The sequence below is a fragment of the Coturnix japonica genome, chromosome 10 (genome assembly GCF_054131305.1).
Source record: "Coturnix japonica strain WE chromosome 10, WE-NBRP24, whole genome shotgun sequence".
Taxonomy (NCBI): Eukaryota; Metazoa; Chordata; class Aves; order Galliformes; family Phasianidae; genus Coturnix; species Coturnix japonica.
This window is the reverse complement of record NC_140672.1, coordinates 20,174,829-20,315,484: the sequence shown is the minus strand read 5'-3', so window position 1 is coordinate 20,315,484 and position 140,656 is coordinate 20,174,829. Positions and strand designations below refer to the sequence as shown.

Sequence of the window (140,656 nt, the reverse complement as noted above, 5' to 3'; positions counted from 1 at the left end):
CATATATATACATATATATACACGTATGTAAAATTGTGATAGCTAAATAGTAGAATTGCATGTAACATAACTAAATGTACAACTATAATAACTAAAATACACTACACATGCAAACATATATATATATATAGATACATAAAATTATTGACTGCACTCCCCCAGCATCAAATTCCCTTGTGGCACACATTGAACATCCCCATCCTTCTGCATTACCCACCAAGTGCACCCAGGTCCCTGGGCAAAGACAGTTCCACGGATAGGTTTGCCCTTTCCAGAAGCTGGAAGGACCCAAACAGCTTTTCCCAACATGTTCTTTACATGTATAACAGGGACCTTATCTCCTTCTACAGTGTGTAGGGGGCTAGATTGACTAGGACCATCACGATTGACAGATCCTCTAGTATTGACCAACCAAGTGGCTTCTGCCAGATGCTTCTCCCAGTGCTTCAATGTTCCACCACCCATTGCTTTCAACATACTTTTCAACAACCCATTATATCGTTCAATTTTACCAGAAGCTGGTGCATGGTAGGGAATATGATAAATCCACTCAATGCCATGATCTTTGGCCCAAGTATTTATAAGAGAATTTTTGAAATGTGTCCCATTATCAGATTCAATTCTTTCTGGGGTACCATGTCGCCACAGGACTTGTTTCTCAAGACCTAATATGGTGTTTCGAGCAGTAGCATGGGGTACTGCGTATGTTTCAAGCCACCCAGTGGTTGCCTCTACCATAGTGAGTACATAACACTTACCACTGCGAGATCGTGGCAAGGTGATATAATCAACCTGCCACGCCTCCCCATATTTATACTTTTGCCATTGCCCTTCCTCCCAGAGAGGTTTCATCCTTCTGGCTTGTTTAATTATGGCACATGTTTCACAATCATGAATAATCTGCGCAATAGCGTCCATGGTTAAGTCCACCCCTCGGTCTCTGGCCCACTTATATGTTGCCTCTCTTCCTTGATGGCCTGAGGTCTCATGAGCCCATCGAGCTAGAAATAATTAGCCCTTATTCTGCCAATCCAAGTCAATTTGAGCCACCTCAATTCTAGCAGCTTTATCTACCCGATGGTTGTTTTGTTGTTCTTCAGTAGCCCGACTTTTGGGCACATGTGCATCCACATGACGCACCTTTACAACCATTTTCTTTGTTCGGGAAGCAATGTCCTTCCATAGTTCAATGGCCCAAACAGATTTTCCCCTCCGTTGCCAATTATTTTGTTCCCACCGCTGTAACCACCCCCATAAGGCATTTGCCACCATCCATGAGTCAGTATAAAGATACAGCATTGGCCACCTCTCCCGTTCAGCAACATCTAAGGCCAGCTGGACAGCTTTTACCTCTGCAAACTGACTTGATTCTCCCTTACCTTCAGTGGCCTCTGCAACCTGTCGTGTGGGGCTCCACACAGCAGCTTTCCATTTGCGATGCTTCCCTACAATGCGACATGATCCGTCTGTGAATAGGGCATATTTCTTTTCATTTTCTGGTAATTCGTTGTATGGTGGGGCCTCTTTAGCACGTGACACCTCTTCTGCTGGTGATGTTCCAAACCTTTTATCTTCAGGCCAGTCCATGATTACCTCTAGGATTCCTGGACGATTGAGGTTTCCCATTCGCGCTCGCTGTGTAATCAGCGTAATCCACTTGCTCCAGGTGACATCGGTAGCATGATGGGTGGAGGGAACCTGTCCTTTGAACATCCAGTTCAGCACTGGCAGTCGAGGTGCCAAAAGGAGCTGTGTTTCAGTCCCAACTACTTCGGAAGCAGCCCGAACTTCCTCATACGCGGCTAAGATCTCCTTCTCAGTTGGAGTGTAGCACTCTTCAGACCCCTTATATGATCGACTCCAGAATCCCAGGGGTCGGCCTCGGGTCTCTCAGGGTCAAGTTCGCTTGGATCAGGGCTGTACAAGATTTTCGCCATGGCCAATTCCCTCAGGCGCTGAATACCTTTTTGGACGGTATTCCAACTATCAAATTTAGGCTTCAAAGCATCCTTATAGGGGTACCTTTCTCTCACAGCTTCTAACAGCCGCAACCAGAGAGTGGCAGCTCCATCCGAACATCTGCTAATCCCTCTGTCGATACCTGCATCTTGGGCAATGCTTCCTAGTTGGCGAGCTTCATTACCATCTAGAGACAAGCTGTTGGCCCTGTTGTCCCAGCAGCAAAGCAACCAAGCAAGGATACCTTCATCTTGACGCCGTGTGAACTCCTTTCTTGAGCCTTGGATTCCAGTCAGCTTCAGAGGTCGACAATAGGTGATTTCCTCCTCATCATCAGTCTCTTCTTCATGCCTCTTGGTTTTTGCCTTTGCTTTTTTCGGTACTGCTCCATGCCCGGCACCTGGGTCTTCTGCTGCCCCCCCCTCTGCTTCTCCTTCTTTTCGTTCTAGACGCATGGACACCCGTTTCCATTTCTTGCCTTCCACAGGGGCAACTGATATTGCTACTGATGCCTCCTGTGACTGATCAGAATTAACTTGGGCTTGAATCTCAGATCGGAAACTCTCTCTCTCCAGAATAGTATGATACAAAGCACGGTATGCATAAGCCAAACCCCACATAAGGTTTACCTCCTTAGATCTCTGACCCAAATGCTCACTTAATTTCTTAGGGTCCCTTAGGTGTTCAAGAGTGAAATCCCATGACACTGCGGGTCCCCATGCTTCTAAGACTTTTCCTAAACCTTTCCATATTTCCTGCCAGTCATCATTCTCTGGTTCTGGAGGAGACTTCCGCATAGAACGAATGCATAGGAACATATATGCATGCATTGATAGTGATAACATGGATGCAAGTATGAACCCTATCTCAGTTATTGAAAAGCGTGTGGAAATCTGAGAGTACAACCTAAATAAAAAGGGTTTTTTTAGCCTGTACAATGAATTAAACATGGTGGTGTTTGTAAAATTGCCTGTTCCATCTGGGATGCAAGTATTTGTAAAATTGCCTGTTCCATCTGGGATGCAAGTGTTTGTAAGATTCACAATTCCATCTGGGGTGTAGATGCCAAAATTTTGACCATACCACATCTCGTAAAAGTACCAGGCAGGTGTCTCCATCAGTATCCACCTTATTAGGCTATATACCTGCACAATTCCACAACACCAAATTATGGTGTTAATAGTTGACCAATACTTTAAGAAGATCATAATTGCTTTCAATCCCTTAAACAGAGCAACTGGGATGAAGAGTGGATTCATAGCTGGCAGGCTCTGTAAAAGTCAGAGCTAGCTAGCTTTGCTCTAAGGGAGAAAGAAATCCCTTTGTTTTCTACACAAAAGTTAGATAGCAATGCTGAGAATGTGCAGCAGCCCTTAATGTTGACAATTTGTCTGGTATTTCAAGGTCACGTTCTCCGTGAGCAGCTATGGAAAGATAGCACTCCCAACACTCCCGTAACAAAGCTCTTTAAGAGCAAAGAGAGAGTCGTTCTAAAAGCTAAAAAGCTCTATGCCCGCATCCTCCACCAAAAAATCTGTCACGGGTTACTTAGATTTACCTATGCCCGTGACAGGGGAAGCCACCCCACGGCCCCCCCCCCGGGGCATGGAAAAGAGGGGGAAAAGGGGAGTGGGATAAAACAGCGACAATCTAAGGAGGAAAAACTTATTTTACTAAATATGATACCGAAATACAAGATAACACAATATAATATAATTAAGGCTAACAAATCGAACGAAACAGAGAGAGAGAGAGTCTCCGAAAACCGAGAGGCCTACTGTGAACTCTTGGCGACACGGCTGGAACGCTTCCCACTCTCCAAGAAGTTCGAGAGAAGAAGGAGGGCACTCCAGCCTGGGAACGAGATTATATAGAGTCCTGGTCCCGTGACTTATTGTTACACTGTTGTTCTCTGGAATATGTAGTCTTCTTCTGTGGACTGCACATTCAACAGAAGTATCCATACTTGACATGATGTTATGATGTGGAATACTGATAGCAAAATTACAAAATTACAAAACCATTACAAGGTCTCATAGCCTTCTGGGCAACTTCTAGGCCTTTAGGCTTCCTTCTATGCCTCTAGGATACCTGTGCCTCCAGGCGTGCTCTCCATCACACCTCTAAGCCTTCCTTTGTGCCTTAAATACTCAGGGACTTATGGTCTCTTTTTTGGCCTTTCTCTGTGCGTCAGGCCCTCAAAACCTCAGGGCTTCCAGTCCAGCCCATTGGTACCTCGACTCAGCTGGTTCTGCTGCAGGCAGTTCTTCCTATGCTTGCCCAGCCTAAAGCCAGCACAGAATGTTAGCGGCCGCTACTGGTCAGATACAAGTGCTGGTGGAGAATCAGAGCAAAGCACAGCCTGAATAGATCCCATAGATCCCATTGCCCCATAGAACCCACTGACCTCATAACCCCAATGCCCCCATTGACCCCATAATCCTATGACAATACCTTGTACTGAGGAAAGGCTGAAATGCATCACATCCTCACCTGCAGACTTCTTAGAAGTGGAGGTTCAGCAGCTGCTCCACTCGTCAGCAAGTCCTCCAGAAACCTCCTTCTTTCTTCCTGAGCAGCAGACTGGATGCTGAAACCTTCTCCAGAGTCATTATTAAACAGCACCTGGACCTGAAGCCCCAGGAGAAAACACAGTTCAGATTCAAGACCACAAAACAGTCATATTCTAGTCCAGTACAATTCAAGTTCTGATTTAAATTTCAGGACTAGCATTTCACCCACCCTGCTATGGAAGGGGAACAGGGAGGGGAAAGGAGAGGGGAAAGCAAGGGAGAGCCTTCTAGCCCCACATGCCCCTATAACCCATTCTATAGCCCCATATCACCCTATAGCCTTATACATCCCAAATAGCCTTGTATCCCACTAGAATCCTCCTACTGCCCACCCACAGCCCCCTAGAGACACATGTCCCCCACAATCCTCCTATAGCCAACCCAGAGCACCCTATGGGACTCTTGTAGAACCTCCACCACCGCCCTACATAACACTGCAGCCCCTAAGCTCCCTAGAGCTCTATGATCCCCTGTAGACCCCTCAGCCCAGCATGAGCCCTGTATCCCCCCCGCAGTCATCTCTATTCTCCCCAGAGTCCCCACTGTTCCATATTACCCTATACCACATCAAAGTCCCTGACAACTTTCTATAACTCCATACCCCTCCTATGGCCACTAGGAAGCTCCCCATAGCCTCACATACACCTACATCTACCCCTTCAGTCCCCCTAGCACCCTACAGCCCCATATCCTTTTAGAAACCCCGCACAGCCTAATATACCTCTATAGCCCCCCAAATGCTCCTTATAGCCCCACATGTCTCCCGATAGCCCCTCCACACCTCCACATCCCTCTACATTGCCACAACAGCTATCTACAACCCATATCCCCCTACAGCCCTCACATTCCCCTCACAACCACCAATTCCTTATATCCCTTGGTATCCCCCCTCAGCCCACTACAACCCCATATCCCCCACTATTCACCCCTAGATTCATCCCACTGCCACCCACAGCTCCATACTACCCTATTCCCTCCCTACAGCTGCCGTGCGGCTTCAGCAGAGTGATGGGAGAGCCGGGCAGCCCCGAGAAGGAAGATGGCGGCCACTCGCACGTGCGGAGGCTCAGCCAATCGGAGTTGGTGGCGCTGCCCCTGACCAATGAGATGGCGACATGGGGCTGGAACTGCCTCTGACCAATGAGCAGCTGAGGACGGGGCAGAGCTGCCACTTGCCAATGAGAGGCTGGGGGCGGGGCTGAGCTACCACTGGCCAATGAGAGATCTGTGGAGATCTCAATCTGTGGAGATCAAAGCAATGTGGCCATGGCTTTGGGGAGAGTGGTGGAGATGCAGCCCAGGTCAAGGAGGGCCAGGTTGAGGAGGAAGAAGTACATGGAGGTGTGCAGGTGCTGGTCACAGGCTACGGCTGTGCTGACGAGGCCGTTGCCCAGGAGGGCAGCCATGTAGATGCCCAGGAAGATCCAGAAGTGCAGGAGCTGCAGCTGCTGTGTGTTTCCCAATGACAGGAGGAGGAACTCAGTGACGGAACTGCTGTTGGGCATCTGCTGTTCCTGAGCTTGGAGTCCTGCTCAGAGTGCAGAAAATAATGACAAGTCCAGACCATTCTCAGAGACATTCCTTCTGCAGTAATATGAAATGTTTTCATTCTGTTATGACAGTGTTCATTTAGTACCATTACTTGCATTTAATTTCCTGGAATTCAGCATTCCATAAGCAGAAGAAGCGTATGGAGCTCTATCCTTCTTCTCATTTTCTAATCACATCCCATCTCCCTCAATATTTTCATCTGTGTCATGTCTCATATCTTTACTCCAACTGCTGTTAAACACAGTTTCCCCCGTAACCCGTATAAAGCAGTTCAAGCACTGAACTGAAGCACCTTTGTCTGGAGTACGTCTCTCTGGCCACCAGTGCCAGTTCAGTGGAGTAAACACAAGGCGTCAATGCTTGATAAGCTTATGACAATGACAATAAATGTGAAGCAGATGTCTACACTCTTTGGCTGGACATGGCGGGCAACAGCAGGTAATGAGCACTGACCAAATTTCATATAATTACCTCATTTAGCATCTGGAGCAGCATAAGGGCGAAGCAGATGATCAGTAGAATAATCACAATCCACGCGAGGATGGTTCCAAGAATATCGCTGAACCACAACTGGTACCAGATGTTAGGGATACCCAGCTTTCTGCCCCACCAATCGCAATTGATGTACCCTTCTATTCAGGCCAAGATGTGGGGAGGTCATGGACAGATCACAGCTCTCCTTAATGTAGTGCTGGACAGTCCCATCAAAACCCAGTGCCACACGGGGCTCAGGATCCATCAAGGCTGAGGTTACTGCAACCACCATGGCCCTTCACGCGTAGCGATGCAGGCATGCCCACGCCCCATGGTTGACAGAGGGAGTGGTTCAGTGCCCCTTGGCCTGCTCCCTTTGCTGCGGATGTAGACTTGTCCTTCAGACCACTGAGGCTACCCAAAACCGTATGCAAGTCCATCGTCTGTCAGAGCCTGGATGAAAACAAGAATTGTCAAACAGCAATTTGCGCCTCTTCTCAGGGAATCTCAGAGGATACCCACTTTGCAGGCGGGAAGACCAGTGTTGCTGGCAGTAAAAAATGCACTCCTGATGATTAACATGCACAAGACCGGCCCAGTAATCTCTCCCCCCTCTAAAAGCATCAAGGCTGGTTTTCAGTGTTTGACGGGCATGTTCTACGATAGCCTGACCCATGCTGTTAGTGGGAAGGCAAGCACCGACTGGTGGAACTGCTCGTGAGAATGGACAGCGGCTGCATGCAAATCTACTATCTGTGGCGGCAAGGGAACTTACCTGTGTCTTTAACTTCTCTACCCGTGCTGCCTCCTTCAAAACCTCTGCCGCTCCATATGGTGGGGGAGTGATAAAGGGTGGGGCACTCTCTTCGCCACCTGACATCGCCACTGACCCCTGTGGGGCTATTGGGAAGTGAATAAGACTGTGTGTTCCCATGCTCCAAAATGACCCATCGGGACTTTGCCCCACGCAACCCAGGACAGAGGGGGCAGAGGGCTGTGAAGGGGAAGGCAGGAAGTGCGACAAGGGCTGCCCCCGAGTGCTTCACTTCTCCCCCTTCCTCCACCTCAGAAACAACTGCCCCATCTACCTGATCCTTGATTTCACCCTCCGGAGGCCTGTCCTGTTGTCCCAGCTGGTCAGTCACTTCCCCCTGCTTTGGAGGTCCAGGCTCTATTACAGAGTCTTCTGACCTGAGGAGAGCATAAGCTGTCTCCCAAACTTCCTGAGTCTCCCTAGCCTTCTCAAGAAGATTCCTAAGGGACCTCAAGGCCGGCAGCAAAGCCAGTGCCTCCTTATTCCCCTGAAACATGCACTGGATAAGTTCCTCCCCAGCCCGCTCAGGGCCTGCTTGCTCGCACAGTGAGCAGGGCTATCGCCCGAGCCAGTCCGCATCATCCAGTGGAATAGTGGGACCAACTCCTTCTTCTGGACCGGGCACTCCACCTGCTGCCCCAAGCCCTTAAGGCTACTCACCACCCGCTCCATCATCAGAGCGATGTGGCCGAGCCTCGTCATGCACTTGGACGCCTTCGTGCATCTCGGCAACTCCGCATGACCACGATACCTCAGCGTGTCGCCAAGATTGGCAAGTCTTTGTAGTGGATCACGTCAGGTAACAAACATAGCAGCAAAGATTCCCTTGGGTCGGGCCTGCTGTCAGCATGGAAACTCAGCGTGACAACACACATGTTCAAGCAGCCCCAGTGATGTCACCTGCACTGGGACTTCCTCTGCCTGCCCCGGGGCCACAGCCTGGGAGCTTTCCCGGCCTCGCATCCTCACCAGCAAAAGCCTGCTGTGCTGTATGGATGTGGTCCCTCTGGGCAGAAGCTCTGCTGTACAAACCCTCAGGGCCAGAGGGAGAGGCCTGTCAGGTCTGAGCCTCACCAGGCCGCGCTGCAGTCTGCTTGCCGGGCCGTGACATGCAGACCCTCAAAGTCTGTTTTGGGTTCCCACTATGCACACGGGTGTACTGGCTTTGGAAGCAGCCGCTTCAGCAAGCTCCCACCGGCTTGTGACCCTGTCTTGCCCACACCTCCCCCACCTCCAACCCCTCACACAATGGTGCTATGACTGGAGACGGAGTCCTCTCGAGTCCTGTGAGGCACCAAGGTGAAAAGCTAATCCCTTGTGACCCTAGGAACATGGCTTGTGGGGACACTGAGAGGTGAGAGGCCAATGGAGAAAAACACTGTGGCGACATCGTGGTGCTACAGGTACATCATGGGGACACGAAGATATGGAGAAATGAAGACAGTGGCAATATGGGAACATGAAGTGTGCCCCTGTGGCGCAAGTGCTAGAAGTGCCGCTCTGCTACACAGGAGGCTTGAATCCTGGGGGGTTGGAATTGATGATCTCTAAGGTCCCTTCCAACCTGCACAAGACTACGATACTATGATGATATGATGATGAAGACATCATGGTGATATGAGGATGTAGGGATATGGGACACATGGAAGCGGATGGGTGACATGGACATCAGAACAAAGTGCATAAATGGTGCATTTAATGCTTGTGTTGGACAGGAGTTCAGCAAGGCTTCTTTTAGCAGTTATTTCATTGTACCACTTGCCATGCTGCATGAATCTAGTGGCCAAGACTCTAGGCATCCTCACTATAATAAGGGCTGTACGTGTAAGAGGAAGAGATCCTGATGCTTGAAGTATGCTGTTCTCTGACCATTGCCTGCTGTAACTTTGTCTTAAGGTAAAACAGTCGATTCAAAATGTGTTATTTGCCGTGAAAAAGATAACAGTTGTGGATGCTGTTCTTGGTCACGATAATGTCTGTCCCTGTTCTGAATGATAGGATGACAGAATGATAGGATGGCTTGGGCTGGAAGGGACGGCAAGGATCATCAAGTTCCAATCCCTTTGCCATAGGCAGGGACACCAACCTCAAGATTTGGCTCTAGACCAGGTTGCCCAGGACCCTATCCAAGATGGTGTTGAACACCTCTGGGGATGGAGTATCCACAACCTCTCTAGGCAGCCTGTCCCAGCATCTCCACCACTCTACTTGTAAAGAACTTCCCCCTGACGTCCAATGTAAACTTTGCCTCCTTGAGATTTGTCTAGGGGTTATCCCTGGATGTCAGTCTGGAACAGGGGGGCAAAGACACCTGGAAAAGAAAAAAAAAGGAGAGACAAAGGAATGAAGGAAAAGAAAGGAAAGGGTTTGCCCCATGACCCGTCCAGCCCTGGACCCCACGCACCAGGAAAGGGAGAAGGACAGAGAGCAAAAAGAACAATTTAACAAAGAGAAAACACAATGGCAACAATCTGATGTTACATTATTAAATGTAAGCAAATCAGATAAAATGAGAGAGACAGGAGTACACCAAATAGTGCAATGGAGGCTCGTGTTTTCCTCTGCTGAGAGCTGAGATGGCCAAAGGCAAAGAGACATTGGGATCTAGTCCTAAGTCAGACCTCACTTCCTCTTTGCACCAAGTCCTCCAGAGATGCTGCCCTTCCTCTACCCTCTGGGAACCCAAACTGCCCAAAACAGCGGTAACATGGAAGCAAAATGTGAACTCTATAACTCCCACTGTTCTGCATGATGCTGTTATGTGGAATACTGCTGGCAAAAATCACAAACCCACAACATAAAGCTCATCCATTTAATCACCTGAGTAACTCTGCTTGCTCCATGGAGATGTGAAAAAAAACAATTTGAGATGCCCTAATTGCTGGGGTCTGTTGTCATAAGGATGGCCAGGAATACCTCTTGCCCCTCTCTGGACCTCAGATTGTACTCAGAAAGGAGGTGTCTATCTCAGGGATTTCCCACATGGTTTACAAACACTGGCAAACATCCAGGAGCACCCCAGGCACCTTGGGCATCACCCAGTGTCCGTGTGTGTGAGCAACTGCCTCCCTGCTGAAGGTCTGAGGACTCAGAGCAGGAGCTCACACGCAGGCAACTCCTTGTGCTCATCTGAACTGAACCAGAGGAATCCCAGCTCCTGTGGGTCCATGGGGAGCTGAATCCCATTTCAGCCGCAGGGTTTCCCTCTACAGATGAGAGGGATCCAGCCTCAGCTGGATCACTGCCCTGCACAGGGAAAGTCCAACCGTCCCTGTCCTTGTCTGTGTGCCCTTTTAGTTTCTTTAAACAACCTCAGGTAGGACTCACCATATGTCTGGAGTTTCAAGTACAGTCATGATGCCGTTGTCTTTCAGGAGCTGTTGCCCATGAAGACTCAGGGACATCTCATGGGAGATGTGTGGGAAGGATAAACATGACATCCTCTGCTGCTGAGCTGGGCTGGGCTCATGGGACACAGGGAACTCATAAAAGTGGGGAGCACTGCAGTGAGACAGCTGTGCCCAGGAGCCATTCTTGTGCACAGCACAACATGCAGCTGAAAGAAGGAGAGGAGAGAAAGTGGAAAGAGAGCTTACAGGATGTGTACAGTGTGAGCGAGCTGTGAACACACAGAAGGAGCGCTGCTCACAGACCATGACAAGGTAAGTCTCACTGCAGCCTATGCAGCTGCTTTTCATAGAGGATTAACCAAATCAGGGACATCCTATAGTAGATCTGGCTGCAGGCAGTGCATGTTTCTTTCTTGTGGAAAAAGATTTCTGCTTTACTTGAAGGTTTCCATGCTGCACTATGAAAGCACAGCCCTGCGGGCTGCGTGTCCCAGTATGGCTGCATGCTGTGCAGCTGGGGCTGCAGGCAGGTGCCCAGGGCTGTCCTGCAGAGCAGGGTCCCTGCTGTGCCCCAGGGGCTGTGTGCCGGGTATGGGACTCTGCTGCCTGCCAGGCTCAGCACTCAGCTTGCCTGGGGAGCTGCCCAGGGTGCTGCAGGGAGATGTGTGGGGAGAAGGAACCCCCCGGCAGGGCTTGTGCTGCCACAGCTGCTGCCTGGGGCAGGGGGATCACAGCTCCACTGCACAACAGAATGTTTGTAAGGGTGCTTTGCAAGAGAAGAGCAAAGGCAGAGATTTTCCATTTCCTGTTTTAAGGGGTGGGAAGAAAATTTGAAGCAGAGTTCTAAAAAGGACTGCCAACTTTGAAGAAATCTCTGAGGCTCCCCAGTATTTCTTCACTTCATCGGTTATTTTGTGAACAGTGACGCAGAATGTGCTATCATCCTCTCCTTCCTAAAATGATACAATTAGTTTCTGTTATCATCATTTTCTGCAGGCATTAATAGTTCACTTGTCCTGAAGACTGTCTGATTTCTCTAAGACAACCTGAAGTGCACATAAACTGGGTCTTGGGTCTTGAAGAGAAGCTGGAGTAAAGAGGAAAATATCCAGGAGGCTGGGATATGATTAGGAAATGAGAAGAAAGTAAGAGCTTCCCAATCTCCTACTCCTTAAGGGATGATGAAGCTCATGAAAATAATTTCAAGTTCTGGAGTTAAGTGATCATTTTCCAAAGGGAAAGGAAAAATTCTATAGTATAGCAGGAGGAGTGTGTCTGAGAATGGTCTAGACTTGTCATTATCTTCTGCATTCTGAGCAGGACTCCAAGCACAGGAACAGCAGATGTCCAACAGCAGCTCCCTCAGCGAGTTCCTCCTCCTGCCGTTGGCAGACACGCGGCAGCTGCAGCTCCTGCACTTCTGGCTGTTGCTGAGTATCTACCTGGCTGCCCTCCTGGGCAATGGCCTCATCAGCACAGCCATTGCTTGTGACCAGCGCCTGCACAACCCCATGTACTTCTTCCTCCTCAACCTGGCCCTCCTCGACCTGGGCTGCATCTCCACCACTCTCCCCAAAGCCATGGTTAACGCCCTCTGGGACACCAGGGCCATCTCCTACACAGGATGTGCTGCACAGCTCTTTTTCTTAGTCTTCTTCGCCTCAACAGAGTGTTCCCTTCTCACCATCATGTCCTATGACCGCTACGTTGCCATCTGCAAGCCCCTGCACTACGGGACCCTCCTGGACAGCAGAGCTTGTGCCACCATGGCAGCAGCTGCCTGGGGCACTGGAGTACTCTATTCCCTGCTGCACACTGTCAGTACGTTTTCACTGCCTCTCTGCCAAGGGAATGTTGTGAACCAGTTTTTCTGTGAAATCCCCCAGATCCTCAAGCTCTCCTGCTCAGGCTCCTACCTCAGGGAAGTTGTTTTTCTCATTTTGAGTATGAATATAGTCTTTGGGTGCTTTGTTTTCATAGTGGTTTCCTATGTGCAGATCTTCACTGCTGTGCTGAGGATGCCCTCTGAGCAGGGACGGCACAAAGCCTTCTCCACATGCCTTCCTCACCTGGCTGTGGTCTCCCTGTTTCTCATCACGGTGCTTTATGCCTACCTGAAGCCCCCCTCCATTTCTTCCCCCTTTTTTCTGCTGAAGCTCAGGCACACAGCCCAGTGACTTCAGAACCTATTCAGGTACCTTCAGCCAATTTTCACCCCAAACCTTGGATTCCATGCCTGCGTGTCCTAATGGCAAACTGTCCTCATTGACAGAGGTCGTACTACTGCCATCTCAGACATGCAATGCAGATTTCTGGATGTAACATGGGGACTTCTGCTCTTGGCTGTGTAAAGACAGCAGAAAATATATGGCACATCTCCTGATGTGACTGAAGTGGTCTTGTCCTGTTTCAATGATGCCATGATTCTATAGTTCTATGGTGCTGTGATTTCGTGCTTCTGTGATTCCATGACTCACTGGTTCTATGAGTCTGTGAATTCGTGGTTCAGATATTCCATGATATTGAGATTCCACAATTCTAAAAGTTGTGGTCTTTGGAGTTTTCAGCAATAAATAAGGAGGAAACCCATCAGCCATAGCCAAGTTTTGTTATTCACTTTTGATCTCCAGCATGATGACAAAGGCACTGAGTGAACACTGCCAACCTCCCTGTGTCTATGTGTCCCCATCACCCAACTGTCCCCACTGCCCACACAGAATTATAGAATGGCCTGAGTTGAATCGTATTACAATGATCATCTAGTTTAATCCCCCTGATTAGTGCAGGGTTGCCAAGCACCAGAGCAGGTGGCCCAGAGCTACATCCAGCCTGGCCTTGATGGCCCCACATACAACTTCCTGTGTCCCTGTCACCAAGAAGTTCCCATTTGGCTGCATGTCCCGTTTCCCCCATATTTCCATTATGTCTCCATACTGCCATGATACACTCATGTCCCCATGTTGGTCCCATATCCTCATGTCACCATCTCCCTGTGACCCCTTGCCTTACAAATATCTTCGTAAGTTCCACACTCCCCATGTCCCTGTTATCCTCACACCTCCCAGTGTCCCCAAATGCTGTGTCCTAGCTCCCGATGAAATCAGCCTCAAACCTTGTAGCCTCACAGGACTGGACAGGACTCAGTGATGAGTTCTTTGGACAAAGCCTTGATATGGGGACAGCGTCATCTCTGGGTGGTCCTCGGGGACAGAAATGCCGTGTGTGCTGAGTGCTGGGACCTGGGGGATTTGGGCTCAGTGACATTGGGATCCCAGCACTCAGTCTTCTTCCTCTGATCCCTGGCTTCCTCATGTTTCCTGGGGCCAAGGAAGGGAATGGCTGCATGCAGGGCTCAGTCCATGTCAGGGAAGTCTGCCAAGCCCAGGGGCATCTGGGGAGTGGGAGGGGCTCTGGAGGATAAATGCAGACCTTGCCTCCTGCAGCCTCACCCAGCTCCCAGAGCACAGAGGAAGATGAAGGCAGCTGTGCTCAGCCTCGTGATGCTCCTTGCTTCCCTGTGCTTCACAGTGGAAGCTCAGGTGAAGCATCTGTGGGGGATGTGGGCTGGGGCTGGAGGTGATGGGCCATTGGTGATCCCCGATGCGAGCATCTCTCTCACGCTCTCTCCTACTCCTCTCCCCACAGCCACTTTTGCAAGTGCCGGACTTGGAAGTTACTGTGGTGAGTGTCCGGGCAAACACATTGGTTGTGCCCAAGGGTGGCCCTGCATGGAGCTCTGCAGGAGCAGGTGGGGTCTGTCCCTGCCTGGCAGGGGCTACCCCTCTATTTGGCACATCCAAATTTCTTCCATTTGCATTCTCGTCATCTTTTTTATGGGTTCCCCAAATCCCTTCTCTTGGTGGCTCCAAATGCCCTCTCTTCGGGTCCCCACATCCCATCCTTTTTGCACCAACAGATCTCCTTTAATTGGCAACCTGATTCTTATCTCTTTAGGTCCCCAATGTCTTTTGTTTCATTTTCCCTCGTTCTCCGTTCCTCTCTGTTTAGCACCCCCAAGACTCTTGGCACCCCTATTCCCCTCCTTTGGTCCCCCCAGACCCCTACCCGGTATCTATACCCAACCCCAGCCCTGGGCACCTCCATGGGCAGAGGCGCACACAGTCCTTGGCAGCCATGAGGTTGGGGGTAACCCTGGGACCAACCCAGTCCCTGGGACTTGGGGACACTCCTGCAGCCCCAAGGCCTCTGTTGGGCTCCCTCCAGATGTGAAAGGGCAATGGGCAGGGGAAGGAGGCAATGGGGTTAGTTAGGAGGGATGAGCTGGCTACAGGACCATGCCTTGGGCATTCTGTTCTAGTGCCCACAATGGGTCCCTGCACCTTCAGGGTGTCCCACTGTGTCTTATTGCCCCAACACGTTCTACTTTCTCTATAGCCTCGGTGTGTCCCTAACAGCCCCTTTTTCCCCAGGATAGAGGAGAATCCCCCACATGTGAGACATATGGCCCTGGATCTACATGTCTAGGTGAGTGGCATGGGGATGCTTACAAACCCAAATGGAACTTGGTGGACCCTGTGTGTACCTGGAGCACTGAGGACTGTGCATCAGTGCTGGGAACTGATGGTATGGAGGGGACTGTCTGTGGCCTGTTCAAGGGGGACCTGGGCACTGTCACCTCCAGCCCTTCCCTTGCGCTCTATGGGGCTGTGCAGAGGAACGGATCTGGAGGGGGCAGGCTCAGGGTACCCTATGGATGGCCCAGAGTCACCATGCAGCTGGGACAGGGGCTGTGGCTTCTGTCCCCATGGGACCCACATCCTGCCCTGGGTCTCTTGGCTGCTGCCAGTCTTTCTCCTGACCTAAGTCCTTGGGGACAAACCCTGCAGGGACAAGGCTCCTCCTTGCCAGTGATGCCCTCTGACATCCTCTGATGACCACTGCTGCCCTCGGATGACCAGTGCTGCCCTCTGATGACCAGCTTTGCCCTCTGATAATGAAGACCCTGATGATCAATGACACCCCCTGATGATCAATAAATCCCTCAGCAAAGCTACACACTGTGTGTCTGTTGTGTGTCCTTGTTCTCATGCTCAGCATGGACTGCTGGGATTTGTCCCTGCCTGGCAGTGGTCACCTCAAAGTGCTGGGAAGCTTCCCCAGCTCCGTGCCATGTGCACCATGTCCTGCCCCCCTGTGGGCTTCCCCACCCTTTCTCACCATCTACTCCAAAGCCCTAAATGATCGAGCTCCTCTTGCTGCCAAGCAGCCACAATACCCTCCCTCTGCTCTCTCTCATTCTATGGGTCTCTATCGGTCACTATGGGACTCTATGTGTCTCTATGGGATGCTATGGGTCACTATGGATCTCTGTGGGGTCACTATGGGTCTCCATGTGTCGCTACTGGTCTCTATGGGTCGCTATATTTCGCAATGTTTCCTCACTGAGGGATATGATTTTGTGTAGGGTTTTTAGAGTTAGGGTTCTGGTTAGGCTGTGGTTGGACTTGATGATCTTCAAGGTCTTTTCCAACCTGGGTAATTCTATAAATTCTATGACTTGCTCACAGTTAAATCTACCACCACATCCCACGAGCCACCCATTTTCCAGACAAATCAACCCATTTCCTGATCTGCTCCTCCTAAGACTTGTGCTCCAGACCCCTCACCAGCTCTGTTGTCCTCTGAACACGCTCCAGAGCCTCAGTCTCTTTCTTATAGTGAAGAGCCCAAAACTGAACACGGTATTCAAGGTGTGGCCTCAGCAGTGCCAAGAACAAGGGAATCATCTTCTCCATAGAATCATAGAATTACCCAGGTTGGAAAAGACCTTGAAGATCATCAAGTCCAACCGCAGCCTAACCAGAACACTATAACCATAGAACCTTATAAACTGTAGTACCCTATAACCATAGTATCCTATACCCATAGTACACTATAACCATAGTACCCTAACTCTAAAAACCCTACACTAAATCATATCCTTGAGCACCACATCCAAACAGCTCTTAAACACAACCAGGGATGGCAATTCAACCACCTCCCTGGGGAGCCTATTCCAGTACCTAACTACCCTTTCTGTAAAGAAGTTCTTCCTAATATCCAACCTAAACTTGCCATGGTACAACTTGAGGCCACTTCCCCTCGTCCTGTCACTTGTCACCAGTCACCAGTGAGAAGAGACCTGCCCCACTCTCACTGTAAGAAACTTTCAGGTACTGGAAGAGGGCTATAAGGTCTCCCCTCAGCCTCCTCTTCCGCAGACTAAACAGCCCCAGCTCCCTCAGCCTCTCCTCATAGGGCTGATTCTCCAAGCCCTTCACAAGCCTCGTTGCCCTTCTCTGGACCTGCTCCAGCACCTCCATGTCTTTCCTGTGCTGAGGTGCCCAAAACTGAACTCAGCACTTGATGTGAGGCCTCACCAATGTCGAGTACAGGGGCAGGATGACTTCCCTAGTCCTGCTCACCACACCATTTCTGATACAAGCCAGGATGCCATTGGCCTTCTTGGCCACCTGGGCACACTGCTGGCTCATATTCAGCCGACTGTCCATCAGCACATACACCATGGTCCCTTTCCATCTGGAAGCTTTCCAGCCACACCTCCCCAAGCCAGTAGGTTTGCTTGGGGTTGCTGTATAGCCCAGTTGACTACACAATTTCTGATCCAAGCCAGAATGCCATTGGTCTTCATGGCTACACTCACATTCAGCTGTGTATCAGCCAATACCCCCAGTCCTTTTCTTTCATGCAGTCTTCTACCCATTCTGCCACAGGCCTGCAGCGCTGCCTGGAGTTGTTGTGGCCAAAGTGCAGGACTCATCATTTGGTCTTACTGATCTTTATCCCATTGGCTTCAGCCCAGCAATCCAGATCCCTGTGCAGGATGTTCCTTCCCCCAGGCAGACCAAAACTTTCTCCCAGTTTGCTGCCATCTGCAAACTCACTGAGCATGCACTCAATCCCCTCATTCAGGTCATCAAGAAAGGTATTAAACAGGACAGACTCCAATACATCCAGGTCATCAAAAAGATATTGAACATTACAGGCTCCAATACCAACCCCAGAGGAACACTGATGAAAATAGCAAAGAGAAGTGGCCCCAGCACTGAAACCTGGGGAATACCAGTCCTGAATGGCCTCCAGCTGGGATAACTTCATTCACAACGGGTCTTTGGTCACAGCAGAAAATAAGAATCAAGAAAATAGGGGCCCTTCATGAAGATTAAGTATCCTAGGCTTTGGGGAATGTCAGAAGAATAGGTCTAGTTGGACATGTAGACGTTGCTGTAGTTACAGTACAGCTGGGATAACACAGCTGGGTCTATACTTAAGACAATACAGCTGGAAGGGAAAGGTAGCCAAAGAAAATGGCTTTGACGTATTGATTGGAGGAGCTGGGTCAAAGCAACCTGAGGAAGACTTCTGAATTCATCGCAATGACCACTGGAGTGAGACCCCCACTACGGACTGCGCACGCGGCAGTAGGAGGGACAGCATGGAAATGAGTTCCAGGAAAAACAATGAATAAGTTTGTCATTGTTTTGTAATTTTGTAATTTTGCTATCAGTATTCCACATCATAACATCATGTAAAGCATGGATGATTTTGCTGAATGTGCAGTTCACAGAAGAAGACTACGTATCCCAGAGAACATCACGGTCAGGGATAAGTCACGTGACCAGGACACTATATAATATTGTGCCCAGCTGGAGTTCTCTCTCTCTTGAACTTCTCTGGGAGTGGGAAGCGTTCCAGCCATGTCGCCTAGAGTTCAGAGTAGGCCTCTTGGTTTTCGGGGACTCTCTCTGTTTCGTTTGATATATTAGTCTCAATTATATTTTATTATATTGTGTTATCTTGTATTCCAATATCATATTTAGAAAATAAGTTTTCCTCCTTAGATTGCTGCTGTTTTTACCCATTCCCCCTTTTTCCCTTCCTTTCTGGGACTAGGGGGGCACTATGGGGTGGCTCCACCTGTAACGGGCATAGACAAATCTAGGAAACCTGTGACAATCAGTCACAGGACAGGTGACTTTCTGTCCTTGACATCCCCCTCCCAAAATCTCCTTTTCTGGCTCCTCCTCTAAAGGCTGCTTGTCATGGTCATTACCATCTGCACAGCCCACCTCTCCTGGCTGGCACCTCTGCCCTCAACTAAGTCACTTCTGTGCAGGAACCTCCACCCTGAAACCCTTCCCCAGGCTGCTCTCAGAGTCCTCGGGGCTGGCTCTTGGCTTTTCCTCCAGCAAGCCCCACTTCTTTGCCTGCCTTCAGTCCATAGGGGCCTGGCACTCTCACTCCTCAGCCTGAAGGATGGATGGCCTCAATGGCAGTAGACTCAAATCAGCATCTCAAATCTTTCCTTGCTCAGAAAACACTTAGGTAATAAAGAACTGGCAAGCTTGCTTTTAGAATTACCTTCTGTACATGACATGATGCTTTAAAGAACAATCTCTCCTAGCAATGACCTGCCTCTGTGTCGTGGCGTTCTCTAGATCAATGTGTGTCCATGACAGGGGGGGCTGTATGCCCACGGGACCCCTGACCAGAAAAATGGGAAAGGAAAAGGGAAAGGGGGTAGGGAGATGGGAACTGGGCTCAAGGGGACAAAGAGAGAAGCAGCAACAATCTAAGGAGAAAAAACTTATATTACTAACTATGATATCAGAATGCAAGATAACACAATATAATACAATCTAACTGAAACTGAGGCTAATAAATCAAGAAAAATAAGAGAGATAGGTTTCTGAAGCCTGAGAAGCCTACTTTGAAATGGAAGGCGCCATGGCTTGGAAGAACACCAAAACCACATCCAGTCAGTGAGAGAGCGAGCATCCCTTCCGTGACTTCTTTCCCTCTCCACAGACCATCCTGGAGGCAGTGACCACCTCTGTGTACAAAATGGAAGAAGCCCTGGAAGAAGCTTGGAAACTTCTGACATGATAACACACATCCAAGAACTTGTTGTGTGCAGGGAAATGAATTTCCTCACAGGAAATGAGGAGAAGGGACCTGACAACCAACGTGCAAACCAGCTGCTGCTGCTGGACTCTCAGAGGCACTGACACGTGATCCTGAAAACACAGACCCCGTCCAGGAGCCCAGGGATGGCCCATCAGCTGTTGCAGCCTGAAGCCATTGCACAGTTTGATGAACATCCGTGTGCTTCCTGCTGGACTGTGGGTTTCTGAGAACGTCTGACCAGTACAGGTCCTGAAACGTCTCATAAGAAGAACAGAGAGAGTGACGGCATTTCATTTATTCTGGTAAGGTTCACAGAGAGCCTTGTACATTATGTACAGTGTGTCTAGGCTACACTACAATGGTACAAGGTGAACAGGAATTGGTTTCAATAATGACTTAGTAGTGAAAAGATTACAGTATTTTTAAAGAAGAATAAGAATAAATTACACAGGTAAAATGGCACAAAACAAACAATAAAGGAAAGCTTGATTCAGTAAAGAGCTGCATTACAAGCCATGAATTCCAAAAGATGGGCAGTTCACTGCTTTTGAAAGAAATTTGGTCATCACTTTCCTCACTGCATCCTTCACCTCCCTGTTCCTCATGCTGTAGATGAGCGGGTTCACTACTGGAGACACCACCGAGTACAGAAGTGCCAACATCAGGTCCATGGATGGGGAGGAGATGGAGTGGGGCTTCATGTAGGCAAAAATGGCAGTGCTGACAAATAGGGTGATGACGGCCAAGTGAGGGAGGCATGTGGAGAAGGCTTTGTGCCGTCCTTGCTCAGAGGGCATCTTCAGCACGGCCATGAAGATCTGCACATAAGACACAACAATGAAAACAAAGCACCCAAAGCCTAAACTGACACTAAAAATGAGAAAAACAACTTCCCTGATGTAGGACCCAGGGCAGGAGAGCCTGAGGATCTGGGGGATTTCACAGAAAAACTGGTTCAAAACATTCCCTTTGCAGAGAGGCAGTGAAAACGTACTGGCAGTATGCAGTAGGGAATTGATAATTCCAGTGCCCCAGGCAGCTGCTGCCATGGTGGCACAAGCTCTGCTGTCCAGGAGGGTCCCATAGTGCAGGGGCTTGCAGATGGCAACATAGCGGTCATAGGACATGATAGTGAGAAGGGAACACTCTGCTGAGAGGAAGAAGACAAAGAAAAAGAGCTGTGCAACACATCCTGCGTAGGAGATGGCCCTGGTGTCCCAGAGGGCATTGGCCATGGCTTTGGGGAGAGTGGTGGAGATGCATCCCAGGTCAAGGAGGGCCAGGTTGAAGAGGAAGAAGTACATGGGGGTGTGCAGGCGCTGGTCGCAGACTACGGCTGTGCTGATGAGGCCGTTGCCCAGGAGGGCAGCCAAGTAGATACCCAGCAAGAAACAGAACTGCAGGAGCTGCAGCTGCCGTGTGTCTCCCAACACCAGGAGGAGGAATTCACTGATGGAGCTGCTGTTGGACATCTTCTAGTTCTGGGCTTGGAGTCCTGCTCAGAGTGCAGAAGATAATGACAAGTCCAGACAATTCTCAGAGACACTCCTTCTGCTATACTGTACTATACTATACTTATATATATATATATATACTTATATATATATATATACTTATATATATATATATACTGTGCTATACTATCCTTTGGAAAATGATCATTTAACTCCAGAACTTGAATTTATATTCATGAATATGAACCATACCTTAAAGAGTAGAATATTAGGAAAGTCTTACTTTCTTCTCATTTCCTAATCATATCCCATACTCCTGAATATTTTCCTCTTTATTGCAGCTGCTCTTAGAGACCACAGCCCCAAGCATCTCTGCACTTGAAATCGTCTAAGACAAATCTGCCAGTTTGCAGGTCATATGAACTACTAATTCCTGTAGAAAAAATCTAACTGAGTGACTGTCCACAAAATAACCAGTGCATGGGGAGCTCCCGAAACTGGGGAGTCTCAGAGCTGTGTTCAAAGTTGAGAGCCCCTATTAGATTTCTGCGCCTAATCCTCTTCCCTTCACTCAGAACAGGAAGTGGAAAATCCTTGCCTTGGCTCTCCTCTTGCAAAGTACTCGTAAAAACACTCAGTTCTGCAATGGAGCTGTGATCCCCCTGCCCCAGGTAGCAGTTGTGGCAGCACAAGCCCTGCTGGGGGGCTTCTTCCCCCCACATGTCTCCCCATAACATGCTGGGCAGCTCCCCGGGCAAGCTGAGTGCTGAGCCTGGCAGGCAGCAGAGTCCCATACCCGGCACACAGCCCCTGAGGCACAGTAGGGACCCTGCTCTGCAGGACAGCCCTGGGCACCTGCCTGCAGCCCCAGCTGCACAGCCTGCAGCTGTGCTGGGTATCACAAGCCTCAGGGCTGGGCTCTGGTGCTGCAGCATGGAAGCCCTCAGCTGGAGCAGAAATCTTTCTCCACAAGAAAGAAACATGCAGTGCCTGCAGCCGGATCTGCTATTGGATGTCTCAGTTTTAGTTAACCCTATAGGAACAACAGCTGCATGGTCTGCAGTGAGACTTACCATGTCATGGCATGAGAGCAATGCTCCTGTTGTGAGCTCACAGTCTGCTCACACTGTACTCATCCTCTCTCCCCTGTCTCTCTTCTCCTTCTGTTAGCTGCAGGATGTGCTGTGCACAAGAGCTGCTCCTGGGCACAGCTGTCTCTCTGCAGTGCTGCCCACTTGTATGAGCTCCCTGTGTCCCATGAGCCTTGCCCAGCTCAGCAGCAGAGGATGTCATTGTTATCCTTCCCACTCGCCTCCCCTGAGATGTCCCTGGGTCCTCGTGGCCAACAGCTCCTGAAAGACAACGGCATCATGACTGTACTTTGAAACCTGTTGAATTAAACACCAGATTTCAATTCCAGATATGTGTTGAGACCTCCCAGGGAGTGTTTGCTGAAGCAAAAAGGGCAAGGGAATCATAGAATCATAGAATCACTAAGGTTGTAAAAGACCTGTAAGATCACCCAGTCCAACCGTTCACCTGTTACCTATAGCTTCCACTAAACCATGTCCCTCAACACAAAATCCAATCCTTTCTTGAGCACCCCCAGGGTCGGTGACTCCACCACCTCCCTGGGCAGTCCATTCCAGTGCCTGACCACCCATTCTGAGAAGTAATATTTCCTAATGTCCAGCCAGAATCTCCCGTGCTGCAGATTGAAATAATTCCCTCTAATCCTATCGTAAATGACATGAGAGTCCGACCCCCAGCTCACTACATCCTCCCTTCGGGAAGTTACAGAGAGCAATAACGTCTCCCCTGAGCCTCTTATTCTCCAGGCTGAACATTCCCAGCCCCTTCAGCCTCTCCTCATATGACCCCTCACCAACTTTGTTGCCCTCCTTTGAACATGTTCAAGGGCCTCAATGTCTTTCTTGCAGTGAGGGGCCCAAAATTTGACACAGGACTTGAGGTGCAGCCTCACCAGTGCTGAGTACAGGGGAACAATCACCTCTCTGCTCCTGCTGGCAACCCTGTTTCTGATGCAAGGCAGGATGCCGTTGACCTTCTTGGCCACCTGGGCACACTGTTGGCTCATGTTCAGCCGAGCATCAATCAATACCCACAGGTCCGTTTCCTCTACACAGTCTTACAGCCACTTCACCCCAATCCTGCATAGCGTCACCTGGAGTTGTTGTAGCTGAAAAGCAGGACGCGGCATTTGGTCTCAGTTAACCTCATTGAAGTGGCTTCAGCCCTGCTCTCCAGCCTGTCCAGATCCCTCAGTAGTGCCTTGCTAACTCCAGGCACATCCACACTCCCAGCCAATTTGGTGTAGTCTGCAAACTTACAAAGGATGCACTCAATGTCCTCATCCAGGTCATCAATAAAGATATTGTAGAGGACAGGCCCCAGCACAGACCCCTGGGGAACACCAGGTAGGCACACAGGTAGGCGTCCAGGCGGGTCTTGAATATCTCCAGAGAAGGAGACTTCCCAACCCCTTGGGCAGCCTGTTCCTGTGCTCTATCACCCTCACTGGAAAGAAGTTCTTGCACACATTTGCGCAGAACTTCCTATGCTCCACTTTCTGTTTTTTCCCCTTGTCTTGTCTTCACACACTGCTGAAAAGAGCCTGGTCTCCCCACTTTGGCCCCACACCTCAGATATGAGCACTGACATGAGAGCAACCCCCTGCACCTTTCCCCTGCCAGCAGAGCAGAGCAGAGCAGAGACACAGTCCTCGTATATCATGTAGTGTTATTCTGCTTGCCAACAGAAGAGGCCAGTCTTTATCTTCCATCTGTGGCATACTCCAGAGTTCAAGGCGTTGCAAAGCTATGGCACATCTACGTTCTTGTAATGATGACACTTTGGTATGATCTGGGCTTGCATTTCAATTGCATCTAAGTAAATCTAGGGTCATACCAGTTGACGGGAAGCTGGCAAGTGTTGTCTCATTGTAAGGAAGAGCAAGAAAGATGACAGGGGCAATTATGGACCTGTCAGTCTCACTCCAGTGCCTGGTAAAATTATGGAGAAAATGATGGTGGCAGTTATGGAAAAACAACTGAAAGACAATTCTGTCATTGGTCACAGCCAGCACAATATTCCCAGGGGAATGTCCTATTCAATTTCAGGTCCTTTTATGACACCTATATCAATTTAGCTGAACAAGGGAAGCCAGCTGATGTTATAGTAATAGGAATAGGAATAGGAATAGGAATAGGAATAGGAATAGGAATAGGAATAGGAATAGGAATAGGAATAGGAATAGGAATAGGAATAGTAATAGTCTCATGCGGTTGGAAGGGACCTTAGAGATCATCGAGTCCAATCCCCGGGATTCGAGCCTCTGTGTAGCAGAGCGGCACTTCTACCACTTGCGCCACAGGGGGGATTCGAACCCCGGGCCCTGATGTTGCAAGGCGGCCTTCCTACCAGTTGCGCCACCAGGGCACACTAATCATTGAGGATTTCTTTAGAGCTTTTGATACTGTTTCTCACAGCGCCCTTCTGGACAGAATGTCCTGCATCCGGCTCGACAGAAACAGAACGTGGTGGGTGAGCAGTTGGCCAGTAGGTGAAACCCAAAGGATTACAGTCAATGGGTTTCATCGTGCTGATAGATGGTCACTGTCAGGGCTCCCTAGGGCTCCATTTTAGGGCCAGTTCTCTTTCATGTTTGTGTGGATGACTTGCATGCAGGACTAGAAGATATTTTCAGCAAGTTTGCTTATGAAACCAGAAGAACATGTACTGTTGCCTCCACTGAGGGTGGAGAGGACTTGCAGAGAGATGTGGACAAGTCAGAGAACTGGGTACCTGTTGGCACTAAGCACCAAGTGCATAAACCTTAACAAGAACAAGTGCCTGATTATGCACCTGGGTAGAGGCAACCCTGGACATAAACACAGACTGGATATGGGACAGTGGAGAGCCATCTGACTGAATAGGATTGGGGGTCCTGGTCAACATCAAATTGAACGTGAGTCAGCAGGGTGCCCAGGCAGCCAGGAAGGCCAGCGGTCCCCTGTAGCACATCAAGCAAGGTATTGCCAGCTGGGTGAAAGTAAGGATCGTCCTTCTCTGCTCTGCACTGCTGCAGCCTCACGTGGAGCACTGGCTTCACTTTTGAGCATTGCAGAGCAGAAAGGACAGCAAACTATGGGAGTGTGTGCAAAGGAGGGCACTGGAACTGAGAGTTCTCAAGTTCAGAGTTTCATTGGGATTGACTGCTTTTTCAGACTGGGCCATTCTCACATCCCACATTCTGCAATGAGACTCAGGGCACACATGGGACATGAACCTCACAGTGTCCTTGCACCCCATGCAGAGCCTGGGATCTTCTCTCCTTGTGTCTTTTATTTGACATCATACAGACCTCCATTCACTGCCCAGGAATGGTCCTGAGCTAACATGAAGGACAGGATCTCCCTGCCAAGGGTCTGGGAATCAGGACTTAGCCTTTCTGCTTCGTAAGGCAAAGGAGAGGTTTCTCAACATCAGAGCCACCATGCCAGTGCCTTTGCCTGCCTGTAGTCATACCTTCCTGTTGTCTTCTCTAACAAGTCCCCTGGGAAGCTCACTTGGTAACAGCCCTCAGTGGGCCATTAATACTCCTAGAAACTTCACTGTTACTTCTGACTTTGTCTTGTTGAGCACTTTGTGCAAACTTCTCTCTGTACTGGAGGTTGATGGACTCAGCAGCAAATGCACCCTGAGGCCCATTATAACTTAAGGAGCCTCTTGTGCCTTGTGCCCTCCTGCCATCTTCTGCAGGTTTTCAGAACTTGTTCATCAAAATGGAGAGGTATCTGAAGAGAGCTTAAAGAGCCAGAGTCCAGCAGACAATTATTGTCTATTTATTTATAGTTGGGTTTAAAGAAGACATCAAATCAGCACTGTGCAACTGATATCAAACCAGGATGTACCCAAAAATTCCATTCTGTTACTGCATGGACAGTATACTGCATACAGCTGCACGTGGGCAAGGAAAGAATTCTCTTTTTTTTTGGCCAGCGAGCAGAAGGAAAGGTGATGCAATTGAATGAACAGTAAAATACAGTGATCAACTGCTTGCCATGTCCTGGCTGCATCTCATGGGTTTTGTCTTTCAGAGGGAATATTTGTACAAGGAATGAGTTAGATGCCAGGCTGTAGTCACAGGGCATTGGGACTGGCACCATTCTCTGTCTCCCTGTACCTGAAGGCTGCACATCAGCGGGGTGCAAGTGCCATTAAAAAGTCAGCTCCATCATTGCACTCATATAACCATCCCCTTCACCATCTGGAACAGACACAGACAGCCATGCCCTTGCACATGAACTGTTCCTATCAAAACAGGGAAGTCCTTGGCTGTCTTAGGATGTGAGAAAAAGAGGAAGAGCTTAAAAGCCGTCAAAACAGGTGACCAAGGCACCAACTATGGAAGCTCAACACACCTTCTAGGTTAAGAAGCAGAAAGAGGAATAATGCACCTGGCTGCTGGTACGAGCTGCGCTGCATCTCTTGCTGCCACCCTTGGCTTGTCGTCATGCTGCCCATCCGCAGCACGCTTTGAAGGGCTGCAGCCTTACAGGAAAGAACAGAGAGCAAAGAGCTCTGCTTTCATTCCCTGTCAGCACACAGAGATGAGCCGTACAGCCCGTGCTCTCAGCACACACATCTCTTCTCTTACCAGATGCTTGCATTCCTGCACAGTGCTGGTCAAAGCCCTCCTCCAGCTCTCCCTTCACTATGTAATCCACAGCTGTAGGCTGTTTGATGCCTGGACCATCATCAGGACCTGCAGAACAAACCTTGGGCTTCAGAGCTTGGAGGAGACAAGCGCTATGTCTAGGAATATTCACCATCTGAAGCACTTCAATAAATGACCTCTTGAAAGCCCTGGATCTTTGGGACACATCAGGAGATGCTGAACTCAACCCACAGCCATCTCCACAATGGAAGAGCTCTTCCCAACTGGCTGGAGGGGAAGCAAAGACCGTCTCAAGACCTCCAGTCCAGCTTCAAGGCCTTCAGGCTTCTTGGGCTGTAGGTGTCCAGACCACTAGGTTCAAGGACGACTCCTAGGTCTTCTTGGCCTCTGCTCTTCTAGACTCTTTCTTTCTTGGCCTCCATGCCTTAGCTTGGCCTCAGGACTACTAAAGCTGCAAGGCCTCTTGGCCAGGCTTTCGGCCTCCCTCCACGCTGTTTTACCTGAAGGTCTCTTAGCCTCCTTGGCAACTTCTAGGCCTTTAGGCTTCCTTCTATGCCTCTAGGATACCTGTGCCCCCAAGTGTGCTCTCCATCACACCTCTAAGCCTTCCTTTGTGCCTTAAATACTCAGGGACTTATGGTCTCTTTTTTGGCCTTTCTCTGTGCGTCAGGCCCTCAAAACCTCAGGGCTTCTAGTCCAGCCCATTGGTACCTCGACTCAGCTGGTTCTGCTGCAGGCAGTGCTTCCTATGCTTGCCCAGCCTAAAGCCAGCACACAATGTTAGCGGCCGCTGCTGGTCAGATACAAGTGCTGGTGGAAAATCAGAGCAAAGCACAGCCTGAATAGATCCCATAGATCCCATAGCCCCATAGAACCCACTGACCCCATAACCCCAATGCCCCCATTGACCCCATAGCCCTATGACAATACCTTGTACTGAGGAAAGGCTGAGATGCACCACATCCTCACCTGCAGCCTTCTTAGAAGGGGAGGTTCAGCAGCCGCTCCACTCGTCAGCAAGTCCTCCAGAAACCTCCTTCTTTCTTCCTGAGCAGCAGACTGGATGCTGAAACCTTCTCATAAGTCAATATTAAACAGCACCTGGACCTGAAGCCCCAGGAGAAAACACAGTTCAGATCCAAGACCACAAAACAGTCATATTCTAGTCCAGTACAATTCAAGTTCTGATTTAAATTTCAGGACTAGCATTTCACCCACCCTGCTATGGAAGGGGAACAGGGAGGGGAAAGGAGAGGGGAAAGCAAGGGAGAGCCTTCTAGCCGCACATGCCACTATAACCCATTCTATAGCCCCATATCACCCTATAGCCTTATACATGCCAAATAGCCTTGTATCCCACTAGAATCCTCCTACTGCCCACCCACAGCCCCCTAGAGACACATGTCCCCCATAATCCTGCTATAGCCCTCCCAGAGCACCCTATGGGACTCTTGTAGAACCTCCACCACAGCCCTACATAACACTGCAGCCCCTAAGCTCCCTAGAGCTCTGTGATCCCCTGTAGACCTCTCAGCCCAGCAGAATTCCTGTATCCCCTCCGCAGTCATCTATATTCTCCCCAGAGTCCCCACTGTTCCATATACCCCAATACCACTTCAGAAGTCCCTGACAACTTTCTATAACTCCATACCCCTCCTATGGCCACTAGGAAGCTCCCCATAGCCTCACATACACCTACATCTACCCCTGCAGTCCCCCTAGCACCCTACAGCCCCATATCCTCCAAGAAACCCTGCACAGCCTAATATACCTCTATAGCCCCCCAAATGCTCCCTATAGCCCCAGATCTCTCCCGATAGCCCCTCAACACCTCCACATCCCTCTACATTGCCACAACAGCTATCTACAACCCATATCCCCCTACAGCCCCCACGTTCCCCTCACAGCCACCCATTCCTTATATCCCTTGGTATCCCCCTTCAGCCCACTACAACCTCATATCCCCCACTATTCACCCCTAGATTCATCCCACTGCCACCCACAGCTCCATACTACCCTATTCTTTCCCTACAGCTGCTGTGCGGCTTCAGCAGAATGGGGGAGAGCCGGGCAGCCCCGAGAAGGAAGATGGCGGCCGCTTGCAAGTGCGGAGGCTCAGCAAATTGGAGTTGGCGGCGCTGCCGCTGACCAATGAGATGGCAACATGGGGCTGGAACTGCCGCGGACCAATGAGCGGCTGAGGACGGGGCAGAGCTGCCACTTGCCAATGAGAGGCTGGTGGTGGGGCAGAGCTACCACTGGCCAATGAGAGATCTGTGGAGATTTCTCTCTCCACAGACCATCCTGGAGGCAGTGACCACGTCCGTGTAGAAATTGGAAGAAGCCCTGGAGGAAGTTTGGGAACTTCTGACATGATAACACACATCCAAGAACTTGTTGTGTGCAGGGTCTCACAGGGAGTGAGGAAGAGGGGACCTGACAACCAACGTTTAAACCAGCTGCTGCTGCTGGCCACTGCTGCTGATCATCAGCTCTCTGCTTCCAACTGGACTGTGGGTTTCTGAAAACATCTGACCCCGACAGCTCCTGAAATGTCTCACAAGAAGGTTGACAGACGGAGTCACTGCATGACCTTTATTATGTTATGGTTCACAGAGAGCCTGTTTCACTATATACAGCATGTCTGGGCTAAACTACAAATGTACAAGGTGAACAGGAATTGATTTCAGTAATGACATTGTAGTGAAAAACAATACAATATTATTTTAAAAAGAATAAGAATAAATTACACATATAAAATGGCAGAAAATAAACAAGAAAAGAGCTTGATTCAGTAAAAAGCTGCATTACAAGCCATGAATTCCAAAAGATGGGCAGTTCACTGCTTTTGAAAGAAATTTTGTCATTACTTTCCTCACTGCATCCTTTACCTCCTTGTTCCTCATGCTGTAGATGAGGGGGTTAAGTGTTGGAGGCACCACTGAATACAGAAGTGCCAACACCAGGTCCATTGATGAGAAGGAGACAGAGGAAGGCTTCAGGTAGGTATAAATGGCAGTGCTGACAAATAGGGAGACCACAGCCAGGTGAGGGAAGCACGTGGAGAAGGTTTTGTACCGTCCCTGCTCAGAGGGCATTCTCAGCATGGCCATGAAGATCTGCATATAAGACACAACAATGAAAACAAAGCACCCAAAGCCTAAACAGGCACTAAAAAGGAGAACCACAACTTCCCTGATGTAGGAGCCAGGGCAGGAGAGTTTGAGGATCTGGGGGATTTCACAGAAAAACTGGTTCACAACATTCCCTTGGCAGAGAGGCAGTGAAAACGAACTGGCAGTGTGCAGCAGGGAATAGAGAGTTCCATTGCCCCAGGCAGCTGCTGCCATGGTGGCACAAGCTCTGCTGTCCATCAAGGTCCCGTAGTGCAGGGGCTTGCAGATGGCAACGTAACGGTCATAGGACATGACGGTGAGATGGAAATACTCTGCTGAGATAAAGAGGACAAAGAAAAAGATCTGTGCAGCACATCCTGTGTAGGAGATGGCCCTGGTGTCCCAGAGGGCGTTGGCCATGGCTTTGGGGAGAGTGGTGGAGATGCAGCCCAGGTCGAGGAAGGCCAGGTTGAGGAAGAAGAAGTACATGGGGGTGTGCAGGCGCTGGTCACAAGCAATGGCTGTGCAGATGAGGCCATTGCCCAAGAGGGCAGCGAGGTAGATGCCCAGCAAGATCCAGAAGTGAAGGAGCTGCAGCTGCCATGTGTTTCCCAGTGGCAGGAGGAGGAACTCGCTGATGGAGCTGCTGTTGGGCATCTGCTGTTCTGGGCTTGGAGTCCTGTTCAGGGTGCAGAAGATAATGACAAGTTCAGACGATTCTCAGAGACACTCCTTCTGCTATGCTACAAAATTTTGCATTCCCTCTCAAAAATGATCATTTAACACCATAACTTGAATTTATTTCCATGAACTTCACCATCCCTTAAGGAGAAGAAAATTAGGGAGCTCTTTCTCTCTTCTCATTTCCTAGTCATACCCCAGCCTTCTGGATATTTTCCTCTTTACTCCAGCTACTCTTCGAGACCCCAGCCCCAGCCCCTCTGTACTTCAATTTGTCTTAGAGAAATCTGCCTGTTTGCCAGACAAGTGAACTGTTAATGTCTGCAGAAAACAAAGAAACTATAACCTAAGCTGATTATATCCTTTTAGGTAGATGAAGCTGAAAGCACAACTTGTGTGACTGTTTACAAAACAGCTAACTGATTGGAATAATATTGGGGAGTCTCAGAGCTGTGTTCAGAGTTGACAGCCCCTTTTATATTTCTGCCTCCAATCTTCCCTTCCCTCTGAAAATGAAATGAAAAATCCCTGACTTGGCTCTCCTCTTGCAAAGTACCCGTACAGACACTCAGTTCTGCAGTGGAGCTGTGATCCCCCTGCCCCAGGCAGCAGCTGTGGCAGCACAAGCCCTGCCGGGGGGCTCCTTCCCCACACACATCTCCCTGCAGCGCCCTGGGCAGCTCCACGGGCAGGCTGAGTGCTGAGCCTGGCAGGCGGCAGAGTCCCATACCCGGCACACAGCCCCTGGGGCACAGCAGGGACTCTGCTCTGCAGGACAGCCCTGGGCACCCGCCTGCAGCCCTGGCTGCACAGCCTGCAGCTGTGCTGGGAAATGCAGCTCTCAGGGCTGGGCTCTGATGCTGCAGCACAGAAGCCCTCAGCTGGAGCAGAAGGCTTTTACCAGTGTAAAGAAACATGCAGTGCCTGAAGACAGATCTGCTATGGGATGTGTCAGACTTATTTATCCCTGTATTAAATGTAGCTGCATGGCCTGATGTGAGACTTACCATGTCATGGCATGCGATCAATGCTCCTCCAGTAAGCTCTTAGCTTGCTCACACCTTAAGCATCCTGTAAACTGTCTCTCCCTTCACTTCTATCTTCATATCACCTTCAGATCATGCTCCAGCCCTGCTATGCTGTGCACAAGAGTGGTTCCTGGGCACAGCTGTCTCCCTGCAGCGCTCCCCACTTTTATGAGCTCTGTGTTTCCCAAGAGGCAAGCTCAGCTCATCAGCAGAGGATGTCATTGTTATCCTTCCCACTCGTCTCCCATGAGATGTCTCTGGGTCTTCATGGACAACAGCTCCTGAAAGAAAATGGCATCATGACTGTACTTGAAATTCCAGACATTCCATGAGTCCTTCCAGAGGTCGTTTAAAGAAACTAAAAGGGCACACAGACAAGGACAGGGACGGTTGGACTTTCCCTGTGAAGGGCAGTGATCCAGCTGAGGCTGGATCCCTCTCATCTGTAGAGGGAAACCCTGGGGCTGAAATGGGATTCAGCTCCCCATGGACCCACAGGAGCTGGGATTCCTCTGATTCAGTTCAGATGAGCACAAGGAGTTGCCTGCATTTGAACTCCTGCTCTGAGTCCTCAGTCCTTCAGCAGGGAGGCAGTTGCTCACACACACGTACACTGGGTGATGCCCAAGATGCCTGGGGTGCTCTTGGAAGTGTACCATGGCTTGTAAACAGTTTTCATGGAGTTATCTAGATCAATCTATGTCCATGACAAGGGGAGGCAGTAGGCCTTTGGGCCCCCCACCCCTGACAAATGGGAAGGTCAAAAGGGAAAGGGGTTGGGAGATGGGAACTGGGCTCAAGGTGCCCACACTCACATGGGAAGGACCACAAGCCGGCCAGGGAGAGTCAGGGAGGCCACCAGTGCTACCTGGGACACCAACATGTCCAGCAGCTAAGGGGCTTGTGCGGGGGGAACGGGGAGGTTGTGGGACGGCCTGTTCATGGCTGAGGCACTGGGGACTGGAGGAGCACAAGGCAGGGGTGCTGACAGCACCACAGCACCTGCACTGAGCAGCTGGCCAGGTCCTGTTGGGCCACGTGCGGCCTGAGCAAGGCTGACAGGGCTGCCCAGACCAGGGAGAAACCTATGGCTCACCTTGAATTCAACTTTTCTGAACGTCTCCTTCTCACAGAGCTTCTCAAGGATGTTGTAGTAGTATTTCAGTTCAAAGTTCATTCCTTGACAGAGGAGCACTCCAGTGTCCTTCGGGACAAAGGCATTGTTCTCCTCGTCCTGCAGGCAGCTGGAGAGGAGGGCCACAGTTTTTTGGACGCAGGCCTTCCCTCTCTGCCAGCTCACAGAGACAACAGCAGCCACCTTTCAGTATTTCAGGGGCTCCACCTCCTTAAGGGCTGAAATATAGGAGGATCGGAGTTGATCCTACATTCAGTTTTCCACAGCTGCTTCCCTAGAATTGCTACTTGCAGCCATCTCCCAGCCAGCACCCCTCCTTGGTGGGGGAGGTCTCATTCTGAGAAGGGAGGGGGTGGCTTTCTTTGACCCATCCATGAAGCCAGCAAGGGTTTAATCCCCCTCCTACCTGGCAGGGATTCCTTGTCAGACTGGAGGTGGTGCATGGCTCTGCGGTTCCTGGCTAGCTGAAACGCTGAAATAGTTCTACAAGGGAAGCCTCTGGCCACTATAAAATGTATCAACATACAGCGACAACCCCTTTTCTTGGCAGTTCTGAGAACTCAATTTGCCACTGTTGCCCTGGAAGGTTTCCTTTCCCATTAGACCCACCTGTGCCCTGTTCCTGGTACTGGGATCGTATTTTGTAGGGTCCGTTTGCCCAGTATATCCTCATAGCTTCCCTTAGAACCAATCTTATAACTCAGATACAAGCACAAATGCTGGTGAAGAAACAGAGCATAGCACAGCCTGAATCGCAGCTACCTTGCACTATGAAAAGGCTGAGATGCACCACGTCCTCACCCGATGCCTTGTTGGAAGGGGAGGTTCAGCAGCCGCTCCACTATTCAGCAAGTTCTCCAGAAACCTCCTTCTTTCTTCCTGAGCAGCAGACTGGATGCTAAAACCTTCTCCAAAGTCATTATTAAACAGCACCTGTACCTGAAGCCCCAGGAGAAAACACAGTTCAGATCCAAGACCACAAAACAGTCATATTCTAGTCCAGTACAATTCAAGTTCTGATTTAAATTTCAGGACTAGCATTTCACCCACCCTGCTATGGAAGGGGAACAGGGAGGGGAAAGGAGAGGGGAAAGCAAGGGAGAGCCTTCTAGCCACACATGCCACTATAACCCACTCTATAGCCCCATATCACCCTATAGCCCCATAGAGCCCTGTATCCCACTAGAATCCTCCTACTGCCCACCCACAGCCCCCTAGAGACACATATCCCCCATAATCCTCCTATAGCCCACCCAGAGATCCCTATGGGACTCTTTTAGAACCTCCCCAACAGCCCTACATAACACTGCAGCCCCTAAGCTCCCTATAGCTCTATGATCCCCTGTAGACCACTCAGCCCAGCATAAGCCCTGTATCCCCTCCGCAGTCATCTATATTCTCCCCAGAGTCCCCACTGTTCCATATTACCCTATACCACTTCAGAAGTCCCTGACAACTGTCTATAACTCCATACCCCTCCTATGGCCACTTGGAAGCTCCCCATAGCCTCACATACATCTACATCTACCCCTTCAGTCCCCCTAGCACCCTACAGACCCATATCCTACTAGAAACCCCGCACAGCCTAATATCCCTCTATAGCCCCCCAAATGCTCCCTATAGCCCCAGATCTCTCCCGGTAGCCCCTCCACACCTCCACATCGCTCTACATTCCCACAACAGCGATCTACAACCCATATCCCCCTACAGCCCCCACGTTCCTCTCACAGCCACCCATTCCTTATATCCCTTGGTACCCCCCTCAGCCCACTACAACCCCATATCCCCCACTATTCACCGCTAGATCCATCCCACTGCCACCAACAGACCCATACTACCCTATTCCCTCCCTACAGCTGCCGTGTGGCTTCAGCAGAATGGGGGAGAGCCGGGCAGCCCCGAGAAGGAAGATGGCGGCCGATCGCACGTGCAGAGGCTCAGCCAACCAGAGTTGGCGGCGCTGCCGCTGACCAATGAGATGGCGACATGGGGCCGGAACTGCCTCTGACCAATGAGCGGCTGAGGACGGGGCAGAGCTGCCACTTGCCAATGAGTGGCTGCGGGCAGGGCAGAGCTACCACTGGCCAATGAGAGATCTGTGGAGATTTCCCTCTCCACAGACCATCCTGGAGGCACTGACCACGTACACATCTGTGTCGAAAATTGAACAAGCCCTGGAGGAAGCTTAGGAACTTCTGACATGATAACACACATCCAAGAACTTGTTGTGTGCAGGGTCTCACAGGGAATGTGGAAGAGGGGACCTGACAACCAATGTGCAAACCAGATGCTGCTGCTGGCCACTGCTGCTGATGAACTCCATTTGCTCCATTGTCAGGAGAGACTGCTGTAACTTTGTCTTAAGGTAAAAAAGTCAGTTCAAAATGTGTTATTTGCTGTGAAAAAGATAAAAGTTGTGGGTACTGCTCTTGTTCATGATAATGTCTGTCCCTGTTCTGAATGATAGGATGACAGAATAATAGGATGGCTTGGGCTGGAAGGGACCCCAAGGATCATCAAGTTCCATTCCCTTTGCCATAGGCAGGGACACCAACCTCAAGTTTTGGCTCTAGAACAGGTTGCCCAGGACCCTATCCAAGATGGTGTTGAACACCTCTGGGGACGGAGTATCCACAACCTCTCTGGGCAGCCTGTCCCAGCATCTCCACCACTCTACTTGTAAAGAACTTCCCGCTGACATCCAATGTAAACTTTGCCTCCTTGAGCTTTGTCTAGGGGTTTTCCCTGGATGTCAGTCTGGAACAGGGGGGCAAAGACACCTGGAAAAGAAAAAAAAAAAGGAGAGACAAAGGAATGAAGGAAAAGAAAGGAAAGAATTTGCCCCGTGACTCGTCAAGACCTGGGCCTAGCACTCCAGGAAAGGGAGAAGGACAGAGAGCAAACAGAACATTTTAACAAAGAGAAAACACACTGGAAACAATCTGATATTACATTATTAAATGTAAGCAAATCAGATAAAATGAGAGAGACAAGAGTACACCAAATAGTGCAATGGAGGCTCGTGTTTTCCTCTGCTGTGAGCTGAGATGGCCAAAGGCAAAAGGCCATTGGGATCTAGCCCTAAGTCTGACCTCACTTCCTCTTTGCACCAAGTCCTCTGGAGATGCTGCCCCTCCTCTACGCTCTGGGAACCCCAAATGCCCAAAACGGCGGTAACATGGAAGCAAAATGTGAACTCTATAACTCCCACTGTTCTGCATGATGTTGTTATGTGGAATACTGCTGGCAAAAATCACAAACCCACAACACAAAGCTCATCCATTTAGTCACCTGAGTTACTCTGCTTGCTCCATGGAGATGTGAAAAAAAACAATTTGAGATGCCCTAATTGCTGGGATCTGTTGTCATAAGGATGGCCAAGAATACCTCTTGCCCCAGTCTGGACCTCAGCTTATGCTCAGAAAGGAGGTGTCTATCTCAGGGATTTCCCACACGGTTTACAAGCACTGACACACATCCAGGAGCACCCAAGGCACCTTGGGCATCACCCAGTGTACGTGTGTGTGAGCAACTGCCTCCCTGCTGAAGGACTGAGGACTCAGACCAGGAGTTCAAATGCAGGCAACTCCTTGTGCACATCTGAACTGAATCAGAGGAATCCCAGCTCCTGTGGATCCATGGGGAGCTGAATCCCATTTCAGACCCAGGGTTTCCCTCTACAGATGAGAGGGATCCAGCCTCAGCTGGATCACTGCCCTTCACAGGGAAAGTCCAACCGTCCCTGTCCTTGTCTGTGTGCCCTTTTAGTTTCTTCAAACAACCTCTGGAAGGAATCACGGAATGTCTGGAATTTCAAGTACAGTCATGATGCCGTTGTCTTTCAGGAGCTGTTGTCCATGAAGACTCAGGGACATCTCATGGGAGATGTGTGGGAAGGATAACAATGACATCCTCTGCTGCTGAGCTGGGCTGGGCTCATGGGACACAGGGAACTCATAAAAGTGGGGAGCGCTGCAGAGAGGCAGCTGTGCCCAGGAGCCACTCTTGTGCACAGCACAGCCTGCAGTTGACTAAAGGAGAGGAGGGAAAGTGGAAAGAGAGCTTACAGGATGTGTACAGTGTGAGCGATCTGTGAACACACAGAAGGAGCGCTGCTCACAGACCATGACAAGGTAAGTCTCACTGCAGCCTATGCAGCTGCTTTTCATAGTGGATTAACCAATTCAGGGACATCCTATAGTAGATCTGGCTGCAGGCACTGCATGTTTCTTTCTTGTGGAAAAAGATTTCTGCTTTACCTGAAGGTTTCCATGCTGCACTATGAAAGCACAGCCCTGCGGGCTGGGTGTCCCAGTATGGCTACAGCAGGGTGTGCAGCTGGGGCTGCAGGCAGGTGCCCAGGGCTGTCCTGCAGAGCAGGGTCCCTGCTGTGCCCCAGGGGCTGTGTGCCGGGTATGGGACTCTGCTGCCTGCCAGGCTCAGCACTCAGCCTGCCCGGGGAGCTGCCCAGGGCGCTGCAGGGAGATGTGTGGGGGGAAGGAGCCCCCCGGCAGGGCTTGTGCTGCCACAGCTGCTGCCTGGGGCAGGGGGATCACAGCTCCACTGCACAACAGAATGTTTGTAAGGGTGCTTTGCAAGAGAAGAGCAAAGGCAGAGATTTTCCATTTCCTGTTTTAAGGGGTGGGAAGAAAATTTGAAGCAGAGTTCTAAAAAGGACTGCCAACTTTGAAGAAATCTCTGAGGCTCCCCAGTATTTCTTCACTTCATCGGTTATTTTGTGAACAGTGACGCAGAATGTGCTATCAACCTCTCCTTCCTAAAATGATACAATTAGTTTCTGTTATCATCATTTTCTGCGGGCATTAATGGTTCACTTGTCCTGAAGACTGTCTGATTTCTCTAAGACAACCTGAAGTGCACATAAACTGGGTCTTGGGTCTTGAAGAGAAGCTGGAGTAAAGAGGAAAATATCCAGGAGGCTGGGATATGATTAGGAAATGAGAAGAAAGTTAGAGCTTCCCAATCTCCTACTCCTTAAGGGATGGTGAAGCTCATTAAAATAATTTCAAGTTCTGGAGTTAAGTGATCATTTCCCAAAGGGAAAGGAAAAATTCTATAGTATAGCAGAAGGAGTGTGTCTGAGAATGGTCTAGACTTGTCATTATCTTTTGCATTCTGAGCAGGACTCCAAGCCCAGTAACAGCAGATGTCCAACAGCAGCTCCCTGAGCGAGTTCCTCCTCCTGCCGTTGGCAGACACTCGGCAGCTGCAGCTCCTGCACTTCTGGCTCTTTCTGGGCATCTACCTGGCTGCCCTCCTGGGCAATGGCCTCATCAGCACAGCCATTGCTTGTGACCAGCGCCTGCACACCCCCATGTACTTCTTCCTCCTCAACCTGGCCCTCCTCGACCTGGGCAGCATCTCCACCACTCTCCCCAAAGCCATGGTCAACGCCCTCTGGGACACCAGGGCCATCTCCTACGCAGGATGTGCTGCACAGATCTTTTTCTTTGTCTTCTTCGCCTCAACAGAGTGTTCCCTTCTCACCATCATGTCCTATGACCGCTACGTTGCCATCTGCAAGCCCCTGCACTACGGGACCCTCCTGGACAGCAGAGCTTGTGCCACCATGGCAGCAGCTGCCTGGGGCACTGGAGTACTCTATTCCCTGCTGCACACTGCCAGTACGTTTTCACTGCCTCTCTGCCAAGGGAATGTTGTGAACCAGTTTTTCTGTGAAATCCCCCAGATCCTCAAGCTCTCCTGCTCAGGCTCCTACCTCAGGGAAGTTGTTTTTATCATTTTGAGTATGAATATAGTCTTTGGGTGCTTTGCTTTCATAGTGGTTTCCTATGTGCAGATCTTCACTGCTGTGCTGAGGATGCCCTCTGAGCAGGGACGGCACAAAGCCTTCTCCACATGCCTCCCTCACCTGGCTGTGGTCTCCCTGTTTCTCATCACGGTCCTTTATGCCTACCTGAAGCCCCCCTCCATTTCCTCCCCATATATGGACCCGATGCTGGCACTTCTGTACACAGTGGTGCCTCCAGCAGTGAACCCCTTCATCTACAGTATGAGGAACAGGGAAGTAAGGGATTCAGTGAGGAAAGTGATTAATAAATGTGTTTTAAAAGCAGTGAACTGCACATCTTTTGGTATTCATGGCTTGTAATGCAGCCCTTTACTGAATCATGCTGTCCTTTACTGTTTGTTTTGTGCCATTTTATCTGTGTAATTTATTTTTTTTTCTTCTTTAAATAAATACAGTGTTGTTTTTCATTACTGAGTCATTATTGAAACCAATTGTTCAACCAACTGTTGAGCTTGTACCTTTGTAGTGTAGCCCAGAAACAGTGTACATAATATACCAGGCTCTCTGTGAACTTTAACAGAATAAAGGAAATGCAGTCACTCTCTCTGCCCTCCCTCTTATGAGACGTTTCAGGACCTGTACTGGTCAGATGTTCTCAGAAACCCACAGTCCAGCAGGAAGCACATGACTGTTCATCAAACTGTGCAATGGTTTCAGCCTGCAACCGCTGACCGGCCATCCCTGGGTTCCTGGCTGGGGTCTGTGCTTTCAGGTTCACATCTGTCAGTGCCTCTGAGAGTCCAGCAGCAGCAGCTGGTTTGCCCGTTGGTTGTCAGATCCCCTCTTCCTCATTCCCTGTGAGACCCTGCACACAACAAGTTCTTGGATGTGTGTTATCATGTCAGAAGTTCCCAAGCTTCTTCCAGGGCTTCTTCCATTTTGTACACAGAGGTGGTCACTGCCTCCAGGATGGTCTGTGGAGAGGGAAAGAAGTCACGGAAGGGATGCTCGCTCTCTCTCTCACTGCCATTTATCAGCACTCTATTATTTCTTTCCTTTCATCCGGATAAAACAAGACTCACTTTCTTTAAGCCATGACAGGTGGCTGGATCATCATGGGAACAAAACCCATAGGACACCTTTGTTCTGCTGAAGCTCAGGCACACAGCCCAGTGACTTCAGAACCTATTCAGGTACCTTCAGCCAGTTTTCACCCCAAACCTTGGATTCCATGCCTGCGTGTCCTAATGGCAAACTGTCCTCATGGACAGAGGCCATACTACTGCCATCTCAGACATGCAATGCAGATTTCTGGATGTAACATAGGGACTTCTGCTCTTGGCTGTGTAAAGACAGCAGAAAATATATGGCACATCTCCTGATGTGACTGAAGTCGTCTTGTCCCATTTCAATGATGCCATGATTCTATAGTTCTATGGTGCTGTGATTTCGTGCTTCTGTGATTCCATGACTCACTGGTTCTATGAGTCTGTGAATTCGTGGTTCAGGTATTCCATGATATTGAGATTCCACAATTCTAAAAGTTGTGGTCTTTGGAGTTTTCAGCAATAAATGAGGAGGAAACCCATCAGCCACAGCCAAGTTTTGTTATTCACTTTTGATCTCCACCATGATGACAAAGGCACTGAGTGAACACTGCCAACCTCCCTGTGTCTATGTGTCCCCATCACCCAACTGTCCCCACTGCCCACACAGAATTATAGAATGGCCTGAGTTGAAATGTATTGCAATGATCATCTAGTTTTAATCCCCCTGATTAGTGTAGGGTTGCCAAGCACCAGAGCAGGTGGCCCAGAGCTACATTCAGCCTGGCCTTGATGGCCCCACCTACAACTTCCTGTGTCCCTGTCACCAAGAAGTTCCCATTTGGCTGCATGTCCCCTTTCCCCCATATTTCCATTATGTCTCCATACTGCCATGATACACTCATGTCCCCATGTTGTTCCCATATCCTCAGGTCACCATATCCCTGTGACCACTTGCCTTACAAATATCTTCGTAAGTTCCACGCTCCCCATGTCCCTGTTATCCTCACACCTCCCAGTGTCCCCAAATGCTGTGTCCTAGTTCCCGATAAAATCAGCCTCAAACCTGGTAGCCTCACAGGACTGGACAGGACTCAGTGATGAGTCCTTGGACAAAGCCTTGATATGGGGACAGCGTCATCTCTGGGTGGTCCTCGGGGACAGAAATGCCGTGTGTGCTGAGTGCTGGGACCTGGGGGATTTGGGCTCAGTGACATTGGGATCCCAGCACTCAGTGTTCTTCCTCTGATCCCTGGCTTCCTCATGTGTCCTGGGGCCAAGGAAGGGGACGGCTGCATGCAGGGCTCAGTCCATGTCAGGGGAGTCTGCCAAGCCCAGGGGCATCTAGGGAGTGGTAGGGGCTCTGGAGGATAAATGCAGACCTTGCCTCCTGCAGCCTCACCCAGCTCCCAGAGCACAGAGGAAGATGAAGGCAGCTGTGCTCAGCCTCATGATGCTCCTCGCTGCCCTGTGCTGCACAGTGGAAGCTCAGGTGAAGCATCTGTGGGGGATGTGGGCTGGGGCTGGAGGTGATCGGCCATTGGGGATCCCCGATGCGAGCATCTCTCTCATGCTCTCTCCTACTCCTCTCCCCACAGCCACTTTTGCAAGTGCCGGACTTGGAAGTTACTGTGGTGAGTGTCCGGGCACACACATTGGTTGTGCCCAAGGGTTGCCCTGCATGGAGCTCTGCAGGAGCAGGTGGGGTCTGTCCCTGCCTGGCAGAGGCTGCCCCTGTATTTGGCACATCCAAATTTCTTCCATTTGCATCCTCGTCATCTTTTCTATGGGTTCCACAAATCCCTTCTCTTCTTGGCTCCAAATGCCCTCTCTTCAGGTCCCTACATCCCATCCTTTTTGCACCAACAGATCTCCTTTAATTGGCAACCTGATTCTTATCTCTTTAGGTCCCCAATGTCTTTTGTTTCATTTTCCCTCGTTCTCCGTTCCTCTCTGTTTAGCACCCCCAAGACTCTTGGCACCCCTATTCCCCTCCTTTGGTCCCCCCAGACCCCTACCCGGTATCTATACCCAACCCCAGCCCTGGGCACCTCCATTGGCAGAGGCGCACACAGTCCTTGGCAGCCATGAGGTTGGGGGCAGCCTTGGGACCAACCAGGCAGCTTGGATGCGGTCACCCTGTGATCCCCCAGACTCAATGTTCTCTCACAGCTGCCCCATGGCTCTTCTTCCCCAGGCGCCGCCACCTGTTGCTGTTGCCCTTCCTGGACTGGTGAGTTGGTTGACCATGGTGTGAGGATGGGGCTGGGATGTCTTGCTGTTCTCAGTTCCCCTGGGACTTGGGGACACTCCTGCAGCCCCAAGGCTTCTGTTGGGCTCCCTCCAGATGTGAAAGGGCAATGGGCAGGGGAAGGAGGCAATGGGGTTAGTTAGGGATGAGCTGGCTACAGGACCATGCCTTGGGCATTCTGTTCTAGAGCCCACAATGGGTCCCTGTACCTTCAGGTTGTCCCACTGTGTCTTATTGCCCCCAGCATGTTCCATTCTCTCCATAGCCTCGGTGTGTCCCTAACAGCCCCTTTTTCCCCAGGACGTGATCAGCAGGACAGAGGAGAATCCCCCACATGTGAGACGTGCGGCCCTGGATCTACATGTCTAGGTAAGTGCCATGGGGATGCTTACAAACCCAAATGGAACTTGGTGGACCCTGTGTTTACCTGGAGCACAGAGGACTGGCCATCAATGCTGGAAACTGATGGTATGGAGGGGACCTTCTGTGGCCTGTTCAAGGGGGACCTGGGCACTGTCACCTCCAGCCCTTCCCTTGCGCTTTATGGGGCTGTGCAGAGGAACGGATCTGGAGTGGGCAGGCTCAGGGTGCCCTATGGATGGCCCAGAGTCACCATGCAGCTGGGACAGGGGCTGTGGCTTCTGCCCCCAGTGGACCCACATCCTGCCCTGGGTCTCTTGGCTGCTGCCAGTCTTTCTCCTGACCTAAGTCCTTGGGGACAAACCCTGCAGGGACAAGGCTCCTCCTTGCCAGTGATGCCCTCTGACATCCTCTGATGACCACTGCTGCCCTCGGATGACCAGTGCTGCCCTCTGATGACCAGCTTTGCCCTCTGATAATGAAGACCCTGATGATCAATGACACCCCCTGATGATCAATAAATCCCTCAGCAAAGCTACACACTGTGTGTCTGTTGTGTGTCCTTGTTCTCATGCTCAGCATGGACTGCTGGCATTTGTCCCTGCCTGGAAGTGGTCACCTCAAAGTGCTGGGAAGCTTCCCCAGCTCCATGCCATGTGCACCATGTCCTGCACCCCTGTGGCCTTCCCCAGCCTCTCTCACCATCTACTCCAAAGCCCTAAATGATCGAGCTCCTCTTGCTGCCAAGCAGCCACAATACTCTCCCTCTGCTCTCTCTCATTCTATGGGTCTCTATCGGTCACTATGGGACTCTATGTGTCTCTATGGGATGCTATGGGTCACTATGGATATCTGTGGGGTCACTATGGGTCTCCATGTGTCTCTACTGGTCTCTATGGGTCGCTATATTTCGCAATGTTTCCTCACTGAGGGATATGATTTTGTGTAGGGTTTTTAGATTTAGGGTTCTGGTTAGGCTGTGCTTGGACTTGATGATCTTCAAGGTCTTTTCCAACCTGGGTAATTCTATAAATTCTATGACTTGCTCACAGTTACATCTACCACCACATCCCACGAGCCACCCATTTTCCAGACAAATCAACCCATTTCCTGATCTGCTCCTCCTAAGACTTGTGCTCCAGACCCCTCACCAGCTCTGTTGTCCTCTGAACATGCTCCAGAGTCTCAGTCTCTTTCTTATAGTGAAGAGCCCAAAACTGAAAACAATACTCAAGGTATGGCCTCACCATTGCCAAGAACAAGGGAATCATCTTCTCCATAGAATCATAGAATTACCCAGGTTGGAAAAGACCTTGAAGGTCATCAAGTCCAACCGCAGCCTAACCAGAACACTATAACCATAGTACCCTATAAATGTAGTACCCTATAACCATAGTATCCTATACCCATAGTACACTATAACCATAGTACCCTAACTCTAAAAAACCTACACTAAATCATATCCCTGAGCACCACATGCAAACAGCTCTTAAACACACCCAGGGATGGCGATTCAACCACCTCCCTGGGGAGCCTATTCCAGTACCTAACTACCCTTTCTGTAAAGAAGTTCTTCCTAATATCCAACCTAAACTTGCCATGGTGCAACTTGAGGCCACTTCCCCTCGTCCTGTCACTTGTCACCAGTCACCAGTGAGAAGAGACCTGCCCCACTCTCACTGTAAGAACCTTTCAGGTACTGGAAGAGGGCTATAAGGTCTCCCCTCAGCCTCTTCTTCCCCAGACTAAACAGCCCCAGCTCCCTCAGCCTCTCCTCATAGGGCTGATTCTCCAAGCCCTTCACAAGCCTCGTTGCCCTTCTCTGGACCTGCTCCATCACCTCCATGTCTTTCCTGTGCTGAGGTGCCCAAAACTGAACTCAGCACTTGATGTGAGGCCTCACCCATGTCGAGTACAGGGGCAGGATGACTTCACTAGTCCTGCTCACCACACCATTACTGATACAAGCCAGGATGCCAATGGCCTTCTTGGCCACCTGGGCACACTGCTGGCTCATATGCTACCGACTGTCCATCAGCACATACACCAAGGTCCCTTTCCATCTGGAAGCTTTCCTGCCACACCTCCCCAAGCCTGTAGGGTTTCTTGGGGTTGTTGTATAGCCCAGTTGACTACACAATTTCTGATCCAAGCCAGAATGCCATTGGTCTTCGTGGCTACACTCACATTCAGCTGTGTATCAGCCAACACCCCCAGTCCTTTTCTTTCATGCAGTCTTCTACCCATTCTGCCACAGGCCTGCAGCGCTGCCTGGAGTTTTTGTGGCCAAAGTGCAGGACTCCTCATTTGGTCTTACTGATCTTTATCCCATTGGCTTCAGCCCAGCAATCCAGATCCCTGTGCAGGATGTTCCTTCCCCCAGGCAGACCAAAACTTTCTCCCAGTTTTCTGCCATCTGCAAACTCACTGAGCATGCACTCAATCCCCTCATTCAGGTCATCAAGAAAGGTATTAAACAGGACAGACTCCAATACATCCAGGTCATCAAAAAGATATTAAACAGGACAGGCTCCAATACCAACCCCAGAGGAACACTGATGAAAATAGCAAAGAGAAGTGGCCCCAGCACTGAAACCTGGGGAATACCAGTCCTGAATGGCCTCCAGCTGGGATAGCATCATTCACAACGGGTCTTTGGTCACAGCAGAAAATAAGAATCAAGAAAATAGGGGCCCTTCATGAAGATTAAGTATCCTAGGCTTTGGGGAATGTCAGAAGAATAGGACTAGTTGGACATGTAGACATTGCTATAGTTACAGTACAGCTGGGATAACACAGCTGGGTCTATACTTAAGACAATACAGCTGGAAGGGAAAGGTAGCCAAAGAAAATGGCTTTGACATATTGATTGGAGGAGCTGGGTCAAAGCAACCTGAGGAAGACTTCTGAATTCATCGCAATGACCACTGGAGTGAGACCCCCACTACGGACTGCGCACGCGTCAGTAGGAGGGACAGCATAAAAATGAGTTCCAGGAAAAACAATGAATATGTTTGTCATCGTTTTGTAATTTTGTAATTTCGCTATCAGTATTCCACATCATAACATCATGTAAAGCATGGATGATTTTGCTGAATGTGCAGTTCACAGAAGAAGACTACGTATCCCAGAGAACATCATGGTCAGGGATAAGTCACGGGACCAGGACACAATATAATATTGTACCCAGCTGGAGTTCTCTCTCTCTTGAACTTCTCTGGGAGTGGGAAGCGTTCCAGCTGTGTCGCCTAGAGTTCAGAGTAGGCCTCTTGGTTTTCGGGGACTCTCTCTGTTTCGTTTGATTTATTAGTCTCAATTATATTTTATTATATTGTGTTATCTTGTATTCCAATATCATATTTAGAAAATAAGTTTTCCTCCTTAGATTGCTGCTGTTTTTATCCCATTCCCCCTTTTTTCCCTTCCTTTCTGGGCCTGGGGGGGCACTATGGGGTGGCTCCACCTGTCACGGGCATAGGCAAATCTAGGAAACCCGTGACAATCAGTCACAGGACAGGTGACTTTCTGTCCTTGACATCCCCCTCCCAGAATCTCCTTTTCTGGCTCCTCCTCTACAGGCTGCTTGTCATGGTCATTACCATCTGCACAGCCCACCTCTCCTGGCTGGCACCTCTGCCTTAACTAAGAGTCACTTCTGTGCAGGAACCTCCACCCTGAAACCCTTCCCCAGGCTGCTCTCAGAGTCCTCGGGGCTGGCTCTTGGCTTTTCCTCCAGCAAGCCCCACTTCTTTGCCTGCCTTCAGTCCATAGGGGCCTGGCACTCTCACTCCTCAGCCTGAAGGATGGATGGCCTCAATGGCAGTAGACTCAAATCAGCATCTCAAATCTTTCCTTGCTCAGAAAACACTTAGGTAATAAAGAACTGGCAAGCTTGCTTTTAGAATTACCTTCTGTACATGACATGATGCTTTAAAGAACAATTTCTCCTAGCAATGACCTGCCTCTGTGTCATGGCGTTCTCTAGATCAATCTGTGTCCATGACAGGGGGGGCTGTATGCCCACGGGACCCCTGACCAGAAAAATGGGAAAGGAAAAGGGAAAGGGGGTAGGGAGATGGGAACTGGGCTCAAGGGGACAAAGAGAGAAGCAGCAACAATCTACGGAGAAAAAACTTATATTACTAACTATGATATCAGAATGCAAGATAACACAATATAGTACAATCTAACTGAAACTGAGGCTAATAAATCAAGAAAAATAAGAGAGAGAGGTTTCTGAAGCCTGAGAAGCCTACTTTGAAATAGAAGGTGCCACGGTTTGTAAGAACAGCAAAACCACATCCAGTCAGTGTGAGAGTGAGCATCCCTTCCGTGACTTCTTTCCCTCTTCACAGACCATCCTGGAGGCAGTGACCACCTCTGTGTACAAAATGGAAGAAACCCTGGAAGAAGCTTGGGAACTTCTGACATGATAACACACATCCAAGAACTTGTTGTGTGCAGGGACTCACAGGGAATGAGGAAGAGGGGACCTGACAACCAACGTTTAAACCAGCTGCTGCTGCTGGCCACTGCTGCTGATCATCAGCTCTCTGCTTCCAGCTGGACTGTGGGTTTCTGAGAACATCTGACCCCGACAGTTCCTGAAATGTCTCACAAGAAGGTTGACAGACAGAGTCACTGCATGACCTTTATTATGTTATGGTTCACAGAGAGCCTGTTTCACTATATACAGCATGTCTGGGCTAAACTACAAAGGTACAAGGTGAACAGGAACTGGTTTCAATAATGACTTAGTCGTGAGAAACAATACATTATTTTTAAAAAAAAGAATATGAATAAATTACACATATAAAATGGCAGAAAATAAACAAGAAAAGAGCTTGATTCAGTAAAAAGCTGTACTAGAAGCCATGAATTCCAAAAGATGGGCAGTTCACTGCTTTTGAAACACATTTGGTCATCACTTTCCTTACTGCATCCTTGACCTCCTTGTTCCTCATGCTGTAGATGAGGGGGTTCAATGCTGGAGGCACCACCGAGTACAGAAGTGCCAACATCAGGTCCATGATTGGGGAGGAAACAGAGGAAGGCTTCAGGTAGGCAAAAAAGCCAGTGCTGAGAAACAGGGAGATCACGGCCAGGTGAGGGAGGCATGTGGAGAAGGCTTTGTGCCGTCCCTGCTCAGAGGGCATCCTCAGCACGGACATGAAGATCTGCACATAGGACACAACAATGAAAACAAAACATCCAAAGCCTAAACTGAAACTAATAATGAGAAACACCACTTCCCTGATGTAGGAGCCAGGGCAGGAGAGTTTGAGGATCTGGGGGATTTCACAGAAAAACTGGTTCACAACATTGCCTTGGCAGAGAGGCAGTGAAAACGTGCTGGCAGTGTGCAGCAGGGAATTGAGAACCCCAGTTCCCCAGGCAGCTGCTGCCATGGTGGCACAAGCTCTGCTGTCCATTAAGATCCCGTAGTGTAGGGGCTTGCAGATGGCAACGTAGCGGTCATAGGACATGACAGTGAGAAGGGAACACTCTGCTGAGACAAAGAAGACAAAGAAAAAGATCTGTGCAGCACATCCTGCATAGGAGATGGCTCTGGTGTCCCAGAGGGCGTTGTCCATGGCTTTGGGGAGAGTGGTGGAGATGTAGCTCAGGTCGAGGAGGGCCAGGTTGAGGAGGAAGAAGTACATGGGAGTGTGCAGGCGCTGGTCACAGGCTACGGCTGTGCTGATGAGGCCATTGCCCAGGAGGGTAGCCAAGTAGATGCCCAACAAGAGCCAGAAATGCAGGAGCTGCAGCTCTATTATGTCTCCCGAAGGCAGGAGGAGGAACTCGCTGATGGAGCTGCTGTTGGGCATCTGCTGTTCCTAAGCTTGCAGTCCTGTTCAGAGTGCAGAAGATAATGATGTGTCCAGACGATTCTCAGAGACACTCCTTCTGCTATACTATAACTTTCCTTTCTCTTTGGAAAATGATCATTTAACTCCAGAAATTTAATTTATATTCATGTATATGAACCATACCTTAAAGAGTAGAATATTAGGAAAGTCTTACTTTCTTCTCATTTCCTAATCATATCCCATACTCATGGATATTTTCCTCTTTATTGCAGCTGCTCTTAGAGACCACAGCCCAAGCATCTCTGCACTTGAAATCGTCTAAGACAAATCTGCCTGTTTGCAGGACATATGAACTACTAATGCCTGCAGAAAAAATCTATCTGAGTGACTGTCCACAAAATAACCAATGCATGGGAAGCTCCCAAACCGGGGTAGTCTCAGAGCTGTGTTCAAAGTTGAGAGCCCCTATTAGATTTCTGCCCCTAATCCTCTTCCCTTCACTCAGACCAGGAAATGGAAAATCCTTGCCTTGGCTTTCCTCTTGCAAAGTACCCTTACAAACACTCAGTTCTGCAGTGGAGCTGTGATCCCCCTGCCCCAGGCAGCAGTTGTGGAAGCACAAGCCCTGCTGGGGGGCTCCTTCCCCCCACATGTCTCCCCATAACACGCTGGGCAGCTCCCTGGGCAGGCTGAGTGCTGAGCCTGGCAGGCAGCAGAGTCCCATACCCGGCACACAGCCCCTGAGGCACAGCAGGGACCCTGCTCTGCAGGACAGCCCTGGGCACCTGCCTGCAGCCCCAGCTGCACAGCCTGCAGCCGTTATGGGAAATGCAGCTCTCAGGGCTGTGCTTTCATAGTGCAGCAGAGAAACCCTCACCTAAAGCAGAAATCTTTTTCCACGGGAAAGAAACATGCAATGCCTGCAGCCAGATCTGCTATGTGATGTCTCAGTTTTAATTAACCCTATAGGAACAGCAGCTGCATGGTCTGCAGTGAGCCTTACCGTGTCATTGCATGAGAGCAATGCTCCTGTCGCAAGCTCACAGTCTGCTCACACTGTACTCATCCTGTAAGCTCTCTCCTTTTACTCTCCTCTCCTTCTTTCAGCTGCATGCTGTGCTGTGCACAAGAGCTCCTCCTGGGCGCAGCTGTCTCTCTGCAGGGCTGCCCACTTCTATGAGCTCCCTGTGTCCCATGAGCCTTGCCCAGCTCAGCAGCAGAGGATGTCATTGTTATCCTTCCCACTCGTTTCCCCTGAGATGTCCCTGGGTCCTCATGGTCAACAGCTCCTGAAAGACAACGGCATCACGACTGTACTTTGAAACCTATTGAACTAAACACCAGATTTCAATTCCAGATATGTGATGAAACCTCCCAGGGAGTGTTTGCTGAAGCAAAAAGGGCAAGGGAATCATAGAATCATAGAATCACTAAGGTTGTAAAAGACCTGTAAGATCACCCAGTCCAACTGTTCACCTGTACCTATAGCTTCCACTAAACCATGTCCCTCAACACAAAATCCAATCCTTTCTTGAGCACCCCCAGGGTCGGCGACTCCACCACCTCCCTGGGCAGCCCATTCCAGTGCCTGACCACCCTTTCTGAGAAGTAATATTTCCTAATGTCCAGCCAGAATCTCCCCTGCTGCAGCTTGAAATCATTCCCTCTAATCCTATCGCTAATGACACAGGAGGTCGTCCCCCAGCTCCCTACAACCTCCCTTCAGGATGTTATAGAGAGCAATAACGTCTCCCCTGAGCCTCCTCTTCTCCAGGCTGAACATTCATAGCCCCTTCAGCCTCTCCTCATATGACCCCTCACCAGATTTGTTGCCCTCCTTTGAACATGTTCAAGGGCCTCAGTGTCTTTCTTGCAGTGAGGGGCTCAAAACAGGACACAGAACTCGAGGTGCGGCCTCACCAGTGCTGAGTACAGGGGAACAATCACCTCTCTGCTCCTGCTGGCAACCCTGTTTCTGATGCAAGGCAGGATGCCGTTGACCTACTTGGCCACCTGGGCACACTGTCGGCTCATGTTCAGCTGAGCATCAATCAATACCCACAGGTCCGTTTCCTCTACACAGTCTTACAGCCACTTCACCCCAAGCCTGCGTAGCGTCACCTGGAGTTGTTGTAGCTGAAAAGCAGGACGTGGCATTTGGTCTCAGTTAACCTCATTGAAGTGGCTTCAGCCCAGCTCTCCAGCCTGTCCAGATCCCTCAGTAGCGCCTTGCTAACTCCAGGCAGATCCACACTCCCAGCCAATTTGGTGTAGTCTGCAAACTTACAAAGGATGCACTCAATGTCCTCATCCAGGTCATCAATAAAGATATTGTAGAGGACAGGCCCCAGCACAGACCCCTGGGGAACACCAGGTAGGCACACAGGTAGGCGTCCAGGCAGGTCTTGAATATCTCCAGAGAAGGAGACTTCCCAACCCCTTGGGCAGCCTGTTCCAGTGCTCCGTCACTCTCACTGGAAAGAAGTTCTTGCACACATTCGTGCAGAACTTCCTATGCTCCACTTTCTGTTTTTTCCCCTTGTCTTGTCTCCACACACTGCTGAAAAGAACCTGGTCTCTCTACTTCAACCTCACACCTCAGATATGAGCACTGACATGAGAGCAACCCCCTGCAGCTTTCCCCTGCCAGGAGAGCATAGCAGAGCAGAGACACAGTCCTCGTGTATCTTGTAGTGTTATTCTGCTTGCCAACAGAAGAGGCCAGTCTTTATCTTCCATCTGTGGCATACTCTAGAGTTCCAGGCATTGCACATCTGTGGCAACATATGGTGCTCCGTGTGAGGCTCAAACTCCTGTGAGCTTTTGTGTTTTCTTTTGGGGATTTTTTTATTGGGGGCGTACTGAGTGGACGGCAGTGCGCCCCAACAAGACACCAAGACACGCCTCGGGGGGATGACGAGGTGCTTTCTTGTCCTTTTTACATAGACTGCGCCGTCTATAGTTGGGGGGAATGGAAGTAGATGGAAGCATGGTGCCGTTCTCGGCGTGCCACGGTTTGAGCCGCCCGCGGAGTAGCCCGGCGCAAAGGGACTCCGCGGGGCCGCGGCTGCAGGCTTGGATTGGGCAAGTTTCGGCCGGTGGGCCGGCCCCTTCTGTTTTGGCTTGCGGGGCAGCCCCGTGGCTCCGCGGCGGGGGACGGGGTTGCCCGCCGCACCACCGGATCGGGGTCCGCGGGGCGGCCGTAGGATGGTGGCGGTGGAGAGCGGGGGTGGCTCGTTGGTGCCGGCGGCAGGGGAGGAGAGGCTGCCGCTGGGACGGGCGGGGCTGCGCCGGGCGGCGGGCGGGGCTGCCCCGTTCCTGCCCTCGGCTCCCTTCGTGGGTCGCCGTTTCAGGCCAGGGGGGGCGGTGGTGCGGCTATGGGCGGCGGCGGGGTGGCCGGCCGCTGCGGTCGGACCGGGGGCCGTCCGATTGGACCGGGGCCCGCGTGCAGCGCTGTGGTGGCGACCCGCGGCTCGGCGGGGAGGGGCGGGGTAGTCCGTCGCGGTGGCGGGCTCGCGGCGCGGCGCTCCGCTGCCCGCGCCCGCCCGCCGCTGGAGCTCCCGCACTCCCTCTGCTCCCGCTGCCGTTAGTGTCACTCTCGCAGGCGCTGCCCGCGATCGCTGCCGCTGCCGCCCCCCGCCTGATGCGCGGGGGGCTGGGGTTCGACTTCCCCGTGGAGGGCCGACCCGCTTCCGGGTGCCGCGCCGCCGCTGCTCCTCCCGGTCCGGGATTGTGGCTCGCGGGGGGGCGGGGGCGGGCTGGCCCCGGCCGGCGCTCGGCTCGGCTCGGCTCGCTCCGGCGGCGGCTCCCTTCCGCCGTGCCGCGGGGACGGGACGGGACCGGGGGCGCCCGCGGTTGCGAGCCGGACGCTCGCTGCAGTTCCCGCTGCCTGCCTGTCACGCGAGGGATCGGGGCTCGGTTCCCCGGCGCGGAGCCGCTCTGCCTTCCGGCATCGGGCTGCCGGCTGCCGCCGCGAGTTCTGTTTGTCCACGGCTTTAAACACATTAGAGATTCTAACGGCGCATGGCCGTATGCTCCCTCACGACACTGAAAGCCTCACATGCGTGATTCTCAAGCCGGTGCAGTACACACTCTGGAAGGAGGGGTGGATGACTGAGCTTGGGAGGGTAGTAACAATTGCGGAGGATGATACACTGTGCATGGTATAGACATGCGGGACACACGGGGGGAATTAGAATAGAGTGCTTGGGATGTAAGTTTAGCCCTGAGATGTTGCAGCCAGTGGGTCTTGATATTCAACCACATGTTAAGGCACTATGGGATGTGCAGAAACTGGTAGGAGCCCTCCAGTGGGCTCGGGATGCTTTGGGGATACCTTCTCGATTGATGAAGCCCTTTTATGGCCAGCTGAGGGGATTTGTGAATCGAAAAAATCTGTCTAATGAAATGGCTGCAGCTTGGCAAAAGGTCTTCCAGAGCTGCATGGAAGGATCGATCACACAATGGAACCATACCCAAAACCTTGAAATAGCTCAGTCGGTAGAGCATGAGACTCTTAATCTGCAGTGGTTTGGCAGGAGTCCAGCAATAGTCAGCAGACTGCTATCTTCGCAAACCGAATGGTCAGCATGCAGATGCTTGAGGTGATGGTTGCAACAGCCACAGTGCACCTTTGGCAAATGATACCCTCTTACATTGCCGCTGACCCCACTTTTGCAGCCAAACTGCTGGCCCGGATGGGCCGGGAGGGCCTCCCAAGTACAGAGGCCGCTGGAATTCTGGAAGAGGCCTCGGCCTCCCACACAGCTCCTGTTGCAGCCTTATATGTGCGTAGTCACTCTGAGGTGCCAAGCTTTATTACCACAGGTAATTCAGTAACAGATAAAGTTGCCAGCACACCTGTCTTTGGGGCTGGGGCTAACTCTCGTGGCTTCAGACCACTGCAGATCTGGCAAATTGATGTCACCTGGGAGCCTTGCTCGTCTCCTCACCAGTGGTTGGCTATTACTGTGACTACCTCCTCTACTGTCATCATAACCACTCAGCATGCCAAATCCAACTCGACTGTAGTCTGGTACTGTGGAGAGTGTTTATGCAGAATGGCTTCATGAGAAAGGACATGAAGAGATTCCACTAGTTAAATTGTAAAAGAATGAACGTGATTAAAGACAAAGACGGTCTATTCTAGGGCCGATCATGGGCTAAGCAGCTATGGAGAAATCAGGATGTGAAAAGACAGGGTATGTAGCTAAAGACGAAATATGTATCTAGAGGCAAGGATGGCCTGAGGGAAAAGCAAGATGTGTAGCAAGGTGTAGACAGAGCTGCAAAGAAAAAGTATCCATAAGCCTAACCACAAAGGTCAGATGAAGTAATGTCTAATTCACCAATCCTGAGCTTTACTTTTGCAATATGCATGAACTTATTACTGATTGTATAAATGAGATGCTGTAACACCTAATAAACGAGGCTTGTTGACCATGATAACATGAGACTTGTCTCCCGCGGTTACTTCCAACAAATGGTGACCCTCGACGTGATAAGGAAAAAAGGGCTGCCACGGGTGAAGAACTGCGTTGGGTTCGGGTCCGGATTTCGCAGCTCGACGGACGACGAAAGAGCTAAAATTGGAGCTCCGCGTCTCGAGTGACCACACAGGTGGGCTCGACCGATACGTGCTGCCGAAGCCTGGAGGGCTGCAACGGTACCGACGTGAGTAAATATGGACAGGCAAGCAGCATATAATTTATTTACCGCTTTTCTTAGGCGGAGACAGTTTAAGGGGATAGACTTGGAAAAGGAACTCCCTAAGTTATTAGCGTATGGGTATGCTAAAGGGTTATTTCAGAATCCGCATTTAGTGCATGATCTTGCTGAATGGCGTAAATTTGGAGATGCAATTTTTCAGGGAATGATAGATGGGGAGAAAATGGTTAAAAAATGCAGGAAGTGGTGGCGTGTTGTTTATAATGATTTGTTGCAATATCAGGCAGAAAAGGAAGCGGTAGAGAAAGCTAGTGCTGTGCAGGGGAGGAATAAGAATTATAATGAATGGTCAGATTGCCCGGGGCCCCCTGCTCTGTCCACCGTAAAGTTGCCGCCGGCCTCCGAGCCTGCATTGCCAGCGGTTGTGGAGCCGAGTGCCCCATCTCTGTCTCCCTGCACGTCTGTATCAGACGAGCCGCCTGCATCGACCATGGCGCTACAGCCGGCCCCCTCGACCCCCTTTTGCAATGAGCCGCTCCCTGGGGCACAGAGTGACCTGGCGGAGGCCGTCGCGCGGGAGCGGGGGGGGGGCTTGGGCTGCGCTGGCGCGGGCTTGTTTAGAGGCGGGAGACGGTGAGGGGTTGGAAGCGGTGCAACATGCGGTGCTGCTGGGGGGGTATTCGCCTAATGCTGCAGGCGGGACACAGTCTACTATCAGTGCATTAGATTGGAAGTTGTTGTCACAATTGCGGTCTACGGTCAGTCAGTTTGGAGTAAAAAGTGAGCCAGTGAGACAGATACTGGATTATATCTGGAGTACTCAGGTTTTGTTGCCATCTGATTGTCAGGCTATAGCTAGGTTGATTTTTTCGCAGCATGAACAACTGCTATTTAATGCTTATTGGGAAGAGATGTGCCAACAGAGAGTTGCGATAGTTAGGCAGCCTGGAGATCCCTTGTATAACGTAACTGTTGAAGAACTTTTAGGGGTGGGTCCTTTCATCCGGACGGAGGCCCAGGCTTTATTAGGACCAGCTAAATGTAGGGAGTCAATGTATCTGGCCAGGCAGGCTATGGATAAGATCAAGGCACCAGGTGGGCTGTCGTCTTATATGGGAATCCAGCAAGGAAGAAATGAGGATTTTGGAGTGTTTCTAGATAAGGTAGCTGGAGCCATAGAGAAGGCTGGAGTACCAGAGTACATGAGAGAAATAATGCTAAAACATTGTGCACTTCAGAATTGTAATGCTACAGCTCGTGGCATTCTAAGTACTTTGAGGAGTAACTGGACAATAGAGGAGGCGTTAGACAGACTATCGAGCGTGCCCACGGGGGCTCAGGCTTTCATAGTTGAGACTATTAAAGAGCTAGGGGCAGGATTAAAGGCACAGACCATGATAACATGAGACTTGTCTCCCGCGGTTACTTCCAACATGGTACCATTGGTCAACCGCTATTGCTGTGATTGGTTTACCCAGTCACATCAAGACTAACGATGGGTCCTGCTTCACTTCTCATTTTACTCAAGAATGGCTGGAGAAGACTGATTATGGGAAGTGGGATAAGAGTTCTTTCTTTACAGGAGCAGTTGGTGGGGAGTCTGAATCTGGTACCTGAGGCTGTTCTTCTGCTGTTGGTGTCAGTGACAACCACCACTCAAGCAACAAGCATTGGGACCTTTGGATTCAGTCTAGGATTGTCAGGTCTCAGCCAACAGTAGATTGACACTTAACTGTATTTACAACTTCACTTATCATTTGGGGTGTGATCTTCTTATCCTATTAGGTGTGATTTTAGTTGTTTAGTCACTACATATCAATTATACACATTAATGTAATGATGGCGCATGTTGCTGTGTCCTGATGACATGATGGATGCTTTTGAGGCTATGGATAGAAAACATTGACTACTGTTCACCATGCAGAGAAGATACATCATGCCTAAGAAGAATGAAGAGGGATGGAAAACATCACGGATGAGAACTGCTTCTCAAATGGTCCCTGACGGCAAGAGGACTATTCAGTCACTTGCTCCATCCAGTTGTGGTACTGCTTTTCTTAACACGGTTGTGCCTTATGCTACTGATTATATTATATAGAGTTTATTAAGGTTTAGTTACATTAAGAGTTGATATTAACAGTACACATAGCATGTTAAGGTTTAGCCAATTAGACAGATAATTCAATCAGGATTCCTTAAGTATTTCCATTAGCATATAGAATACTATAGACTTTTCAATAGACTATAATTAGGATTTTAGTGGTCACGCTGTAAGGGGGCAGAATGTTGTATTTAGGGAGGGGGAGATGTTGTAAGCATTAACGAGGCAGAACCCTGTTGTATTTGGAGAGGGTGAGATGTTGTAGGCACTAATAAGGCAGAACCCTGTTGTATTTGGGAGGGGGGAGATGTTGTAGGCGTTAACAAGGATTTGGGCTGTGACATTGTTAGTACCTCCCCTGTTCAGTCCCTTACCTTGTGATGTGTCTTGGGCACGCATTTCAATCGTACACCCTATGGGGAGTAGACGAAGTGATTAAGGTATATAAGGTGCTAATTACTCTTAATAAAAGCCATTTTGCCATCTTTCCTGCTGAGTCAAGGTGGCTCTTGGCCATAGCGGGGGTAACGCGAGAACCTGGGACAAGGGGGTTTGAACCATGGGCGCACACGGAAACAGTCAGATGCCATTCTGTCAGGCTGCCCCTCTGCTGAATACTGTCTCCTGGCAGCAACACGTAATGAGATGTTGTTGGGAAAGTTCAGCCTCTACAGTTACATCTCCAACATCCGCCTTTGATTTACGGCCCATGTCACATAAGATGAGGCATGACTTCTGATGCAGCTCTTATCTTACGTAACAGTTAGATGACCTGAGAGGTCATTTCTAACCTAAATGATGCCGTGATGGGGAGATCACTGCAGGGGAGGCTGTTGGCTGAGAAGCCTGAGAACTCAGACCATGTCACATTTCACTTGTTCAGTGTTTGACTGTTACAGAAGCCTGAGTATTTCTTTTTAGATGTCATCAATCCAGCCAAGGGTTTTTCCTGAGGAGGATCTTTCACATCTAATTGCTATCAAGTGTCATCCACCTGCTTCGTATTGATTTCAAAGACAGTTTGTACCTCACCTCAGTCAAGATTCCTCAGTGATGGCAGTATGGACAATTGGTTGGTTCTTTCCAAAAGAACCCCAGAGTAGGGATAATGCCACATTACATTTAAGTGTAGTGAATGAGGCAGCACTGATCAGCTCTGACAAATGCTGCACAGAGCAGAAGCAGCCCAAAGGAAACTCTTCCAGCTGGCTGCTCTCTGGGCCATTTCCAATGTAAACATTCAAGTGTTCTTCTCAGTGATGACCCACAGCAGCTCTCCTGTTTATGGGAAATGCCCCGTGAAAGCTGTGACCAGCTGGCTGCTCTGTCAGATGAAGCACTTCAAATTGGTGTATGTTTCCTTGTAGAATCCTTGAGTTGTTTGCAGTTCTAAGCCATTTATCAGCTCTCTATTATTTCTTTCCTTTCATCCAGATAAAACAAGACTCACTTTCATTGAAGCCATGACAGGAGGCTGGATCATCATGGGAACAAAACCCATAGGACACCTTTGTTCTGCTGAAGCTCAGGCACAGAGCCCATTGACTTCAGAACCTATTCAGGTACCTTCTGCCAATTTTCACCCCCAGCCTTGGATTCTGTGCCTGCATGTCCCAATGGCAAACTGTCCTCATGGACAGAGGCAGCACTACTGCCTTCTCAGGCATGCAATGCAGATTTCTGGATGTAACATGGGGACTTCTGCTCTTGGCTGTGTAAAGACAGTAGAAAATACATGGCACATCTCCTGATGTGACTTAAGTGGTCTTGTCCCATTTCAATGATGCCATGAATCTACGGTTCTATGGTGCTGTGATTTCGTGCTACTGTGATTCCATGACTCACTGATTCTATGAGTCTGTGACTCCGTGGTTCAGGTAATCCATGATTTTGAGATTCCACGATTCTGAAAGTTGTGGTCTTTGTGTTTTGCAGCAATAAATGAGGAGGAAACCCATAAGCTAGAGCCAAGTTCTGTTATTCACTCCTGAGCTCCTGCTTGACAACAAAGGCACTGAGTGAACACTGCCAACCTCCCTGTGTCTGTGTCCCCATCACCCAACTGTCCCCACCGCCCACACAGAATTATAGAATGGCCTGGGTTGAAAAGTACCACAATGATCATCTAGTTTCAATACCTCTGCTATGTGCATGGTCTCCACCCACCAGACCAGGTAGTCCAGAGCTACATCCAACCATCCTTGATGGCTTCAACTACAAACTTCCAGGTCCCTGTCACCAAGAAGTTCCCATTTAGTTGCATGTATCCATTTCCCCATATCTTCATGACATCCGCAAACGGCCATAATACACTCATGTCCCCATGATGTTCCCGTATCTTCATGTCCCCATATCCCTGCGACCCCTTGCCTTCCAAGTATCTCCATAATTTCCTCACTCCCCATGTCCCTGTTATCCTCACACCTCCCAGTGTCCCCTAATGCTGTGTCCTAGTTCCCCAAAGGATCAGCCTCACACCTTGTAGTCTCACAGGACCGGACAGGACTGAGGGATGAGTCCTTGGACAAAGCCTTGATATGGGGACAGCATATCATCTCTGAGTGGTCCTGGGGGACAGAAAGGCCGTGTGTGCTGAGTGCTGGGACCTGGGGGCTTTGGGCTCAATGCCATTGGGATCCCAGCACTCAGTGTTCTTCCTCTGATCCCTGGCTTCCTCCTGTTTCCCTTGGCCAGGGCAGGGGATGGCTGCATGCCAGGGCTCAGTCCATGTCATGGGAGTCTGCCAAGCCCAGGGGCATCTGGGGAGTGGGAGGGGCTCTGGAGGATAAAAGCAGACCTTGCCTCCTGCAGCCTCACCCAGCTCCCAGAGCACAGAGGAAGATGAAGGCAGCTGTGCTCAGCCTCGTGATGCTCCTCGCTGCCCTGTGCTGCACAGTGGAAGCTCAGGTGAAGCATCCGTGGGGGATGTGGGTTGGGGCTGGAGGTGATCGGCCATTGGGGATCCCCGATGCGAGCAACTCTCTCACGCTCTCTCCTACTCTCCCCACAGCCACTTTTGCAAGTGCCAGACTCAGATGTTGCTGTGGTGAGTGTCCAGGCAGCCTTGCTGATTGTGCTCAAGGATGGCCCTGCATGGAGCTCTGCAGGAGCCCGTGGGGTCTGTCCCTGCCTGGCAGAGGCCTCCCGTTTCTTCTCCTTTCTTTGGCAACCCAATTCTCACATCTGTTTCAGTCTCCAATCCCTTGTGTTTCATTTTCCCCCATTCTCCGTTCCTCCCTGATTAGCACCCCCAAGACTCTTGGCACCCCTATTCCCCTCCTTTGGGCCACCCTACACCTACCCCGTCCCTATACCCAAACGCAACACTGGGCTCCTCCATTGGAGAGGCGCACAAAGACCTTGGCAACCCTGAAGTTGGGGGCAGCCCTGGGACAAAGCAGGCTGCTTGGATGGGGTCACCCTGTGATCCCCGAGACTCACAGTCCCCTCATGGCTGCCCCATGGCTCTTCTTCCCCAGGCACCGCCACCTGTTGCTGCTGCCCTTCCTGGATTGGTGAGTTTGGTGACCATGTGGTGATAATGGGACTGCGATATCTTGCTGTTCTCAGTTCCCCTGGGACTTGGGGACACTCCTGCAGTCCCAAGGCTGCTGTTGGGTTCCCACCAGATGTAAAAGGGCAATGGGCAGGGGAAGGAGGCAATGGGGGGGGGCAGTTAGGGATGAGCTGGCTACAGGACCATGCCTTGGCCATGCTGATCTAGTGCCCACAGTGGGTCCCTGCACTTTCAGGGTGTACCACTGTGTCTTATTGCCCCCAGCGTGTTCCATTCTCTCCATACCGTCTGTGTGTCCCTAACAGCCCCTTTTTCCCCAGGATGTGCTCAGCAGGACAGAGGAGAATCCCCCACGCGTGAGACGCGTGGTCCTGGATCTACTTGTCTAGGTGAGCAGCACGGGGATGCTTACAACCCCGCAGGGCTCTTGGGAGACCCTGGATGTACCTGAGGATCGGTCATGAGGTGCTGGAAGTGATAGTATGGAGGGGACCGTCTGTGGCCTGTTCAAGGGGGACCTGGGCACTGCACCTCCAGCCCTTCCCTTGCACTCTATGGGGCTGTGCAGAGGAACAGATCTGGAGGGGGCAGGCTCAGGGTGCCCTATGGATGGCCCAGAGTCATCATGCAGCTGGGACAGGGGCTGTGGCTTCTTTCTCCAGGGGACGCATGTCCTGCCCTGGGTCTCTTGGCTGCTGCCAGTCTTTCCCCTGCCCTAAGTTTTTGGGGACAAACCCTACAGGGACAAAGCCCCTTCTTGCCAGTGATGCCCTCTGACATCCTCTGATGACCATTGCTGCCCTCTGATGACCAGCGTTGCCCTCTGATGACCAATGAAGACCCTGATGATCATTGACATCCTCAGATGATCAATAAATCCCTCAGCAAAGCTACAGGCTGTGTGTCTGTGTCCTTGTTCTCATGCTCAGCATGGACTGCTGGGATCTGTCCCTGCCTGGCAGTGGTCACCTCAAAGTGCTGTGAGGCTTCCCCAGCTCCATGCCATGCACACCATGTCCTGCACCCCTGTGGGCTTCCCCACCCTCTCTCATCATCTGCCTCAAAGTCCTAAGGGATGGAGCTCCTCGTGCTGCCTAGCAGCGCAATTTTCTGAAATGAGACAGGTATCTGCTCTCTTACAAAAGTTGATCACAATCAGAGATGCCCCTTAATGCAATTAATAATAATAATAATAATAATAATAATAATAATAATAATAATAATAATAATAATAATAATAATAATAATAAAATGTTGTTGATGTTCCATCATCCAAAATCTGGGAATAAAACTCTTTAGCTCCAGTGTAGTGTCACAGGGTGGTATTCCTTTATTCCCCGGACAATTGACAAGCAAAGTTCTCTTTCAAAGTTCAGGTTCTACATTTGAACTCTTCAGACATGCACAAGCAGTACACGATCATACATATTCATTCTTTTCCAAGAAATTATTCATATATGATAATGTCCTTATGAACATTCTCACTTGCATCTGTGGCGTCGTATGTTCATTTACTTAATCCCCATTTTTCCATCCTCAGCCTCATCACAGAGGCTTTTGGCTGATCCTTAGCTGTTTTTCCCCACTTTGGTGGATTTCCATTGTTTGGGATGCAACAATGAGCAACTTTCCATCTTGGTGCACTGTAATCCAAAACAATATATGAGAAAACTGAGGAAGAAGCCCTTGCACCTGGTGGTTACAAAGATAAAAGCCTATTATGACTCCAGTGTTTCTTGTGAAGCAGAACTTGCAGGGAAAACAAGGTTGTTCTCACAGATAGAAATGCGCCCAGTGGCGCAGTGGTAGGAATGACTCTTTGCAACACTGGGGTCCGGGTTCAAATCCCCTGTGGCATAAGCGGTAGAAGTGCCGCTCTGCTACACAGAGGCTCGAATCCTGAGGGTTGGACTTGATGATCTCTAAGGTCCCTTCCAACCTGCAGGAGACTATGTGATACTATGAGACTATGATACTATGATATATATAATACTAAATGTAAAGTGATGAATCAAAGAGCTTCACTTTTTTGAGATTGGAGATCATTAGATTTGAAGACAAAGACATAACAATATTAGCACTTTTAGGATCTAGCTTGGCGTTGTACTTCTGCCTTCAGAGGCCTCTAGGAAGACTTGACGCATATTGCGACATTAATCATAACTTGTAATAACTTATGCAGTCATTCTAGAGGGAGATTAAGTGCAGCACGAGCACCTCCTTCCTTGATACCAAAAACTGAAATGCCGTAAGAAATCCTTAAGCAGGAATAAAAGGCTCGTGGTGTTTTAAATCACAGCATCACTTTGGAAGATGGGCAGTTAGTCGGGTGGAATACTTTGGGAACCACATGGAAATAGTTACTGCAACAAGGAGTTTGTTAAAGTTGATATACTGCGGTCTACGCATCTAGAAAACCTGCCTGTCCTGTTCCTTTCAACATCCAATTAGAAGATCAGAAAAATGATTAAACAGGAGATTTCAGAGCACCAGTTTATTAAGGAAGAGCTGGGTCCTGATTTAGCAGCAAAAGAATTTTCTCGCGCAGAGTCACAGATGGACTTGTATTGGAAGAGACTTTAAAAGACACGTGAGCATCAGCCAGAACGACAGCCCAGATGCACGAGTCAGTGTCTCTTCATCAACAAGGTGTCGTAATTATATGCTGGGGATGTACCTATTGAGGAGAGTCTCTGAGGTTTTCTTGGACACACATACAAGGCACTTTAAGAGTGCAAATAGCTGCAGGGATGTGGCAGTGCAATAAAACAACTCCCTTGCCCCGAATCATTGGATCCCAGTCACTTTGGTGTTATAGAACAACCCCATTGAGCTGTGGTTCCATACTTGAACCTTCCTACGTGAAGGTACGTTCCTTGTACCTTCAGTACAAGAGAATAGAAGGCATCATTCTCAATGGGTCCTTACCGGTACGCCTCAGGGACCACTCCAGATTGTGGCAATTTGATGTATCACATGAGTCCAGAGTTTTGATTTCTTTAAGCCACACTTCTGTCACCTTTACAAAGTCTTTTTCACTGTTTTCCAACCTTGGTCTGGTGCCTGCACGTAATGGGGCAAAAATAACTTCGGCAACGGCTCCTCTGCAGAATTAGGCTGAGAAATTACAGGCCTGTCCTGCTGTGCATGTGCAGACCTTTGGGTATGCCCACCTGTTCCAATTCATCCTCTGTGTATGTTACAGTGTGCTTTAAATAATAGTAGCAGTAGTCATGCTAAGGCTCGTAGTTAGGCCTAGTCTGTGTTTCTCACATATCTAGGAATGCAAGTTGTGTTTCTTATGAACCCGAGCATGGATCTAAGTAATAAATCTTGCTTAGGAACAAAGCACAATGTATGTTAAAAATTAGGTTTAGATTTATGGTGTGATGGTAGAGCAGTTCAGCATTTTAGAGAAAATGAATAGTAAACAGAAAGGGGGCCTCCAGCAGGAACATCCAGTAATGTCACAGATCAAAGGATGAGAAGAATGTACAGCACATTTCCTTAGGTCTTTGTGGGATAGTCTTACCAAATTGTAACCAAGGAAACATAACAAAAGAGGACGCGGCAATCCTGAAGAAAATGTATATAAACCTTGTGATTTCTTTATAGTTCAGGGCTCTGACTTTGGACACTAGTCCTCAGGCTCCCGGGCCCTCAATAAAGCACTGCATAAAACGACTCAGGTTGTTTTGTATTCCTTAACTACGGGCAACAGTTTTCTGGCGACCCAGATGGGACTCTGGAGGTGACTGAGGCAGCTCGCGAGCTGATCAACTCCACGCTGGCACCAAGTGAATTTCGGGGTCATTGGTTCGTGCCCTACCCCGGCTCCTGGCGGACAACTGTAAGGGTAAGCCCGAAAAGTACTTTATATTTTGGTATTGTTGCGTGCCTATAGGATGAGGCGGCAATCCTCGCAAGGTTGGGCTAAGACGTCTTTGGTTGGGAAGCCTAGGCGCCGGCCGTTAGACGCAGTGAAAGCTGCGCAGTACCAGCACTGGCCCCTCGCGGCAACAAGAAGCGGCCAGTTTTGGTATTGGTTTGATAATGGTATATTTATATATGTTTTATATGTGTATGTGTGCTTGATAATTGTGTGAGTGACCAGACATGAGTTTTGTTATACCTTATAGTCTATAGTCTATAATTCATAAAAGGTGGTAAAATATGCCTTTTAAGAATATTAAAGCCATGATGCAATCTAATGGTAATATACTGGGTAACACCCCACTGGGATGTGTGCTAAAAAGATGGAAAAAGTGAAGGGTTTTATCAGGACATGAGTAAGGAAAAGATGATTGAATACTGTAATCATTGGTGGCCGGAATATGAACGGGAGGGTTCTGCTTGGCCCTTGAATGGTACAATTGTACATGCAATAATTACTCCCTTAATGCATTTCTCGCGGGATAACAATAAGTGGGATGAAGTACCGTATCTAGATTTGTTTTATTATCTGAGTCACAAGCCAGAAGGGCAGAAAGAATGTGGGATTATTATATTAAAATCTGAGGAGTCGAGATGTTCTGCCTGCAAAACAGACCAGCCTGCACTAAGTGTTTGATTACTACATCTCAACCAGAGGAAGATCTTTCCCTGTTAACATCCCCTACCACGCCTCCTGTTTCTCTATACCCTCCATTACCTCGGGAAAAAGATGATAGTGAGGGGGACGAGAGTGGGGGAGATACCAGTGGGGTACTGGTCGGGGAGGATATCGAGGTCTGGGACATCAGCAAGATAGATTAGGTCCTAACCAATGTGCGTTCTGCCGTCAGATAGGGCATTGGAAAAATGAGTGCCCAGTAAGGAATGGGGTGGGTGGATTTGGGATAGGTAGAAGTAATCCTGGCCGTTATCCTGTGAATCCGGAAGATGGCGCCCAAGCACTAGTTTTAGGAGAATATCAGACTCAAAGCTGACTAGAACGGGATTAGGATGCGAGTAGTAGGGGATGAACAGGAGTTTATAGTAGATAAAGGGGCAACTTATTCAGTTTTGAATAAAGGGTTAGAACCAATTAGCAGCAAAACAATTCAGGTAGTGGGAGCTACAGGACAATTGGAAGAGCGACCCTTTTTGCAGCCTCTAAATTTAAAATTCGGGGGGGAAAGAATTGGGTCATCAATTTTTATATATGCCTAACTGTCCCAACCCTCTGTTGGGAAGCTATCTTTTATCCGCCTTGAATATGAAAATTTTATTCGAGGAAGGAAGGGTAAAATTGGAAATCCCCGGGGAGAATATTGCTAAAATATTTGCAATCAAAGAAGTGGAACCCAATCCGATACCTAGGGAAATAGAGCAAGCAGTGGTTCCCTGGGTATGGGACACTAGAACTCCTGGAAGATCAAAAGCAGCACAACCAGTGGTTGTGGAATTAAAAGATAATGCTCAACCAGTCAGGGTAAAACAATACCCTATCAAATTGGAAGGAAAAAAAGGAATTGCCTTATTAATAGATGAGTTTTTGACCTTTGGAATATTGCAGGAATGTGAATCAGAGTTTAACACCCCCATTTTTCCAGTAAGGAAACCTAATGTTAAGTACAGTTTAGTGTAGGATTGACGGGCAATTAACAACATTGTTAAGGATATATATCCAGTTGTCGCAAACCCCTACACCCTGTTAACATCTGTGTCGGAAAAATTTAAATGGTTCACAGTAATTGATTTAAAAGATGCCTTCTTCTGCATCCCCTTGGCATTTCAAAGTAGGAAACTTTTTGCTTTCGAGTGGGAAAGCCCAGAAATCGGACAAAAGAGACAACTAACATGGACAAGGCTTCCGCAGGGATTCAAAATCAGCCCTACCATATTTGGAAATCAGTTAGCAAAAGAACTGGAACAATGGAAGACAACAGAGGTAAGGGACTCTCCTTTTTCTTATACAATCGTGCAATATGTAGACGATGTGTTGATAGCCACTGAAGAAAAATAAGTTTGTTTGAGATTGACCATTGCTCTACTGAACATGCTGGGCCAAGCTAGCTATTGAGTATCAAAGGAAAAAGCACAACTGATCCAGGAAAATGTGATATATCTAGGATGTGAAATTAGCCAAGGTCAGAGACGATTGGGAACAAATCGGGTGGAAGCAATTTGTGCTATTCCCCTTCCACGAAATCATCAGGAACTAAGTTTGTTTTTAGGAATGGTGGACTGGTGTCGGCTCTGGATCCTGAATTTTGGACTAATAGCTCGACCTCTGTATGAAGCTTTGAAAGAGCCACAATTAAAGTGGGATCAACAAAGAAAGGAGGCTTTTGAGACCCTTAAACAGGCTTTAAAGCAGGCTCCTGCTTTGGGGCTACCAGATTTGAACACAGACTTTCAATTATACGTGAATGAAAGATAGAAGCTGGCCTTGGGGGTGCTGTCCCAGCGAATCAGATCTTGGAAACGTCCGGTGGGATATTTTTCAAAACAATTAGATACTGTCAGCAGTGGGTGGCCAGCATGCTTAAGAGCTGTTACTGCAACTGTACTGTTCATTCAGGAAGCCAGAAAACTGACTCTAGGAAAAAGGATGGAGGTTTTTGTACCTCATATGGTCTTGGCAGTCTTAGAACAAAAGAGGGGTCATTGGCTGTCTTCTAGTAGGATGCTGCAATACCAGGCAATAGCAGGGGAACAAGATGATATAGATCTGAAAGTAACTAACCATGTGAATCCAGCAGAATTTCTCTGCAGTGAGCAAGAAGAAGGAAAACTGGTTCATGACTGTATGGAAATAATTGAGCAGGTATACACCAGTCAGATCGATTTGAAGGACACTCCACTAGGAGATCCTGACTGGGAACTGTTCACAGATGGATCCAGCTATGTGGAAAATGGGACCAGGTATGCGGGATATACGGTAGTTACAGCTACCACAGTGTTGGAAGCAAAGGCCCTGACCCCTGGGATGTCTGCACAGACAGCAGAAATTGTGGGACTCATGCGAGCCCTAATCCTAAGCACAGGGAAAAGGGTGAATATCTGGACTGATTCTAAATATGCCTTTGGAGTAATCCATGTGCATGGAGCATTATGGAAAGAACGAGGACTGTTAACCTCTCAAGGGACTATGATTAAATACAGGACGGAAATTCTGGCTCTTTTGGATGCAGTACATAAACCAGAAAAGGTGGTGGTGATGCATGTAAAAGGACATCAAAGAGAAGAGTGAAAGATCTATCAGGGGAAGCGGTTGGCGGATATAACAGCCAAGGTAGTAGCCAAAGAAGTATGGATTCAGATGGCACTAGTACCAACTAAGGTAGGACCAGCCACTCCCTATATGCACACGGATCCCAAATACTCCCCTGATGATGAAAAATTAGCATCACTCCTGAAGGCCCAGAAGAATGCAGTTGGGTGGTATGTAACAGCCCTAGGGCAGGTAGTTATCCCTGCCAGAATAATGAAAGCAATACTTGAAACTGAACATAACAAATGCCATTGGGGAGCAGAGGCACTGGTGAAATTTTTAAAGAAAGAAATGATTTCCAACCAAATGTTAACATTGGCTAAACGGGTAAATGCGATATGCCGATATGTCTGAAGAATAATCCGATAGTTAGGAAACAAATCCAATTGGGACATTTGCAGGTAGGGGCAGAACCAGGGGATTATTGGCAGATAGATTTTTCTGAATTACCAATGACAAAATTTCAAATATATAGTGGTATATGTGTGTACATTTTCGGGTTGGCCGGAAGCATTCCCATGTAGAACAAATCAGGCAAAGGAGGTAGTAAAAACATTACTCAAGGAGATCATTTCTAGATTCAGTGTACCACTAGGAATGTCATCTGATAGGGGACCCCATTTTATCGCAAAAATAGTACAGGAACTTGTGAAATCACTGGGAATATCTCGGGACTTGCATACCCCCTGGAGGCCTCAATCTATTGGAACAGGTAGAAAAGGAAACAAAAGAAATTGAAAAAGAGGCTCAGCATAATTGGGTCAGAGCCATATTTGAGTCTCTGTGTTTGCACCTTTCTGAGTAGATATCATCAGCAATTCAATATGTCATAATGTTTGTTATATTATCGTTAATCATTTGGATTGCCAGTAAATGTTTAATAAGGGTCATTACTAAAGAAAGAAGTCATACCCACAGGCTGATGAAAGCCAAGACCAGAATCACCAGGATCAACCCTCCCCCGCCGAAGTATGAAGATGTGGTGATAAGAAACAACAATGGTCAAGAAAATTCAGGATTTCAAGAAAGTGAACATTAGAATTAAAAGTTGAGCATTCTTGTAAATAATTAAAGAATGCTCGAAAGGGGGGACATGTTACAATGTGCTTTAAATAACAGTAGCAGTAGTCATGCTAAGGCTCGTAGTTAGGCCTAGTCTGTGTTTCTCACGTATCTAGGAATGCAAGTTGTGTTTCTTATGAACCCGAGCACGGATCTAATAAATCTTGCTTAGGAACAAAGCACAATGTATGTAAAAATTCAGGTTTAGTTTTATGGTGTGATGGTAGAGCGGTTAAGCATTTTAGAGAAAATAAATAGTAAACAGAAAGGGGGCCTCTAACAGGAACACCCATTAATGTCACAGATCAAAGGATGAGAAGAATGTACAACACATTTCCTTAGGTCTTTGTGGGATAGTCTTACCAAATTGTAACCAAGGAAACATAACAAAAGAGGACGCGGCAATCCTGAAGAAAATGTATATAAACCTTGTGATTTCTTTATAGTTTAGGGCTCTGACTTTGGACACTAGTCCTCAGGCTCCCGGGCCCTCAATAAAGCACCGCATAAAACGACTCAGGTTGTTTTGTGTTCTTTAACTACGGGCAACAAGACCTCATTAAAATCATCTCAAGTAATCTCCCGGGGGGAGGGAAAACAATGTTATTAATTAGTTTGAATACAGGTGGCCAAAAGCTGAATGGAATTTGTGTTTGACTTCATAGTAATTATCTCTGGTTTCTGCAGTGATTTGTGTTGTGCTTCCTTGCGGCAAAGTGAACATAGCAGGTAATTCCCCAAGAGGAAACGTGAGACTTAGAAAATAGGAGAAGAAAAAGAAGAAAATGAAAGGTGGGCGATGATATTCCAGTACATGAAAGGTTCTTACAGTGAGAGTGGGGCAGGTCTCTTCTCACTGGTGACAAGTGACAGGACGAGGGGAAATGGACTCAAGTTGCACCAGGGCAAGTTTAATTTGGATGTTAGGAAAAACTTCTTTACAGAAAAGGGTAGTTAGGTACTGGAATAGGCTCCCCAGGGAGGTGGTTGAATCACCATCTCTGGTAGTGTTTAAGAGCCATTTGGATGTGGTACCCAGGGATTTGATTTAGAGTAGGGTTTTTAGAGTTAGGGTACTATGGTTATAGGGTACTATGGTTATAGGGTACTATGTTTATACAGTACTATGGTTATACAGTACTATGGTTATAGGGTACTATGGTTATAGGGTTCTGGTTAGGCTGCAGTTGGACTCGGTAATCTTCAAGGTCTTTTCCAACCGGGTTATTCTATGATTCTATGGTGCCACAGACTTTTGGAAGCACTGTGAACGGTGCTTTAGTGTTTGTCCACATGGTGAGGCAGGATGGCTTTTGCTCACACACACTACACCACATCCAGTGGCTCCTGCTGCCCATGCTTTGTACGGTAATATTACCTGCATGTTTTAGTTCATGTCCTTCTTGTCTTTGGCCTGAAGCTGAACCCAAACAGGCATTGAGATGCCAATGGGATGATGTCCTTTGTGAAAGGGATCAGTGAGTGCTGGTTCTGAAACCTTCAACTCATCTTGATGTGAGAACAGCCTTGTTTACTAGCCAGTTCTTTTCAATATATGAATTTAAGGACCAAAAACTTTGTTTAGCAAAAGGAGTCAATGAATGCTAGTTCAGAAACTTCCATTTCAATACAGCTTGATATGTGAACAGCCTTGTTTTTCTCACCAATTCTGCTTCACAAGACACACTGGAGTCATAATAGGCTGCTTTTATCTTTGTAACCACCAGGTGCAAGGGCTTCTTCCTCAGTTTTCTCATATATTGTTTTGGATTACAGTGCACCAAGGTGGAAAGCTGCTCATTGTTGCATCCCAAACAATGGAAATCCACCAAAGTGGGGAAAAACAGCTAAGGATCAGCCAAAAGCCTCTGTGATGAGGCTGAGGATGGAAAAATGGGGATTAAGTAAATGAACATACGACGCCACAGATGCAAGTAAGAGTGTTCATAAGGACATTATCATATATGAATAATTTCTTGGAAAAGAATGAATATGTATGATCGTGTACTGCTTGTGCATGTCTGAAGAGTTCAAATGTAGAACCTGAACTTTGAAAGAGAACTTTGCTTGTCAGTTGTCCGGGGAATAAAGGAATACCACCCTGTGACACTACATTGGAGCTAAAGAGTTTTATTCCCAGATTTTGGATGACGGAACATCAACAACATTTTTATTATTATTATTATTATTATTATTAATTGCATTAAGGGGCATCTCTGATTGTGATCAACTTTTGTAAGAGAGCAGATACCTGTCTCATTTCAGAAAATTGCGCTGCTAGGCAGCACGAGGAGCTCCATCCCTTAGGACTTTGAGGCAGATGATGAGAGAGGGTGGGGAAGCCCACAGGGGTGCAGGACATGGTGTGCATGGCATGGAGCTGGGGAAGCCTCACAGCACTTTGAGGTGACCACTGCCAGGCAGGGACAGATCCCAGCAGTCCATGCTGAGCATGAGAACAAGGACACAGAAACACAGCGTGTAGCTTTGCTGAGGGATTTATTGATCATCTGAGGATGTCAATGATCATCAGGGTCTTCATTGGTCATCAGAGGGCAACGCTGGTCATCAGAGGGCAGCAATGGTCATCAGAGGATGTCAGAGGGCATCACTGGCAAGAAGGGGCTTTGTCCCTGTAGGGTTTGTCCCCAAAAACTTAGGGCAGGGGAAAGACTGGCAGCAGCCAAGAGACCCAGGGCAGGACATGCGTCCCCTGGAGAAAGAAGCCACAGCCCCTGTCCCAGCTGCATGATGACTCTGGGCCATCCATAGGGCACCCTGAGCCTGCCCCCTCCAGATCTGTTCCTCTGCACAGCCCCATAGAGTGCAAGGGAAGGGCTGGAGGTGCAGTGCCCAGGTCCCCCTTGAACAGGCCACAGACGGTCCCCTCCATACTATCACTTCCAGCACCTCATGACCGATCCTCAGGTACATCCAGGGTCTCCCAAGAGCCCTGCGGGGTTGTAAGCATCCCCGTGCTGCTCACCTAGACAAGTAGATCCAGGACCACGCGTCTCACGCGTGGGGGATTCTCCTCTGTCCTGCTGAGCACATCCTGGGGAAAAAGGGGCTGTTAGGGACACACAGACGGTATGGAGAGAATGGAACACGCTGGGGGCAATAAGACACAGTGGTACACCCTGAAAGTGCAGGGACCCACTGTGGGCACTAGATCAGCATGGCCAAGGCATGGTCCTGTAGCCAGCTCATCCCTAACTGCCCCCCCCCATTGCCTCCTTCCCCTGCCCATTGCCCTTTTACATCTGGTGGGAACCCAACAGCAGCCTTGGGACTGCAGGAGTGTCCCCAAGTCCCAGGGGAACTGAGAACAGCAAGATATCGCAGTCCCATTATCACCACATGGTCACCAAACTCACCAATCCAGGAAGGGCAGCAGCAACAGGTGGCGGTGCCTGGGGAAGAAGAGCCATGGGGCAGCCATGAGGGGACTGTGAGTCTCGGGGATCACAGGGTGACCCCATCCAAGCAGCCTGCTTTGTCCCAGGGCTGCCCCCAACTTCAGGGTTGCCAAGGTCTTTGTGCGCCTCTCCAATGGAGGAGCCCAGTGTTCCGTTTGGGTATAGGGACGGGGTAGGTGTAGGGTGGCCCAAAGGAGGGGAATAGGGGTGCCAAGAGTCTTGGGGGTGCTAATCAGGGAGGAACGGAGAATGGGGGAAAATGAAACACAAGGGATTGGAGACTGAAACAGATGTGAGAATTGGGTTGCCAAAGAAAGGAGAAGAAACGGGAGGCCTCTGCCAGGCAGGGACAGACCCCACGGGCTCCTGCAGAGCTCCATGCAGGGCCATCCTTGAGCACAATCAGCAAGGCTGCCTGGACACTCACCACAGCAACATCTGAGTCTGGCACTTGCAAAAGTGGCTGTGGGGAGAGTAGGAGAGAGCGTGAGAGAGTTGCTCGCATCGGGGATCCCCAATGGCCGATCACCTCCAGCCCCAACCCACATCCCCCACGGATGCTTCACCTGAGCTTCCACTGTGCAGCACAGGGCAGCGAGGAGCATCACGAGGCTGAGCACAGCTGCCTTCATCTTCCTCTGTGCTCTGGGAGCTGGGTGAGGCTGCAGGAGGCAAGGTCTGCTTTTATCCTCCAGAGCCCCTCCCACTCCCCAGATGCCCCTGGGCTTGGCAGACTCCCATGACATGGACTGAGCCCTGGCATGCAGCCATCCCCTGCCCTGGCCAAGGGAAACAGGAGGAAGCCAGGGATCAGAGGAAGAACACTGAGTGCTGGGATCCCAATGGCATTGAGCCCAAAGCCCCCAGGTCCCAGCACTCAGCACACACGGCCTTTCTGTCCCCCAGGACCACTCAGAGATGATATGCTGTCCCCATATCAAGGCTTTGTCCAAGGACTCATCCCTCAGTCCTGTCCGGTCCTGTGAGACTACAAGGTGTGAGGCTGATCCTTTGGGGAACTAGGACACAGCATTAGGGGACACTGGGAGGTGTGAGGATAACAGGGACATGGGGAGTGAGGAAATTATGGAGATACTTGGAAGGCAAGGGGTCGCAGGGATATGGGGACATGAAGATACGGGAACATCATGGGGACATGAGTGTATTATGGCCGTTTGCGGATGTCATGAAGATATGGGGAAATGGATACATGCAACTAAATGGGAACTTCTTGGTGACAGGGACCTGGAAGTTTGTAGTTGAAGCCATCAAGGATGGTTGGATGTAGCTCTGGACTACCTGGTCTGGTGGGTGGAGACCATGCACATAGCAGAGGTATTGAAACTAGATGATCATTGTGGTACTTTTCAACCCAGGCCATTCTATAATTCTGTGTGGGCGGTGGGGACAGTTGGGTGATGGGGACACAGACACAGGGAGGTTGGCAGTGTTCACTCAGTGCCTTTGTTGTCAAGCAGGAGCTCAGGAGTGAATAACAGAACTTGGCTCTAGCTTATGGGTTTCCTCCTCATTTATTGCTGCAAAACACAAAGACCACAACTTTCAGAATCGTGGAATCTCAAAATCATGGATTACCTGAACCACGGAGTCACAGACTCATAGAATCAGTGAGTCATGGAATCACAGTAGCACGAAATCACAGCACCATAGAACCGTAGATTCATGGCATCATTGAAATGGGACAAGACCACTTAAGTCACATCAGGAGATGTGCCATGTATTTTCTACTGTCTTTACACAGCCAAGAGCAGAAGTCCCCATGTTACATCCAGAAATCTGCATTGCATGCCTGAGAAGGCAGTAGTGCTGCCTCTGTCCATGAGGACAGTTTGCCATTGGGACATGCAGGCACAGAATCCAAGGCTGGGGGTGAAAATTGGCAGAAGGTACCTGAATAGGTTCTGAAGTCAATGGGCTCTGTGCCTGAGCTTCAGCAGAACAAAGGTGTCCTATGGGTTTTGTTCCCATGATGATCCAGCCTCCTGTCATGGCTTCAATGAAAGTGAGTCTTGTTTTATCTGGATGAAAGGAAAGAAATAATAGAGAGCTGATAAATGGCTTAGAACTGCAAACAACTCAAGGATTCTACAAGGAAACATACACCAATTTGAAGTGCTTCATCTGACAGAGCAGCCAGCTGGTCACAGCTTTCACGGGGCATTTCCCATAAACAGGAGAGCTGCTGTGGGTCATCACTGAGAAGAACACTTGAATGTTTACATTGGAAATGGCCCAGAGAGCAGCCAGCTGGAAGAGTTTCCTTTGGGCTGCTTCTGCTCTGTGCAGCATTTGTCAGAGCTGATCAGTGCTGCCTCATTCACTACACTTAAATGTAATGTGGCATTATCCCTACTCTGGGGTTCTTTTGGAAAGAACCAACCAATTGTCCATACTGCCATCACTGAGGAATCTTGACTGAGGTGAGGTACAAACTGTCTTTGAAATCAATACGAAGCAGGTGGATGACACTTGATAGCAATTAGATGTGAAAGATCCTCCTCAGGAAAAACCCTTGGCTGGATTGATGACATCTAAAAAGAAATACTCAGGCTTCTGTAACAGTCAAACACTGAACAAGTGAAATGTGACATGGTCTGAGTTCTCAGGCTTCTCAGCCAACAGCCTCCCCTGCAGTGATCTCCCCATCACGGCATCATTTAGGTTAGAAATGACCTCTCAGGTCATCTAACTGTTACGTAAGATAAGAGCTGCATCAGAAGTCATGCCTCATCTTATGTGACATGGGCCGTAAATCAAAGGCGGATGTTGGAGATGTAACTGTAGAGGCTGAACTTTCCCAACAACATCTCATTACGTGTTGCTGCCAGGAGACAGTATTCAGCAGAGGGGCAGCCTGACAGAATGGCATCTGACTGTTTCCGTGTGCGCCCATGGTTCAAACCCCCTTGTCCCAGGTTCTCGCGTTACCCCCGCTATGGCCAAGAGCCACCTTGACTCAGCAGGAAAGATGGCAAAATGGCTTTTATTAAGAGTAATTAGCACCTTATATACCTTAATCACTTCGTCTACTCCCCATAGGGTGTACGATTGAAATGCGTGCCCAAGACACATCACAAGGTAAGGGACTGAACAGGGGAGGTACTAACAATGTCACAGCCCAAATCCTTGTTAACGCCTACAACATCTCCCCCCTCCCAAATACAACAGGGTTCTGCCTTATTAGTGCCTACAACATCTCACCCTCTCCAAATACAACAGGGTTCTGCCTCGTTAATGCTTACAACATCTCCCCCTCCCTAAATACAACATTCTGCCCCCTTACAGCGTGACCACTAAAATCCTAATTATAGTCTATTGAAAAGTCTATAGTATTCTATATGCTAATGGAAATACTTAAGGAATCCTGATTGAATTATCTGTCTAATTGGCTAAACCTTAACATGCTATGTGTACTGTTAATATCAACTCTTAATGTAACTAAACCTTAATAAACTCTATATAATATAATCAGTAGCATAAGGCACAACCGTGTTAAGAAAAGCAGTACCACAACTGGATGGAGCAAGTGACTGAATAGTCCTCTTGCCGTCAGGGACCATTTGAGAAGCAGTTCTCATCCGTGATGTTTTCCATCCCTCTTCATTCTTCTTAGGCATGATGTATCTTCTCTGCATGGTGAACAGTAGTCAATGTTTTCTATCCATAGCCTCAAAAGCATCCATCATGTCATCAGGACACAGCAACATGCGCCATCATTACATTAATGTGTATAATTGATATGTAGTGACTAAACAACTAAAATCACACCTAATAGGATAAGAAGATCACACCCCAAATGATAAGTGAAGTTGTAAATACAGTTAAGTGTCAATCTACTGTTGGCTGAGACCTGACAATCCTAGACTGAATCCAAAGGTCCCAATGCTTGTTGCTTGAGTGGTGGTTGTCACTGACACCAACAGCAGAAGAACAGCCTCAGGTACCAGATTCAGACTCCCCACCAACTGCTCCTGTAAAGAAAGAACTCTTATCCCACTTCCCATAATCAGTCTTCTCCAGCCATTCTTGAGTAAAATGAGAAGTGAAGCAGGACCCATCGTTAGTCTTGATGTGACTGGGTAAACCAATCACAGCAATAGCGGTTGACCAATGGTACCATGTTGGAAGTAACCGCGGGAGACAAGTCTCATGTTATCATGGTCTGTGCCTTTAATCCTGCCCCTAGCTCTTTAATAGTCTCAACTATGAAAGCCTGAGCCCCCGTGGGCACGCTCGATAGTCTGTCTAACGCCTCCTCTATTGTCCAGTTACTCCTCAAAGTACTTAGAATGCCACGAGCTGTAGCATTACAATTCTGAAGTGCACAATGTTTTAGCATTATTTCTCTCATGTACTCTGGTACTCCAGCCTTCTCTATGGCTCCAGCTACCTTATCTAGAAACACTCCAAAATCCTCATTTCTTCCTTGCTGGATTCCCATATAAGACGACAGCCCACCTGGTGCCTTGATCTTATCCATAGCCTGCCTGGCCAGATACATTGACTCCCTACATTTAGCTGGTCCTAATAAAGCCTGGGCCTCCGTCCGGATGAAAGGACCCACCCCTAAAAGTTCTTCAACAGTTACGTTATACAAGGGATCTCCAGGCTGCCTAACTATCGCAACTCTCTGTTGGCACATCTCTTCCCAATAAGCATTAAATAGCAGTTGTTCGTGCTGCGAAAAAATCAACCTAGCTATAGCCTGACAATCAGATGGCAACAAAACCTGAGTACTCCAGATATAATCCAGTATCTGTCTCACTGGCTCACTTTTTACTCCAAACTGACTGACCGTAGACCGCAATTGTGACAACAACTTCCAATCTAATGCACTGATAGTAGACTGTGTCCCGCCTGCAGCATTAGGCGAATACCCCCCCAGCAGCACCGCATGTTGCACCGCTTCCAACCCCTCACCGTCTCCCGCCTCTAAACAAGCCCGCGCCAGCGCAGCCCAAGCCCCCCCCCCGCTCCCGCGCGACGGCCTCCGCCAGGTCACTCTGTGCCCCAGGGAGCGGCTCATTGCAAAAGGGGGTCGAGGGGGCCGGCTGTAGCGCCATGGTCGATGCAGGCGGCTCGTCTGATACAGACGTGCAGGGAGACAGAGATGGGGCACTCGGCTCCACAACCGCTGGCAATGCAGGCTCGGAGGCCGGCGGCAACTTTACGGTGGACAGAGCAGGGGGCCCCGGGCAATCTGACCATTCATTATAATTCTTATTCCTCCCCTGCACAGCACTAGCTTTCTCTACCGCTTCCTTTTCTGCCTGATATTGCAACAAATCATTATAAACAACACGCCACCACTTCCTGCATTTTTTAACCATTTTCTCCCCATCTATCATTCCCTGAAAAATTGCATCTCCAAATTTACGCCATTCAGCAAGATCATGCACTAAATGCGGATTCTGAAATAACCCTTTAGCATACCCATACGCTAATAACTTAGGGAGTTCCTTTTCCAAGTCTATCCCCTTAAACTGTCTCCGCCTAAGAAAAGCGGTAAATAAATTATATGCTGCTTGCCTGTCCATATTTACTCACGTCGGTACCGTTGCAGCCCTCCAGGCTTCGGCAGCACGTATCGGTCGAGCCCACCTGTGTGGTCACTCGAGACGCGGAGCTCCAATTTTAGCTCTTTCGTCGTCCGTCGAGCTGCGAAATCCGGACCCGAACCCAACGCAGTTCTTCACCCGTGGCAGCCCTTTTTTCCTTATCACGTCGAGGGTCACCATTTGTTGGAAGTAACCGCGGGAGACAAGTCTCATGTTATCATGGTCAACAAGCCTCGTTTATTAGGTGTTACAGCATCTCATTTATACAATCAGTAATAAGTTCATGCATATTGCAAAAGTAAAGCTCAGGATTGGTGAATTAGACATTACTTCATCTGACCTTTGTGGTTAGGCTTATGGATACTTTTTCTTTGCAGCTCTGTCTACACCTTGCTACACATCTTGCTTTTCCCTCAGGCCATCCTTGCCTCTAGATACATATTTCGTCTTTAGCTACATACCCTGTCTTTTCACATCCTGATTTCTCCATAGCTGCTTAGCCCATGATCGGCCCTAGAATAGACCGTCTTTGTCTTTAATCACGTTCATTCTTTTACAATTTAACTAGTGGAATCTCTTCATGTCCTTTCTCATGAAGCCATTCTGCATAAACACTCTCCACAGTACCAGACTACAGTCGAGTTGGATTTGGCATGCTGAGTGGTTATGATGACAGTAGAGGAGGTAGTCACAGTAATAGCCAACCACTGGTGAGGAGACGAGCAAGGCTCCCAGGTGACATCAATTTGCCAGATCTGCAGTGGTCTGAAGCCACGAGAGTTAGCCCCAGCCCCAAAGACAGGTGTGCTGGCAACTTTATCTGTTACTGAATTACCTGTGGTAATAAAGCTTGGCACCTCAGAGTGACTACGCACATATAAGGCTGCAACAGGAGCTGTGTGGGAGGCCGAGGCCTCTTCCAGAATTCCAGCGGCCTCTGTACTTGGGAGGCCCTCCCGGCCCATCCGGGCCAGCAGTTTGGCTGCAAAAGTGGGGTCAGCGGCAATGTAAGAGGGTATCATTTGCCAAAGGTGCACTGTGGCTGTTGCAACCATCACCTCAAGCATCTGCATGCTGACCATTCGGTTTGCGAAGATAGCAGTCTGCTGACTATTGCTGGACTCCTGCCAAACCACTGCAGATTAAGAGTCTCATGCTCTACCGACTGAGCTATTTCAAGGTTTTGGGTATGGTTCCATTGTGTGATCGATCCTTCCATGCAGCTCTGGAAGACCTTTTGCCAAGCTGCAGCCATTTCATTAGACAGATTTTTTCGATTCACAAATCCCCTCAGCTGGCCATAAAAGGGCTTCATCAATCGAGAAGGTATCCCCAAAGCATCCCGAGCCCACTGGAGGGCTCCTACCAGTTTCTGCACATCCCATAGTGCCTTAACATGTGGTTGAATATCAAGACCCACTGGCTGCAACATCTCAGGGCTAAACTTACATCCCAAGCACTCTATTCTAATTCCCCCCGTGTGTCCCGCATGTCTATACCATGCACAGTGTATCATCCTCCGCAATTGTTACTACCCTCCCAAGCTCAGTCATCCACCCCTCCTTCCAGAGTGTGTACTGCACCGGCTTGAGAATCACGCATGTGAGGCTTTCAGTGTCGTGAGGGAGCATACGGCCATGCGCCGTTAGAATCTCTAATGTGTTTAAAGCCGTGGACAAACAGAACTCGCGGCGGCAGCCGGCAGCCCGATGCCGGAAGGCAGAGCGGCTCCGCGCCGGGGAACCGAGCCCCGATCCCTCGCGTGACAGGCAGGCAGCGGGAACTGCAGCGAGCGTCCGGCTCGCAACCGCGGGCGCCCCCGGTCCCGTCCCGTCCCCGCGGCACGGCGGAAGGGAGCCGCCGCCGGAGCGAGCCGAGCCGAGCCGAGCGCCGGCCGGGGCCAGCCCGCCCCCGCCCCCCCGCGAGCCACAATCCCGGACCGGGAGGAGCAGCGGCGGCGCGGCACCCGGAAGCGGGTCGGCCCTCCACGGGGAAGTCGAACCCCAGCCCCCCGCGCATCAGGCGGGGGGCGGCAGCGGCAGCGATCGCGGGCAGCGCCTGCGAGAGTGACACTAACGGCAGCGGGAGCAGAGGGAGTGCGGGAGCTCCAGCGGCGGGCGGGCGCGGGCAGCGGAGCGCCGCGCCGCGAGCCCGCCACCGCGACGGACTACCCCGCCCCTCCCCGCCGAGCCGCGGGTCGCCACCACAGCGCTGCACGCGGGCCCCGGTCCAATCGGACGGCCCCCGGTCCGACCGCAGCGGCCGGCCACCCCGCCGCCGCCCATAGCCGCACCACCGCCCCCCCTGGCCTGAAACGGCGACCCACGAAGGGAGCCGAGGGCAGGAACGGGGCAGCCCCGCCCGCCGCCCGGCGCAGCCCCGCCCGTCCCAGCGGCAGCCTCTCCTCCCCTGCCGCCGGCACCAACGAGCCACCCCCGCTCTCCACCGCCACCACCCTACGGCCGCCCCGCGGACCCCGATCCGGTCGGGCGGCGGGCAACCCCGTCCCCCGCCGCGGAGCCACGGGGCTGCCCCGCAAGCCAAAACAGAAGGGGCCGGCCCACCGGCCGAAACTTGCCCAATCCAAGCCTGCAGCCGCGGCCCCGCGGAGTCCCTTTGCGCCGGGCTACTCCGCGGGCGGCTCAAACCGTGGCACGCCGAGAACGGCACCATGCTTCCATCTTACTTCCATTCCCCCCAACTATAGACGGCGCAGTCTATGTAAAAAGGACAAGAAAGCACCTCGTCATCCCCCCGAGGCGTGTCTTGGTGTCTTGTTGGGGCGCACTGCCGTCCCCTCAGTACGCCCCCAATAAAAAAATCCCCAAAAGAAAACACAAAAGCTCACAGGAGTTTGAGCCTCACACGGGGCACCATATGTTTCCGTGTGCGCCCATGGTTCAAACCCCCCTTGTCACAGGTTCTAGCGTTACCCCCTGCTATGGCCAAGAGCCACCTTGACTCAGCAGGAAAGATGGCAAAATGGCTTTTATTAAGAGTAATTAGCACCTTATATACCCTAATCACTTCGTCTACGCCCCATAGGGTGTACGATTGAAATGCGTGCCCAAGACACATCACAAGGTAAGGGACTGAACAGGGGAGGTACTAACAATGTCACAGCCCAAATGCTCGTTAACGCCTACAACATCTGACATGGAAGTGCACATGAAGCAAAGGTGTGCCATTCAATAACTACAAATGGAAAAAAGTTACACTCGTTGACATTGACCAATACTTGCTTGTTTCTGGAGACCAAACAATGGATGTGAGCAGAGAGAGGCAGAGGGAGGTGTGTTTCAGCAGTGGTAATGGTGGGTCACCTTCTCTGGTGCAGATGCATATAAGCAGGGCATGTAGGCTCCTCTTCCTTACCCTCACTCTCCCATCTCTGTTCTCCAGGCTTCTCCTAACCTCCTCATGTCATGCATCTCATTAGGGGCAGCTTAATACCTACATCCCTATGCTCCGGAATGTCTCCTGTAGGTCCTATCAGAGCTTTGTGCACAGTTCCTTTTCACCGACCATCCTTGAGGCAGTGACCACCTCTGTGTACAAAATGGAAGACGCCCTGAAGGAAGCTTGGAAACTTCTGACATGATAACACACATCCAAGAACTTGTTGTGTGCAGGGTCTCACGGGGAATGAGGAAGAGGGGATCTGACAACCAGTGTGCAAACCAGCTGCTGCTGCTGGACTCTCAGAGGCACAGACAGATGTGAGCCTGAAAGCACAGACACCAGACAGGAGCCCAGGGATGGCTTGGCAGAGAGAGTGACTGCATTTCCTTTATTCTGTTAAGGTTCACAGAGAGCCTGGTACATTTTGTACAGAGTGTCTGGGCTATACTACCAAAAAACAACCTGAACAGGAATTGCTTTCAATAATGATTTAGTAGTGAAAAGATTGCAGTATTTTTTAAAGAAGAATACACAGATATGTGTAATAGATTACACAGATAAAATGGCATGAAGTAAACAGTAAAGGACAGCTTGATTCAGTAAAGAGCTGCATTACAAGCCATGAATTCCAAAAGATGGACAGTTCACTGCTTTTGAAACACATCTGATCATCGCTTTCCTGACTGCATCCTTGACCTCCTTGTTCCTTATGCTGTAGATGAGGGGGTTCACTGCTGGAGGCAACACCGAGTACAGAAGTGCCAACATCAGGTCCATGGATGGGGAGGAGACAGAAGAAGGCTTCATATAGGCAAAAAAGGCAGTGCTGACAAATAGGGAGACTACGGCCAGGTGAGGGAGGCACATGGAGAAGGCTTTGTGCCTTCCCTGCTCAGAGGGCATCCTCAGCACGGACATGAAGATCTGCACATAAGACACAACAATGAAAACAAAGCACCCAAAGCATAAACTGACACTAAAAATGAGAAGCACAACTTCCCTGATGTAGGAGCCAGGGCAGGAGAGCTTGAGGATCTTTGGGATTTCACAGAAAAACTGGTTCACAACATTGCCTTGGCAGAGAGGCAGTGAAAATGTGCTGGCAGTGTGCAGCAGGGAATAGAGAGCTCCAGTGCCCCAGGCAGCTGCTGCCATGGTGGCACAAGCTCTGCTGTCCATCAAGGTTCCATAGTGTAGGGACTTGCAGATGGCAACGTAGCGGTCATAGGACATGATGGTGAGATGGAAATACTCTGCTGAGATAAGGAAGACAAAGAAAAAGATCTGTGCAGTACATCCTGCGTAGGAGATGGCCCTGGTGTCCCAGAAAATGTTGGCCATGTCTTTGGGGAGAGTGCTGGAGATGTAGCCCAGGTCGAGGAGGGCCAGGTTGAGGAGGAAGAAGTACATGGGGGTGTGCAGGCGCAGGTCGCAGGCTACAGCTGTGCTGATGAGGCCATTGCCCAGGAGGGCAGCCTGGTAGATGCCCAGCAAGAGCCAGAAGTGCAGGAGCTGCAGCTGCCGTGTGTCTCCTAGCGGTAGGAGGAGGAACTCGCTGATGGAGCTGATGTTGGGTATCTGCTGTTCCTGTGCTTGGAGTCCTGCTCAGAGTGCAGAAGATAACGGCAAGTCTAGACCATTCTCAGATACACTCCTCTTCACAAAACAAGCAATTAATTGACAAATAATTCTCAGAACTCTGACAGCCACTTTAAGATTTCTGCCTCCAATCATTTTTTTGCCTCAGAGAAGGAAACTGAAACCCCCTTCCTTGGCTCTTCTCTTGCAAAGGGCCCTCAGAAACACTCTGTTGTGAAGTGGGGCTGTGATCTCCTTGCCCCAGGCAGCAGCTGTGGCAGCACAAGCCCTGCCGGGGGGCTCCTTGCCCCCACACGTCTCCCCACAGCACCCTGGGCAGCTCCCCGGGCAGGCTGAGTGCTGAGCCTGGCAGGCGGCAGAGTCCCATACCCTGCACAAAGCTCCTGGGGCACAACAGGGACCCTGATCTGCTGGACAGCCCTGAGCACCTGGCTGCAGCCCTGGCTGCACAGCCTGCAGCCGTGCTGGGACATGCAGCCCTCAGGGCTATGCTCTGACACTGCAGCACAGAAACTCTCAGCTGGAGCAAAAGTCTTTTTCCAAAGTAAGGAATCATGCAGTGCCTAACACCGGATCTGCTATGGCATGTCCCGCATTTAGTTAATCCTCTATTAAAAGCAGCTGCATGGCCTGCAGTGAGACTTACCGTGTCATGTTTTATGAGTAGCTTTCCTGCAGTGAGATCACAGGCCGCTCATACCGTACACATCCTGTAAGCTCTCTCCAATTTCTCTCCTCTCCTTTAGTCACCTGCAGGCTGGGCTGTGCACAAGATCTGCCCCTGGGCGCAGCTGTCTCTCTATAGTGCTGCCCACTTGTATGAGCTCCCTGTGTCCCAGAAGCCTGGCCCAGCTCAGCAGCAGAGGATGTCATGTTTATCCTTCCCTCTCATCTCTCTGAGTTGTCCCTAGGTCTTCATGGACAACAGCTCCTGAAAGACAACAGCATCATGACTGTACTTTGAAATCTGTTGAATTAAACACCTGACAATTCAAGGCATGTGGTGAGTCCTCCCAGAGATTGTTTGCTGAAACAAAATGGCACACAGACAAGGATGGGGAAGGCTGGACTTCCCCTGTGCAGGGCAGTGATCCAGCTGAGGGAGTGCAAGCATCTCATCCCTAGAGGGAAACATTTGTGCTGAAATGGGATTCAGCTCCCCATGGACCCACAAGAGCTGGGATTCCTCTGGTTTAATTCAGATGTGCACAAGGAGTTGCCCGCATATGAACTCCTGCTCTGGGTCCTTGGTCCTTTTACGAGGAGCCAGTTGCTCACACACAGACACTGGGTGATGCCCAAGGTGTCGGGTGCTCCTGGATGTGTGCTGGTGCTTGTAAACTGTGTGGGAAATTCCTGAGACAGACACCTCTTTCCTGAACATCAGCTGCGGGGCAGAGAGGGAACAAAGGCATTCTTAACCATCCTAAATGATAACAGACCCCAGCATTTAGGGCACCTCAAAGTGCCTTTGTCACTCGTTTCCATGGAGGATGCAGCATTACACAGCTGACTAAATGGATGAGCTCACAAAAGAAGAGCCAGATCTTTCTCTGTTCTCCATCTGCTGCATATTCTGGAGCTCAAGGCAATACAAAGCTAACACACATCTTTATTTTTCTACTGAGAATACCTCAGTTTTCTAAGGACTGTCAGGTGAATGGCATCAGAAACAGCCTACTGTCAGGCCAGTTACCTGAGCTGTCCGGCACACTCACATGCAGCTGCAAATGCAGCATAGGACCTTCAGAAAAGCCATGCCCTAGGAGTGTCCATGCTGCTACGTCAACTCCAAGACCCACAATGGGTCTAATGCCTGTGTGCCACCTTCTGCACTCTAATACCATTGATGAGCTATCCAGTCAGGCTCTGTCCAATGACGCTTTCCAGTTAGGATGATTACTTCTGTGGTTTTGCACTAATGAGAACACCAACAGATGATTAGCTAGAAATCTTTGCAGAGTTGCAGGCCTGAGCTCTTGTTTGGACCACAGGGGTACAGTTAAATGTCTTCCACAACCGTAGCACAACAGGGATACAGAGCCTTTAGGATGGATGGACGAGGATACAAGGAAGGGCAACTTCCCTCTGTGAGAGTGCACTGAGCTCTGCCTGGGGATGGAAGAGCAGCCAGGTCAGAGCTAATGGAAATAGCACACAGAGGAGACCATCAGTACCTGTGCCTGTCTTCCTGATCAGGGAGAGCAAGTGGAAAGTGCCCTCTGCAAACAGATGGGAGCCTCATGTTGTCTGGGCCTTGTCCCCCTTGAGGGCTTTTTGTACTCCAGTATCTGCTGCAGGGACAGTGCAGCAGGGCATGTGCCATCCAGCAGATCCCTGGAGAGCACAGATGGCCGCTCTTGACTAAGCCATGGAGGAACCAAAGAGGAGAGGTGCTTTGCTGGATCTCATACTCTCCGGCAAGGAAGGTCTGGCGGGGATTGTGAAGGTCAAAGGGGCATCAGGCCATGTGCAATACGGAAATGGATCTCTATTTATTTATTTATTTATTTATTTATTTATTTATTTATTTATTTTGCAGACATAAACTTAAAAGATGTTCATTAATGTCAATAAAACTGAAACAGATAATTGAAGATAAAGATAGAAATCAATGAAAATGTGTTAGCCCTTCTCAACATTAGAAAATATCATGAGTCCTGTTCCATTTTAAGTAGTAAATATGAGTGTTTGAGGGGATTTGGTGTCTTTATTTTTCTTCTTCTTCTTCTTCTTCTTCTTCTTCTTTTTTTTTTTTTTTTTTTTCCAGAAACTATGATGTTTTTCAGAACTGTGTTTGCAGGGCACAGATGCCTTCAGGTTCAGGGACAAAACAGCAGTGCCAGTGCCGATGCCCTTTGACTAAAGCCTGGCATCCACTGCTGCTCTTCCCTGCTGCCTATTTAATGTCCTTCATCCTCCAGGTGTCTCCAGCTCTCCTAAATAAATGGCCATGGTTAAGAGCATGTTTTCAGCAGCCCATTTGGACACATGCTCCTCCCACTGCCTGCCAGATTTCCCCACCCCATGCTCTTTTTTCAGTCAGATACCTCCAAACTTTCTGACTGATTTCTGACTTTCAGGGAGATTACTTGAATTTGCTCCATCTCTCCAAAGTCTGAAGAGTTCTGTTGCCAACTCCTTCACCGTGATTCTATTAATCCCATCCTATCTATGTCTATCACATTTCTTGTACAAATATTTCCTGTGGAAGACAAACCTCAATAGAAGCAGCTTGGACATGGCATGCAGATGATCACTGTGTTTTACTGTTCATTCAGTTGCATCACCTTTGCTTCTGTTCATTGGCCAAAAAAAAAAAAAAAAAAAAAAAAAAAAGAGAGAGAGAGAATTCTTTCCTTGACCACGCAGCTGTTTCTCTGTGGAAAGCCAGTGGGAGTTGGTGCAAAGCAGGTTTAACACTGAGCTGGTGACTGCAGAGGAGAAGAGTGATGTGAGGAAAAGTGATGCAAGTCTCATGGGACCAATGTGAGTAGAAATGGGGTGGAGAGGTTGAGAAGGACATTTGTCCATGCAGTAACAGAATGGAATTTTTGGGTACATCCTGGCTTGATATCAGTTGCACAGTGCTGATTTGATGTCTTCTTTAAACCCAACTATAAATAAATAGACAATAATTGTCTGCTGGACTCTGGCTCTTTAAGCTCTCTTCAGATACCTCTCCATTTTGATGAAAAAGTTCTGAAAACCTGAAGAAGATTATAGGAAGGCACAAGACACAGGAGGCTCTTTAGGTTATAATGGCCCCAGGGCGCATTTGTGGCTGAGACCATCAACATCCAGTGCAGAGAGAAGTTTGCACAAAGTGCTCAACAAGACAAAGTCAGAAGTAACAGTGAAGTTACTAGGAGTATTAATGGGCCCACTGAGGGCCGTTACCAAGTGAGCTTCCCAGGGGACTTGTTAGAGAAGACAACTGGAAGCTATGACTACAGGCAGGCAAAGGCACTGGCATGGTGGCTCTGATGTTGAGAAACCTCTCCTTAGCCTTACGAAGCAGACAGGCTAAGTCCTGATTCCCAGACCCTTGGCAGGGAGATCCTGTCCTTCATGTTGGCTCAGGACCCTTTCTGGGCAGTGGATGGAGGTCTGTATGATGTCAAATGAAAGACACGGGGAGAGAAGATCCCAGGCTCTGCATGGGGTGCAAGGACACTGTGAGGTTCATGTTCCATGTGTGCCCTGTGTTTCATCACAGGATGTGTGATGTGAGAAGGGCCCAGTCTGAACAACCAGTCAATCCCAATGAAACTCTGAACTTGAGAACTCTCAGTTCCAGTGCCCTTCTTTGCACAGTCTGCCATAGTTTGTTGTCCTTTCTGCTCTGCAATGCCCAGAAGTGCAGCCAGTGCTCCACGTGAGGCTGCAGCAGTGCAGAGCAGAGAGGGACAGTCCTTTCCCTCACCCAGCTGGCAGTACCTTGCTTGATGCGCTACAGGGGACTGTTGGCCTTCCTGGCTTCCTGGGCACCCTGCTGACTCACGTTCAATTTGATGTTGACCAGGGCCCCCAATCCTATTCAGTCAGATTGCTCTCCAGTGTCCCATATGCAGCCTGTGTTTATGTCCAGGGTTGCCCCTACCCAAGTGCACAATCAGGCACTTGTTATACTTTATGCACTTGGTTCATAGTACCAACTGGTAGCCACTTCTCTGACTTGTCCACATCTCTCTGCAAGTCCTCTCCAGCCTCAATGAAAGCAACAGCACCTGCTCATCTGGTTTCATAAGCAAACTTGCTCAAAACATCTTCTAGTCCTGCATGCAAGTCATCCCCAAAAACATGAAAGAGAAAACATGAAAGAGAAGGTCCTAAAATGGAGCTCTGTGGAACACTGACAGTGACCAACTATCAGCACAATGAAACCCACTGAGTGTAATCATTTGGGCCTGACCTACTGGCCAACAGCTCACCCACCACGTTCTCTTTCTGTCCAGCAGGATGCAGGACATTCTGTCCAGAAGGGCGCTGTGAGAAACAGTATCAAAAGCTCTAATGAAATCCTCAATGATAACATCAGCTGGCTTCCTTTGTTCAGCTAAATGGATATAGGTGTCATAAAAGGACCTGAAATTAAGTAGGACATTCCCCTGGGAATATTGTGTTGGCTCTGACCAATGACAGAATTGTCTTTCAGCTGTTTTTCCATAACTGCCACCATCATTTTCTCCATAATTTTACCAGGCACTGGAGTGAGACTGACAGGTCCATAATTGCCCCTGTCACTTTTCTTGCTTTTCCTTAAAATGAGACAACATTTGCCAGCTTCCCGTCAACTGGTATGACCCTAGATTTATTTAGATGCAATTGAAATGCAAGTCCAGAGCATACCAAAGTGTCATCATTGCAAGAACATAGATGTGCCATAGCTTCACAATGCCTTGAACTCTGGAGTATGACAGAGATGGAAGATAGAGAAAGACTGGCCTCTTCTGTTGGCAAGCAGAATAACACTACATGATACACGAGGACTGTGTCTCTGCTCTGCTATGTTCTCCTGGCAGGGGAAAGGTGCAGGGGGATGCTCTCATGTCAGTGCTCATATCTGAGGTGTGGAGTCAAAGTAGAGAGACCAGGTTCTTTTCAGTAGTGTGTGGAGACAAGACAAGGGGAAAAAGCAGAAAGTGGAGCATAGGAAGTTCTGCATGAATGTGTGCAAGAACTTCTTTCCAGTGAGGGTGACGGAGCACTGGAACAGGCTGCCCAAGGGGTTGGGAAGTCTCCTTCTCTGGAGATATTCAAGACCCGCTTGGACGCCTACCTGTGTGCCTACCTGGTGTTCCCCAGGGGTCTGTGCTGGGACTTGTCCTCTACAATATCTTTATTGATGAACTGGATGAGGACATTGAGTGCATCCTTTGTAAGTTTGCAGACTGCACCAAATTGGCTGGGAGTGTGGATCTGCCTGGAGTTAGCAAGGCGCTACTGAGGGATCTGGACAGGCTGGAGAGCTGGGCTGAAGCCACTTCAATGAGGTTAACTGAGACCAAATGCAGCATCCTGCTTTTCAGCTGCAACAACTCCGGGTGACGCTACGCAGGCTTGGGGTGAAGTGGCTGGAAGACTGTGTAGAGGAAAAGGACCTGTGGGTATTAATTGATGCTCGGCTGAACATGAGCCGACAGTGTACCCAGGTGGCCAAGTAGGTCAACGGCATCCTGCCTTGCATCAGAAACAGGGTTGCCAGCAGGAGCAGAGAGGTGATTGTTCCCCTTTACTCAGCACTGGTGAGGCCGCACCTCGAGTTCTGTGTCCAGTTTTGGGCCCCTCACTGCAAGAAAGACACTGAGGCCCAGGAACATGTTCAAAGGAGGGCAACAGTGCTGGTGAGGGGTCATATGAGGAGAGGCTGAAGGGGCTGGGAATGTTCAGCCTGGAGAATAAGAGGCTCAGAGGAGACGTTATTGCTCTCTATAACTTCCTGAAAAGAGGTTGTAGTGAGCTGGGGGTCGGCCTCTCATGTCATTAGCAATAGGATTAGAGGTAATGGTTTCAAGGTGCGGCAGGGGAGATTCTGGCTGGACATTAGGAAATGTTACTTCTCAGAAAGGGTGGCCAAGCACTTGAATTGACTGCCCAGGGAGGTGGTGGAGTCACCAACCCTGGGGGTGCTCAAGAAGGGATTGGATTTTGTGTTGAGGGACATGGTTTAGTGGAAGCTATAGGTACAGGTGAACAGTTGGACTGGGTGATCTTACAGGTCTTTTACAACCTTAGTGATTCTATGATTCTATGATTCCCTTGCCCTTTTTCCTTCAGCAAACACTCCCTGGGAGGTCTCATCACATATCTGGAATTGAAATCTGGTGTTTAATTCAACATGTTTCAAAGTACAGTCATGATGCCGTTGTCTTTCAGGAGCTGTTGGCCATGAGGACCCAGGGACATCTCAGGGGAGGCGAGTGGGAAGGATAACAATGACATCCTCTGCTGATGAGCTGGGCCGGGCTCATGGGACACAGGGTGCTCATACAAGTGGGCAGCCCTGCAGAGAGACAGCTGTGCCCAGGAGCAGCTCTTGTGCACAGCACAGCATGCAGCTGAAAGAAGGAGAGGAGAGAAAGGGAAGAGAGGATGAGTACAGTGTGAGCAGACTGTGAGCTCGCAACAGGAGCATTGCTCACATGCCATGACACGGTAAGTCTCACTGCAGACCATGCAGCTACTGTTCCTATAGGGTTAACTAAAACTGAGACATCCAATAGTAGGTCTGGCTGCAGGCACTGCATGTTTATTTCTTTTCGAAAAAGACTTCAGCTCCAGCTGAGGGCTTCTGTGCTGCAGCATCAGAACGGCTGCAGGTTTTGCAGCTGGGGCTGCAGGCGGGTGCCCAGGGCTGTCATGCAGAGCAGGGTCCCTGCTGTGCCCCAGGGGCTGTGTGCAGGGTATGGGACTCTGCTGCCTGCCAGGCTCAGCACTCAGCCTGCCCGGGGAGCTGCCCAGGGTGCTGTGGGGAGACGTGTGGGGGCAAGGAGCCCCCCGGCAGGGTTGTGCTGCCACAGCTGCTGCCTGGGGCAGGAGAATCACAGCTCCACTGCAGAACTGAATGTAAAGTTTGTAAGGGTACTTTGCAAGAGGAAAGCCAAGGCAGGGATTTTTCATTTCCTGTTCAGACGGTAGGGGATTAGGGGTAGAAATCTAATAGGGGCTCTCAACTTTGAAAACAGCTCTGAGACTCCCCAGTTTTGGGAGCTCCCCATGCATTGGTTATTTTATGGACAGTCACGCAGGTTGTGCTTTCAGCCTCTCATTACTAAAAGGATACAGTCATTTTCAGTGATAGATTTTTTCTGCAGGCATTAGTAGTTCACTTGTTCTGCAAACTGGCTGATTTGCCTCAGTCAATTTGAAGAGCGTGGATGCTTGGGCTGTGGTCTCTAAGAGCAGCAGCAATAAAGAGGAAAATATCCAGGAGGATGGGATATGATTAGGAACTGAGAAGAAAGTAAGACTTTCCTAATATTCTAGTCTTTAAGAGATGCTTCATATTCATGAAAATAAATTCAAGTTCTGGACTTAAATGATCATTTCCCAAAGGGAAAGAAATGTTATAGTATAGCAAGCTGAGTGTGTCTGAGAATGGTCTGGAGTTGCCATTAACATCTGCACTCTGAGCAGGACTCCAAGCCCATGAACAGCAGATGTCCAACAGCAGCTCCATCACCAAATTCCTCCTCCTGCCTTTGGGAGACACGCGGCAGCTGCAGCTCCTGCATTTCTGGCTCTTGCTGGACATCTACCTGGCTGCCCTCCTGGGCAATGGCCTCGTCAGCACAGCTGTAGCCTGCGACCAGCGCCTGCACACCCCCATGTACTTCTTCCTCCTCAACCTGGCCTTCCTCGACCTGGGATGCATCTCCACCACTCTCCCCAAGGCCATGGCCAACGCCCTCTGGGACACCAGGGCCATCTCCTACGCAGGATGTGTTGCACAGCTCTTTTTCTTTCTCTTCTTTATCTCAGCAGAGTATTTCATTCTCACCATCATGTCCTATGACCGCTACGTTGCCATCTGCAAGCCCCTACACTATGGGACCTTGATGGACAGCAGAGCTTGTGCCACCATGGCAGCAGCTGCTTGGGGCACTGGGGTTCTCTATTCCCTGCTGCACACTGCCAGTACGTTTTCACTGCCTCTCTGCCAAGGCAATGTTGTGAACCAGTTTTTCTGTGAAATCCCAAAGATCCTCAAGCTCTCCTGCCCTGGCTCCTACATCAGGGAAGTTGTGCTTCTCATTCTCAGTGTCTGTTTAGTCTTTGGGTGCTTTGTTTACATTGTTGTGTCCTATGCACAGATCTTCATGGCTGTGCTGAGGATGCCCTCTGAGCAGGGAAGGCACAAAGCCTTCTCCATGTGCCTCCCTCACCTGGCCGTAGTCTCCCTATTTGTCAGCACTGCCTTTTTTGCCTACATGAAACCTTCTGCTGTCTCCTCCCCATCCATGGACCTGATGTTGGCACTTCTGTACTCGGTGTTGCCTCCAGCAGTGAACCCCCTCATCTACAGCATGAGGAACAGAGAGGTTAAGGATGCAGTGAGGAAAGTGATGACCAAATGTGTTTCAAAAGCAGTGAACTGCCCATCTTTTGGAATTCATGGCTTGTAATGCAGCTCCTTACTGAATCAAGCTGTCCTTTACTGTTTGTTTTGTGCCATTTTATCTGTGTAATTTATTCTTATTCTTCTTTAAAAAATACTGCAATCTTTTCACTACTAAATCATTATTGAAACCAGTTCCTGTACAGCTTGTACCTTTGTAGTATAGCCCAGACACAATGTACATAATGTACCAGGCTCTCTGTGAACCTTACCAGAATAAAGGAAATGCAGTCACTCTCTCTGTCCTCTTTCTTGTGAGACGTTTCTAGACCTGTACTGGTCAGATGTTCTCAGAAACCCACAGTCCAGCAGGAAGCACACTGCTGTTCATCAAACTGTGCAACGGCTTCAGCCTGCAACAGCTGACATGCCGTCCCTGGGCTCCTGGCTGGGGTATTTGCTTTCAGGCTCACATCTGTCAATGCCTCTGAGAGTCCAGCAGCAGCAGCTGGTTTGCACATTGGTTGTCAGATCTCCTCTTCCTCGTTCCCCGTGAGACCCTGCACACAACAAGTTCTTGGATGTGTGTTATCATGTCAGAAGTTTCCAAGCTTCCTTCAGGGCTTCTTCCATTTTGTACACAGAGGTGGTCACTGCCTCCAGGATGGTCGGTGGAAAGGAACTGTGCACAAAGCTCTGATAGGTCCTACAGGAGACATTCCGGAGCATAGGGATGTAGGTATTAAGCTGCCCCTAATGAGATGACTGACACGAGGTGGTCAGGAGAAGCCTGGAGAACAGAGGTAGGAGAGTGAGGGCAAGGAAGAGGAGCCTACATGCCCTGCTTATATGCATTGCACCAGAGAAGGTGACCCACCATTACCACTGCTGAAACACACCTCCCTCTGCCTCGTTCTGCTCACATCCACTGTCTATTCTCCAGAAACATTCAGCAAGTATTGGTCAGTGTCAAGAAGTGTAAATTTTTCCACATGAATTTACTGAATGGCACGCCTTTCCTTCATGTGCACTTCCACGACTGATGCCATTCTGTCAGGCTGCCCCACTGCTGAATACTGTCTCCTGGCAGCAACACGTAATGAGATTTTGTTCGGAAAGTTCAACCTCTACAGTCACATCTCCAACATCTGTCTTTGATTTATGGCCCATGTCACATAAGATGAGGCATTACTTCTGAAGTAGCTCTTATGTTACGTAACAGTTAGATGACCTGAGAGGTTATTTCTAACCTAAATGATGCCGTGATGGGGAGATCACTGCAGGGGAGGCTGTTGGCTGAGCAGCCTGAGAACTCAGACCATGTCACATTTCACTTGTTCAGTGTTTGACTGTTACAGAAGCCTGTGTATTTCTTTTTAGTTTTCGTCAATCCAGCCAAGGGCTTTTCTTGAGGAGAACCTTTCACATCTAATTGCTATCAAGTGTCATCCACCTGCTTTGCACTGATCTCAAAGACAGTCTGTACCTCCCCTCAGTCAAGATTCCTCAGTGATGGCAGCATGGACAATTAGTTGGTTCTTTCCAAAAGAACCCCAGAGTAGGGATAATGCCACGTTACATTTAAGTGTAGTGAATGAGGCAGCACTGATCAGCTCTGACAAATGCTGCACAGAGCAGAAGCAGCCTAAAGGAAACTCTTCCAGCTGGCTGCTCTCTGGGCCATTTCCAACGTAAACATTCAAGTGCTCTTCTCAGTGATGACCCACAGCAGCTCTCCTGTTTATGGGAAATGCCTCGTGAATGCTGTCACCAGCTGGCTGCTCTGTCAGATGAAGCACTTCAAATTGGCATATCATGTTTCCTTGTAGAATCCTTGAGTTGTTTGCAGTTCTAAGCCATTTATCAGCTCTCTATTATTTCTTTCCTTTCATCCGGATAAAACAAGACTCACTTTCATTGAAGCCATGACTGGTGGCTGGATCATCATGGGAACAAAACCCATAGGACACCTTTGTTCTGCTGAAGCTCAGGCACAGAGCCTAGTGACTTCAGAACCTATTTAGGTACCTTCAGCCAGTTTTCACCCCCAGCCTTGGATTCTGTGCCTGCGTGTCCTAATGGCAAACTGTCCTCATGGACAGAGGCAGCACTACTGCCATCTCAGGCATGCAGTGCAGATTTCTGGATGTAACATGGGGACTTCTGCTCTTGGCTGTGTAAAGACAGAAGAAAATATATGGCACATCTCCTGATGTGACTTAAGTGGTCTTGTCCCAATTCAATGATGCCATGAATCTACAGTTCTATGGTGCTGTGATTTCGTGCTACTGTGATTCCATGACTCACTGATTCTATGAGTCTGTAACTCCGTGGTTCAGGTAATCCATGATTTTGAGATTCCACGATTCTAAAAGTTGTGGTCTTTGTGATTTGCAGCAATAAATGAGGAGGAAACCATAAGCTAGAGCCAAGTTCTGTTATTCACTCCTGAGCTCCTGCTTGACAACAAAGGCACTGAGTGAACACTGCCAACCTCCCTGTGTCTGTGTCCCCATCACCCAACTGTCCCCACCTCCCACAAAGAATTATAGAATGGCCTGGGTTGAAAAGTACCACAATGATCATCTAGTTTCAACACCTCTGCTATGTGCATGGTCTCCACCCACCAGACCAGGTAGCCCAGAGCTACATCCAACCATCCTTGATGGCTTCAACTACAAACTTCCAGGTCCCTGTCACCAAGAAGTTCCCATTTAGTTGCATGTATCCATTTCCCCATATCTTCATGACATCCGCAAACGGCCATAATACACTCATGTCCCCATGATGTTCCCGTATCTTCATGTCCCCATATCCCTGTGACCCCTTGCCTTCCAAGTATCTCCATAATTTCCTCACTCCCCATGTCCCTGTTATCCTCACACCTCCCAGTGTCCCCGAATGCTGTGTCCTAGTTCCCCAAAGGATCAGCCTCAAACCTTGTAGTCTCACAGGACCAGACAGGACTGAGGGATGAGTCCTTGGACAAAGCCTTGATATGGGGACAGCATATCATCTCTGGGTGGTCCTGGGGGACAGAAAGGCCGTGTGTGCTGATTGCTGGGACCTGGGGGCTTTGGGCTCAATGCCATTGGGATCCCAGCACTCAGTCTTCTTCCTCTGATCCCTGGCTTCCTCATGTTTCCTGGGGCCAAGGAAGGGGATGGCTGCATGCCAGGGCTCAGTCCATGTCAGGGGAGTCTGCTAAGCCCAGGGTCTTTTGGGGAGTGAGAGGGGCACAGAGAGGATAAAAGCAGACCTTGCCTCCTGCAGCCTCACCCAGCTCCCAGAGCACAGAGGAAGATGAAGGCGGCTGTGCTCAGCCTTGTGATGCTCCTCGCTGCCCTGTACTGCAAAGTGGAAGCTCAGGTGAAGCATCCGTGGGGGATGTGGGCTTGGGCTGTAGGTGATTGGCGATTGGGGATCCCCGATGCGAGCATCTCTTTCACGCTCTCTCCTACTCCTCTCCCCACAGCCACTTGTGCAATTGCCTGACTTGGAAGCTACTGTGGTGAGTGTCCAGGCAGCCATGCTGATTGTGCTCAAGGGTGGCCCTGCATGGAGCTCTGCAGGAGCGGGTGGGGTCTGTCCCTGCCTGGCAGAGGCCTCCCCTCTATTTTGCACATCCAAATTTCTTCCACTTGCACCCTCATCATCTTTTCTCTTTGTTCCCCAAATCCCTTCTCTTGGTGGCTCCAAATGCCCTCTCTTCGGGTCCCCACATCCCATCCTTTTTGTACCAACAGACCTTTTTTAATTGGCAACCAGATTCTCATCTCTTTAGGTCCCCAATCCCCTGTGTTTCATTTTCCCCCATTCTCCGTTCCTCCCTGATTAGCACCCCCAAGACTCTTGGCACCCCTATCCCCCTCCTTTGGGCCACCCTACCCCTACCCCGTCCCTATACCCAAACGCAACACTGGGCAAATCCGTGGCAGAGGCGCACACAGTCCTTGGCAGCCATGGGGTGGGGACAGCCCTAGTACCAACCAGGCAGCTTGGATGGGGTCGCCCTGTGATCCCCGAGACTCACAGTCCCCTCATGGCTGCCCCATTGCTCTTCTTCCCCAGGCACCACCACATGTTGCTGTTGGCCTTCCTGGATTGGTGAGTTGGGTGACAATGGGGTGAGGATGGGGCTGGGATGTCTTGCTTTTCACAATTCCCCTGGGATTTGGGGACACTCCTGCAGCCCCAAGGCCTATGTTGGGCTCCCTCCAGATGTGAAAATGCAATGGGCAGGGGAAGGAGGCAATGGGGGTAGTTAGGGATGAGCTGGCAACAGGACCAAGCCTTGGCCATGCTGTTCTAGTGCCCACAGTGAGTCCCTGCACCTTCAGGGTGTCCCACTGTGTCTTATTACTCCCAGCATATTCCATTCTCTCCATACCATCTGTGAGTCCCTAACAGCCCCTTTTTCCCCAGGATGTGCTCAGCAGGACAGAGGAGAATCCGCCACGTGTGAGACGTGCGGCCCTGGATCTACATGTCTAGGTGAGCAGCACGAGGATGCTTACAACCCCACAGGGCTCTTGGGAGACCCTGGATGTACCTGGAGCCCTGAGGATTGGTCATGAGGTGCTGGAAGTGATGGTATGGAGGGGACCGTCTATGGCCTGTTCAAGGGGGACCTGGGCACTGCACCTCCAGCCCTTCCCTTGCGCTCTATGGGGCTGTGCAGAGGAACAGATCTGGAGGTGGCAGGCTCAGGGTGCCCTATGGATGGCCCAGAGTCACCATGCAGCTGGGACAGGGGCTGTGGCTTCTTTCTCCAGGGGACGCATGTCCTGCCCTGGGTCTCTTGGCTGCTTTCAGTCCTTCCCCTGCCCTAAGTTTTTGGGGACAAACCCTACAGGGACAAAGCCCCTTCTTGCCAGTGATGCCCTCTGACATCCTCTGATGACCACTGCTGCCCTCTGATGACCAGTGTTGCCCTCTGATGACCAATGAAGACCCTGATGATCATTGACATCCTCAGATGTTCAATAAATCCCTCAGCAAAGCTACACCCTGTGTGTCTGTGTCCTTGTTCTCATGCTCAGCATGGAATTCTGGGATCTGTCCCTGCCTGGCAGTGGTCACCTCAAAGTGCTGTGAGGCTTCCCCAGCTCCATGCCATGCACACCATGTCCTGCACCCCTGTGGGCTTCCCCACCCTCTCTCATCATCTGCCTCAAAGTCCTAAAGGATGGAGCTCCTCGTGCTGCCTAGCAGCCCAATTTTCTGAAATGAGACAGATATCTGCTCTCTTACAAAAGTTGATCACAATCAGAGATGCCCCTTAATGCAATTAAAAAAAAAAAGTTTTTCCTAACATCCAAATTAAACTTGCCCTGGTGCAACTTGAGGCCATTTCCCCTCGTCCTGTCACTTGTCACCAGTGAGAAGAGACCTGCCCCACTCTCACTGTAAGAACCTTTCATGTACTGGAATATCATCGCCCACCTTTCATTTTCTTCTTTTTCTTCTCCTATTTTCTATGTCTCACGTTTCCTCTTGGGGAATTATCTGCTATGTTCTCTTTGCCGCAAGGAAGCACAACACAAATCACTGCAGAAACCAGAGATAATTACTATGAAGTCAAACACAAATTCCATTCAGCTTTTGGCCACCTGTATTCAAACTAATTAATAACATTGTTTTCCCTCCCCCCGGGAGATTACTTGAGATGATTTTAATGAGGTCTTGTTGCCCGTAGTTAAAGAACACAAAACAACCTGAGTCGTTTTATGCGGTGCTTTATTGAGGGCCCGGGAGCCTGAGGACTAGTGTCCAAAGTCAGAGCCCTAAACTATAAAGAAATCACAAGGTTTATATACATTTTCTTCGGGATTGCTGCGTCCTCTTTTGTTATGTTTCCTTGGTTACAATTTGGTAAGACTATCCCACAAAGACCTAAGGAAATGTGTTGTACATTCTTCTCATCCTTCGATCTGTGACATTACTGGATGTTCCTGTTAGAAGCCCCCTTTCTGTTTACTATTTATTTTCTCTAAAACACTGAACTGCTCTACCATCACACCATAAATCTAAACCTAATTTTTAACATACATTGTGCTTTGTTCCTAAGCAAGATTTATTACTTAGATCCGTGCTCGGGTTCATAAGAAACACAACTTGCATTCCTAGATACGTGAGAAACACAGACTAGGCCTAACTACGAGCCTTAGCATGACTACTGCTACTATTATTTAAAGCACATTGTAACATGTCCCCCCTTTCGAGCATTCTTTAATTATTTACAAGATTATTTACAAGAATGCTCAACTTTTAATTCTAATGTTCACTTTCTTGAAATCCTGAATTTTCTTGACCATTGTTGTTTCTTATCACCACATCTTCATACTTCGGCAGGCGAGGGTTCATCCCGGTGATTCTGGTCTTGGCTTTCATCAGCCTGTGGGTATGACTTCTTTCTTTAGTAATGACCCTTATTAAACATTTACTGGCAATCCAAATGATTAACAATAATATAACAAACATTATGACATATTGAATTGCTGATGATGTCCACTCAGAAAGGTGCAAACACAGAGACTCAAATATGGCTCTGACCCAATTATGCTGAGCCTCTTTTTCAATTTCTTTTGTTTCCTTTTCTACCTGTTCCAATAGATTGAGGCCTCCAGGGGGTATGCAAGTCCCGAGATATTCCCAGTGATTTCACAAGTTCCTGTACTATTTTTGCGATAAAACGGGGTCCCCTATCAGATGACATTCCTAGTGGTACACCGAATCTAGGAAGGCTTATGAAGGTGGTGAGACGGACAGCCCGGCTGAAGTGCCTTTATACTAATGCACGGAGCCTGAGTAACAAGCAGGAGGAACTGGAAACTGTGATGCACTCTGAAAATTATGACATTGTTGCTATCACAGAAACATGGTGGGATGACTCCCACAATTGGGATACTACTATCGATGGCTATAGGCTCTTTAGGAGAGATAGGCGAGGTAGGAAGGGTGGGGGAGTCGCCCTTTATGTCAGAGATTGGATAAACTGTGAGGAGCTCCCCATGAGAAACAGTCAAGAACAGGTTGAGAGCCTGTGGGTTAGGATTAGAGATGGGACTAATAAAGGTCAGCTGGTATTAGGGGTATACTACAGGCCACCTGATCAAGGGGAGGCTGCTGATGAGGCTTTCTTGCTCCAGATGCGTGAGGCGTCTGGCTCACGGGCTCTTGTCCTGGTGGGGGACTTCAACCATCCTGACATCTGTTGGGAAAACCACACGGCGAGCTGCAAGAGCTCCAGAAGGCTCTTGGAATCCATTGATGATAGCTTTCTGGTTCAGGTATTGGACAGACCGACCAGAGGTCAAGCGTTGCTGGACCTGCTGCTCACCAACGCTGAGGAGATCATCAAAGGCGTCAAGGTTGGAGGCTGCCTGGGCTCCAGCGATCATGCCCTGGTTGAGTTTATGATCTCAAGCGATGTGGGCCTGGCAAAGAGCAGGACCAGGATGCTCAACTTTAGAAGAGCAGACTTCAAGCTACTCAATGGAATGCTGGCCAAGATCCCCTGGCGCGCTGCCCTCAAAGATAAGGACGTTGAGGAGAGCTGGCTACTGTTCAAGGATGCCCTCCTGGCAGCACAAGAGGTCTCCATTCCCCTGATTAAGAAAGTGGGCAGGAGAGGTAGAAAACCGGCATGGCTCAGCAAGGACCTGCTAAGAGAACTGAGGGTGAAGAAAGGGGTGTACAAGCTCTGGAAACAAGGCTGTGTCACCCGGGAAGAATACAGAGATGCCGTCCGAACTTGCAGATGTGGGATCAGGAAAGCCAAGGCACAGGCAGAACTGAACTTGGCGAGGGATGTGAAAAACAATAAGAAAACCTTCTACAGGTACATTGGCCAGAAGAGACAGGCCAAAATGGGCGTACCTACTCTGGTAAATTCAAAAGGAGAAATGGCTTCAACAGATGAAGAGAAAGCTGAGGTGCTGAATGAGTTCTTCACCTCGGTCTTCACTGGTGGCCAGGATTCTAGTCTTTTTCACGTCCCTAAGTCTTGCACCCCCATCCCTCCATGTGGGGACCAAGGAGGTAAATCCCTCCCCACTGTAAGGGTAGAGCAAGTCCGAGAGTGCCTCCTTAGACTGAATGAGTATAAGTCTATGGGGCCAGATGGCGTGCATCCCAGGGTCCTGAAGGAGCTGGCTGAGGTGGTTGCTGAGCCGCTCTCCATCATATTTGAGAAGTCGTGGCTGTCAGGTGAGGTCCCAGATGATTGGAGGAAGGGTCACGTCACTCCCATTTACAAGAAGGGGAGCAGGGACGACCCGGGTAACTACAGGCCGGTGAGACTCACCTCTGTGCCTGGGAAGATTATGGAACAGATCCTCCTGGACAACATGCTTGATCACATAAAGAACAAGCATGTGATCCGAGACAGCCAGCACGGCTTCACCAGGGGAAGGTCATGCTTAACTAATCTTGTGGCCTTCTATGATGGAGTGACGGCGTTGGTGGATGAAGGGAAGGCGACCGATGTCATTTACCTGGACCTGAGCAAGGCCTTTGACATGGTCCCCCATCACATCCTCATCTCCAAATTGGAGGGAGGTGGATTTGATGGGTGGACAACTAGATGGATAAGCAATTGGTTGAAAGGCCGCAGACAGAGGGTGGTGGTCAATGGCTCTATGTCCAGGTGGAGGCCGGTAACGAGCGGCGTCCCTCAAGGGTCTGTCTTGGGACCGGTGCTCTTTAACATCTTTATTAATGACATCGATGAGGGAATGGAGTGCACCCTCAGCAAGTTTGCTGATGACACCAAGCTGAGTGGTGCAGTTGATACGGTGGAGGGAACAGATGCCATTCAGAGGGACCTTGACAGGCTGGAAAGCTGGGCTCGGGTGAACCTAATGAGGTTCAACACGGCAAAGTGCAAGGTTTTGCACTTGGGCCGGAAGAACCCCTGGCACCTGTACAGGCTGGGAGGAGTTGTCCTTGAGAGCAGCTCGGCTGAAAAAGACCTAGGGGTCCTGATAGATGAGAAACTTAACATGAGCCAGCAGTGCGCTCTGGCAGCCCAGAAAGCAAATGGGATCCTGGGCTCCATCAGGAGAGGGGTGGTCAGCAGGGATAGGGAGGTGATCGTCCCTCTCTACTCTGCTCTTGTGAGGCCCCATCTGGAGTACTGTGTCCAGGTGTGGAGCCCTCAGTACAAAAAAGATATGGAGATTTTGGAAAGGGTCCAGAGGAGGGCCACAAAGATGATCAGGGGGCTGGAGCACCTCCCCTATGAGGATAGGCTGAGGGAGTTGGGTTTGTTCAGCCTGGAGAAGAGAAGGTTGCGGGGTGACCTCATTGCAGCCTTTCAGTACCTGAAGGGAACTTACTCCCAGGAGGGGAGTAAACTCTTCGAAAGGGCTGATAATAGCAGGACTAGGGGAAACGGTTTTAAGTTGAAGGAGGGAAGATTTAGGTTGGATGTTAGGGGTAAGTTCTTTACTAGAAGGGTGGTTAGGTCCTGGAACAGGCTGCCCAGTGAGGTTGTGGATGCCCCGTCCTTGGAGGCGTTCAAGACCAGGTTGGACGGGGCCCTGTGCAACCTGATCTAGTAAATGTGTATGTTTGGTGGCCCTGCTAGGCAGGGGGGTTGGAACTACATGATCCTTGAGGTCCCTTCCAACCCGGGTAATTCTGTGATTCTGTGATTCTGTGATCTCCTTGAGTAATGTTTTTACTACCTCCTTTGCCTGATTTGTTCTACATGGGAATGCTTCCGGCCAACCCGAAAATGTACACACATATACCACTATATATTTGAAATTTTGTCATCGGTAATTCAGAAAAATCTATCTGCCAATAATCCCCTGGTTCTGCCCCTACCTGCAAATGTCCCAATTGGATTTGTTTCCTAACTATCGGATTATTCTTCAGACATATCGGCATGTCGCATTTACCCGTTTAGCCAATGTTAACATTTGGTTGGAAATCATTTCTTTCTTTAAAAATTTCACCAGTGCCTCTGCTCCCCAATGGCATTTGTTATGTTCAGTTTCAAGTATTGCTTTCATTATTCTGGCAGGGATAACTACCTGCCCTAGGGCTGTTACATACCACCCAACTGCATTCTTCTGGGCCTTCAGGAGTGATGCTAATTTTTCATCATCAGGGGAGTATTTGGGATCTGTGTGCATATAGGGAGTGGCTGGTCCTACCTTAGTTGGTACTAGTGCCATCTGAATCCATACTTCTTTGGCTACTACCTTGGCTGTTATATCCGCCAACCTCTTCCCCTGATAGATCTTTCACTCTTCTCTTTGATGTCCTTTTACATGCATCACCACCACCTTTTCTGGTTTATGTACTGCATCCAAAAGAGCCAGAATTTCCGTCCTGTATTTAATCATAGTTCCTTGAGAGGTTAACAGTCCTCGTTCTTTCCATAATGCTCCATGCACATGGATTACTCCAAAGGCATATTTAGAATCAGTCCAGATATTCACCCTTTTCCCTGTGCTTAGGATTAGGGCTCGCATGAGTCCCACAATTTCTGCTGTCTGTGCAGACATCCCAGGGGTCAGGGCCTTTGCTTCCAACACTGTGGTAGCTGTAACTACCGCATATCCCGCATACCTGGTCCCATTTTCCACATAGCTGGATCCATCTGTGAACAGTTCCCAGTCAGGATCTCCTAGTGGAGTGTCCTTCAAATCGATCTGACTGGTGTATACCTGCTCAATTATTTCCATACAGTCATGAACCAGTTCTCCTTCTTCTTGCTCACTGCAGAGAAATTCTGCTGGATTCACATGGTTAGTTACTTTCAGATCTATATCATCTTGTTCCCTTAGTATTGCCTGGTATTGCAGCATCCTACTAGAAGACAGCCAATGACCCCTCTTTTGTTCTAAGACTGCCAAGACCATATGAGGTACAAAAACCTCCATCCTTTTTCCTAGGGTCAGTTTTCTGGCCTCCTGAATGAACAGTACAGTTGCAGTAACAGCTCTTAAGCATGCTGGCCACCCACTGCTGACAGTATCTAATTGTTTTGAAAAATATCCCACCGGACGTTTCCAAGATCTGATTCGCTGGGACAGCACCCCCAAGGCCAGCTTCTATCTTTCATTCACGTATAATTGAAAGTCTTTGTTCAAATCTGGTAGCCCCAAAGCAGGAGCCTGCTTTAAAGCCTGTTTAAGGGTCTCAAAAGCCTCCTTTCTTTGTTGATCCCACTTTAATTGCGGCTCTTTCAAAGCTTCATACAGAGGTCGAGCTATTAGTCCAAAATTCAGGATCCAGAGCCGACACCAGCCCACCATTCCTAAAAAGGACCTTAGTTCCTGATGATTTCGTGGAAGGGGAATAGCACAAATTGCTTCCACCCGATTTGTTCCTAATCGTCTCTGACCTTGGCTAATTTCACATCCTAGATATATCACATTTTCCCGGATCAGTTGTGCTTTTTCCTTTGATACTCAATAGCTAGCTTGGCCCAGCATGTTCAGTAGAGCAATGGTCAATCTTAAACAAACTTATTTTTCTTCAGTGGCTATCAACACATCGTCTACATATTGCAAGATTGTATATGAAAAAGGAGAGTCCCTTACCTCTGTTGTCTTCCATTGTTCCAGTTCTTTTGCTAACTGATTTCCAGATATGGTAGGGCTGTTTTTGAATCCCTGCGGAAGCCTTGTCCATGTTAGTTGTCTCTTTTGTCCGATTTCTGGGCTTTCCCACTCGAAAGCAAAAAGTTTCCTACTTTGAAATGCCAAGGGGATGCAGAAGAAGGCATCTTTTAAATCAATTACTGTGAACGATTTAAATTTTTCTGACACAGATGTTAACAGGGTGTAGGGGTTTGCGACAACTGGATATATATCCTTAACAATGTTGTTAATTGCCCGTCAATCCTACACTAAACTGTACTTAACATTAGATTTCCTTACTGGAAAAATGGGGGTGTTAAACTCTGATTCACATTCCTGCAATATTCCAAAGGTCAAAAACTCATCTATTAATAAGGCAATTCCTCTTTTTCCTTCCAATTTGATAGGGTATTGTTTTACCCTGACTGGTTGAGCATTATCTTTTAATTCCAAAACCACTGGTTGTGCTGCTTTTGATCTTCCAGGAGTTCTAGTGTCCCATACCCAGGGAACCACTGCTTGCTCTATTTCCCTAGGTATCGGATTGGGTTCCACTTCTTTGATTGCAAATATTTTAGCAATATTCTCCCCGGGGATTTCCAATTTTACCCTTCCTTCCTCGAATAAAATTTTCATATTCAAGGCGGATAAAAGATAGCTTCCCAACAGAGGGTTGGGACAGTTAGGCATATATAAAAATTGATGACCCAATTCTTTCCCCCCCGAATTTTAAATTTAGAGGCTGCAAAAAGGGTCGCTCTTCCAATTGTCCTGTAGCTCCCACTACCTGAATTGTTTTGCTGCTAATTGGTTCTAACCCTTTATTCAAAACTGAATAAGTTGCCCCTGTATCTACTATAAACTCCTGTTCATCCCCTACTACTCGTATCCTAATCCCGTTTTAGTCAGCTTTGAGTCTGATATTCTCCTAAAACTAGTGCTTGGGCGCCATCTTCCGGATTCACAGGATAACGGCCAGGATTACTTCTACCTATCCCAGATCCACCCACCCCATTCCTTACTGGGCACTCATTTTTCCAATGCCCTATCTGACGGCAGAATGCACATTGGTTAGGACCTAATCTATCTTGCTGATGTCCCAGACCTCGATATCCTCCCCGACCAGTACCCCACTGGTATCTCCCTCACTCTCGTCCCCCTCACTATCATCTTTTTCCCGAGGTAATGGAGGGTATAGAGAAACAGGAGGCGTGGTAGGGGATGTTAACAGGGAAAGATCTTCCTCTGGTTGAGATGTAGTAATCAAACACTTAGTGCAGGCTGGTCTGTTTTGCAGGCAGAACATCTCGACTCCTCAGATTTTAATATAATAATCCCACATTCTTTCTGCCCTTCTGGCTTGTGACTCAGATAATAAAACAAATCTAGATACGGTACTTCATCCCACTTATTGTTATCCCGCGAGAAATGCATTAAGGGAGTAATTATTGCATGTACAATTGTACCATTCAAGGGCCAAGCAGAAACCTCCCGTTCATATTCCAGCCACCAATGATTACAGTATTCAATCATCTTTTCCTTACTCATGTCCTGATAAAACCCTTCACTTTTTCCATCTTTTTAGCACACATCCCAGTTGGGTGTTACCCAGTATATTACCATTAGATTGCATCATGGCTTTAAGATTCTTAAAAGGCATATTTTACCACCTTTTATGAATTGTAGACTATAGACTATAAGGTATAACAAAACTCATGTCTGGTCACTCACACAATTATCAAGCACACATACACATATAAAACATACATAAATATACCATTATCAAACCAATACCAAAACTGGCCGCTTCTTGTTGCCGCGAGGGGCGAGTGCTGGTACTGCGCAGCTTTCACTGCGTCTAACGGCCGGCGCCTAGGCTTCCCAACCAAAGACGTCTTAGCCCAACCTTGCGAGGATTGCTGCCTCATCTTATAGGCACGCAACAATACCAAAATATAAAGCACCTTTCGGGCTTACCCTTACAGTTGTCCGCCAGGAGCCGGGGTAGGGCACGAACCAATGACTCCCCGAAATTCACTTGGTGCCAGCGTGGAGTTGATCAGCTCGCGAGCTGCCCCAGTCACCTCCAGAGTCCCATCTGGGTAGCCAGAAAACTGTTGCCCGTAGTTAAGGAACACAAAACAACCTGAGTCGTTTTATGCAGTGCTTTATTGAGGGCCCGGGAGCCTGAGGACTAGTGTCCAAAGTCAGAGCCCTGAACTATAAAGAAATCACAAAGTTTATATACATTTTCTTCAGGATTGCCTCGTCCTCTTTTGTTATGTTTCCTTGGTTACAATTTGGTAAGACTATCCCACAAAGACCTAAGGAAATGTGCTGTACATTCTTCTCATCCTTTGATCTGTGACATTACTGGATGTTCCTGTTAGAGGCCTCCTTTCTGTTTACTATTCATTTTCTCTAAAACACTGAACTGCTCTACCATCACACCATAAATCTAAACCTAATTTTTAACATACATTGTGCTTTGTTCCTAAGCAAGATTTATTACTTAGATCCATGCTCGGGTTCATAAGAAACACAACTTGCATTCCTAGATATGTGAGAAACACAGACTAGGCCTAACAATGAGCCTTAGCATGACTACTGTTACTATTATTTAAAGCACACTGTAACATACACAGAGGATGAATTGGAACAGGTGGGCATACCCAAAGGTCTGCACATGCACAGCAGGACAGGCCTGTAATTTCTCAGCCTAATTCTGCAGAGGAGCCATTGCCGAAGTTATTTTTGCCCCATTACGTGCAGGCACCAGACCAAGGTTGGAAAACAGTGAAAAAGACTTTGTAAAGGTGACAGAAGTGTGGCTTAAAGAAATCAAAACTCTGGACTCCTGTGATACATCAAATTGCCACAATCTGGAGTGGTCCCTGAGGCGTACCGGTAAGAACCCATTGAGAATGTTGCCTTCTATTCTCTTGTACTGAAGGTACAAGGAACGTACCTTCACGTAGGAAGGTTCAAGTACGGAACCACAGCTCAATGGGGTTGTTCTACAACACCAAAGTGACTGGGATCCAATGATTCGGGGCAAGGAAGTTGTTTTATTGCACTGCCACATCCCTGCAGCTATTTGCACTCTTAAAGTGCCTTGTATGTGTGTCCAAGAAAACCTCAGAGACTCTCCTCAATAGGTACATCCCCAGCATATAATTACGACACCTTGTTGATGAAGAGACACTGACTCGTGCATCTGGGCTGTCGTTCTGGCTGATGCTCACGTGTCTTTTAAAGTCTCTTCCAATACAAGTCCATCTGTGACTCTGTGCGAGAAAATTCTTTTGCTGCTAAATCAGGACCCAGCTCTTCCTTAATAAACTGGTGCTCTGAAATCTCCTGTTTAATCATTTTTCTGATCTTCTAATTGGATGTTGAAAGGAACAGGACAGGCAGGTTTTCTAGATGCGTAGACCGCAGTATATCAACTTTAACAAACTCCTTGTTGCAGTAACTATTTCCATGTGGTTCCCAAAGTATTCCACCCGACTAACTGCCCATCTTCCCAAGTGATGCTGTGATTTAAAACACCACGAGCCTTTTATTCCTGCTTACGCATTTCTTACGGCATTTCAGTTTTTGGTATCAAGGAAGGAGGTGCTAATATTGTTATGTCTTTGTCTTCAAATCTAATGATCTCCAATCTCAAAAAAATGAAGCTTTTTGATTCATCACTTTACATTTAGTATTATCTATATCATAGTATCATAGTCTCATAGTATCACATAGTCTCGTGCGGGTTGGAAGGGACCTTAGAGATCATCAAGTCCAACCCTCAGGATTCGAGCCTCTGTGTAGCAGAGCGGCACTTCTACCACTTATGCCACAGGGGATTTGAACCCGGACCCCAGTGTTGCAAAGAGTCATTCCTACCACTGCACCACCGGGCGCATTTCTATCTGTGAGAACAACCTTATTTTTCTTGCAAGTTCTGCTTCACAAGAAACACTGGAGTCATAATAGGCTGCTTTTATCTTTGTAACCACTAGGTGCAAGGGCTTCTTCCTCAGTTTTCTCATATATTGTTTTGGATTACAGTGCACCAAGGTGGAAAGCTGCTCATTGTTGCATCCCAAACAATGGAAATCCACCAAAGTGGGGAAAAACAGCTAAGGATCAGCCAAAAGCCTCTGTGATGAGGCTGAGGATGGAAAAATGGGGATTAAGTAAATGAACATACGACCCCACAGATGCAAGTGAGAGTGTTCATAAAGACATTATCATATATGAATAATTTCTTGGAAAAGAATGAATATGTATGATCATGTACTGCTTGTGCATGTCTGAACAGTTCAAATGTAGAACCTGAACTTTGAAAGAGAACTTTGCTTGTCAATTGTCTGGGGAATAAAGGAATACCAACATGTGACACTACATTGGAGCTAAAGAGTTTTATTCCCAGATTTTGGATGATGGAACATCAACAACATTTTTATTATTATTATTTTTTCTTTTTAATTGCATTAAGGGGAATCTCTGATTTTGATCAACTTTTCTAAGAGCAGATACCTGTCTCATTTCAGAAAATTGCGCTGCTAGGCAGCACGAGGAGCTCCATCCTTTAGGACTTTGAGGCAGATGATGAGAGAGGGTGGGGAAGCCCACAGGGGTGCAGGACATGGTGTGCATGGCATGGAGCTGGGGAAGCCTCCCAGCACTTTGAGGTGACCACTGCCAGGCAGGGACAGATCCCAGCAGTCCATGCTGAGCATGAGAACAAGGACACAGACACACAGTGTGTAGCTTTGCTGAGGGATTTATTGATCATCTGAGGATGTCATTGATCATCAGGGGCTTCATTGGACATCAGAGGGCAACGCTGGTCATCAGAGGATGTCAGAGGGCATCACTGGCAAGAAGGGGCTTTGTCCCTGTAGGGTTTGTCCCCAAAAACTTAGGGCAGGGGAAGGACTGGCAGCAGCCAAGAGACCCAGGGCAGGACATGCGTCCCCTGGAGAAAGAAGCCACAGCCCCTGTCCCAGCTGCATGATGACTCTGGGCCATCCATAGGGCACCCTGAGCCTGCCCCCTCCAGATCTGTTCCTCTGCACAGCCCCATAGAGCGCAAGGGAAGGGCTGGAGGTGCAGTGCCCAGGTCCCCCTTGAACAGGCCACAGGTGGTCCCTTCCATACCATCACTTCCAGCACCTCATGACCAATCCTCAGGGCTCCAGGTACATCCAGTGTCTCCCAAGAGCCCTGTGGGGTTGTAAGCATCCCCGTGCTGCTCACCTAGACATGTAGATCCAGGACCACGCGTCTCACGCGTGGGGGATTCTCCTCTGTCCTGCTGAGCACATCCTGGGGAAAAGGGGGCTGTTAGGGACACACAGATGGTATGGAGAGAATGGAACACGCTGGGGGCAATAAGACACAGTGGTACACCCTAAAAGTTCAGGGACCCACTGTGGGCACTAGAACAGCATGGCCAAGGCATGGTCCTGTAGCCAGCTCATCCCTAACTGCCCCCCATTGCCTCCTTCCCCTGCCCATTGCCCTTTTACATCTGGTGGGAACCCAACAACAGCCTTGGGACTGCAGGAGTGTCCCCAAGTCCCAGGGGAACTGAGAACAGCAAGACATCGCAGTCCCATCATCACCACATGGTCACCAAACTCACCAATCCAGGAAGGGCAGCTACAACAGGTGGTGGCGCCTGGGGAAGAAGAGCCATGGGGCAGCCATGAGGGGACTGTGAGACTCGGGGATCACAGGGTGACCCCATCCAAGCAGCCTGCTTTGTCTCAGGGCTGCCCCCAACTTCAGGGTTGCCAAGGTCTTTGTGCACCTCTCCAATGGAGGAGACCAGTGTTGTGTTTTGGTATAGGGAAGGGGTAGGGGTAGGGTGGCCCAAAGGAGGGGAATAGGGGTGCCAAGAGTCTTGGGGGTGCTAATCAGGGAGGAACGGAGAATGGGGGAAAATGAAACACAAGGGATTGGAGACCAAAACAGATGTGAGAATTGGGTTGCCAAAGAAAGGAGAAGAAAGGGGAGGCCTCTGCCAGGCAGGGACAACCCCACGGGCTCCTGCAGAGCTCCATGCAGGGCCACCCTTGAGCACAATCAGGAAGGTTGCCTGGACACTCACCACAGCAACATCTGAGTCTGGCACTTGCAAAAGTGGCTGTGGGGAGAGGAGTAGGAGAGAGCGTGAGAGAGATGCTCGCATCTGGGATCCCCAATGGCCCATCACCACCAGCCCCAGCCCACATCCCCCACGGATGCTTCACCTGAGCTTCCACTGTGCAGCACAGGGCAGCAAGGAGCATCACGAGGCTGAGTACAGCTGCCTTCATCTTCCTCTGTGCTCTGGGAGCTGGGTGAGGCTGCAGGAGGCAAGGTCTGCTTTTATCCTCCAGAGCCCCTCCCACTCCCCAAAAGACCCTGGGCTTGGCAGACTCCCATGACATGGACTGAGCCCTGGCATGCAGCCATCCCCTGCCCTGGCCAAGGGAAACAGGAGGAAGCCAGGGATCAGAGGAAGAACACTGAGTGCTGGGATCCCAATGGCATTGAGCCCAAATCCCCCAGGTCCCAGCAATCAGCACACACGGCCTTTCTGTCCCCCAGGACCACCCAGAGATGATATGCTGTCCACATATCAAGGCTATGTCCAAGGACTCATCCCTCAGTCCTGTCTGGTCCTGTGAGACTACAAGGTGTGAGGCTGATCCTTTGGGGAACTAGGACACAGCATTAGGGGACACTGGGAGGTGTGAGGATAACAGGGACATGGGGAGTGAGGAAATTATGGAGATACTTGGAAGGCAAGGGGTCACAGGGAGATGGGGACATGAAGATACGGGAACATCATGGGGACATGAGTGTATCATGGCCGTTTGCGGATGTCATGAAGATATGGGGAAATGGACACATGCAACTAAATGGGAACTTCTTGGTGACAGGGACCTGGAAGTTTGTAGTTGAAGCCATCAAGGATGGTTGGATGTAGCTCTGGGCTACCTGGTCTGGTGGTTGGAGACCATGCACATAGCAGAGGTGTTGAAACTAGATGATCACTGTGGTACTTTTCAACCCAGGCCATTCTATAATTCTGTGTGGGTGGTGGGGACAGTTGGGTGATGGGGACACAGACACAGGGAGGTTGGCAGTGTTCACTCAGTGCCTTTGTTGTCAAGCAGGAGCTCAGGAGTGAATAACAGAACTTGGCTCTAGCTTATGGTTTCCTCCTCATTTATTGCTGCAAATCACAAAGACCACAACTTTCAGAATCGTGGAATCTCAAAATCATGGATTACCTGAACCACGGAGTCACAGACTCATAGAATCAGTGAGTCATGGAATCACAGAAGCATGAAATCAAAGCACCATAGAACCGTAGAATCATGGCGTCATTGGGGTGGGACAAGACCACTTAAGTCACATCAGGAGATGTGCCATATATTTTCTTCTGTCTTTACACAGCCAAGAGCAGAAGTCCCCATGTTACATCCAGAAATCTGCACTGCATGCCTGAGATGGCAGTAGTGCTGCCTCTGTCCATGAGGACAGTTTGCCATTAGGACACGCAGGCACAGAATCCAAGGCTGGGGGTGAAAACTGGCTGAAAGTACCTGGAGAGGTTCTGAAGTCACTGGGCTCTGTGCCTGAGCTTCAGCAGAACAAAGGTGTCCTATGGGTTTTGTTCCCATGATGATCCAGCCTCCTGTCATGGCTTCAATGAAAGTGAGTCTTGTTTTATCCGGATGAAAGGAAAGAAATAATAGAGAGCTGATAAATGGCTTAGAACTGCAAACAACTCAAGGATTCTACAAGGAAACATACACCAATTTGAAGTGCTTCATCTGACAGAGCAGCCAGCTGGTGACAGCATTCACAAGGCATTTCCCATAAACAGGAGAGCTGCTGTGGGTCATCTCTGAGAAGAGCACTTGAATGTTTACGTTGGAAATGGCCCAGAGAGCAGCCATCTGGAAGAGTTTCCTTTAGGCTGCTTCTGCTCTGTGCAGCATTTGTCAGAGCTGATCAGTGCTGCCTCATTCACTACACTTAAATGTAATGTGGCATTATCCCTACTCTGGGGTTCTTTTGGAAAGAACCAACCAATTGTCCACGCTGCCATCACTGAGGAATCTTGACTGAGGTGAGGTACAAACTGTCTTTGAGATCAATGCAAAGCAGGTGGATGACACTTGATAGCAATTAGATGTGAAATGTTCTCCTCAGGAAAAGCCCTTGGCTGGACTGATGAAAACTAAAAAGAAATACTCAGGCTTCTGTAACAGTCAAACACTGAACAAGTGAAATGTGACATGGTCTGAGTTCTCAGGCTGCTCAGCCAACAGCCTCCCCTGCAGTGATCTCCCCATCACGGCATCATTTAGGTTAGAAATAACCTCTCAGGTCATCTAACTGTTACGTAACATAAGAGCTACTTCAGAAGTAATGCCTCATCTTATGTGACATGGGCCATAAATCAAAGACAGATGTTGGAGATGTGACTGTAGAGGTTGAACTTTCCGAACAAAATCTCATTACGTGTTGCTGCCAGGAGACAGTATTCAGCAGTGGGGCAGCCTGACAGAATGGCATCAGTCGTGGAAGTGCACATGAAGGAAAGGCGTGCCATTCAGTAAATTCATGTGGAAAAATTTACACTTCTTGACACTGACCAATACTTGCTGAATGTTTCTGGAGAATAGACAGTGGATGTGAGCAGAGCGAGGCAGAGGGAGGTGTGTTTCAACAGTGGTAATGGTGGGTCACCTTCTCTGGTACAGATGCATATAAGCAGGGCATGTAGGCTCCTCTTCCTTGCCCTCACTCTCCTACCTCTGTTCTCCAGGCTTCTCCTGACCACCTCGTGTCAGTCATCTCATTAGTGGCAGCTTCCTACCTACATCCCTATGCTTCAGAATGTCTCCTGTAGGACCTATCAGAGCTTTGTGCACAGTTCCTTTCCACCGACCATCCTGGACGCAGTGACCACCTCTGTGTACAAAATGGAAGAAGCCCTGAAGGAAGCTTGGAAACTTCTGACATGATAACACATATCCAAGAACTTGTTGTGTGCAGGGTCTCACGGGGAACGAGGAAGAGGGGACCTGACAACCAATGTGCAAACCAGCTGCTGCTGCTGGACTCTCAGAGGCACTGACAGATGTGAGCCTGAAAGCAAAGACCCCAGCCAGGAGCCCAGGGACGGCATGTCAGCTGTTGCAGGCTGAAGCCGTTGCACAGTTTGATGAACAGCAGTGTGCTTCCTGCTGGACTGTGGGTTTCTGAGAACATCTGACCAGTACAGGTCTAGAAATGTCTCACAAGAAAGAGGACAGAGAGAGTGACTGCATTTCCTTTATTCTGGTAAGGTTCACAGAGAGCCTGGTACATTATGTACATTGTGTCTGGGCTATACTACAAAGGTACAAGCTGTACAGGAACTGGTTTCAATAATGATTTAGTAGTGAAAAGATTGCAGTATTTTTTAAAGAAGAATAAAAATAAATTACACAGATAAAATGGCACAAAACAAACAGTAAAGGACAGCTTGATTCAGTAAAGAGCTGCATTACAAGCCATGAATTCCAAAAGATGGGCAGTACACTGCTTTTGAAACACATTTGGTCATCACTTTCCTGACTGCATCCTTGACTTCCATGTTCCTCATGCTGTAGATGAGGGGGTTCACTGCTGGAGGAACCACCGAGTACAGAAGTGCCAACATCAGGTCCATGAGTGGGGAGGAAACAGAGGAAGGCTTCAGGTAGGCAAAAAAGGCAGTGCTGACAAATAGGGAGACTACGGCCAGGTGAGGGATGCACATGGAGAAGGCTTTGTGCCTTCCCTGCTCAGAGGGCATCCTCAGCACGGACATGAAGATCTGCACATAAGACACAACAATGAAAACAAAGCACCCAAAGCCTAAACTGACACTAAAAATGAGAAGCACTGCTTCCCTGTGGTAGGAGTTTGAGGATCTGGGGGATTTCACAGAAAATCTGGTTCACAACATTGCCTTGGCAGAGAGGCAGTGAAAATGTGCTGGCAGTGTGCAGCAGGGAATAGAGAGCTCCAGTGCCTCAAGCAGCTGCTGCCATGGTGGCACAAGCTCTGCTGTCCATTAGGGTCGCATAGTGCACGGGCCAGCAGATGGCAACATAGCGGTCATAGGACATGACAGTGAGAAGGAAATACTCTGCTGAGAGGAAGAAGAGAAAGAAAAAGATCTGTGCAGCACATCCTGTGTAGAAGATGGCCCTGGTGTCCCAGAGGACGTTGGCCATGGCTTTGGGGAGAGTGGTGGAGATGCATCCCAGGTCGAGGAGGGCCAGGTTGAGGAGGAAGAAGTACATGGGGGTGTGCAGGCGCATGTCGCAGGCTACGGCTGTGCTGATGAGGCTGTTGCCCAGGAGGGCAGCCTGGTAGATGCCCAGCAAGAGCCAGAAATGCAGGAGCTGCAGCTGCCGTGTGTCTCCTAGCAGTAGGAGGAGGAACTCGCTGGTGGAGCTGATGTTGGGTATCCGCTGTTCCTGGGCTTGGAGTCCTGTGCAGAGTGCAGAAGATAACGGCAAGTCTAGACCATTCTCAGATACACTCCTGTTCACAAAACAAGCAATTAATTGACAAAAATTCTCAGAACTCTGACAACCACTTTAAGATTTCTGCCTCCAATCCTTTTTTGCCTCAGAGAAAGAAATTGAAACTCCCTTCCTTGGCTCTTCTCTTGCAAAGGGCCCTCAGAAACACTCTGTTGTGAAGTGGGGCTGGGATCTCCTTGCCCCAGGCAGCAGCTGTGGCAGCACAAGCCCTGCCTGGTGGTCCCTTCTCTGCATACATATCCTTGCATTGCCCTGGGCAGCTCCCCGGGCAGGCTGAGTGCTGAGCCTGGCAGGCGGCAGAGTCCCATACCCAGCACAAAGCTCCTGGGGCACAACAGGGACCCTGATCTGCTGGACAGCCCTGAGCACCTGGCTGCAGCCCTGGCTGCACAGCCTGCAGCCGTGCTGGGACATGCAGCCCTCAGGGCTATGCTCTGACACTGCAGCACAGAAACTCTCAGCTGGAGCAAAAGTCTTTTTCCAAAGTAAGGAATCATGCAGTGCCTAACACCGGATCTGCTATGGCATGTCCCGCATTTAGTTAATCCTCTATTAAAAGCAGCTGCATGGCCTGCAGTGAGACTTACCGTGTCATGTTTTATGAGTAGCATTCCTGCAGTGAGATCACAGGCCGCTCATACCGTACACATCCTGTAAGCTCTCTCCAATTTCTCTCCTCTCCTTTAGTCACCTGCAGGCTGGGCTGTGCACAAGAGCTGCCCCTGGGCGCAGCTGTCTCTCTGTAGTGCTGCCCACTTGTATGAGCATCCTGTGTCCCAGAAGCCTGGCCCAGCTCAGCAGCAGAGGATGTCATGTTTATCCTTCCCTCTCATCTCTCTGAGTTGTCCCTAGGTCTTCATGGACAACAGCTCCTGAAAGACAACAGCATCATGACTGTACTTTGAAATTTGTTGAATTAAACACCTGTGTTATGGTTTTGCAATTTGGTTGGTGTTGGTATTCCACATCAGAACACCATGCTAATAATGGGAGTAAAGGGGACAAGTTTTTTTTTCTGTGGGCTGCCTTAATGGGCATGTGGGGTGGGGCACCGGAAGGGAAGTGAGGAAGGGGACGGGGTTGCTGGACCAGCTCCCTGCGAGGAGACAACGTGGTCAGAGCTTCCTGCCTTCCACAGCTCCATCGGTGAGATTGGGGACTTGGTACTCTCTTTGTTGAAACTCTCTTGTTGTTTAGCGTTATTAGGTTATTAAACTGCCATTCGTTCTCAGATCACCTTTTTTTCTCCCTCATTTTTTGTTAGACCTAATCGCAATCTCCCTTCCCTTCCCCGTCTCCCTAAACGCACGTGGCCGGGCCGCGCCGGGCCGCGCCGCACTGCCGCTAGAGAAAAGGGGGGGGGCTTTTGTTCCTGCTGCCCCGGGTTTGTGCCCACTGTCCCGGAGTGAGCTCTAGAGAGAACTCCGTGACATTTTTGGTGGAGGATGCGGGCAGAGGTCAGGGCAATGTTTTGGGCAGTAATTAGGTGGTTTTTTTCAGCAGGCCTGTACGTAGCTCTGATAGTCCCTAGCTTCCTGTGGTCCTGGCTTAAGGACTTCCTGATGTTGGGGGTAGGGGTAGATTTATTAAGCCGATGGCTGGCAGGGATAGAGATATCTGCCTGGCTCCCTATCCATAAGCTCATTCAACAACTAGAAAGTCAGGGAGTAATTAGTAAGACCCATTCACCTTTCAGTAGCCCCATATGGCCAGTGCGCAAAGCCAGTGGAGAATGGAGGCTGACAGTGGACTATCGTGGCCTTAATGAGGTCACACCCCCATTGAGTGCTGCAGTGCCAGACATGTTGGAACTCCAGTATGAACTGGAAACGAAAGAGGCAAAATGGTATGCCACCATTGATATTGCCAATGCATTTTTCTCTGTCCCTTTGGCCACAGAGTGTAGGCCACAGTTTGCCTTTACTTGGAGGGGTGTTCAGTACACTTGGAATCGTTTGCCCCAGGGGTGGAAACACAGCCCGACCATCTGCCATGGGCTGATCCAAGCCACATTGGAACAGGGCGGTGCTCCAGAGCACCTGCAGTATATAGATGATATCGTTGTGTGGGGTGATACAGCGACGGAGGTTTTTAAAAAAGGAGAACGGATAATCCAAATCCTCCTGTCTGCTGGTTTTGCTATTAAGCGAGACAAAGTGAAGGGCCCTGCCCAAGAAATCCAGTTTCTAGGGGTGAAATGGCAAGATGGGCGTCGCCACATCTCAACTGACGTGATCAACAAAATTACTGCAATGTCTGCGCCCACTGACAAAAAAGAGACACAGTCTTTCCTGGGTGTGGTAGGCTTCTGGAGGATGCACATCCCAAATTATAGCCTCATTGTGAGCCCCCTCTATCAGGTGACCCGAAAGAAGAATAGCTTCGCGTGGGGCCCTGAACAGCAGCAGGCCTTTGAGCAAAACAAGCAAGAGATAGCCCGTGCTGTGGCCCTGGGGCCAGTACGGATGGGACAGGATGTGAAGAACATCCTTTAAAGAGCTGCTGGGGAGAAAGGTCCCACTTGGAGCTTGTGGCAGAGAACCTCAGATGAGACCCGAGGCCAACCCCTAGGATTCTGGAGTAGAGCATACAGGGGGTTGGAAGAGGGCTACACTCCAACTGAGAAGGAGATCCTAGCCGCATATGAAGGGGTCCGGGCTGCCTCTGAGGTAATTGGCACCGAAACACAGCTTCTCCTGGCACCTCGACTTCCAGTGCTGAATTGGATGTTTAAAGGGCAGGTTCCCTCCACTCACCATGCCACAGATGCCACATGGAGTAAGTGGGTTGCACTAATCACACAGCGGGCCCGGATGGGGAACCTCAGCCGTCCAGGGATCCTAGAAGTGATCATGGACTGGCCCGAAGGTAAAAAGTTTGAAGCACCACCAGCAGAAGAGGTGTCACGCGCCAAAGAGGCTCCCCCATACAATGAACTTCCGGAAAACGAAAAGAAGTTCGCCCTGTTCACTGATGGATCATGCCGCATTGTTGGGAAACATCGCAGATGGAAGGCTGCAGTGTGGAGCCCCACACGACAAGTTGCAGAGGCCACGGAAGGAAGAGGAGAATCGAGTCAATTTGCGGAGGTAAAGGCTGTCCAGCTGGCCCTAGACATTGCTGAGCGGGAGAAATGGCCAGTGCTTTACCTCTATACTGACTCATGGATGGTGGCCAATGCCTTGTGGGGGTGGTTGCAGCAATGGGAGCAAAACAACTGGCAGCGGAAAGGTAAACCTATTTGGGCCGCTGAACTATGGAAGAACACTGCTGCTCGAATAAAGAACATGGTTCTAAAGGTGCGTCACGTAGATGCCCACGTGCCCAAGAGTCGAGCGACAGAGGAGCAACAAAATAACCACCAGGTAGATCGAGCTGCCAGAATTGAGGTGGCTGAGATAGACCTGGATTGGCAGAATAAGGGAGAGTTATTCCTAGCTCGGTGGGCCCATGAGACCTCAGGCCATCAAGGCAGAGATGGAACACATAAGTGGGCTAGAGACCGAGGGGTGGACATAACTATGGACGCTATTGCACAGATCATCCATGATTGTGACACCTGTGCCATGATCAAACAGGCCAAGAGGATGAGACCTCTCTGGGGGGAAGGGAGATGGGAAAAGTATAAATATGGGGAGGCATGGCAGATTGATTATATCACCCTGCCAAAGACTCGTAATGATAAGCATTATGTACTCACCATGGTGGAGGTAACCACCGGGTGGCTTGAGACATATGCGGTACCCCATGCCACTGCCAGAAACACCATATTAGGCCTAGAGACACAAATCCTGTGGCGACATGGCACCCCAGAGAGGATCGAATCAGACAATGGGACTCATTTCAAAAATTCACTGGTGAGCACCTGGGCCAAAGAACATGGCATCGAGTGGATCTATCACATCCCCTATCACGCACCAGCCGCTGGTAAGATCGAGCGCCACAACGGTTTGCTGAAAACCACGCTGAAAGCGATGGGTGGTGGAACATTTAAGAACTGGGAGAAACATCTAGCAGAAGCCACCTGGCTGGTAAACACCCGAGGATCAGCCAACCGAGATGGCCCTACACAGTCCAACTCCCTGCGTACCGTGGAGGGAGACAAGGTTCCTGTGGTGCATGTAAAGAATATGCTGGGAAAAGCGGTTTGGGTCCTTCCAGCCTCTGGAAAGGGGAGGCCCCTCCGTGGAACTGTCTTTGCACAGGGACCTGGGTGCACCTGGTGGGTGATGCAGAAGGATGGGGATGTTCAGTGTGTGCCACAGGGAAATCTGATGCTGGGGGAGTGCAGCCTGTGATTCCATGTGTGTATATATATATATATATATATATATATCTGTATGTACATATGTAATGCATGTTAACTACTGTTCTGTTTATATGTTGATAAAAGTTAGGCATGATGTGATGATGTGTAATAAGGGGTGGAATGTTATGGTTTTGCAATTTGGTTGGTGTTGGTATTCCACATCAGAACACCATGCTAATAATGGGAGTAGAGGGGACAAGTTTTTTTTCTGTGGGCTGCCTTAATGGGCATGTGGGGTGGGGCACCGGAAGGGAAGTGAGGAAGGGGACGGGGTTGCTGGACCAGCTCCCTGCGAGGAGACAACGTGGTCAGAGCTTCCTGCCTTCCACAGCTCCATCGGTGAGATTGGGGACTTGGTACTCTCTTTGTTGAAACTCTCTTGTTGTTGTTTAGCGTTATTAGGTTATTAAACTGCCATTTGTTCTCAGATCACCTTTTTTTCTCCCTCATTTTTTGTTAGACCTAATCGCAATCTCCCTTCCCTTCCCCGTCTCCCTAAACGCACGTGGCCGGGCCGCGCCGGGCCGCGCCGCACTGCCGCTAGAGAAAAGGGGGGGGGCTTTTGTTCCTGCTGCCCCAGGTTTGTGCCCACTGTCCCGGAGTGAGCTCTAGAGAGAACTCCGTGACAGCCTGACAATTCAAGGCATGTGGTGAGTCCTCCCAGAGATTGTTTGCTGAAACAAAATGGCACACAGACAAGGACGGGGAAGGCTGGACTTCCTGTGCAGGGCAGTGATCCAGCTGAGGGAGTGCAAGCATCTCATCCCTAGAGGGAAACATTTGTGCTGAAATGGGATTCAGCTCCCCATGGACCCACAAGAGCTGGGATTCCTCTGGTTTAATTCAGATGTGCACAAGGAGTTGCCCGCATATGAACTCCTGCTCTGGGTCCTTGGTCCTTTTACGAGGAGCCAGTTACTCACACACAGACACTGGGTGATGCCCAAGGTGTCGGGTGCTCCTGGATGTGTGCTGGTGCTTGTAAACTGTGTGGGAAATTCCTGAGACAGACACCTCTTTCCTGAATATCAGCTGCGGGGCAGAGAGGGAACAAAGGCATTCTTAACCATCCTAAATGATAACAGACCCCAGCATTTAGGGCACCTCAAAGTGCCTTTGTCACTCGTTTCCATGGAGGATGCAGCATTACACAGCTGACTAAATGGATGAGCTCACAAAAGAAGAGCCAGATCTTTCTCTGTTCTCCATCTGCTGCATATTCTGGAGCTCAAGGCAATACAAAGCTAACGCACATCTTTATTTTTCTACTGAGAATACCTCAGTTTTCTAAGGACTGTCAGGTGAATGGCATCAGAAACAGCCTACTGTCAGGCCAGTTACCTGAGCTGTCCGGCACACTCACATGCAGCTGCAAATGCAGCATAGGACCTTCAGAAAAGCCATGCCCTAGGAGTGTCCATGCTGCTACGTCAACTCCAAGACCCACAATGGGTCTAATGCCTGTGTGCCACCTTCTGCACTCTAATACCATTGATGAGCTATCCAGTCAGGCTCTGTCCAATGACGCTTTCCAGTTAGGATGATTACTTCTGTGGTTTTGCACTAATGAGAACACCAACAGATGATTAGCTAGAAATCTTTGCAGAGTTGCAGGCCTGAGCTCTTGTTTGGACCACAGGGGCACAGTTAAATGTCTTCCACAACCGTAGCACAACAGGGATACAGAGCCTTTAGGATGGATGGACGAGGATACAAGGAAGGGCAACTTCCATCTGTGAGAGTGCACTGAGCTCTGCCTGGGGATGGAAGAGCAGCCAGGTCAGAGCTAATGGAAATAGCAAACAGAGGAGACCATCAGTACCTGTGCCTGTCTTCCTGATCAGGGAGAGCAAGTGGAAAGTGCCCTCTGCAAACAGATGGGAGCCTCATGTTGTCTGGGCCTTGTCCCCCTTGAGGGCTTTTTGTACTCCAGTATCTGCTGCAGGGACAGTGCAGCAGGGCATGTGCCATCCAGCAGATCCCTGGAGAGCACAGATGGCCGCTCTTGACTAAGCCATGGAGGAACCAAAGAGGAGAGGTGCTTTGCTGGATCTCATACTCTCCGGCAAGGAAGGTCTGGCGGGGATTGTGAAGGTCAAAGGGGCATCAGGCCACGTGCAAGATGCAAATGGATCTCTTATTTATTTATCTATCTATCTATCTATCTATCTATCTATCTATCTATCTATCTATCTATCTATTTATTTTGCAGACATAAACTTAAAAGATGTTCATTAATGTCAATAAAACTGAAACAGATAATTGAAGATAAAGATGGAAATCAATGAAAATGTGTTAGCCCTTCTCAACATTAGAAAATATCATGAGTCCTGTTCCATTTTAAGTAGTAAATATGAGTGTTTGAGGGGATTTGGTATCTTTTTTTTTTTTTTCTTCTTTTTCTTATTCTTCTTTTTTTTTTTTTTTTTTTCCCAGAAACTATGATGTTTTTCAGAACTGTGTTTGCAGGGCACAGATGCCTTCAGGTTCAGGGACACAGACAGCGGTGCCAGTGCCGATGCCCTTTGACTAAAGCCTGGCATCCACTGCTGCTCTTCCCTGCTGCCTATTTAATGTCCTTCATCCTCCAGGTGTCTCCAGCTCTCCTAAATAAATGGCCGTGGTTAAGAGCATGTTTTCAGCAGCCCATTTGGACACATGCTTCTCCCACTGCCTGCCAGATTTCCCCACCCCATGCTCTTTGTTCAGTCAGATACCTCCAAACTTTCTGACTGATTTCTGACTTTCAGGGAGATTACTTGAATTTGCTCCATCTCTCCAAAGTCTGAAGAGTTCTGTTGCCAACTCCTTCACCGTGATTCTATTAATTCCATCCTATCTGTGTCTATCACATTTCTTGTACAAATATTTCCTGTGAAAGACAAACCTCAATAGATGCAGCTTGGACATGGCATGCAGATGATCACTGTGTTTTACTGTTCATTCAGTTGCATCACCTTTGCTTCTGTTCATTGGCCAAAAAAAAAAAAAAAAAAAAAAAAGAGAGAGAGAATTCTTTCCTTGACCACGTGCAGCTGTTTCTCTGTGGAAAGCCAGTGGGAGTTGGTGCAAAGCAGGTTTAACACTGAGCTGGTGACTGCAGAGGAGAAGAGTGATGTGAGGAAAAGTGATGCAAGTCCCATGGGACCAATGTGAGTAGAAATGGGGTGGAGAGGTTGAGAAGGACGTCTGTCCATGCAGTAACAGAATGGAAATTTTGGATACATCCTGGCTTGATATCAGTTGCACAGTGCTGATTTGATGTCTTCTTTAAACCCAACTATAAATAAATAGACAATAATTGTCTGCTGGACTCTGGCTCTTTAGGCTCTCTTCAGATACCTCTCCATTTTGATGAACAAGTTCTGAAAACCTGAAGAAGATTACAGGAAGGCACAAGACACAGAAGGCTCTTTAGGTTATAATGGCCCCAGGGCGCATTTGCAGCTCAGACCATCAACATCCAGTGTAGAGAGATGTTTGCACAAAGTGCTCAACAACACTAAGTCAGAAGTAACAGTGAAGTTTCTAGGAGTATTAATGGGCCCACTGAGGGCCGTTACCAAGTGAGCTTCCCAGGGGACTTGTTAGAGAAGGCAACTGGAAGCTATGACTACAGGCAGGCAAAGGTACTGGCATGGTGGCTCTGATGTTGAGAAACCCCTCCTTTGTCTTACGAAGCAGACAGGCTAAGTCCTGATTCCCAGACCCTTGGCAGGGAGATCCTGTCCTTCATGTTGGCTCAGGACCCTTCCTGGGCAGTGGATGGAGGTCTGTATGATGTCAAATGAAAGACACGGGGAGAGAAGATCCCAGGCTCTGCATGGGGTGCAAGGACACTGTGAGGTTCATGTTCCATGTGTGCCCTGTGTTTCGTCACAGGATGTGGGATGTGAGAATGGCCCAATCTGAACAACCAGTCAATCCCAATGAAACTCTGAACTTGAGAACTCTCAGTTCCAGTGCCCTTCTTTGCACAGTCTGCCATAGTTTGACAGTGACCATCTATCAGCACAATGAAACCCACTGAGTGTAATCATTTGGGCCTGACCTACTGGCCAACAGCTCACCCACCACGTTCTCTTTCTGTCTAGCCGTATGCAGGACATTCTGTCCAGAAGGGCGCTGTGAGAAACAGTATCAAAAGCTCTAATGAAATCCTCAATGATAACATCAGCTGGCTTCCTTTGTTCAGCTAAATGGATATAGGTGTCATAAAAGGACCTGAAATTAAATAGGACATTCCCCTGGGAATATTGTGTTGTCTGTGACCAATGACAGAATTGTCTTTCAGCTGTTTTTCCATAACTGCCACCATCATTTTCTCCATAATTTTACCAGGCACTGGAGTGAGACTGACAGGTCCATAATTGCCCCTGTCACTTTTCTTGCTTTTCCTTAAAATGAGACAACATTTGCCAGCTTCCCGTCAACTGGTATGACCCTAGATTTATTTAGATGCAATTGAAATGCAAGTCCAGAGCATACCAAAGTGTCATCATTGCAAGAACATAGATGTGCCATAGCTTCGCAATGCCTTGAACTCTGGAGCATGACAGAGATGGAAGATAGAGAAAGACTGGCCTCTTCTGTTGGCAAGGAGAATAACACTACATGAAACACGAGGACTGTGTGTCTGCTCTGCTATGCTCTCCTGGCAGGGGAAAGGTGCAGGGGGTTGCTCTCATGTCAGTGCTCCTATCTGAGGTGTGGGATCAAAGTAGAGAGACCAGGTTCTTTTCAGTAGTGTGTGGAGACAAGACAAGGGGAAAAAACAGAAAGTGGAGCATAGGAAGTTCTGCATGAATGTGTGCAAGAACTTCTTTCCAGTGAGGGTGATGGAGCACAGGAACAGGCTGCCCAAGGGGTTGGGAAGTCTCCTTCTCTGGAGATATTCAAGACCCGCTTGGACGCCTACCTGTGTGCCTACCTGGTGTTCCCCACGGGTCTGTGCTGGGGCTTGTCCTCTACAATATCTTTATTGATGACCTGGATGAGGACATTGAGTGCATCCTTTGTAAGTTTGCAGACTACACCAAATTGGCTGGGAGTGTGGATCTGCCTGGAGTTAGCAAGGCCCTACTGAGGGATCTGGATAGGCTGGAGAGCTGGGCTGAAGCCACTTCAATGAGGTTAACTGAGACCAAATGCCATGTCCTGCTTTTCAGCTGCAACAACTCCGGGTGACACTACGCAGGCTTGGGGTGAAGTGACTGGAAGACTGTGTAGAGGAAATGGACCTGTGGGTATTGATTGATGCTCGGCTGAACATGAGCCGACAGTGTGCCCAGGTGGCCAAGAAGGCCAATGGCATCCTGCCTTGCATCAGAAACAGGGTTGCCAGCAGGAGCAGAGAGGTGATTGTTCCCCTGTACTCAGCACTGGTGAGGCCGCACCTCGAGTTCTGTGTCTAGTTTTGGGCCCCTCACTGCAAGAAAGACACTGAGGCCCAGGAACATGTTCAAAGGAGGGCAACAGTGCTGGTGAGGGGTCATATGAGGAGAGGCTGAAGGGGCTGGGAATGTTCAGCCTGGAGAATAAGAGGCTCAGGGGAGACGTTATTGCTCTCTATAACTTCCTGAAAAGAGGTTGTAGTGAGCTGGGGGTCGGCCTCTCATGTCATTAGCAATAGGATTAGAGGTAATGGTTTCAAGCTGCAGCAGGGGAGATTCTGGCTAAAAATTAGGAAATATTATGTCATGGTTTAATAATTTTGTAATTTTGCTATCAGTATTCCACATCATAACATCATATAAAGCATGAATAATTTTACTGAATCTGCAACTTACAGAAGAAGACTACATCTCCCAGAGAACAACACAATAGGTCACGGGACCTGGACTCTCTATCAACTTGGTCGCAGAACAGACTGACGTCTTTCGAGTTCTGGCGTTCAGGGGAGTGTGTGGGAGCCTTCAGCCGTTCGCCTAGATTTCACAGTAGGCCTCTCTGTTACGGGACTCATTCTCTCTCCTATTTTGCTTGATTCGTTAGCTCATTTTTCAATTATATTGTATTATATTGTGTTATCCTGTATTTCGATATAGTATTTAGTAAATAAGTGTGACTCCTTAGATCATTGCCGCTGTTTTTTTTTCCTAATTAACTTTTTCCTTTTGGCCTAGGGCCCCTCCGGGGCCCACGGCCCCTGTCACGGACGCAGGTGGATTTTTAGTTCAAACTGTGACAGATTTTGGTGGAGAATGCGGGCAAATTGAGTTGCTGTTTTTCTGTGTTTTCTTCTGTTGCTCTTTTAGCTTTTAACAGAGCTACGAGTTTTTTCCCTGTTAAGGAGCTATCTTAGGTTTGCGATTCTGCACCTGCGAGCTTGACCTTGAAAGTCCAGGCGGACTGCCAATACTCCGGTATATTTTATAAACACTGCTGAGCTTTGTTTTCTTTTACTTTTTTTTCTCTCTATTGAGGAAAAAAAAAAGGAAAAAAAAAAAAAAAGAAAAAAAAATGTTCCCTCTAGTAAGTTTGTTCTACCAGGGACTGCATTTCATTAGTTCCTCTTTTGTGATGCTCCAAACATATTGGAGTATGTTTAAGCTAGCCACTTTTTCCTATGGAATTGTAAACATGTATAATGATTTGAAAGCATGGTTAGCAACGCTTACTTGGTATCTGCATGCAGCTCCAGAGGGAGCAACTAATGCAACTAATGCAACTATTAGTTCAGGAATGGTGGTTTTTGAGCGTATTCCTCCTTTTTTCTTTGCATCCTTTAAGCAGTCTTTGAATGAACAGTTGTCCCAGTGGACCACACTGTCAATTGTGTCAATCTCCCTGAACTTAATGTTGGCTTTTTTACTTATTGGTTCTTGGATTTATTACATTTGTTACATCAGGAGGAAGTCTTCCCTAGAATCAGAGAATACTGAGTGGCAGGGAGTGTGGAGAGACTTTGGAGAGACTTTTAGAAAACAGACATCTTTAGTGTCATGGAGCTTTACTCCTGAACACTTAAAGAATCCTGAGAGTTTGACCGCATATTTGAGACAGGAATGTTGTTGCTCAGGCAGATCTAAGGAGGCACAAATGACTTGGGGCCTAGCTAATGCTTATCGGGCCTTATTCAATACCATTCCTGAGAGGGAGGATTTTGAGGTTGAGAGAGAGAGTCTCAGGGCCGAGAATGAGAGTATCCAATCCAAACTCGACACTCTCCAGTCCGAGCATAACGCCCCCTCCGGTCAGAGCACAGCGCCCTTCGGTCTGAGTGTAACATCCTCCGGTCAGAGAACAATGCCCTCCAGTCCAGCTACAACATTCTCCAGTCCAAGTACGACGCTGTCCAGTCTGAGCGCGGCACTCTCCAGCCCAAGCACGATGCCTTCCAACCCAAGTGCAACACCCTCCAGTCTGAGCACAACACTCTTCAGTCCAAACATAACGCCCTCCGGTCCGAGCACAACACCCTCCGGTCTGAGTACAACACTCTCCAGACTGAGCACAATGCCCTCCAGACTGAGCACAATGCCCTCCGGTCCGAGTACAACACTCTCCAGACTGAGTGCAATGCCCTCCGGACCAAGCACAGTGCCCTCCAGACCGAGCACAACACTCTCCTGTCCAAGTATGACGCCCTCCAGTCTGAGTGCGGCACCCTCCAGGCCAAGCACTATGCCTTCCAACCCAACTGCGATGCCCTCCGGTCCGAGCACAACACTCTCCAGACTGAGCACAATGCCCTCCGGACCGAGCACAATGCCCTCCAGACTGAGCACAATGCCCTCCGGTCCGAGTACAACACTCTCCAGACTGAGCGCAATGCCCTCCGGACCGAGCACAACACTCTCCAGACTGAGCACGATGCTCTCCGGTCCAGGTACAACACTCTTCAGGCCAAGTATGACGCCCTCCAGTCTGAGTGCGGCACCCTCCAGGCCAAGCACTATGCCTTCCAACCCAACTGCGATGCCCTCCGGTCCGAGCATAACGCTCTTCAGACTGAGCACAATGCCCTCCGGACCGAGCTCAACACTCTCCAGACTGAGCACAATGCTCTCCAGACTGGGTACAACACTCTCCAGACTGAGCACACTGCCCTCCAGGCTGAGCATAACGTCCTCCGGTTCGGGTACAACACTCTCCAGTCCAACTACGACAGCCTCCAGACTGAGCTCGGTGCCGTCCAGTTCGAGCGGAACGCTCTCTGACACCAGCTATGTGTCCTCCGGGGTGAGCTGAATGTATGTAACCAACTACCAGGGGCACATGTAGTCCAATTTGGCCAGCCACTGGGGGCACATGTAGTCCAATTCGACCAGCCACCGGGGGCACATGTAGTTCAATCTGACCAGCCACTGGGGACACATGTAGTCCAATTGGACCAACTATCAGGGACAACAGATACAATGTTGGTTGCCCCTGTAAGAGGGCGAAAGACGAAACGAGTTTCAACTCAGTTAGAGAAAATGCAGAAGGAGTTGGAAGAGCGGAGGGAGTTAGTAGAGCAGGACTCAGGAGAGCAGGGGGACTCAGGAGAGCAGGGGGAGTCAGAAGACCAGAGGAAGTTGGAGGAGCAGAGGATGTTAGAGGGGTACAAGAAGATGTTAGAGGAGCAGAAGAAGTTAGAGGAGCAGAGAAAGTTTGGAGAGAGGAAAAAGAAGGAGAGTTACCTGGAGGAAATAACACAAGCGTCAGGGTCAGGGTCAGAGTCAGAAGAGGAGCCAAAAGTTAGATTTTCTTTACGAGAATTTCTCGAGTCCAAACTTATAGATGCAGCAGCCTCATCAACGCAATTGCCACCATCAACACCTGGGACTCTTGATAGAGCAAAAGGTGAGCAAGTATTACGACCATTATTGATCGATCTTTTAAAATGAGTGAAATTCGAGATCTAAGAAAGGATTTCACACGTCAGCCAAAAGAACATATGGTCACTTGGTTACTTCGATGCTGGGACAATGGTGCCAATAGTGCGTGGCTCGATGGCAGTGAAGCTCGCCAACTGGGTAGCATTTCCAAGGACTCACGTGTGGACAGAGGTATTGGCACATGCCAAAATAAGTCCTACACCCTCTGGAAGCGGATGTTGATAGCGGTAAGAGATAGATTCCCCTTCAAATGGGGCTTGGAGCCTGAGAGAAAGAAATGGACTGATATAGAGAAAGGTATCCAATTTTTGAGAGAAAATGCTCTGGTGGAAATGCTATACAGCCCCCAGTTCAATCGTAACGATCGAAACCAATTACATGATCCTGAAGCAGTCCACGTTCCACGACAAATGTGGCGTGACTTTACAAAAGCAGCTCCAGAAAAGCATGCCAGTGTACTTGCATTAGTATATGGCAAAGGGGACAGGAAACCCTTTGTGAATGAACTAATTGGCAGGCTTCAGGAACTTGAATTATTTATAAGCGCTACAGAAGTTAATCTGTATACTTCAGCCATTGTCAAAATTGTGGAAAGATTAAACAAAATGGAGGGAACACAAAGTGATATTATTGACAAATTGGCTAATGTGCCTGATGTAGATGAATCCACGGTGGTACAAGATGATGGAGACCAGGATTTCCACGATCGCCTATTGAGAAAGCTAAACAACATGAGTTCCTCTCGACCTGTATCATCGAAAATCTCAACCATAAAAAAGAGACGTCCTCGTATTCAAGCAAATGACAACAATAAGACACCTCGTATTCAAGCAAATGACAATGATAAGACTACACGTCTTGCCTTGTTGTTTTTCCTCTGTAGTCATGGGGAGGACATGAAGAAGTGGTGTAATTCATCCACTTCTGCACTTCAGGCATGAGTGAAAGAATTACAAGGTGAAACAAACACCAAGGTGAACTCTTCCAAGAAGGGGAGAGTTCCAGTTGCTGCAAGCCACCGAGGTAAACAATAGAGAGGCTCTGCCCCCAGCCAGGGGGGGGAAAGGGACAATAGAGTATATTGGACTGTGTGGATTAAGTGGCCTGGCACATCTCGACCACAGAAATATAAAGCCTTGGTGGACACTGGTGCACAATGCACCCTAATGCCCTCAAGTCACCAAGGGACACAACCAATATATATACATGGAGTGACTGGGGGTTCCCAAGAATTGACTATGTTGGAGGCCGAAATAAGCCTCACTGGTAAAAACTGGCAAAGGCACCCTATTGTGACTGGTCCAGAAGCTCCATGTATACTGGGAATCGATTACCCTAAGGGGATATTTCAAGGATCCCAAGGGGTATCGATGGGCCTTTGGGATAGCTTCTGTAAACACAAACGGTGTTAAGCAGCTGTCAACTTTACCTCGTCTGTCAGATGATCCTTCTGCTGTGGGGTTGCTCCAGGTAAAAGACCAAGAGGTACCAATTGCCACCAAAGTGGTTCACAGACGGCAGTACCACACCAATAGGGACTCATTGCTCCCCATTCACAAGCTAATTCGCCAATTAGAGAATCAGGGAGTGATTAGCAAAACTCACTCACCTTTTAACAGCTCCATATGGCCAGTGCGTAAAACCAGTGGGGAATGGAGGCTGACGGTAGATTACTGTGGCCTGAATGAAGTCACACCTCCATTAAGTGCTGCTGTACCAGACATGCTAGAACTCCAGTATGAACTGGAGTCAAAAGAAGCTAGGTGGTACGCCACCACTGACATTGCTAATGCCTTCTTTTCCATCCCATTGGCTACAAAATGCAGGCCACATTTTGCTTTTACCTGGAGAGGTATTCAGTATACCTGGAACCGTTTACCTCAAGGGTGGAAGCACAGCCCAACAATTTGCCATGGATTGATCCAAGCTGTCTTGGAACAGGGTAATGCTCCCAAGCACTTGCAGTATATTGATGATATTGTAGTGTGGGGCCATACAGCAGCAGAGGTTTTCAAGAAAGGGAAACAGATAATCCAAATTCTTTTGCAAGCTGGTTTTGCCACTAAGCGCAGCAAGGTGAAGGGGCCTGCCCAGGAAATCCAGTTCTTAGGTATAAAATGGCAAGATGGACGTCGTCACATCCCAGCAGATGTGATTGACAAAATCACTGCTATGTCTCCGCCCACCAACAAAACAGAGACCCAATCTTTTCTGGGAGTAGTGGGCTTTTGGAGAATGCATGTCCCAAACTACAGCCACATAGTGAGCCCCCTCTATCAGGTAACACGGAAGAAGAATAATTTCTCATGGGGTCCTGAGCAGCAGCAGGCTTTTGAGCAGATAAAACAAGAAGAAGACGCAGGTGGATTTTTAGTTCAAACCGTGACATATTGCTTCTCAGAAAGGGTGGTCAGGCACTGGAATGGACTGCCCAGGGAGGTGGTGGAGTCACCAACCCTGGGGGTGCTCAAGAAAGGATTGGATTTTGTGTTGAGGGACATGGTTTAGTGGAAGCTGTAGGTAACAGGTGAACGGTTGGACTGGGTGATCTTACAGGTCTTTTACAACCTTAGTGATTCTATGATTCTATGATTCCCTTGCCCTTTTTCCTTCAGCAAACACTCCCTGGGAGGTCTCAACACATATCTGGAATTGAAATCTGGTGTTTAATTCAACAGGTTTCAAAGTACAGTCATGATGCCATTGTCTTTCAGGAGCTGTTGACCATGAGGACCCAGGGACATCTCAGGGGAAATGAGTGGGAAGGATAACAATGACACCCTCTGCTGCTGAGCTGGGCCGGGCTCATGGGACACAGGGAGCTCATACAAGTGGGCAGCCCTGCAGAGAGACAGCTGTGCCCAGGAGCAGCTCTTGTGCACAGCACAGCCTGCAGCTGAAAGAAGGAGAGGAGAGAAAGGGGAGAGAGGATGTGTACAGTGTGAGCAGACTGTGAGCTAGCGACGGGAGCATTGCTCTCATGCAATGACACAGTAAGGCTCACTGCAGACCATGCAGCTGCTGTTCCTATAGGGTTAATTAAAACTGAGACATCACATAGCAGATCTGGCTGCAGGCATTGCATGTTTCTTTCCCATTGCATTTCCCATAACGGCTGCAGGCTGTGCAGCTGGGGCTGCAGCTGGGTGCCCATGGCTGTCCTGCAGAGCAGGGTCCCTGCTGTGCCCCAGGGACTGTGTGCCGGGTATGGGACTCTGCTGCCTGCCAGGCTCAGCACTCAGCCTGCCCGAGGAGCTGCCCAGGGTGCTCCGGAGAGACATGTCGGGGAAAGGAGCCCCCCAGCAGGGCTTGTGCTTCCACAGCTGCTCCCTGGGGCAGGGGGATCACAGCTCCACTGCACAACTGAATGTTTGTAAGGGTACTTTGCTAGAGGAGAGCCAAGGCAAGGATTTTCCATTTCCTGGTCTGAGTGAAGGGAAGAGGATTAGGGGCAGAAATCTAATAGGGGCTCTCAACTTTGAACACAGCTCTGAGACTACCCCGGTTTGGGAGCTCCCCATGCATTGGTTATTTTGTGGACAGTCACTCAGATAGATTTTTTCTGCAGGCATTAGTAGTTCATATGTCCTGCAAACAGGCAGATTTGTCTTAGACGATTTGAAGTGCTGAGATGCTTGGGCTGTGGTCTCTAAGAGCAGCTGCAATAAAGAGGAAAATATCCAGGAGTATGGGATGTGATTAGGAAATGAGAAGAAAGTAAGACTTTCCTAATATTCTACTCTTTAAGGTATGGTTCATATTCACGAGAATAAATTAAATTTCTGGAGTTAAATGATCATTTTCCAAAGAGAAAGGAAAGTTATAGTATAGCAGAAGGAGTGTCTCTGAGAATCGTCTGGACACATCATTATCTTCTGCACTCTGAACAGGACTGCAAGCCGAGGAACAGCAGATGCCCAACAGCAGCTCCATCAGCGAGTTCCTCCTCCTGCCTTCGGGAGACATAATAGAGCTGCAGCTCCTGCATTTCTGGCTCCTGTTGGGCATCTACTTGGCTGCCCTCCTGGGCAACGGCCTCATCAGCACAGCTGTAGCCTGCAACCAGCACCTGCACACCCCCATGTACTTCTTCCTCCTCAACCTGGCCCTCCTCGACCTGGGCTGCATCTCCACCACTCTCCCCAAAGCCTTGGCCAACGCCCTCTGGGACACCAGAGCCATCTCCTACACAGGATGTGCTGCACAGCTCTTTTTCTTTGTGTTCTTTGTCTCAGCAGAGTGTTCCCTTCTCACTGTCATGTCCTATGACCGCTACGTTGCCATCTGCAAGCCCCTGCACTATGGGATCTTGATGGACAGCAGAGCTTGTGCCAACATGGCAGCAGCTGCCTGGGGAACTGGGGTTCTCAATTCCCTGCTTCAAACTGCCATCACATTTTCACTGCCTCTCTGCCAAGGCAATGTTGTGAACCAGTTTTTCTGTGAAATCCCCCAGATCCTCAAACTCTCCTGCCCTGGCTCCTACATAAGGGAAGTTGTGCTTCTCTTTTTTAGTGTTAGTTTAGGCTTTGGGTGTTTTGTTTACATTGTTGTGTCCTATGTGCAGATCTTCATGGCTGTACTGAGGATGCCCTCTGAGCAGGGACGGCACAAAGCCTTCTCCACATGCCTGCCTCACCTGGCCGTGGTCTCCCTGTTTCTCAGCACTGGCTTTTTTGCTTACAGAAACCTTCCTCTGTTTCCTCCCCACTCATGGACCTGATGTTGGCACTTCTGTACTCGGTGGTGCCACCAGCATTGAACCCCCTCATCTACAGCATGAGGAACAAGGAGGTCAAGGATGCAGTGAGGAAAGTGATGAACAAATGTGTTTTAAAAGCAGTGAACTGTCCATCTTTTGGAATTCATGGCTTCTATTACAGCTTTTTACTGAATCAAGCTCTTTTCTTGTTTATTTTCTGCCATTTTATATGTGTAATTTATTCATATTCTTTTTTTAAAAAATAATGTATTGTTTCTCACTACTAAGTCATTATTGAAACCAATTCCTGTTCATCTTGTACCTTTGTAGTTTAGCCCAGACATGCTGTATATAGTGAAACAGGCTCTCTGTGAACCATAACATAATAAAGGTCATGCAGTCACTCTGTCTGTCAACCTTCTTGTGAGACATTTCAGGAGCTGTCGGGGTCAGATGTTCTCAGAAACCCACAGTCCAGCTGGAAGCAGAGAGCTGATGATCAGCAGCAGTGGCCAGCAGCAGCAGCTGGTTTGCATGTTGGTTGTCAGGTCCCTTCTCCTCATTCCCTGTGAGACCCTGCACACAACAAGTTCTTAGATGTGTGTTATCATGTCAGAAGTTTCCAAGATTCTTCCTGGGCTTCTTCCATTTTGTACACAGAGGTGGTCACTGCCTCCAGGATGGTCTGTGGAGAGGGAAAGAAGTCACAGAAGGGATGCTCACTCTCACACTGACTGGATGTGATTTTGGTGTTCTTCCAAACCGTGGCACCTTCTATTTCAAAGTAGGCTTCTCAGGCTTCAGAAACCTCTCTCTCTTATTTTTCTTGATTTATTAGCCTCAGTTTCAGTTAGATTGTATTATATTGTGTTATCTTTTTCTCCTTAGATTGTTGCTGCTTCTCTGTTTGTCCCCTTGAGCCCAGTTCCCATCTCCCTACCCCGTTTCCCTTTTCCTTTCCCATTTTTCTGGTCAGGGGTCCCGTGGGCCTACAGCCCTCCCTGTCATGGACACAGATTGATCTAGAGAACGCCATGACACAGAGGCAGGTCATTGCTAGGAGAGATTTTTCTTTAAAGCATCACGTCATGTACAGAAGGTAATTCTAAAAGCAAGCTTGCCAGTTCTTTATTACCTAGTTTTCTGAGCAAGGAAAGAATTGAGATGCTGATTTGAGACTACTACCATTGAGGCCATCCATCCTTCAGGCTGAGGAGTGAGAGTGCCAGGCCCCTATGGACTGAAGGCAGGCAAAGAAGTGGGGCTTGCTGGAGGAAAAGCCAAGAGCCAGCCCCGAGGACTCTGAGAGCAACCTGGGGAAGGGTTTCAGGGTGGAAGTTCCTGCACAGAAGTGACTCTTAGTTCAGGGCAGAGGTGCCAGCCAGGAGAGGTGGGCTGTGCAGATGGTAATGACCATGACAAGCAGCCTTTAGAGGAGGAGCCAGAAAAGGAGATTTTGGGAGGGGGATATCAAGGACAGAAAGTCGCCTGTCCTGTGACTGATTGTCATGGGTTTCCTAGATTTGCCTATGCCCGTGACAGGTGGAGCCACCCCATAGTGCCCCCCCAGGCCCAGAAAGGAAGGGAAAAAGGGGGAATAGGATAAAAACAGCAGCAATCTAAGGAGGAAAACTTATTTTCTAAATATGATATTGGAATACAAGATAACAATATAATAAAATATAATTGAGGCTAAAAAATCGAACGAAACAGAGAGAGTCCCCAAAAACCAAGAGGCCTACTCTGAACTCTAGGCGACATGGCTGGAACGCTTCCCACTCCCAGAGAAGTTCGAGAGAGAGAGAACTCCAGCTGGGCACAATATTATATAGTGTCCTGGTCCCGTGACTTATCCCTGACCGTGATGTTCTCTGGGATACGTAGTCTTCTTCTGTGAACTGCACATTCAGCAAAATCATCCATGCTTTACATGATGTTATGATGTGGAATACTGATAGCGAAATTACAAAATTACAAAACGATGACAAACATATTCATTGTTTTTCCTGGAACTCATTTCCATGCTGTCCCTCCTACTGACGTGTGCGCAGTCTATAGTGGCGGTCTCACTCCAGTGGTCATTGCGATGAATTTAGAAGTCTTCCTCAGGTTGCTTTGACCCAGCTCCTCCAATCAATACGTCAAAGCCATTTTCTTTGGCTACCTTTCCCTTCCAGCTGTATTGTCTTAAGTATAGACCCAGCTGTGTTATCCCAGCTGTATTGTAACTATAGCAACGTCTACATGTCCAACTAGTCCTATTCTTCTGACATTCCCCAAAGCCTAGGATACTTAATCTTCATGAAGGGCACCTAGTTTCTTGATTCTTATTTTCTGCTGTGACCAAAGACCCGTTGTGAATGAAGTTATCCCAGCTGGAGGCCATTCAGGACTGGTATTCCCCAGGTTTCAGTGCTGGGGCCACTTCTCTTTACTATTTTCATCAGTGTTCCTCTGGGGTTGGTATCGGAGCCTGTCCTGTTTAATATCTTTTTGATGACCTGGATGTATTGGAGTCTGGCCTGTTTAATACCTTTCTTGATGATCTGAATGAGGGGATTGAGTGCATGCTCAGTGAGTTTGCACATGGCAGCAAACTGGGAGAAAGTTTTGGTCTGCCTGGGGGAAGGAACATCCTGCACAGGGATCTGGATTGCTGGGCTGAAGCCAATGGGATAAAGATCAGTAAGACCAAATGATGAGTCCTGCACTTTGGCCACAACAACTCCAGGCAGCGCTGCAGGCCTGTGGCAGAATGGGTGGAAGACTGCATGAAAGAAAAGGACTGGGGGTGTTGGCTGATACACAGCTGAATGTGAGTGTAGCCACGAAGACCAATGGCATTCTGGCATGGATCAGAAATTGTGTAGTCAACTGGGCTATACAACAACCCCAGGCAACCTTACAGGCTTGTGGAGGCGTGGCTGGAAAGCTTCCAGATGGAAAGGGACCTTGGTGTGTGTGCTGATGGACAGTCGGCTGAATATGAGCCAGCAGTGTGCCAGGTGGCCAAGAAGGCCAATGGCATCCTGGCTTGTATCAGAAATGGTGTGGTGAGCAGGACTAGGGACGTCATCCTGCCCCTGTACTCGACATTGGTGAGACCTCACATCAAGTGCTGAGTTCAGTTTTGGGCACCTCAGCACAGGAAAGACATGGAGGTGCTGGAGCAGGTCCAGAGAAGGGCAACGAGGCTTGTGAAGGGCTTGGAGAATCAGCCCTATGAGGAGAGGCTGAGGGAGCTGGGGCTGTTTAGTCTGGGGAAGAGGAGGCTGAGGGGAGACCTTATAGCCCTCTTCCAGTACCTGAAAGGTTCTTACAGTGAGAGTGGGGCAGGTCTCTTCTCACTGGTGACTGGTGACAAGTGACAGGACGAGGGGAAATGGCCTCAAGTTGCACCATGGCAATTTTAGGTTGGATATTAGGAAGAACTTCTTTACAGAAAGGTTAGTTAGGTACTGGAATAGGCTCCCCAGGGAGGTGGTTGAATCGCCATCCCTGGGTGTGTTCAAGAGCTGTTTCGATGTGGTGCTCAGGGATATGATTTAGTGTAGGGTTTTTAGAGTTAGGGTACTATGGTTATAGTGTACTATGGGTATAGGATACTACGGTTATAGGGTACTACAGTTATAGGGTACTATGGTTATAGTGTTCTGGTTAGGCTGCGGTTGGACTTGATGATCTTCAAGGTCTTTTCCAACCTGGGTAATTCTATGATTCTATGGAGAAGATGATTCCCTTGTTCTTGGCACTGGTGAGGCCACACCTTGAGTACCGTGTTCAGTTTTGGGCTCTTCACTATAAGAAAGAGACTGAGACTCTGGAGCATGTTCAGAGGACAACAGAGCTGGTGAGGGGTCTGGAGCACAAGTCTCATGAGGAGCAGATCAGGAAATGGGTTGATTTTTCTGGAAAATGGGTGGCTCGTGGGATGTGGTGGTAGATGTAACTGTGAGCAAGTCATAGAATTTATAGAATTACCCAGGTTGGAAAAGACCTTGAAGATCATCAAGTCCAACCGCAGCCTAACCGGAACCCTAAATCTAAAAACCCTACACAAAATCATATCCCTCAGTGAGGGAACATTGCGAAATATAGTGACTCATAGAGACCAATAGCGACACATAGAGACCCATAGTGACCCCACAGAGATCCATAGTGACCCATAGCGTCCCATAGAGACACATAGAGACCCATAGTGACCGATAGAGACCCATAGAATGAGAGAGAGCAGAGGGAGGGTATTGTGGCTGCTTGGCAGCATGAGGAGCTCAATCATTTAGGGCTTTGGAGTAGATGGTGAGAGAGGGTGGGGAAGCCCACAAAGGTGCAGGACATGGTGCACATGGCATGGAGCTGGGGAAGCTTCCCAGCACTTTGAGGTGACCACTTCCAGGCAGGAACAAATCCCAGCAGTCCATGCTGAGCATGAGAACAAGGACACACAACAGACACACAGTGTGTAGCTTTGCTGAGGGATTTATTGATCATCAGGGAGTGTCATTGATCATCAGGTTCTTCATTATCAGAAGGCAATGCTGGTCATCAGAGGGCAGCACTGGTCATCCGAGGGCAGCAGTGGTCATCAGAGGATGTCAGAGGGCATCACTGGCAAGGAGGAGCCTTGTCCCTGCAGGGTTTGTCCCCAAGGACTTAGGGCAGGAGAAAGACTGGCAGCAGCCAAGAGGCCCAGGGCAGGATGTGGGTCCCCTGGGGACAGAAGCCACAGCCCCTGTCCCAGCTGCATGGTGACTCTGGGCCATCCATAGGGCACCCTGAGCCTGCCCCCTCCAGATCCGTTCCTCTGCACAGCCCCATAGAGCGCAAGGGAAGGGCTGAAGGTGACAGTGCCCAGGTCCCCCTTGTACAGGCCACAGAAGGTCCCCTCCATACCATCAGTTCCCAGCACTGATGCCCAGTCCTCAGTGCTCCAGGTACACACAGGGTCCACCAAGTTCCATTTGGGTTTGTAAGCATCCCCATGCCACTCACCTAGACATGTAGATCCAGGGCCGCACGTCTCACATGTGGGGGATTCTCCTCTGTCCTGCTGAGCACGTCCTGGGGAAAAAGGGGCCGTTAGGGACACACCGAGGCTATGGAGAGAATGGAACATGTTGGAGCAATAAGACACAGTGGGACACCCTGAAGGTGCAGGGACCCATTATGGGCACTAGAACAGAATGCCCAAGGCATGGTCCTGTAGCCAGCTCATCCCTAACTACCCCCATTGCCTCCTTCCCCTGCCCAATGCCCTTTCACTTCTGGAGGGAGCCCAACAGAGGCCTTGGGGCTCCAGGAGTGTCCCCAAGACCCAGGGGAACTGAGAACAGCAAGACATCGCAGTCCCATCCTCACGCCATGGTCAACCAACTCACCAGTCCAGGAAGGGCAACAGCAACAGGTGGCGGCGCCTGGGGAAGAAGAGCCATGGGGCAGCGGTGAGAGAACATTGAGTCTGGGGGATCACAGGGTGACCCCATCCAAGCTGCCTGGTTGGTCCCAGGGCTGCCCCCAACCTCATGGCTGCCAAGGACTGTGTGCGCCTCTGCCCATGGAGGTGCCCAGGGCTGGGGTTGGGTATAGATACTGGGTAGGGGTCTGGGGGGACCAAAGGAGGGGAATAGGGGTGCCAAGAGTCTTGGGGGTGCTAAACAGAGAGGAACGGAGAACGAGGGAAAATGAAACAAAAGGCATTGGGGACCTAAAGAGATAAGAATCAGGTTGCCAATTAAAGGAGATCTGTTGGTGCAAAAAGGATGGGATGTGGGGACCCGAAGAGAGGGCATTTGGAGCCAAGAAGAGAAGGGATTTGGGGAACCGATAGAAAAGATGACGAGGATGCAAATGGAAGAAATTTGGATGTGCCAAATAGAGGGGCAGCCTCTGCCAGGCAGGGACAGACCCCACCTGCTCCTGCAGAGCTCCATGCAGGGCCACCCTTGGGCACAACCAATGTGTTTGCCCAGACACTCACCACAGTAACTTCCAAGTCTGGCACTTGCAAAAGTGGCTGTGGGGAGAGGAGTAGGAGAGAGCGTAAGAGGGATGCTCGCATCGGGGATCCCCAATGGCCGATCACCTCCAGCCCCAGCCCACATCCCCCACAGATGCTTCACCTGAGCTTCCACTGTGCAGCACAGGGCAGCGAGGAGCATCACAAGGCTGAGTACAGCTGCCTTCATCTTCCTCTGTGCTCTGGGAGCTGGGTGAGGCTGCAGGAGGCAAGGTCTGCATTTATCCTCCAGAGAGCCTCCCACTCCCCAGATGCCCCTGGGCTTGGCAGACTCCCCTGACATGGACTGAGCCCTGCATGCAGCCATCCCCTTCCTTGGCCCCAGGAAACATGAGGAAGCCAGGGATCAGAGGAAGAACACTGAGTGCTGGGATCCCAATGTCACTGAGCCCAAATCCCCCAGGTCCCAGCACTCAGCACACACGGCATTTCTGTCCCCCAGGACCACCCAGAGATGACGCTATCCCCATATGAAGTCTTTGTCCAAGGACTCATCACTGAGTCCTGTCCAGTCCTGTGAGGCTACAAGGTTTGAGGCTGATTTTATCGGGAACTAAGACACAGCATTTGGGGACACTGGGAGGTGTGAGGATAACAGGGACATGGGGAGTGTGGAACTTACGAAGATATTTGTAAGGCAAGGGGTCACAGGGAGATGGGGACATGAGGATATGGGAACATCATGGGGACATGAGTGTATCATGGCAGTATGGAGACATAATGGAGATAGGGGGAAATGGGGACGTGCAACCAAATGGGAACTTCTTGGTGACAGGGACCTGGAAGTTTGTAGGTGGGGCCATCAAGGCCAGGCTGAATGTAGCTCTGGGCCGCCTGGTCTGGTGGTTGGCAAACCTGCACTAAGCAGGGGGATTAATACTAGATGATCTTTGTGGTACGTTTCAACTCAGGCCATTCTATGATTCTGTGTGGGCAGTGGGGAAAATTGGGGGATGGGGGCACATAGACACAGGGAGGATCTCAGCACCATTGAACTATTGAATCATGGCATCATTAGGGTTGGACAAGACCACTTCAGTCACGTCAGGAGATGTGCCGTGCATTTTCTGCTGTCTTTACACAGCCAAGAGCAGAAGTCCCCATGTTACATCCAGAAATCTGCATTGCATGCCTGAGAAGGCAGTAGTGCTGCCTCTGTCCATGAGGACAGTTTGCCACTGGGACATGCAGGCACGGAATCCAAGGCTGGGGGTGAAAATTGGCAGAAGGTACCTGAATAGGTTCTGAAGTCACTGGGCTCTGTGCCTGAGCTTCAGCAGAACAAAGGTGTCCTATGGGTTTTGTTCCCTTGATGATCCAGCCACCTGTCATGGCTTCAAAGAAAGTGAATCTTTTTTTATCTGGATGAAAGGAAAGAAATAATAGAGAGCTGATAAATGGCTTAGAACTGCAAACAACTCAAGGATTCTACAAGGAAACATGATATGCCAATTTAAAGTGCTTCATCTGACAGAGCAGCCAGCTGGTCACAGCATTCACGAGGCATTTCCCATAAACAGGAGAGCTGCTGTGGGTCATCTCTGAGAAGAACACTTGAATGTTTACTTTGGAAACTGCCCAGAGAGCAGCCAGCTGGAAGAGTTTCCTTTGGGCTGCTTCTGCTCTGTGCAGCATTTGTCAGAGCTGATCAGTGCTGCCTCATTCACTACACTTAAATGTAAGGTGGCATTATCCCTACTCTGGGGTTCTTTTGGAAAGAACCAACCAATTGTCCATACTGCCATCACTGAGGAATCTTGACTGAGGGGAGGTACAGACTGTCTTTGAGATCAGTGCAAAGCAGGTGGATGACACTTGATAGCAATTAGACATGAAATGTTCTCCTCAGGAAAAGCCCTTGGCTGGACTGATGACATCTAAAAAGAAATAGTCAGGCTTTTCTAACAGTCAGACACTGAACAAGTGAAATGTGACATGGTCTGAATTCTCAGGCTGCTCAGCAACAGCCTCCCCTGCAGTGATCTCCCAATCACGGCATCATTTAGGTTAAGACCTCTCCGATCATCCAACTGTTAACGCGGATCTGTCAATTCAACTGCTAAACCCATATCTGTGACATGTCTCCCGATCTTTGCTATGGTACATTGCTGGGCCCTGAACTTGTTCTGCTGGGGAACAGATGTAGGGATTTCCATGGTACAGCATGTTCTTGGTTGGGCTTGATGACCTCAGATGTCTTTTCATTCTGGGATTCGAGGAAATTCATGTTCCATCACGATAGTAGGATTCTCATATTTGATGTTGTTTCTCCAATTCTGGATTTCTTGGATTCTAGAGCCATAGGAGCATAGAAATTCCAGCACGTAGGATTCTTGCTTTATAGGATTCTGGACTTTTCTTAGTTTTGTAGGATGGTAGGACTCTCTTAGATTCCAAGATTTCAATTGGTCGCAGCGCCCCCTGGTGGCCTCCTTTGGATCTGCGGGTGCAGCCCCAATGTTCCAGGCTCTGCACCACTGTGTCAGAGTGCAAGGGGAAAAAATTTACAGTTGTTGACACTGACCAATACTTGCTGAATGCTTCTGGAGACCAAACAATGGGTGTGAGCAGAGCGAGGCAAAGGGAGGTTGTAGAGAGTGTTATTTACATCTGGTTAGCTGAGAAGGGTTGTAAACACAGAGCAGCTAAACAAGCAGCCTTACCACCTGCAAGGACAGCATGAACAACAGGATGCCCTGTGATGATGAGAAACTAGCCATGGTTTTGTGAACTCAGCAAGGGAGTAACTTTCAGGATGATAACAAGAAGTTGCAAAGATACTTGGGGATGGTATGTAATTGGGAACAAATGATGAGCTCCGCTTTTGCAATATGTATGAGCTAATTATCCATATTATAAAGGTACACGCAGCCAAGGAATAAACAAGATTAGCTGATCATATAACAATGACAGGTGTGGTCGTTTGCTTTTCTCCCGCCATTCTGCAACAAGAGGTGTGTTTCAGCAGTGGTAATGGTGGGTCACCTCCTCTGGTGCAGAAGTTTATGAGCAGTCTGACCAGTACAGGTCCAGAAACGTCTCACAAGAAGGACAGCAGACAGAGTGACTGCATTTCCTTTATTCTGTTAAGATTCACAAAGAACCTGGTACATTATGTACAGTGTGTCTGGGATACACTACAAAAGTACAAGCTGAACAAGAATTGGTTTCAATAATGACTTAGTAGTGAAAACATTACAGTATTGTTAAAAAAAGAATAAGAATAAATTACACAGATAAAATGGCACAATACAAACAAACAATAAAAGAGAGCTTGATTCAGTAAAAATCTGCATTACAAGCCATGAATTCCAAAAGATGGGCAGTTCACTGCTTTTAAAACACAATTAGTAATCACTTTCCACACTGCATCCCTTACTTCCCGGTTCCTCATGCTGTAGATGAGGGGGTTCACTGCTGGAGGAACCACTGAATACAGAAGTGCCACTGTCAGATCCAGGAGAGGGGAAGAAATAGAGAAGGGCTTCAGGAGGGCAAAACATGCAGTGCTGACAAATAGGGAGACCACGGCCAGGTGAGGGAGGCACATGGAGAAGGCTTTGTGCCGTCCCTGCTCAGAGGGCATCCTCAGCACTGCCATGAAGATCTGCACATAGGACACAACAATGAAAACAAAACACCCAAAGGCTAAACTGACACTAAAAAGGAGAAGCACAACTTCCCTGTGGTAGGAGCCTGAGCAGGAGAGCTTGAGAATCTGTGGGATTTCACAGAAAAACTGGTTCAAAACATTCCCTTGGCAGAGAGGCAGTGAAAACGTGTTGATAGTGTGCAGCAGGGAATAGAGAGCCCCAGTGCCCCAGGCAGCTGCTGCCATGTTGGCACAAGCTCTGCTGTCCAACAAGGTCCCGTAGTGCAGGGGCTTGCAGATGGCAACATAGCGGTCATAGGACATGATGGTGAGAAGGGAATACTCTGCTGAGCTGAGAAAGACAAAGAAAAAATCTGTGCAGCACATCCTGTGTAGGAGATGGCCCTGGTGTCCCAGAGGGCG

General features: G+C 49.1%; 9 protein-coding genes and 1 long non-coding RNA gene across 36 annotated transcripts; 4 read left to right on the top strand and 6 right to left on the bottom strand.

Moving 5' to 3' along the window:
* Positions 1–20,028: 20,028 nt before the first annotated feature.
* Positions 20,029–21,121, bottom strand: LOC107307242 (olfactory receptor 14C36-like). The gene has a single exon (XM_085510699.1). It carries the CDS (start codon positions 21,119–21,121, stop codon positions 20,156–20,158), a length of 966 nt encoding a protein of 321 aa, XP_085366825.1. The 3' UTR covers positions 20,029–20,155.
* Positions 21,122–29,386: 8,265 nt separating this feature from the next.
* Positions 29,387–31,910, bottom strand: LOC146759480 (olfactory receptor 14C36-like). Its single transcript, XM_085510698.1, has 2 exons — positions 31,609–31,910; positions 29,387–30,599 (listed from the first exon to the last, which is right to left on the bottom strand). Exons 1-2 carry the CDS (start codon positions 31,614–31,616, stop codon positions 29,612–29,614), a joined length of 996 nt encoding a protein of 331 aa, XP_085366824.1. The 5' UTR covers positions 31,617–31,910; the 3' UTR covers positions 29,387–29,611.
* A 4,774-nt stretch (positions 31,911–36,684) lies between these two features.
* On the top strand, positions 36,685–39,141 carry LOC146759479 (olfactory receptor 14C36-like). The gene is made up of 2 exons (XM_085510697.1): positions 36,685–36,897; positions 37,909–39,141. Exon 2 carries the CDS (start codon positions 37,932–37,934, stop codon positions 38,895–38,897), a length of 966 nt encoding a protein of 321 aa, XP_085366823.1. The 5' UTR covers positions 36,685–36,897; positions 37,909–37,931; the 3' UTR covers positions 38,898–39,141.
* Positions 39,142–40,947: 1,806 nt separating this feature from the next.
* On the top strand, positions 40,948–42,732 carry LOC146759478 (uncharacterized). Of its 2 annotated transcripts, none has more exons than XR_014932306.1 (5): positions 40,948–41,075; positions 41,182–41,217; positions 41,781–41,816; positions 42,135–42,203; positions 42,566–42,732. It is a non-coding gene; the product is annotated as an uncharacterized LOC146759478 (long non-coding RNA). The 2 variants fall into 2 exon arrangements; XR_014932307.1 differs by having other exon boundaries at positions 40,953–41,075; positions 41,756–41,816.
* Positions 42,733–46,884: 4,152 nt separating this feature from the next.
* LOC107307707 (olfactory receptor 14C36-like) lies at positions 46,885–48,025 on the bottom strand. The gene has a single exon (XM_085510299.1). The coding sequence runs from the start codon at positions 48,023–48,025 to the stop codon at positions 47,060–47,062; it is 966 nt and encodes a 321-aa protein (XP_085366425.1). The 3' UTR covers positions 46,885–47,059.
* A 2,735-nt stretch (positions 48,026–50,760) lies between these two features.
* Positions 50,761–95,618, top strand: LOC146759475 (uncharacterized). 10 transcript variants are annotated; one of them, XR_014932442.1, is made up of 6 exons: positions 50,761–50,928; positions 57,210–58,682; positions 58,786–58,821; positions 59,255–59,290; positions 59,613–59,681; positions 60,035–60,185. XR_014932442.1 is itself a non-coding variant. In XM_085510693.1 (5 exons), the coding sequence occupies exons 1-4, from the start codon at positions 58,503–58,505 to the stop codon at positions 59,679–59,681; spliced, it is 321 nt and encodes a 106-aa protein (XP_085366819.1). In that variant the 5' UTR covers positions 57,227–58,502; the 3' UTR covers positions 60,035–60,185. The 10 variants fall into 10 exon arrangements, 7 of the variants coding, with proteins under 7 accessions (XP_085366819.1, XP_085366818.1, XP_085366820.1 ...); XR_014932441.1 differs by lacking the exon at positions 50,761–50,928 and adding an exon at positions 55,604–55,719; XR_014932440.1 differs by lacking the exon at positions 50,761–50,928 and having other exon boundaries at positions 57,215–57,337; positions 57,711–58,682.
* Positions 70,035–74,515, bottom strand: LOC146759477 (uncharacterized). 7 transcript variants are annotated; one of them, XR_014932439.1, is made up of 6 exons: positions 74,501–74,515; positions 71,538–73,010; positions 71,399–71,434; positions 70,930–70,965; positions 70,539–70,607; positions 70,035–70,185 (listed from the first exon to the last, which is right to left on the bottom strand). XR_014932439.1 is itself a non-coding variant. In XM_085510685.1 (5 exons), the coding sequence occupies exons 1-4, from the start codon at positions 71,715–71,717 to the stop codon at positions 70,539–70,541; spliced, it is 336 nt and encodes a 111-aa protein (XP_085366811.1). In that variant the 5' UTR covers positions 71,718–71,732; the 3' UTR covers positions 70,035–70,265. The 7 variants fall into 7 exon arrangements, 6 of the variants coding, with proteins under 6 accessions (XP_085366811.1, XP_085366810.1, XP_085366813.1 ...); XM_085510685.1 differs by lacking the exon at positions 74,501–74,515 and having other exon boundaries at positions 70,035–70,265; positions 70,539–70,622; positions 71,538–71,732; XM_085510684.1 differs by lacking the exon at positions 74,501–74,515 and having other exon boundaries at positions 70,539–70,622; positions 71,538–71,732.
* LOC146759476 (olfactory receptor 14A16-like) lies at positions 89,574–90,907 on the top strand. Its single transcript, XM_085510298.1, has one exon. It carries the CDS (start codon positions 89,714–89,716, stop codon positions 90,677–90,679), a length of 966 nt encoding a protein of 321 aa, XP_085366424.1. The 5' UTR covers positions 89,574–89,713; the 3' UTR covers positions 90,680–90,907.
* An 11,355-nt stretch (positions 95,619–106,973) lies between the features above and the next one.
* On the bottom strand, positions 106,974–136,866 carry LOC146759474 (uncharacterized). 11 transcript variants are annotated; one of them, XR_014932437.1, is made up of 5 exons: positions 108,464–108,573; positions 108,322–108,357; positions 107,854–107,889; positions 107,466–107,549; positions 106,974–107,184 (listed from the first exon to the last, which is right to left on the bottom strand). XR_014932437.1 is itself a non-coding variant. In XM_085510677.1 (5 exons), exons 1-5 carry the CDS (start codon positions 136,860–136,862, stop codon positions 107,060–107,062), a joined length of 399 nt encoding a protein of 132 aa, XP_085366803.1. In that variant the 5' UTR covers positions 136,863–136,866; the 3' UTR covers positions 106,974–107,059. The 11 variants fall into 11 exon arrangements, 7 of the variants coding, with proteins under 7 accessions (XP_085366803.1, XP_085366806.1, XP_085366804.1 ...); XR_014932435.1 differs by having other exon boundaries at positions 107,466–107,534; positions 108,464–108,572; XR_014932436.1 differs by having other exon boundaries at positions 106,974–107,104; positions 107,466–107,534; positions 108,464–108,572.
* A 3,070-nt stretch (positions 136,867–139,936) lies between these two features.
* Positions 139,937–140,557, bottom strand: LOC146759473 (olfactory receptor 14J1-like). Its single transcript, XM_085510400.1, has one exon. The coding sequence runs from the start codon at positions 140,555–140,557 to the stop codon at positions 139,937–139,939; it is 621 nt and encodes a 206-aa protein (XP_085366526.1).
* Between the last annotated feature and the right edge of the window lie 99 nt (positions 140,558–140,656).

What these genes read in the sequence shown, in the direction of transcription:
- LOC107307242 (XM_085510699.1), bottom strand. Translation starts at nt 21,121, where the DNA reads ATGTCCAACAGCAGCTCCATCAGTGAATTCCTCCTCCTGGTGTTGGGA.
- LOC146759479 (XM_085510697.1), top strand. Translation starts at nt 37,932, where the DNA reads ATGTCCAACAGCAGCTCCCTGAGCGAGTTCCTCCTCCTGCCGTTGGCA.
- LOC107307707 (XM_085510299.1), bottom strand. Translation starts at nt 48,025, where the DNA reads ATGCCCAACAGCAGCTCCATCAGCGAGTTCCTCCTCCTGCCTTCGGGA.
- LOC146759475 (XM_085510692.1), top strand. Translation starts at nt 58,503, where the DNA reads ATGTCATGGGAGTCTGCCAAGCCCAGGGGCATCTGGGGAGTGGGAGGG. An exon ending in GCTGCACAGTGGAAGCTCAG is followed by an intron (nt 58,683 to 58,785) that starts GTGAAGCATCCG and finishes CTCTCCCCACAG; the next exon opens with CCACTTTTGCAAGTGCCAGA. An exon ending in CAGACTCAGATGTTGCTGTG is followed by an intron (nt 58,822 to 59,254) that starts GTGAGTGTCCAG and finishes CTTCTTCCCCAG; the next exon opens with GCACCGCCACCTGTTGCTGC.
- LOC146759477 (XM_085510685.1), bottom strand. Translation starts at nt 71,717, where the DNA reads ATGTCATGGGAGTCTGCCAAGCCCAGGGGCATCTGGGGAGTGGGAGGG. An exon ending in CAGACTCAGATGTTGCTGTG is followed by an intron (nt 70,966 to 71,398) that starts GTGAGTGTCCAG and finishes CTTCTTCCCCAG; the next exon opens with GCACCGCCACCTGTTGCTGC. An exon ending in CTGCTGCCCTTCCTGGATTG is followed by an intron (nt 70,623 to 70,929) that starts GTGAGTTTGGTG and finishes TGTCCCTAACAG; the next exon opens with CCCCTTTTTCCCCAGGATGT.
- LOC146759476 (XM_085510298.1), top strand. Translation starts at nt 89,714, where the DNA reads ATGTCCAACAGCAGCTCCATCACCAAATTCCTCCTCCTGCCTTTGGGA.
- LOC146759474 (XM_085510677.1), bottom strand. Translation starts at nt 136,862, where the DNA reads ATGCAGACCTTGCCTCCTGCAGCCTCACCCAGCTCCCAGAGCACAGAG. An exon ending in CAGACTCAGATGTTGCTGTG is followed by an intron (nt 107,890 to 108,321) that starts GTGAGTGTCCAG and finishes CTTCTTCCCCAG; the next exon opens with GCGCCACCACCTGTTGTAGC. An exon ending in TCCTGGATCTACATGTCTAG is followed by an intron (nt 107,185 to 107,465) that starts GTGAGCAGCACG and finishes TTCTTTCTCCAG; the next exon opens with GGGACGCATGTCCTGCCCTG.
- LOC146759473 (XM_085510400.1), bottom strand. Translation starts at nt 140,557, where the DNA reads ATGTCCTATGACCGCTATGTTGCCATCTGCAAGCCCCTGCACTACGGG.